At 41.9% G+C, this 126,507-nt stretch overlaps 1 long non-coding RNA gene across 1 annotated transcript; it reads left to right on the top strand.

Moving 5' to 3' along the window:
- The first annotated feature begins 5,047 nt into the window (after positions 1-5,047).
- Positions 5,048-88,205, top strand: LOC122680837. Its single transcript, XR_006336791.1, has 3 exons — positions 5,048-5,126; positions 86,289-86,362; positions 88,076-88,205. It is a non-coding gene; the product is annotated as an uncharacterized LOC122680837 (long non-coding RNA).
- Positions 88,206-126,507: the final 38,302 nt, after the last annotated feature.

Raw genomic sequence — 126,507 nt, 5'->3', positions numbered from 1 at the left:
CATAGTTAAGTTTTCTAGGGAAGAAAAAGAGCCCCATTTCCTGTTGGAGCATTCCCAGAAAAAATCTTTTTGCATTTCATTGGCTCTGATCTGGTCACATGCCATCTGTCACTGAGGTCAGAGAGATGAAGTGGGCTGATTGGTCTAGACTGGTCATGTGATCCAGTTTGGCATCAGGAGAGTTAAGCACATGAACTGAGCAGGTGTAATTTTCTCACACAAAAGCTGGGAGCTGTTGCCAGAAGACGTGGGGAATGTTGGGTGGCAAAGCATTCATGTAGACATTCATGGGTTGACACTGGATTTCCTTTGTAATTAAAATTCTTCTGATGGAATACAGTGGAGTTAATATCAGTTGATTTGGTCAGCTGATATATAACTTTCCTGCTGATCATATAACTTTCCTGCTGATTATATAGCAAAACATTATTACTCTTTTATATGTACCAAAATATATATGAGCCTGCAAGTCTAAAATCAAAATTGACTCTAAATTGAACTCCTCATCAGACCATAAGAATATACAGCCTGGAACCCAATTACCTTCATTTGAATCTTTGCTTCACCCACTTTCTTGGATGAGTTACTTAACCTCTTCGTACTTGTTTCTTGTGTGTAAAGCAAGTGTAATGGTAGCTTCTACCTCACCAGGTTGGTTTGAGGACCCCACGAATTAATATATGTAAAGCATTTAGAATGGGGTTTGACACATAGTAAGTGTGCTATAAACTTTAGCTATTATTATTATTATTCCATAGGGTAACACTAACTCTGAAATTCCCCATGGTGAAGTAGGAATTTTTACAGCATGGATATTAACATTTCTGTGCCTTTAACTAATATTGCAGCTGCCCTGTGTACATTATTATGGGAAATGCCATTTGTTTTATTGTCAGATTAAAGTTTAAAAAATAAGCCAACCATAATTTTTTTTTCAGAAAGCATTTATTTTGACCCAAGAGATTCCAGTCAGCCTTATAAACTTAGAAAGTGTAAATCCTTCCTGAACTGATGGAAAATGAATCCAATTTCAAATCCCAAACCAGATTCCTGTTTTTGTTGCTATTCTTCCCCTAAAAAGACAGAACCTGATGTTTTCACAGTATATATAAAACAAATTTTAAGATCCATATATAGCACAGTATTTACCACCCACCCCTATCCATGGTCATGAATATCATAAATTCTTTAAATTTCCCAAACATGAGATAAATGTCAGACCATTCTATAAATTGACTTTATGAGGCATTTCTGAGCTGAGCTTTCTGACATTCACTCCAATGTTTCCATAGTAACTAATGTGTTCAGAAGGGGAAAAGCAGGAGGAGATGAAAAACAAAGGAGACGATCCAAATAAAAGAGATGCATAAGTAAGGGAGAGTAGAAGGTTCCATAACTTTGAACCATTGCTTCTTGCAGGAGACAAGCATTCTTGTTCATAGGAGCAGCCTCCCCTGCTGGCTGACTGATTCAGGGGGTCCTTACTGGGAAAAACTCCCAAAGTTTGACCGACTGATAGCCAACTACACTTGGACAATGTTTCAATAATGCCAATTTAGACTAGTCCTTCCCCCTTTTAATCTTATTTTTTACTCTCTTTGGAGGTCCCTTAGTTACCACAGTAACAGTGAAGTAATTTGTGGCTGTCATTGAATTGTCAAAAAAATGCAGTATCAAGTCAATTTAAAGGATAGTTGGAAATGGAGTGGGGCAACACAGGTGTTACTGAGCATCACAATTTGCAAACATTGAAGTAAAGACTGCTAGAACTCTCCTAAAGTATAGGTTCTCTTTTCAAATCTTATTCAGTGGTGGCTGATTTGTTGCACTTAAAAGCAGATTTTACTGACCAATTATTCTCTCGTAATGGAGAAGGAAATGGCAACCCACTCCAGTATGCTTGCCTGGAGAATCCCATGGACAGAGGAGCCTGGTGGGCTGTGGTCCATGAGGTCGCAGAGAGTCAGCCACAACTGAGCACACAGCACATTCTCTCATGATGTCCGGAGCACAGCACCTTTTTCTTATTAAACGTCAACAAACTTGCTTCAATGAAAATGTGTTTAAACCCCAGGTTGTTTGTAGGCTTGATTAGGTTAGAGAGGAAAAGTTTTTTCCTGAACCATTTGAGGAGAAAAACACAGGCATCTGACTCAGGGAAATAGGCACTTGTTGATAAGCAAAACCGTGGCCCCTCAAAATGTCCGTGTCCTAACCCCGCAAACTTGTGAGTACTGGTATATAAAACAGTGTATATAAAACAAATTTAAAAATCCTTACATAGCACCACCCCAGTCCATGATAATGAATATCACAAATTCTTACATGGCAAAAGTGACTTTGTTGATATGATTAAATTAAGGATCTTGAGATAGGAAGAATATCCTGGATTACTGAGGTGGGCGCACAGATAACCTCAAGGGTCCTTATAAGAGGGAGGTGGGACAGCAGAAGCAGAGATGAGAGTGATGCAGGTCCAGCAGCCAAGCTATGCAGGCAGCCTTTAGCTGCTGAACAAGGCAAAGAAACAAATTCTTCCCCAGAGCTTGCAGAGGGAGCGTAGCCCTGCCGATACCTTGATTTTAGCCCAGTGACACCTTTGACCTCCAGAATTGTAGAGGAATAAATGCGTGTCATTTGAAGTCACTGTTTGCAGTGATTTATTACAGCAGCAGTAGGAGAATAATAGAGCATTGTTTGCAGTCTCTGGCCCCATCAGTTCCTCTAAGACGGGGTCACTTTGGTATTTACTTGGCTGCAGAAAATGAAGCCAGTCCTGGTTGTAGGCTGAACATTCTGAGTGTCACTGACTGAGGGTCCTGTGAGTAGGGTGTTCTCTGTGTGATACTTTAGGGCCCTTGGACTTTAGGTACTTAGATCTGCCAGTTACTGAGGCAACAGAGACCTCCAAAGTCCTGGCTTGAACACCACAGGAGAACAAATGCTTGCAGGTCCTGGGTGAAAAGTCCTTGAGAGAGAACTTTTGTGCTCATAATCCATCCCTCTATGAAAGGGCATCTGTCTTTCCACTAGATTGTACATGTGTCAATGGTAGACATCCAGCTTTATGGAAATCTGTAAATCTCACATTTCCCAGCACCATTCTGAGGCCCCAGTAGATACGATGAGAAATAACAACTCCTCCTTCTCTGAGTTACTTCCTGTTTTGTTTTTTTTTTTTTCCATTTATTTTACTTTTACCATCCAGGTGCTGTGTAAAGCATCTGATGTGTATTATCTCATCGAATGCTTACAACTCTGAGAGAACCCCTGTTTTCATTCTATAGATGTCAAAATAGAGATTCAGTGACTAGACTGAAAGGTAAAAAGTGAATCAGTGGCAGAGTTGGGCTTGCTGTGTCTTGCTGACCCACCACTTCTAATTGCTGCCTTGCCGCCAGGCCAGAAGCACTATGGGGTGGGTGTTAGTGGCCTTTCTTCTCTATGGCCCCCAGTTAATACCCTTCATCCTCTGAGCTCCAGCTTTGGCTCTTACTCACTCATGCAGGGGGTGGAGGAGGGGAATGAGAAGGTTGCAGAGGGCGAGGGCTCAAGACTGATGGAAGGCAGGTATTTTGGGTACTGAGGCCTCTTTGACCTTTAGAGAATGGTTATTTCAGATAGGAATCTGGTGTCCATAAATTAGCACAATTCTATAGCTTTATGCTTTCTCGATTTATTTTCCTCCATCCTTTCCTGTGTCAGGCAGAATTCTAAGATGACTTGCATCTTCTGCTTGTGTCCTCCCCCCACCAGCGCACACATTAAAGCCCTAATCTTCAACGTAACAGTATTAGGAGATGGAGCCTTGGAAAGTAATTCCGAGGGGTAGAGCCTCTCATGGAGATATTCAAGCCCTTAAAAGAAGAGATACTAGAGAGATGATCACTTTCTCTGGCTGTGAGGATAAAATGAGAAGGCCTCTATCTGCACACCAGGAAATGGGCTGTCACTGGGAACTGAGCCAGCTGGGAACTAAGCCAGCCAGCAACTTGACCTTGGATGATGTGAAATAAATTCGTTTGTTTAAGCCACCCAGTCTATGGTATTTGTTGTTGTTGTTTAGTGGCTAAGTCATGTCTGACTCTTGCAACCCTATGGACTGTAACCCCCAGGCTCCTCTGTCCCATGGGCTTTCTTGGGCAAAAATATTGGAGTGGTTTGCCATTTTCTCCTCCAGGGGATCTTCCCAACCCAGGTATTGAACCTGAGTCTCCTGCACTGCAGGCAGATTCTTTACCACAGAGCCACGTGGGAAGCCCGTCCCTTCCACTACCATTGATCTATTAACTTTAAGGTAAAGAAGGCTGTGCTTTCCCCCGGAAAAGCCAGGAATGAACAAACCCTCTCTCCCACAGTTGGATGGATGAAGTTGATGTAGATTCAAACACCTAATAACTCCTAACAGTTTCCAAAGACTGAGCATGTTCTAGGAGTTGGGCTAAGATGGCTACATGCACACATGACGTCATTTAGGCTGCTCTGGGTTAATCCCATTAGAATGTACACTCGGAGGGTAGAGGCTGGCTCCAATTTGATTGTCAGGGTATCCCTAGTGCCACAACATTGCTTGGAACATGGGGGACCTCAAGGCATATTTGAGTGAATGAATGAATACATGAGCACGATGGCTTAGATATTAGGGTTATCACCATATTCTTAGACTAGGAGGCTGAGGTTCCGAGAAGTTACTAAGTTCAGAGACGTCCCTACTGCCCTAGTGGCTAAGACTCCAGGCTCCCAACGCAGGGAGCTGCGTCAGGGAACTCGATTCCGCGTGCCACAACTAAAGATCCTGTGTGCCACAGCTAAGACCCAGTGCAGCCAAATAAATAAATTTTTTTTAAAATTTGTTTTTTTAAGTTCCTCATGTCTTAAACATTCGTCCATTTCCTTACCCAGCAGTCCATGTCCGTGGCTCCTTGGCTACCCCGGGGAGGACCTCCGGGACCACTTGCGGGCCCGTGGGCGCCCTCTGTCGGCGACGCTCAGCTGGCGCACGGGCCCGCTCCTGCGCATGCGCAGGTGCGCGCGGCGAGGGTCCTCTGCTGCCTGTCGGGCCCGAGTGCCGGCTCTCACGTTTGCGGGTGCTGAGCCGTTCCCTAAATGGGACCTGGACATCACTTGTGAGTTTCGGGCGTGTATTCTTGGGCCTTTTTAAGGAATCGGCGTCTGGATGGGCGCTCGACCAAGGGGCAGGAGGACTTGAAGAGTTAACCATTGCCTGAGTGGCCTGGAACCAGAGGCAGAGGGAAGCCGACAGGGCTGCGCTTCGAGAACTCCGGCTCCTTGTCTGACTTTCCTCTGAGGAGAAGCGAGGGCGCAGGAAGTGAGGAGTGACGTTATCTTTGGGCCGATGGTCAGAACCTGTGATGCAAGCATGGCCCAAATTAACCGGAAGCGGGGAGAGCTTTGCTTCCATTTTCCAGAACCTTCCGCCGCAGTCCCGCCTGTCAGCGCAAGTGCGCTCAGGGTCGTCGGGTGTAATCTCTTACACTCCAATGCGCAGTAGATCTACTCTGGCCGCATGCACCAGCCTTTCTCAATCCTTTTAGATTCCTTCCCAGTTCTTTACAGAAGAGATGCAACATTGAGTCACATCCAAGGCAGATTCACAACCAAGAAGATGTCTTCATTTTCTCTTTAAAAGTGGTGGCTTTGTTCTTGTTTTCGTATCAAGTAAGGGCTACTTTTGGGGTTGTTTAGCTTTTGATCCCCATTTCATAATTACATCCTTAATTTTTTTAGGTTATTGTCTGTTGAAATTGTAACTTTATTAATTTCTATCTCTAAAACTCCAACGAGAAATACTTACCTCTTACTTCTCCCACTGGAATAATATATTCCCCAGATGGAGAAATTTAGGAATGAAGTAAAAACCTAGAGGACAAAAGGAAAATGAACGGGAGGTGGTGAGTTGTTCTGAGAAGATAGAACACATGCATTTGCTGGTCTAGATGATTCGATTTTCTCAGGGAGTGTTGGAAAATATGGTTAGAAGGGGGAAGGCAGTCTGCTGTCATGCAGTGTTCACTAGAAGAGGTTTTGAGGATATTTGATTTGGAACTACCGTTCTTTCCTTTCATAATATTCAGCATGTCCCTAATCGTTGTATTCCAGATATTGAACACCAATTTTTAAGCCCTTCTACCAAAATGTTTTGCACTCATTTGAACATTTCTAAATTGAAATTCTAAATTAGTATTCATTGAAAAGTGGTTTGACACAAAGAAACGAACATGAATGAAACCTTCTGAGCCTTCTTTGCATTTCCAAGAGCATGTTCAATTCTTTAGAAAAGTCATTGTTGTCGGTTTAGGAAAGATTTATTCAATTCCCAAGTGCCACCTCCAGAGGGCACAGCTGTCTCAAAAAAAAAAAAAAATGTTTTTCTTTTTTAAGTTCCTTCAGTTTTGCCAAGGAACTCTTCATAGTCTGTAATTGTGATTCTTGGGATCCAAACTTGAAATAGTTTTACCTAATATATTTTAATATTCATTGAAGTCTCTATAGTTGTGTTTCCTAGGATCTAAACTTGAAATAGTTTTACCTAATATATTTTAATATTCCTTGAGGTGTTATGGTATTCTCTATTTTCAGTGATTAACACTTATAATATTTAAAATTTTTATAAAAGGAAGAATTAAATCCAGTGTTGTCAGTTTGCCCCATACTTAAATCTCTGTTCTCTCTAGTTTTACGTAATAACTCGAGTCAGACAGCACCCTTTAATTTTTTAAAACACATTTAAAAGTTTATTTGCTAAAACTTTGTATTTTCAAGAGATTGCACTCGTGACCCCAGTTACCCTAAAAGATGAAGCATGAAAAGTGCATATGAATCACTTATGACTTAGTGCCCCGTGTATTCTTTTAGAGTCTGCTGTTACATTTAGAGTAAATGTTTTGGGAGCTTTCTACTCCTGAAGCTACACAAACTGCCTGGGGGATTTATTTTTCACAACATCAAAATTTATGGTGACTTTTTATTTTAAAATGCTTTTATTCATCCGCAGAGGAGAGGATGTTGAAGTGAATTTGCTCAGAAAAGAATGGGGTTTTTTTTTTCTAGAATGTACATTAAACGATTTACTCTCTCCCTCGTTTGTCTCAGCCATCTCTGCTATGTTTAGTGTGAAATTGAACCCTGTAAGGCTAAAATCCAAGAAGAGGGAGACTAAGGATTCATGCAAACAATTTTACGTGTATTTCTTTTCTGTGTTTTCTTTCACGGCTTTCAGTTGCTGCTCACTTTGGGCTATTTTTCTTTTCCTGTTATTTTTTTCCCTCCTGTTAACATTATGCAAAAAATCTATCAACAGGGTGTGAAAGGGATTGTTTGTAAGTATTTAAAACCACTTAACATCTATTTATATGAAAATGCTGTTTAGGTTTTGGAAGCTTATTTGCATGTTGGCATGGAAAATTTTGAAAACTTGTACAGGATTGATGTTGAAAGTGTTTAACTTCATATTTGCTTTACATGAATGGGGAAGAGCTAGAGGAGCCCCCGAATCAGTGTGTTCTGTAAGGAACCACGCGTATGAAGTGGTGTCAGCTAAATGTGTGGAAGAATCAAGAAAGGGCTAGATGAAATATCCTTGAAGTCAGGTTAAGCCAGGGATGAGCCACTCAGGGCTAATGTGTATGATACAGAAGTATAATTAGCAAATCCACGAATTATCCCTCTTCTATTTCAATTCCACATAACAAATGTTAGTTTAATGATATATTCCTTTACCTTGTACATTAGTCTTGTCTCCCCAGTGGTTTGATGGAAGATCTTTGATGGCAAAGAACCATGTCTGATACATATGTTTTTCTATTTCATCACAACAACTAGCCCAGTGTTAGACCAAAGAGGCCTTCCACGAATAGTTGGTGATTAATTATTAGTCTGTGGAACTGTTAGCCAGGATGTGCTCCCAAGTAGAAAATGCCAGGCTCGGAACTTTAAAGTGTTCTTGGAATCCAAAGTGTTTTTTTCTCCATTATGTCTCCGTGAGGCTCCTGACACTCTGTCTCCTTAGGTGAATGAATGTGCTGTTTTAACTTGATGGATGATTTACAAGAAATTTGTCACAAGTATTTGGGATTTTCAGTGCTGCCATTTGTATGACTTAGATAATAAATCCGAGGACAGTGTAATGGAAGGGATTCAAATGCAGGTGAAGTTACTTAGAATATTTGCAATGGAAGGGTTGGGAAACTAGTGTTTCAGCAGAACACAGACAGCTAAGATAAAAATATGATCTCCCCTTGTCCCCTTGTTTATACACGGTAAAACTTGGCTTGTCCATCTGTCAGTGTTAACTGTTCTATACATGGTCCTGTGCCATTGTGGTTGAGTGACACATAGGTAGTTATCTCTTGTCAGTGGATATACCTAAGTGAGTCTATCACGCATGTGCTGCAGGGCCTCGAGCCTTGGAGGGACATTTTGTTAGGTGACCCCTAAAGTCACCTACTGATGAAAATGCTGTGTGATTCTGCATTAAGTTTGCATTACACTCATTTATTGGAATCAAAGACAGTTCTACAAATGCTGGAGCATCTTAAGGAAACGTGAGATGACAACCAATGGGCTAAAAGCCCAGCATCATTAGATTAAGGGTGTGTCATCCCCATGCAGGTCCTATTTCAAGGCCTGTTAGCCTGGGTACATGTGTTAATTACACGAGCAGTTCAGATATTCTGTCTCTGACGGGTGAGTCTAGTTTGAAATGCTTATAATTCTAATTTAATTAGAAATGCATTCAAAGAGCTAATGTTATTTGTGAGAATTTAGAAGTAAATCCCTTAGTGAAATAAATGGACCTTTGGTAAAGTGAATCATAACCTAATTTTGAACGTATGGATGGATATTCTCCTATCAGCTTTGCTTGAAGTCTGGCAGAATTGGGGGGAAAATTCTGGTGTAGATGCAGTACTCATCTGTTCTCACTGTGTGACTTAGTTGAAGATCTGTATTCTCTCAGCTGCCACCAGTCTTCAAAAATAAAGTCATTTATTGAAAAAGTCAGTAATCTAAACGATTCCTACTTTTCTCATTGACAGGGCATCTCCTGGTTACCTGCACGTCCATGGAGATACATGACCTCTTAGCAGGGGGTCAGTGTTGTAGGTGGAGAGTCAGTGCAGTGTTGATGTTCACTTAACATTCCAGCAACAGTACTCTCACCTGTCTTTGGTTGTGGCCAGTGGTTTTTAGTCCATTATAGCCAGGGCTGTGCCGTGGTCTGTCCCGTAAATGGCTTCCTGGTGACACTAGAAGGTGACTTGCTCGGCACAGACAACCGCATGTTTGGCGGGCAGAAAAGATGCAGGGCGCTGTCCCCACAAGCCAGCATGCCTTCTCAAAACCCGTTTGATGACATTCGCTGTGATGTGGATGGGTTCCCCCAATTTATCTTCGGTCTCAAAAAGTGGTTTAGGGCTGGATGCACATGCTGGTGTTTGTTAATTCCTGAGGTGACACTTTTAAGTCCCAATGTTTGATGTTCCACAGTCCTGGAAAGAATGATTTTTCACTCTTTGATCCTGTGAGAAAAATCCAATTGTTTTGCATCTTGCAGTTCATGCCGATGGCTTTTGTTCCCTCATCTTTTTAGCAGATATTTTCTTTTTTTCAGGGCAGAGTCGTGATGAGGGGAGGTCTGTCAGGCTATTGCAATAATATAAATAACAAGCTGGTGGAATTACAAATAGAGCAGAGATTCTTAAGAGGTTAGAGCGAAAAAAAAAAAAAAAAGTGGTTCTGGTTACCAAGCTGGAGGACTATGTAAAAAAGGTGCAGAACCCTTTTTTAATGTCATGTCTGTGTGCAGCTTTCCTAGTTTAAAAATCGTCCTTTCTTTCCTAAGAAAAGAAAACACAGGCTAGGGAATAAAACGCTCTGGACAAGTTTCATTTAGTTAGGTTTTTCCCTCCTTGATCTTCCTGATGGTTTTCAACCTCTCCTGTTCTCTAATAATATTACTTGGAGAATTAAAGACAACGTGAAAAACAAAAGCTCCAGCAAAGGAGAAGGGCAGCCAATAACAATGAACTGAGTTCTCTAGGCTGTTCACAGAATGGTAACAGAGACAAAAGAACTTTTTTTTCGTCTTTATAAGAGCTGCTGTTACCTTTTCTTCTCTTTCAGACCTCTTTCTCCCTGTTCTTGGCTTCTTTGCAGCTTTCAGCGTCTCATTATGAATGGCTATTTTAATTCCTCTTTTTATTAATAAATAAGATAATGTTTCTGTTACTGATTTACTGTTTGGAAAGTAGAGCCTTTAATGTGGCATTCTTGATGGTTTCAGAGTAATTGTAATTTTGTCTTTTTTTTTTTTTCCCCATTGAATTGAGTTTTCTCTCAGCCAAAGTGCTTTGCCTATTCTTTACTGCAGTTTTTTTTTTAAAGGATAATTGAAAGTTGTTCTACAAATATAGCTAAAAAAATTCATGTTTCTCAGTGAAAAACAACCCTGAAATGAAAGCCAACTTAAATCATACCAGAAAAGACTCACAAAATGAAGCTGACATCCTGGAAGAAGGGAGAAATGCTAAGGCTTCCAAGTAATCAGTTTGGGCCATTTAGGTGCTAAATGACAGGATCAAGAAGAAAAATTTTTAAATTGATTTTTAAGACTGTCTGAAAAAGGAGGCTGAAATGAATATTAAGTGATTTCTTTGGGGCTGTCAGAAATAATAATGGAAGAAGAGACAAGCCCGGTCTTGCTGCCGATGGTAGGATCAAAGAATTTAGAGTCCCCGCAGGTTGGAGATGAAGTTCAGCACTTCAGTTGTTAAGAAATGTGAATGGAGAGAAGGGAAAGGAAGCAGCAGAAGAACCTAATACGCGTAGTATGAGCTGGAAAGGGAAGGGAGGCCGCGCTGGGCTGTTAGGGAAGAGGTGCTCTGTGTTCTGTGAGGAGTGGCCCCATTCCTGGCAGAGCCTGGCACATGAGGTGCTCCTAGCAGTGTGGATGGACCGGTCAGGACACATCCATTCCCTCTCCCACCCACAACCCCCCACCCATCAGCCCATGTCCCGGCCAGTAGCCATATACATCTATCTGTCAGTTGGCCGGTGGGAGTGGGGCTCCAAGCTGGCTGTTGAACAAGCCCATATGGCATGAGGGTTGCATTCGTATCTTTGGTCTCATTAGCACCATGTTGGAACCAACAGAGTTAACCGACTAATTAATAGAGAGATGCATTGAGTGTTCTCTGGGATTTGGAATCAGTTTCCCTTAAATTAGCCATGTCAATTACCACAAGCCCATAGATACCAGGAGCTGGAAAAAGATATGGCAGGATTTAAAAACACATGGGGACCATGGAGAATGTGAATAAAAATGGAAAAGTAGACCTACCTCACTAGGACTGTGGTTTTCCAGCACGTGGATGCTGTCACAGCACTGCGAAGGACTGATACAGCATTCTGATGGACTGTGTTTTCTACCATCTGTTTTCAGAAGTTTCTTAAGTTCTACTTTTTTTTTTTCTTGTTCTCTGAATACATTGGACTAGAAAACATACCCTACCGTAACGTTCCGCTCACTAATGTGGAAATGGACAGTGAGCCTTAATGCCCCAATCATTTGGCAACAAGATCTAACTTTCTTCTCAGAGATGTATCCATGCTCCCTCTTTGTCGTATGGGATTCTATATCAAGGTGCCTGGCCTTACCTAATCCATTAGGAGGTCCATATTGTGATTCAGTCTCAGCCTGTGGTTCTAAACTAGGGATGAGTTTCTCTCCCTGGGGACATCTGACAATGTCTGGAGACATTTCTGGTTGCTACAGCTATAGAGCATGCTACTACCATCTAGCAAGTAGAGGCTAGAGATGCTCCTTAGGATCCTACAATGGACAAGACAACCACCTCCAAGGAGGAATTATCTGATCCAAAATGTCAGTAGTGCACAGGTTGATAAACCCTGTCTGAGCCAACTTGACTTTCCCTTCTGGGACCCTGAAACATCAGTGACGTGGTATAAGCAACAAACCCCCCAAATTAGCCAAACTCACTTATTCTAGGAGCAATGCCTCATTAAGACAGCCCTGTTAGCTAGACTTCTTCCTCAAACCTTTCTGGGTTCCCACTTTTTTTTGTTTTTTTTATGCTAGGTCTTCAAGTTATCTGTTCTGTGAACTCCGCCATACCCTTTTGATACAGTCCTTTTCTGCTGGAATTAGTCAGAGTAATATTCTATTGCTCATCATCAAAGAATTCTAAAGTGTGTGTGGAATAACTGATGGTTTAGCATAGATATGTCAGATAACACATCATTCGACAATTCCTTTATAAATCCTATCTTTGGTTATTAAGCATCTAGTAAGTTGAGAGTCAAGTTAGAGGACGCAGAAGCAGTATAACAGAGAACCCTGTACGTGTGAGGGTTCTTGTGCTGACGTTTCACTGCAAGGGTAAGAGAATTGATAGACCCCCACAGAGCTTGAGAACTCACTTTCAAGCAGGGAAATAGAGTTTTCCAGTGTGGTAGGGCATCAGTGGCAGCAGATCAAGTGCAAACCTCAAAAAGCAGGTTTAAAAAAAAAGTAACCTACCATGTTGAGACTGTGCCTGCCTTTGACCTCCTTGGGCTACTCTGCACAATGTTGAAGCCAGGGGTTGCAGATGAATAATTTCTTGTCTTTTTAAAAAATCATTCTTCTCAAGGTTCATTTTAAAATAATGAAAGCATAGATGGCAGTACCTTACTCACAGGCACAGAAGTTTTCTTTAAAGATGTTTAAACTCAGAACTGATGCTGGCATGGTGCTCTAACTCCATTAAATAGAAACTCTACTCAAATTAAGACGATCTAGGGAACAGAATCTCTTGATTACCAAGGCTGGAATAGGTGGGTGTGGGTGGTTGTCTGAGCCCATTTAGCTGTTGGAGACCTTGGGGGCTGCCTCGTAAAAAGACCTGTTTTGTTGGAAGCTTCTCTTTCTCCAAGTGCATGGGTTGGAATATGTTAAACTGTTCTTCGGTGAGCAAAGTCATAAAGGATGTGAGCATACAAATAGAGAATTCGTGTTGGAGATCTCATGAGGTTCATTGTACTTCTCAGGCAGGGTTTCTTTTTTAAGATGCCAGCAAAATGCCACAGTATTTTATTTTTGTCTCCAGTAAATTGCTTTGGAAACTTAAACAAATTAAACATCCTGTTTTGTGTTTCTGAGACTCACTGGGGAAACTCAGTCTCTCCAGTCTGATGTTTCAGGTGGAAGTAATAGGTGTGTGTAAATCACCTTTTTAAAATAGTTATGCGTGTGCATGACCCATTCAGTATCACCTGGGCTTGTAAGCAGTTGTGTATATTATCTAAAGAAGAAAACAAAAGTGAACTTTTTGGAGTGTGTGTGTGTGTGTGTTTGTGTGTGTGTGTGTAGGTATGTGTGATATTGTTAAGATGAGAAATCATTCCTGATGCTTTCTATGTTTTAGGAACTAATTTCTAGTACATTGTATTAGTATACTCAAAATCCATTGTTGAAGCCATTTGGAAACAAATTTAAAGTAAATCTTAAAAATAATTATCATCATTCAAATAGAAGGCAACATGATAGAAATTAGCAGCTAAAACTGAGAGTCTGCCTTTGAAATTTAATGGGGCACAATTTTTCTTGGGTTCCTCATCCCAAAAACCATTTTCCTTTGTTTTCTGTGTTGGTCGCTGAAACCAGCTCCTAGATACATACATGGCCCTGCCTCTCTCCCTCACTGCTTCCCCCCACCTCACTGGATTTCCCTGCAACTGAAGGATCGTTTCCTTTTAGTACCTCCCTACTAGGCGGAATGGAACAGCCTGGAAGGCTGGTGCCCCTGAGCCTGAGCAATGAAATTAGCTTGGGGGGTTCATTTTAGTGCTTCTCCCCTTCGAGGGGGTCTCTTTGACCATAGGAACTGTCTGACTTGGTTACTTCTCATGTAAACATCTCAGACTCCCAGGGCTTGAACTCTGGTTGAAATGTTACATTTAAAGGCCAGACAGAACCCAAATCAATGGATGATTGCAGCACCTTTCAAATGTCACTTAAAAAACTCTGTGTAGTGACGACTCCAGCCCCTTGGGAAGGAGCAGGAACGAACTGTCGCCCTCGTCCCCCCTCGGCTTTGATTGTGGCTCTCTCTCCTTGTAGGCCTGTCTGCTCTCTCCCGGTCTCCTCCTTCCCTTCTCCCCGCACCCGATCTCGCACACACACCTGAGCTACATGCGTGGGTGCATGCCCTGGAGGCTGAACTATGCAAGAGGTGTCACCTACAGAGGTGTTTCCTTTTGGAATGTCATTGTTTAACTTCAGGGTCCTGTTATTCTTGTGTGAATGAAATGTCAGAAATGAATTTCACCATGTAATTTTCCAGGCATTGACAGGCCTTTGCCATCTGTCATTGGATCATGAGTTTGCCTTTGGTTTCCTGCCATGTTTAGGGTTTTGACCTATCCCTTTGAGTGCCAGTAATTTTACTTCTCAATATAGCTTCTGATGGAGGTCTCGGCTGCCAGGTGTGACTTGTAACTTTGAGGCATGGAGGGATTTCTTCTCTGGGCTTTGCTTTTTATTATTTTTAAAACCTCAAGTGTCATGAATCCTGTCACTTGAACAGCGTTGATTTGCAATTAATCCTGTGGGTATTATCTATTTTTGCCTGTAGTCTTTGCTGATGAGGAGGGTCCCACATTACAGCAAAGTCTCAGTCGTTTTGAAATGTAGGACTGAGTTTTATTGGCTGAAAGAGGCAGTTTAGGGGAGAAAGATTGGAGTAGGAAATAATAATGCTTTTTTATAAAGAACCCAAGTTTAATTGGAAAGAAGGAAAACTGAAGTTTTTCATTTCCCTACATAGTGAAGATTTTGAAAAGTCCTACTGCTCTGAAGTCAGAAGACGGATTTTATAAAGTACAAGCAGATTGTTTTTGAACTGAATGTTAAAGCTCTGCTGTCAGAGTTGACAAGTTCCCGAATTCAATTTTCAAACTAAAACTTAGAAAACCGAGGAGACACTGTGTCTTCTCAGTAGCTTATCAAAAGAAATGCGGTGGCAGGCTCCCACCGCTGTCTTGGCCAGCCAGGTTGCGGGGAGGCGGACAGCACCCCTTCACATCATCTCTGCTCCCCCTGGCACCGGTGCGTTCTTGATATGGACTGGATAGGAAGGGCTCCAGCTGCTCAAGCTTGCTAAGATTGGATGATGGTGACAGGCCACCCTGCACTTCTCTCCAAGAATGGGGAGAGGATTTTTTCTTTTTCTTTTTTTAAAACCATTTTTAGAAAAGCTTCAAGCACCAGTGATCTTTGCTCAGGACTTATTGGTCTTCATGGTTGGCAGACAGAGGATTAAGAAGCATCGATATTAGCACACTCGTTGTTGCTTTATAAGAACAGTGTAAAGCTATGTAGAATTCTAGGCATGGCCCCCACCAGCCCTCTCATTTTTCTTTCTTTGGAGATAAAAATTAGCTAGTTACGGCTCATGAGTTTTCAGGATCTTCTTTATGCACGTAGACGATAAAAGGTTGTCCTAAGAAAAGAAGGTATTTTGCAATTAACTACTAAAGTAATGTAGGTAAGTATTAAATATTTACCAGGTGCCACATGAAATTTACATGCCTTATAAATTTACATAACAACCCATGAAGCAAATTACGTCATCACCGTTGCGCAGATGGGGAGAGTGAGGCTCAGAGGGTTTTTTCAGGATTTCTTCTCCTAGTGAGGAGAAGAGCTGGGATTTAAACCCAGCTCCACCTCCTAACCTTGCCCTCTTAACATTTTACTGTAAAACTGCCTCCAAAGCAATGACAATGATGAGCTCAGTGGTAGAATTTCTTCCTACAGATTCTTTCAGCAGTAAATAAATATCATGACCTTTTGAATACTCTTCAGGTTGTGTGATTCTATTAAGTCTTAAAATTTTCACCGGCTTTTATTTTGTATCCATTTGGTCTTTGAAAATTCAGAGTTATTGGTTGCTATATTTCGTTTTTATTCCTGAAACTGTTATAAAACCTTATTAAATTGAAATCTTATTACCTGGAACTTCCAATTAGCCAGATGTTTCTTTCTTTTTTTTTTTCTTTCCTATAGTCCACTTGTAGAAGGAAGAAGAAAATCATAGAAAAATATGCCCATATCAGAGTTTTTTTTTCCCAAGATTAAATATGTCCTATGGTCCTTTGCCTTTTAGATGTTACTTCTAACTCCAGCTGTGTTAGATGTTAAAATATAACTCTTTATGATTTTGACATGCTTAACAAAAAAATCTGCTGTAAGTGTTAAGGGAGTTGTATTAGTAAGAGGAAGCTAAGGGCTGTAACAAGAAGTCCCTGCATCTTAATAGCTTATCATAATAAGAGATGACGTCTCACACACTGCACAATGCAGTGGGAGTCAGCAGTGATGGTGGGGCGAGCAGGTCTTCTGCTCCAGATTCTCATTCAGATAACCTTGTGGCTCTGAGAATTCCTCTAGAATCTCAGTTTTTCACTGAATTTAAAGAACCTGACTGGTAAACAAAGAAAGACAGCCAGCCTGGAAGATTCTTTGAGAAGTTATTAGGGGCCAGGATTGAAAGCAGTTCTGCCCACAGTTCTGCCCACGTTCCGATGGCATGACCCCACCTAACTGCTCAGGGAGGCTGGGAGATACAGTCCAGCTCTGGGCCCAGGAAGGAGAGAACGTGGGGTTTGGTGTCCACCTAGCTTGGTCTCTGTCACAGCAGTGACATAAAATCCTGAGGTCTTTATGGCTCTTCTGATATTCAAAAGCATGTAAGAAACATCTGTTCTGAACTGGATTTGTGATTTCCAAAACTTTGCCTCACGTGTGTGTACTTAGTCGTGTCCAACTCTTTGCAACCCTATTGACTGTAGCCCGCCAGGCTTCTCTGTCCATGGAATTTTCCAGTCAAGAATACTGGAGTGGGTTGCCTTTTCATCCTCCAGGGGATCTTCCTGACATCTCCTGTGTCTTCTGCATTGCAGGTGGATTCTTTACCAGTTGAGCTACCCGGGAAGCCTCCAAAATTTGGGTTATTAAAAAATATTATTGGAATATCACTTAGACCCATGCAGGATCAGAATGGAAGTGTGGACTGCCAGGGGTGGGGATGAAGCAGACCAGGAATCTACGTTTTTCAGAGGCTCTCCAGGTGATTTGGATATAGCCAGGCTGGCACCAGTTTGGTGTTTGGTAATCACTGGTCTAGATAATGTACTTGATAAGACAGATTATTAATACAGATTAATTCATTTCAGGAAGGACTTTTAGCCAAAACGACTGGGAGGAAAAAGAGTGGTTTTTAGTTACTTGGTTAATGAGCCTAAATTCCTATTTATACCAACTATTGTAAGTAGTCAAGACTTCAGACATATTCTGTGGCCAGTTGTTTTGAAAGTCTGTAGAGTGCTTCATAGGTAGTATAGTTTCATTTCCCAGGGAAACACCCCATGTAGAAGAAAGCCATCCCGGATATTGCAGATGCTGACCACCTATATTTTATAATAATTGTTAAAAAGTTCTCCATGTCTCATTTCAACCTTTTTCACCCTCCTAGAAAGCACAATTATAGATTCCTAATTACCTAAATTATGTCAGTAGATGTGAAGGCAATTATAGTAGTAAAAACTGTTTTCTATTTCAAACAGTCATTGGGTTTTAAAAATCAAATTGTGTTTCTTGTTTTGGTATTTAAGAGTATGGCATTGCCAGGTTGTTTTTAACCCACATGTTCCTCACATGACATCCTTCTCCATTTAAATTTTTACTACTGTATGGCTTTTGAGGGATAAAGATAACCTCTTATAACTGATACAAGTGTCTAGGTGAAATCGATCTCGTTGATTCTGTGAGGCCGTTCCGTGCTTACTAACCCCAGTGAGAGTGGGAGGACTCAGGGTGATATTTCAGGTTTACTCTTTTGTGTTGCCATCAGGTTGGATTTATGAAAGACAGTGGAAATTTATCACCTTTCTCTGTTATTCTGAAACCATAATTTTCTGGTCTCTCGGTTGCTTGTGAACATTTCTGATAAAATGCACCGCTCTCTGAACCTTTGTAACACAGATTTGTTTAAGATCTTAAATTATATGTTGCTATCCAAGCAAAGGATGAGAAGCCTGTCTGCTGTGCTTCAGTATTATAGGCAACATTGCCCACCATTCTGCAAGTTCTGATCATACTACGCTCATAATTACTCCATAGCGCTTACCTGATCAACCCCACCTTCCTTGGCCTTGCATTCACACATCCCTGTCATCTGACCTCTGCTTGAAGCTGCTGGTGAGCTTTTCAGTCACTTAGCTTAAAGAGCCCTTCCTCAAAAGTAAGCCTTTTTACCCTAGCCAACTGGTCCAGTCCTCATCCTCCAGAATGTCTTGAGTTTCTTTGTACCTCATGTTTCTAAACCCCATCTCTTCCTAAATGAAATTCCGTCCATTGTTTAAGAATCAGTTTGAAAAAAAAAAAAAAAAGAATCATTTTGAAATGCCACAGACTCTAAAACCCTCCCTCTTCAACTGAACTATGATGTACCACTTACTGGGACACCTTATTCAGCTTGGGATATGCTGACTAGATTTTCTACTAGAATGTAAGCTCTTGGAGATCAAAGAGACTGCTTTATTCATCTCTTATTCCTTGTGGTCCTTTAACCATAGTGAGCATTTGTATAACCTTCATAATAAACAACATTTGGTTGAGAATTAAGATTCAAAGTTAAAAATGCTACGTTAGACTATTAATTTAGAGCATGATTTCCCAAAGTGAAACAGTAATATGTTATTTGGGGAAAAAATTATCTGGCTAAGTGTACATAGATTGTTTTACTACGGGGCTTTTCACAGTCTTTTAGTATGCTTATAGAATGTAATATGCTAATATGAATATCTAAGAGAGAATGTGGTAAGCATCATATTTCACATTCTTTTCACCATAGAGCTTTTTTTTTTTTTTTTTTAAATGTGAATGTATTGATAAACCAGGGTTTTTGTAACTGATTTTGGGAACTACTACTTCAAGTAATATTCTGCATTGTTTTGGTACCTCATGTTATCAAAAGTACTTTCACTGTTAAAGTCGTCCTTGATTTCACTAAATATCACTGACTGATCGTAAGAAAACAAAAATACTGTTTATTTTAGAAGTTTGCACTTCTAAATATAATTTTGGGTGTTTTAGGTATGTGTGTTTGCTAACTGCCAACATTCATCAAGTCTACTGTTTAGCTAAGAGGCAGATACAGATAGATGGTTGTTGTTCAGTCACTCAGTCGTGTCACTTTATGACCCCGTGGACGGCAGCACGCCAGGCCTCCCTGTCCTTCACCATCTCCCAGAGCTTGCTCAAATTCATGTTCATTGAGTCGGAGATGCCATCCACCATCTTGTCCTCTGCTGTCCCTTTCTCCTCCTGTCTTCAATCTTTCCCACCGTTAGGGTCTTTTCCAGTGAGTCAGTTCTTCACATCAGGTGACCAAAATATTGGAGCTTCAACTTCAGCATCAGTCCTTCCAATGAATATTCATGGTTGATTTCCTTTAGGATAGACTGGTTTGATCTTCTTGCAGTCCAAGGGACTCTTCAAGAGTCTTCTCCAACACCACAGTTCAAAAGCATCAGTTCTTCAGTGCTCAGCCTTCTTTATGGTCCAACTCTCACATCCATACATGACTATTGGGAAAACCATATATTTGACTAGATGGACCTTTGTCGGCAAAGTAATGTCTCTGCTTGTCCAGGTTTGTCATAACTTTTCTTCCAAGGAGCAAGCATCTTTTAGTTTCATGGCTGCAGTCACCATCTGTAGTGATTTTGGAGATCAAGAAAATAAAGTCTCTCACTGTTTTCATTGTTTCCCCATCTATTTGCCATGAAGTGATGGGACCAGATGCCATGATCTTAGTTTTTTGAAGGTTGTTTTAAGCCAGCCTTTTCACTCTCCTCTTTCACTTTCATCAAGAGGCTCTTTAGTTCCTCTTTGCTTTCTGCCATAAGGGTGGTGTCATCTGCATATCTGAGGTTATTGATATTTCTCCCAGCAATCTTGATTCCAGCTTATACTTCATCTAGCCCAGCATTTCACATGATGTATCTGCCTGCAACACAGGAGACCTGGGTTCAATCCTTGGGTTGGAAAGATCCCCTGGAGAAAGGAATGGCTGGCTACCCAGTCCAGTAGCCTGGCCTGGAGAACTCCATGGACTGTACAGTCCATGGGGTCACAAAGAGTTGGACATGACTGAGCAACTTTCACTTTCACTTTTCACTCTGTACGTAAGTTAAATAAGCTGAGTGACAATATACAGCCTTGATGTAGTCCTGTTCCAATTTGGAGTCAGTCTGTTGTTCCATGTACAGTTCTAACTGTTGCTTCTTGAGCTGCATTCAGGTTTCTTAGGAGGCGGTAAGGTGGTCTGGTATTCCCATCTCTTTAAGAATTTTCCAGTTTATTGTGATCCACACAGTCAAAGGTATTGAGTAGTCAATGAAGCAGAAGTAGATAGATGGATATTTCAGGAAAAATCCTGGTGATCTAAATGAAACCGTTAATAATGAAGACATGCAGCTGAGAATCATTCCTTTGTCAAACATCTTTGAAGAGATATGCGAAGGCCTTTCTCTTAATAGTAATTTTCCTGAAGGTCATCTGCATTCAGACTATTTATGTAAATCTCTATTAATTCAAACTTTACTGAAATATTTGCTGAATTAAAGTCAATGCTTAGGATTTTCTTTTTTTCTTTAGCCATTATTGATTTATCTGGTCTACCCATTCTTTCTGTGGACACAGATTTAAGAAAAAAAAATCAGATCATTTTGTGTTTATATTTGTCTCCTTTAAATGAGTCTGTTATCATCAGCAATCATTTGTCAGGGTTGTAATTGCATGTACAGTGGATGAGATCAAATTTCAGAGCAAGAGGAGTTAAAGGATCTTTTACATCAAAGTTAAACCTGTGATTTTTTATGAACTTTGGTGTGCCTAATTAAGCGATTAGTAACAAGCAGGAGTTTCCAAATGTCAAGTGTATAATTATGAAATAAACAAGAGCTGGTTTTTCCAATAAACTTCTGTACGGTGCTCTATTACCTCTTGCTGGGGCCCAAACAATGTCTTCTGGTGAACAGTAGGAAATCAGGATGGGTTTCCACTGCCAAAGGCGAGAAGTCTTATCTGCTGAAACATAACTACAGGATACTTAGGATAAGAGTAAGTTTGAACCTAGTAAATCTACGGATGGATATTAATTCCACCTCTCAGACCATGTATTATAAAGAAATTCCATTTTATTCCTTTTTGCATTTTTATTTTGCATGCTTTGGACTCTCTTGCTATTGAGCTTCACCACCAGTATTTCTCTCTCATTTCAAAATTCAAAATAGTTATTTTTTTTTTAACTGAAAGGTGAATTAAATTTGGTGGGGATGAGGAGTTGGGAGTTACATGACAAGTCAAACATATTACTGTTTTAACTGAGTAGAAAGTCCTCTGTGTTATTTCAGATGAAGGATATAATTTTTAAAGCCCACCCCCAACATTTACTCTTGGTGTTTCTGTGCAGATAGTCAGTGTTTGACTGATTCCCATAGGTTTTAGCCAGTCCAATATTAGGGTCTATTATTATATGCTAGGGAGAGTGGCGGAGATAAAGAAAATAAAAGTTTTTATGTCTGTATTTGGGAAGTTTAAAAGATAATTGAAGAGACAGAGTATATATTAAGTAGAATGAGTAATACTTATCATGAAATATTTTTGTCATTTGTTATACAAGTAATACATACTTTAATACATTAATGAAAAATATAATGCATATATGGCTTATTTTTCTCTCAGAGGGTTAGATAGATCGATCAATCTAGTTCTTTTAACCACCCACTTTTATTTATTCATTTCTTTCATACTAGGCATTTTCAATGTGTTCCAGCTTAGTTGCAGTCAATAGGGAAGCCTAAATAACAGGGTTCAACTAAGGTAGAAATTTATTTCTCTCTCATGAGAAGGAAGGCCAGAGAGGCAGCATAGGAATCCTTCCTCGTGCTGGTAGATACCCAGGTTCTTGCCAGCTTACTTCCCAGGCATGTCCTTGCTTTCTGGTCCAGTATAGCTGCTGGAACATGAGAGTCACACCTGAGTTCCAGTCAGTGGGACTGAGGATATGAAGGAGAAAGATGGGCTTCTCTGTCGCTGACCAAAATTTAGTCCTGTGGCCAAGCCATATTTAGCTGCATGGAGAGCTGAGAAGTATGTTTTATTGATGTTGTTGTTTTGTTTTTGTTTCTTATTTTAAGCTGGGTGGGAATAGGCCTCGCTAAAGGTCAGAGTTTCTGTATTAAAACAGAAAGGAAGAAGATATTTGGGAGGCAGCTGGTGATTGTTACCCTGTGTTACTGTTACCAACAATGCAAAAATGAACATTCCTGAACATGTTCAGTCATGTTGGTTCATGCCAGTAAGTGATATGTGTCATGAGTTACAGGGACAGAAAGTCCTAGAGGAAGAGCCTGGAGAAGGATGAGATCAGGGTGGGCTGGTGGCTGGAGCAGCCTTTGTCAGGGAGATGGGTCTGAGCTTGGTCCCGATGGCTGGGTGGACTGCAGATGGGAGGACTAATAGCGTACCTGGGCCAGGTGAATAGCATGCACCGGTTCATTCAGTCAGTCATTCAACCACTGTTCATGGAGCAGTTACATGTGCCAGACACTGGTCACACAGAGATGGAACCAGCATAGCTCCTGCCCTCATTGGAACTCACAAATAATTCATGCTACTTTGATCAGAATGGGTACCTTTGGGATAGGCAGTGAAGCGACCCTATGCTGGATAAGAAGGCTCAGGCCAACTAAAGAAAACTTGGAGGCCTGTTTAAAGACTGAATCCTGATTTTGTAGCCAGTGGGGAGACATTGAAAATTTTGATCAGAGGAATGATCTGATCCAGCTTGTGTCTGAGGAAAACCTGACATGCCACAAGTCAACTAGAGAGGGCAAGGAGGACTTGAGGCAAGTGCTGTTACTGAGCCTTTCCCGTGTGGTGACCGGGGCCCGAGCTCGGGAGCCGGCCTTGAGGCGCACGCAGGGGCACAGTGCGTGGCTCAGGGCACACTTTCTGGGGATAGGGGTCCTAACTTTGGATCCTACCTCTGTCTTCTAGGAGTGGGCTGGACATGGTCCCTGCTTTAACCTGACGTAATGAACTGTCACAGACTGAGTGAATTAAACAACAGAAAATTATTTTCTCACAGTTTTGGAGGCTGAGAAGTATACAATAGAAGTGAAAGTGAAAGTGTTATTTGCTCAGTCGTGTCCAACTCTTTGCAACCCCATGAACTGTAGCCTGCCAGACTCCTCTGTCCATGGAATTCTCCAGGCAAGTACACTGGAGGGGGTAACCCTCCAGTTACCCTTCTCCAGGGGGATCTTCCCAATCCAGGGACTGAACCCAGGTCTTTTTTGGGCTCCAAAATCATTGCAACGGTGACTGCAGCCATGAAATTAAAAGACCCTTACTCCTTGGAAGGAAGGAAAGTTATGACCAACCTAGACAGCATATTAAAAAGCAGAGACATTACTTTGCCAACAAAAGTCCGTCTAGTTAAGGCTATGGTTTTTCCAGTAGTCATGTATGGATGTGAGAGTTGGACTGTATAGAAAGCTGAGCACTGAGGAATTGATGCTTTTGAACTGTGGTGTTGGAGAAGACTCTTGAGAGTCCCCTGGACTGCAAGGAGATCCAACCAGTCCATCCTATTGGAGATCAGTCCTGGGTGTTCATTGGAAGGACTGATGCTGAAGCTGAGACTCCCAATACTTTGGCCACCTGATGCAAAGAACTGACTCATTGGAGAAGACCGTGATGCTGGGAAAGGTTGAAGGTGGGAGGAGAAGGGGACGACAGAGGATGAGATGGTTGGGTGGCATCACTAATGGACGTTAGTTTGGGTGATCTCTGGGAGTTGGTGATGGACAGGGCGGCCTGGCGTGCTGCAGTCCATGGCGTTGTGAAGAGTCAGACATGACTGAGCGACTGAATTGAACTGAACTCCTACATTGCAGGCAGATTCTTACCATCAGGTAAGCCCAAGAGCAAGGTGCTGGCTGATTTGGTTCCTGGTGGGAGCTCTCTTCTTGGCTCATAGGTAGTCAGATGGCTTTATGTTGTGTCCTCGCGTGGCAGAGAGAGCGAACTCTGGTATCTCTTTCTCGTTTCACCAGCACACTAGCCCTTTGAATTAAGAATATATCCATATGACCTCTTCTAGCCTTTATTACCTCCTCAGAAGCCTTATTTCCAACTATAGTCATGTGGAGGGGTGAGGCTTCAATTTATCAATTTAGGGAGACATAAATGTTCAATCCGTAAGAGTCCCCATGACCCTCTGAAACACAATTTCTCATTAGCAAAGTGGAGGAAATTCCCGTCAACCTCTTTATAGGTTTGTCATGAGGACTAAGTGAGGTGAGGTGTGTTCTCAGCATGGTGTCTGGCACCAGGGTGGTTTGCAAATAACTGGGAACTAGAAGGGCCAGTGGGGCCAAGCATTTCAGTGGAAAAATTTTCAGGCTTGGGGAAAGGAGACGGAAGACAAGGGAGAGTCTGGGCACAGAGATGACGCTGAGGATCTAAGCCAGGGTGATGGGGAGAATGATGTCAGTTGACAGCGATGGGAGAGTCTGGGAAGAAGCCAGTTTTGAAGAAGAGATTGATGAATTTGATTTCAGGTCTGTTGCTTTTGATGAGATGGCTGGATATGTGAGTGGAAATTTCCAGCAGACAGTTGGGGTTTATTTACAAGAGAGGATATATGGCTGCTAACGACAGCTCCTGGGGGACATGAAATTGGTAGAGGCTGAAATTCAAGAGGAAAGAAACAGAGAATGCAAATGAAGCTGCCCAGACCCAACAAACCCGAGGCCCTAGCCTATGCAGGAGGAATTTAGTTTTGTAAACTTTTCTGGTCGAACAAATGAATAGTCTGAGGCAAACTTCAGATGGGTAGCTGAATTCTCCAGGTCATTTCCTCAGTCCTCCACTTTACTTTGCCTATTGTAGATGCAAGGAAGTGGTTTAGGGTGCAAAGTCATACAAACCTGCAGAAAGAAATTTACATCTTGAGCATTTGTGTTGTGGATTTCATGTGAAGAGAGAAGTAGCTTTCTCAGGAATAGAACAAAGTAGCTGGGAAATTTCTGAGCTAGGATATTGTCTAAACACTGCAGAGGCTCGGGCAGTCTGAAAAGCCCTTAGCACTTCAGGATCCAATTAAAAGGGAATTATTTTCCCATTCCACAGCTAAGGAAATGGATCAACAAAGAGGCTGAATGACTGTTTTAAAACCTGACAGATGGAACACGACAGACAAGGGGATGGGATCTGGGAGCCAGCCCCCCCGCTCCTGAGATGCTGAGTTATTTCCTTCTTGGTGCGGTCTGTCAGTTCTCCAGCCATGAGTCAGTTGAAATCAGCCTCTGATAGACTCTTGCCAGTAAATAAAAAAATAGCCCACCTTTGTCTAGTCGCAGGCAATGGAAAAGGGCAAGTATGTAGAATTTATGTACTCACTATTAGCTTTTCATTTTCCATCTTTCATCCTCTACCCACATACTCCTCCAAATAAAAGTAAAATACTATTTTCCTCACTTTAATTTGCATCTGCTTAACTTTATGTTGCTGAAATAGTTCTTGCTAGCATCCCTGCTGCTTTTTAATCACCAGGTCCATTTGGACTTTTTAAAAAGTTCTTTTCTGGATTTTTCTGTTGTTTGCCAGGACTTCATAAAAACCTCTGTGCTGCTGGCTTCTGTGGAACCTCACTCTTCTGGTTGTCATGACACCTCACAAACTATCCCTTCTTGGTTTTCTTCAGAGGATCCCCTACTGCTTACTGGTTAAATCCTGGCATCCTTTTTATCCTAAGCAAGCTATTTTTCTCATTCTGCATGTTCTCCCGCTTGGTTGATCCAATTCATTCTCATTATTTCAGTTGTCATCGATGTGTTGATGACTCCTGAGTCTCATCTCTGGTCCAGATTCTTCTCCCAAGCCTCAGACTTGCATATCCACTGAATAGCTTTATGCAGATATCTCCTAAAAATGTGAAGATCAAAATGCCTGAAACCAGGAAAGTCTTTTCTCTTAAAGTTCTTTCTCTTTTACCACCTTCCCATCTATGAAATTTGCAGTCTCAGAACCAGTGATAATCCCTTCTCTATCAGTACTCTTGGCACCTACATAGTAGTTAATCATTCACTAACTAGTGCAAATGTCACTTATGCTCAAGGCTGGCATTTGGGGAAGATAAATATAGCATGATTTATAAGAAGAGGTAAGTGACCAAAGTTTGGATATAGGAATATCCAATAGTGGTGTAGTTAAACGATGATCACTCCCACTTTAAGGTTCCATCTTTAAGGTAGACTTGGTTACCCCATGATGATCCATACAGTCTAATGAGATTCAGCCTTTTTTTTTTTTGGTGGAGAATAAATTGTAAGTATGGACAATTAAAAACCTTGAATTTTGTAGCATAGACATATATACAGACTTTCATCAGAATGTGTGGATTGTTTTGGGATAAACAGGTCTACCTTAAAGATGGAACTTGGGAGTGATCATAACTTAACCACACCATCTACATATTGGACATTCCTATACCTAGACTTCTGTCACTTTACTCTTCTTATAAATCACGCTGTACATATAGCTGATTCACGTTGTCGTACGGCAGAAACTCACACAACATTGTAGAGCAATTGTATTCCAATTAAAAGCAAAAGCACTGGACTTTGAATCAGAAAGTGCATGCCCTCTGCCCATTTCCAGGTGGAACATATGAAAATCCAGGGGAGAGAAATGTCTTCCTAGGGCCGTGGAGTTTGCTTGCATGAACTTGCAGGTGTTTTGAGTTTCTCTTCTGTGCTTTTTCTTCTCCACTATAACTTCTCTAGGTACTGTGTGCTGCTCTGCACCAGCAATGACTCAGGAAAAACTCATAGTTTATCCCTAGAAACTTTACTGGTGAATTCAACTCAATCCACCGATCATCAAGTGGGATTGGACATGTCGCGTTCTGGCCAAACAGCATGTGTGTCGTCACCCTCCCTCCCTCTGTGTTAGGTGTCACCGGTCAGTTCAGCGCTGTGCCCCTAACAGCACGTGTGTCGTCTCCCTCCCTCCCTCTATGTTAGGTGTCACCGGTCAGTTCAGCGCTGTGCCCCAACAGCACGTGCGTCGTCACCCTCCCTCCCTCTGCGTTAGGTGTCACCGGTCAGTTCAGCGCTGTGCCCCTAACAGCACGTGTGTCGTCTCCCTCCCTCCCTCTGCGTTAGGTGTCACCGGTCAGTTCAGCGCTGTGCCCCTAACAGCACGTGTGTCGTCTCCCTCCCTCCCTCTATGTTAGGTGTCACCGGTCAGTTCAGCGCTGTGCCCCAACAGCACGTGTGTCGTCACCCTCCCTCCCTCTGCGTTAGGTGTCACCGGTCAGTTCAGCGCTGTGCCCCTAACAGCACGTGCGTCGTCACCCTCCCTCCCTCTGCGTTAGGTGTCACCGGTCAGTTCAGCGCTGTGCCCCTAACAGCACGTGCGTCGTCACCCTCCCTCCCTCTGCGTTAGGTGTCACCGGTCAGTTCAGCGCTGTGCCCCTAACAGCACGTGTGTCGTCTCCCTCCCTCCCTCTGCGTTAGGTGTCACCGGTCAGTTCAGCGCTGTGCCCCTAACAGCACGTGTGTCGTCTCCCTCCCTCCCTCTGCGTTAGGTGTCACCGGTCAGTTCAGCGCTGTGCCCCTAACAGCACGTGTGTCGTCTCCCTCCCTCCCTCTGCGTTAGGTGTCACCGGTCAGTTCAGCGCTGTGCCCCTAACAGCACGTGCGTCGTCACCCTCCCTCCCTCTGCGTTAGGTGTCACCGGTCAGTTCAGCGCTGTGCCCCTAACAGCACGTGTGTCGTCTCCCTCCCTCCCTCTATGTTAGGTGTCACCGGTCAGTTCAGCGCTGTGCCCCAACAGCACGTGTGTCGTCACCCTCCCTCCCTCTGCGTTAGGTGTCACCGGTCAGTTCAGCGCTGTGCCCCTAACAGCACGTGCGTCGTCACCCTCCCTCCCTCTGCGTTAGGTGTCACCGGTCAGTTCAGCGCTGTGCCCCTAACAGCACGTGTGTCGTCTCCCTCCCTCCCTCTGCGTTAGGTGTCACCGGTCAGTTCAGCGCTGTGCCCCTAACAGCACGTGTGTCGTCTCCCTCCCTCCCTCTGCGTTAGGTGTCACCGGTCAGTTCAGCGCTGTGCCCCTAACAGCACGTGTGTCGTCTCCCTCCCTCCCTCTGCGTTAGGTGTCACCGGTCAGTTCAGCGCTGTGCCCCTAACAGCACGTGTGTCGTCTCCCTCCCTCCCTCTATGTTAGGTGTCACCGGTCAGTTCAGCGCTGTGCCCCTAACAGCACGTGCGTCGTCACCCTCCCTCCCTCTGCGTTAGGTGTCACCGGTCAGTTCAGCGCTGTGCCCCTAACAGCACGTGTGTCGTCTCCCTCCCTCCCTCTGCGTTAGGTGTCACCGGTCAGTTCAGCGCTGTGCCCCTAACAGCACGTGTGTCGTCACCCTTCCTCCCTCTGTGTTAGGTGTCACCGGTCAGTTCAGCGCTGTGCCCCTAACAGCACGTGCGTCGTCACCCTCCCTCCCTCTGCGTTAGGTGTCACCGGTCAGTTCAGCGCTGTGCCCCTAACAGCACGTGTGTCGTCTCCCTCCCTCCCTCTGCGTTAGGTGTCACCGGTCAGTTCAGCGCTGTGCCCCTAACAGCACGTGTGTCGTCACCCTCCCTCCCTCTGCGTTAGGTGTCACCGGTCAGTTCAGCGCTGTGCCCCTAACAGCACGTGCGTCGTCACCCTCCCTCCCTCTGTGTTAGGTGTCACCGGTCAGTTCAGCGCTGTGCCCCTAACAGCACGTGTGTCGTCACCCTCCCTCCCTCTGTGTTAGGTGTCACCGGTCAGTTCAGCGCTGTGCCCCTAACAGCACATGCGTCGTCACCCTCCCTCCCTCTGCGTTAGGTGTCACCGGTCAGTTCAGCGCTGTGCCCCAACAGCACGTGTGTCGTCTCCCTCCCTCCCTCTGCGTTAGGTGTCACCGGTCAGTTCAGCGCTGTGCCCCAACAGCACGTGTGTCGTCACCCGTCCCCCATGCTGCTGCTGATGGTTTAGTCACTAAGTCCTGTCCAACTCTTGCGACCCCATGGCCGGTAGCCTGCCGGGCTCCTCTGTCCATGGGACTCTCCAGGCAAGGAAACTGGAGTGGGTTGCCATTTCCTTCTCCAGGGGATCTTTCTGACCCAGGGATTGAACCTGGGTCTTCTGCACTGCAGGCAGATTCTATACCAACTGACCTGTGAAGGAAGCCCATACCTTATATACCCAACATCATCCCTGTGTGTTAGGTGTTACCAGTCAGTTCTGTGCTGTGCTCCTAACGAGCCCAGCATTACCCCAAAGTCCTAACAGGAGGCCTTTGGCAGTCAGTGTCCGTCAACTGGTGTTTGTAAAAGAATCGAAGCCAGTTTTTCATACCTTTAGGAATGGTGTAAGCCCCCATTTCTTTTGTTTCTGAGATTGAGAAGGTGAGCAGTGATGCTCTGAGGAACTTCATCAGCCTTTTGACTGGCATCTTGTCCCTCATCATGGATCTTTAGATTATTATTGAGCAGTCAGTCCATTGTGTTAACTCTGTTCCTTTCCTGTGCCGCACTTATTTTTATTTTTAATTAACAAACAATGTTGTGGTCTCAGGTGAACAGCTAAGGGACTCAGCCACAAGCTTACGTATACCCATTCTCCCCCAAACTCCCCTCTCATCCAGCCTGCTACATGACACTGAGCAGAGTTTTCTGTGTGCTGTACGGTAGCTCCTTGTTGGTTATCCATTCACATTTATAAATCAGCCATGAGACAGTGTGCTGGAGAAGTACTTCCTACCCACTGTGGATTTTTCCATTAATCCAGCTCTGCCGAGCCCTGTGCTGGGTTCTGGGTTTCTTCTTTATGAGGACTTCCCACTCTTGGTGGGAACAACTCAGGCACTAGGAAAGGAAATGAGGAGGTGTAAAACAGAAAGTCAATAAGGGAGTCAGAGCCCTGGGACTTCTGAAACTTCAATTCCAACATGGTGTGCCTTCCTAACACTTATCACTACTTCCTGAAACACATTCCAGATTTAACGTATCATTCTTTCTTTCTTTGGGTTAAGTTTTTGGAAACATAAGAAAGATTATATTTCTGAATTGATAGAGTCTCCGAGACTCAAAACAGTGTGCCAGATGGCTGGAGCAGCAGGAAACATGTCCTGTCAGGAGTAGAGAGGTAATTGTGAAGGAGTGGAGAAGGGATGGGAAGGATTGCAAAATGATAATGAGGTAATAGAGACAGGCCAGGTTATTGTAATAATTTTAAAAAGAAATTCCGGTTGGATTTCATGACATTTAGTTACTGGATTCTAGGTATTCAAAGTATGATTTCTTTATTTCCAATACTCTCCTAGGTATCTTGAAAGATGTGATATGGCTGCATTTTCAGAGAAAAACAAAAATCTCAGAGAGATACCAGAGAGATAACTACTTGTGAAAGGATTAGAGACAAATGTGAGTTGTCTCTGCAGCAACACATACATCTGGTATTAGTACATCAACTTCTCATCTTTTCCCTGGTGGCTCAGTGGTAAATAGTCTGCCTGCAGTGCAGGAGACCTTGGTTCAATCCCTTGGTTGGGAAGATCCCCTGGAGAAAGGAATGGCTACCCACTTCAGTATTCTTGCCTGGAGAATTCCATGGACAGAGGAGCCCAGTGGGGTACAGTCCATGGGGTTGCAAAGAGTCAGACACGACTGAGTGACTAACATTTTCACTTTCTGATCTTGGTTCAGGGGTGACACGTCTTCCAGTGTTGTACTTGGATACCACCTGCTTGGCAGGTCTCTCTCAACTTCATTTTCTTCTTCTTGGTCATTAGTCACTGAGGATTGTGTTTAATTCCATCTTTTTTTTTTTTTTTTTTTTAAATTTTTATTTATTTATTTATTTGGCTGCTCTGGGTCTTAGTTGTAGCATGTGGGATCTAGCTCCCTGACCAGGGGACGAACCTGGGCCTCCTGCACTGGGAGCTCAGAGTCTTAGCCACTGGACCACCAGGGAAGTCCCTAATTCCATCTTTTATCCTCAGCTCCTTGCACCATTCCAGACACATAAAAGACACTCAGGAACTGTTGAATTGTTATTTGTCTCCTTGCTTTCATTCTTATAGTTCTCCCTTCTAATTCAACCACTTGGAAAACTCAGATTCACTCCCTCCTGATTTCACACCTGGATTATTCTCCTCTCTTGCAGTGTTTCACTCTTGCCAGATCAACCTTTCCAAAGTGCCACTTTTCTCAAATCATTTCCTTGCTCAAGGATTTGCGGGTGTTCCCTGTTGCCCATGTTGTCAACTCTGTACTTCTCCACTTAAGCTGTTAAGACCTCCCCGCTGTCTCTGCCTGTCTCACCTCTGCATCTGTATCCACCATTATCCTCAGAGCAAGCCTGGGGCTTCATTAAGGTCAGTCTGCTCCTTAGTTCCTGCCTGTACTTACGCTGCATTCGGCTCCTGAGCGTGTGAGCCTGCCACTCTGCCTGCCCTGCACCGTGCTCTTCTGCGGCTTCCTCCCCAGGCCCCGTGTCACCCAGCGAGACTCGCTCACTCACAGGACTGTCTACCCTGGAAATAAAGACCAGGAAGATGTCGTTCATGCCCTTAGGAGTCTCACAGCAATCCGTCCTCTATGCCTTATGCTAAGCACGGTGTTTTGTACTGTTCTATTGAGTTGAGTGACAGTGGTGGTCACTGCATGACCTTGGACAGACTACCTCATTTTTCTCGTGTTCCTTATCTAGTAGGAATGGCAACATAGATGTAGATGTGTAACTTATTGCCTGGCTCGTTTAAGTACTCATTACTTTAGCCGTCATCATTGTTATTATTAACATAATACACAGTGAAAATATATAGCCTCACCCTGTCTTTGAAGTCTCCTAAGTTAAGCAGTTCTGTCAGTTGGGCTGGAAGCTATGGGTGGACCAAGTCTTGTTCTTTCTCTAGAGCCATCACAGTGCCAAGTGCAGGGCTAGAAGATTGTTCACGGAAGGTTGCTGTGGATGAAATGTCTGCAGTTCACACCAGGTCTTCTGTGTCCACTGCATGGCCAGTGTGAGAAGGACCCAGTGAACAGACTGAGATGGGTCATCTCAAGAGGCGGGGCAGATGGTGCCAGGAGCAGGGTCAGTAGTTACTGCAAAGAGAAAAATACGGGCTTGTAGAAGTATCCAAGTTCACATAAAAAGGGTTTTAGGAATGAAACAAATCTCGAGGTTGGGGTAAAGATGAAGAGCATTTGTTGGGTTACTTCTATGTGCCAGGTCCTGGAATTGCTGCGTCCGTAGGCACCATCTCTTATTCCTCAGGACAGCCCAGTGTGGCTAGTATTGTTGTCTCTAGTTTATGTTTGGGGAACCTGAGGTTCTGAGTGGGTATTCTCCTGGCAGAGGTGAAATTGGTGGAATTTTCTGCTATCCTGTAGTAGGTAGTGACATTTGTGTAGTGTGTCAATTTCTAAGGAAGTCTGGTAAAAGTCGTACCATGTAATTTAGTTTAATGAGGCACATACGGAGCAGATGATACGTTAGCAGTCACCATTCTGGTTCGTTTGTGCTCCTGATGGGTTCATACTCTGCCTTTCTTTAGGCTGTTATCCTCGTAGACTCTCAGCAGTGGGTAAATGTATGGGTTTGGCATTTGTGCCTACAAAGAGCACGGCAACGTGTCTTGCCCTTGTCTGGGCATCCTTTATGGCATACAAGTGTATGAGGCATGATCTGAGAGGCATTAGTGGACAGCTTTTCTTTCTCTGTCTGGCATATCACACTAGTTTTTCTGAAATGTCTATGTTGCTTATGTCTTTGGGTAAAGATAGTTGAGGCTTCTTTAAAAATTGGTTATGTGGGACTTCCCTGGTGGTCCAGTAGTTGGGAGTCCAGCTGCCAATTCAGGGAGCATGGGTTCCATCCCTGGTCTGGGAAGATCCCACGTGCTGCAGAACAGCTAAGCCCGTGAGCCCCAACTACTGAGTCTGGGCTCTGGAGCCGCTGCGTCGTAACTACTGAAGCCTGCATGCCCTTGAGCCTGTACTCCACAGCAAGAGAAGCCACCACAAGGAGAAACCTCCACACTACAACTAGAGAGTAGCCCACATGCAGCAACGAAGACCCAGCGCTGCGGAAAATACACTGAAAAATGGGTCTTAGGAAGGGAGGGGCCTCATGAAGCGCTTGTCAATCGCCAGGACCCTGGCTCCAGGAGTGAGCATGTCGCAAGAGTCCAGATGGAATAGGAGAAGAAGGAGAGATACTTTTTTACTGCAAAGAGAACAATAGGAAAACTTGGATACTAGAGCAGAGACACTGGTGAGCTAGGGAGAGAGTAGGAGGCTGCCACACATACAGAGGTGGGATACAGGTGCGGGTATACAAGTATCCAGGGTAAGCTTTCAGTTAACACAGATCCTGAGTGTTGGAGGGGCAGCAGGAGCCATCAGCAGGCTGCCTTGCCTGTTGGGTGGGGGTGGCTGGGCATGGCCTGACTGTTTTGCAGAAGGATTCCTTTCCATCGTTTTTTCATGAGAATGGTGCTGGTCTCCATTTGCATGAGGATTAGAACACCTTTCATCAGGAACGGTTTGCTGTGTGTGTTTTCTGGAGAGGAGACTCATGAACTGTCACAGTGCAGGGATTCTGGGAGCCTCTCCTGTGGGTCAGAAAGACCTCATGGGCCCAAGAGCTATTTCCGGAGGGGAAGAAAGATGAAACAGTGAATGCACAGCAATATTCTCTCAGGGTTACCTTGCTCCTTTTCATCCCACACCAGAAATTCACTCTATCACGATTTTGAATTAAGACAATAATTACACAAACTATGCAATCATTAGGTTAAATCAAACCCAGCAACTTTGATTTCCAATCTGTTAAAACTGTGCTGGGGCAGAGGGAGAACAGAACGTAAAAGCGATCCTTTGGAACCTTCTATTCTGCAAGGCTGTTTACCTGGGGCATCGTAGCATGTACAGTGACCAGCCTTGTTTGACTCCCAATTATTCTTGTGACAAAGATGCAGATTATGGGGCTGGGAGTGCAGGGAGTAAGACCGAAATGTTATGTCCTTCATAACCTTACAGCCAATTATTGGAGAATCAGACCTTGTTAAGACTTGGAGCTGAACAGAGCTAAATTATGGCATAAAAATGCTTTGCACCAGAGTTAGGCAGGAAGTAAATCTTGCCCATCCCTTCTTCTGGAGGTGGAGACAGAAGGAACATAAAACTGCCCTTTTCAAATCTTGGCCATTGATTAAAATGTGCATTTAAAAAATGTAGCTCTAAGGGTTTTTTCCTATGAGAGTACGTAGGCTCCAGAGAGGATGGAAGTAGTTTAGTTGAAATGGGTGAAGATCAGAAGTCGGAACACGCAATTATTCCCGAAATCTAAGTAGTTTAAAAATGGGCAGCAAGAGAATATTGTCAAAGGATGAGTCAGTCTTCACTGTGAAAAATGCTTTTTAGCATGTATGTACTTATTGTGCATTTCATTTGGATCAGCATGCAATTCATGCTTAGGGCAGGTTCTTTGTTTCATGCATTGCTTTATTTGCGTACATGATCTCATTGTTTGGTAAGAGTGAAATAAGACTCAATTGAGTTTGGAAATTCTTGAAGAGGAAGTTCTTGGGAAAGCTGATTCATCTTTGAAGCAGAATTAGAAAGCAACAGGCATGGGGCAAAGCATAGGTCATCCTTACGAAGAAAGGGATCAGACAGAAAGGAAAACCTTTGTTCTGGCTGACCCTTTTACATTTGTAAGTCATGGGATCAGCCTGTGATTGCCAGCATAAGTAGTTTTTTAAATGTCTTAAGGTTTTGTTACATTTTCTTTATAAAATACCAATGAAGTTTCTTTTTGTTTATGTTCAGAATTACTAGAAGTTCTTTGGAGATCTATCTGTAGACTTTCCCAAGTTAAAAAGTAATAGTTTGTGGGATAGGTTGTATGTTTTTTTTTGGTGTGTGTGCGCGCGTGTGTACGCACTGTACTGAGCTGAGTTGCTCAGTCATGTCTGACTCTGCAACTGCATGGACTGTAGCAGGCCAGGCTCCTCTGTCCATGGGAGTTTTCCAAACAAGAACACTAGAGTGAGTTTCCGTGCCCTCCTCCAGGGGATCTTCCCAACCCAGGGATTGAACACAGGTCTCCCACATTGCAGGTGGATTCTTTACCATCTGAGCCATCCAGGAAGCCCAAGCATTCTGGACTGGGTGGCCTATCCCTTCTCCAGGGAACTTCCCAACTCAGGAATCAAACTGGGGTCTCCTGCATTGCTGGCGGATTCTTTACCAGCTGAGCTACCTGGGAAGCCCATGTGTGTGTATACACACATGTATATTTGGTTTATATATATTTTGGTATTACATGTGTATCTATATTGGGGATATTTACATATGTGTGTGTGTGTGTGTGTGTGTGTGTGTGCCTGGACTGGCCTTTTGGTATATGAGAGCAGAAACCATCAGCGAACTTCCAGGAACAAGTTTTATTCCTCACAGCTGCTGCAGGGTGCATGGCATGCCCCAGGGCAGGTCTGGAGCAGGCTGGGCAGAGAGGGAGAGGGAGACCCTGGGGCTCTGCCTTTTTCAGGGTTTGAGAGTGGTGTGCTTGGGTTTCGTGGGTTCCTCTTTATTGGCTTATTTCAAGCGTGAGAGCAGGAATTACGGTGTGGGAAGAGAGAAGAGTCACTCAGGTGGTCAGTTATCTTAGTTACCCAGGAATTTCTGAAGGAGGGGCTTTTGTGGGTGGGGCTGGCCTGGTTTCTTGTCCGCTTGCTTTGCTGGTAGCTGTGTCATACAACCGGCAACCTGTTTACTCAGGACGGACGGCTTTCGACAGAGAAACCTCGGAAGCTTAATGCCAGTCACTTACACTGTAGGGGAGCTCTGGAATGGTAAATATGGAGGTCAGTATAGGATCCAGGTATCTATTTATTTTTATCTTTTATTCTCTTAATTTCCTTAAAACTGAAATCTTATTTAAATCAATAATCATAATACTATATTGTTGGGTTTATAATGTATAAATGTAATATATTTGACAGTTATAACACAAAGTATGAGGGAAGAAATGAAGAATTACTGAAATAAAGTTGATATATTTTACCAGAGTGAAGTCAATATTAACCTGAAGTAGGTTGTGATAAGTTTAGAGATGCACATATTAAATAACTTTAAAAATGTATAAAAATCAACAGAGGAATGGTAATGGTATCCTAACAAATAGTTAACTCAGAAGAGAGTAGCAGGTGAAGAGCATAGGGACAAACAGTCACTTGGGAAGTTATTCAGGTGCAGGTTTCTGAACTCCATCACAGGGATACTGATCCTACTTACTGGATTCTGTTGTCTACATTTTAAACACAAAAGTTTGGGAGTCACTACTACAGACTTCAGAGCTATACTAAAGCTAAATAACTCTAACTGCATCAACAACTGCATGGAAATTTTAAAATAGGAAATCGTAAAGCAAATCTATCATTAAATGGAAGAACAAATCTGCCTGTAACAATAATTCCAGCAGATGTGAATGGAGTAACTAATACTCAGATCAGAAGGCAAACACTTTTAGAACTGATACAGTAGCAAGACCTGACTATATGCTGTCTTCTAGAAAGGCAGTTTAGGTTCAAAGACACAAACAGGTTAAGAGTAGAAATACGGAACAAGATATATCATGCAAACAGCAACCATAAGACAGTTAGAGGGGCTGTATTTGTATCAAAAGCTGCCTCTGTGATTCTGATGTGCAGTCAGAAATGAGAACTGCTCATTTCACCCAGAGTGGGGCTGCAGAGCATCAGGGAAGACTTCCAGGGGGAGGCAATACACAGGGGGTTAATTGATATCAATCAGGTAAAGAAGAAGATGGGTTGAAGGCCATTTTATTAGAAGGGAAGGATGCAGTGTGAGTCAGCATTAGGTGTTCAGTGAGCTACAGTTGGACATTGTTCCAGCGTGAAATGAGAGGTGAGGAATGCTGGGGGGTGGCACAGGGCTGATGACCAGTGGCCTTACATACCATGCGTAAACAAAAGTTCTTTTATGCTGGCATGTTAGATTTTAAGTGAAATCACTATGAAATGTGAAGAGGTAAGAATAAAAAGAAGACCATCACCATACAGTGATGGAGGAATCAGTCTTGTGCCCAGAGGCCCTCTTAGCTTTAGCCCCTGTGTTAATTTGCTGCTTTGTGGTGAGGATGTGGGTAGATGAATTTGATTTACCATGCTTCATATCAACAATGGCATGCTTAATGCCAGTTTTTTTTTCCATAAAAATAATTAGAGCAGGGACTTCCCTGGTGGTCCAGTGGTTCAGACACTGTAATTCTGCTGTGGGGGGGCACAGTTTCGATACCTCAGTGGGGAAATATGATCCTGCATGTGGCATGGCCAAAAAGAAGAAAACAAAATAGAGCATTCGCACAGGGAAGTCTAGTTAATTTCATCTGTGTCCATTTCAGATCTAAGACCTCATTAGCTGGACAGGGCTTTCTTCTAAACTCTTGAAGTATGAAAACTTCCATGGTTTGGGTCTTTACAATACTTTTTTCAGGGTGCACTATCTCTAGTGGTTAATTCCTTAACTTTCATGTTGAAATATGTATAACAGAGTTACAAATGGGATCAATATCTCAGGGATAGAGATCAGTAACCTGCATCTTATCACCAAGGTGATTCTGATAGAGGAGTTTGTTGGACTCCATTTTGTGAAGTGTATCATTGCTGGACTTTTATCCTTGACCTTTTCTGCTGTGTATGATATGGAAGTCTTTTTACAGTATTGAGGAAACTCTTCTTTGTAATGATGACTCCACTCTGAAATTCAATGACCTAAAATTGTTGGGAAGAAAGACATGCAAAAGCTAATTTAAATGTCAGCAGATCAACACAGTTTTCAGCATGCTTAAATATTGGAAATGTTATCAAACAGAAATGGATGTTATACAACAAAATACAGATCAGTTACTTGAGGAGCTGCCAGAACTATTTTCAGAGGTTAGATGACTGTGTTCATTGCCAAATTCAGTTTCCTCAGCTTGTGAGGAAATCTGTATCTCACCATCTTCTGTGGTGTTGTAGTAAGAAGGAGGTCTTAGGAACCTGACCTAAGTTTGAAACCCTGTTCAATTTTTTATGAGGGTGTTGGGATTCCCTGATAGCTCAGTTGGTAAAGAATCCGCCTGCAATGCAGGAGAACTGGGTTCGATCCCTGGGTTGGGAAGACCCCCTGGAGAAGGGAAAGGCTACCCATTCCAGTATTCTGGCCCAGAGAATTCCATGGACTGTATATGGGGTTGCAAAGGGTTCACTCAACTGAGCGACTTTCACTTTCCCTTGCACAAGAGTCTTACTTGGCCTTCTTGTGTTTTGTGTGTCTCATGTACAATAGATGGATAAGAGTATAGCTACGAAGGGTCATGGAGGGATTAATTAAGAAAATGCACATAAAGCATCGGGTATAAGAATGTTCCTGGCAAACATTTATTCCCTTTTATATATATATCCATAAATACCCTCAGATGGAACTAAACTTGTAGCTGATAATGAGAAGGACATGTCCTAATAGCCTGAGTTTATTAGTAGGTAGTGAAATGGTCCTGGCGTTGTGAAGATGCAGTTCAGGATGCTGACATCCTTCATCTGTTTCTCAGGGGAACAGGTCTCCTGTCTCAGTGGTCAATGAGGAGGTCAGTACCTAGTCCTCCTGGCCTGTTTGGGGCCAGAGTGGTGAGGTACATTCCTGTCTGTCTCATGGGTTCTTCAGTCCTGTGACCTGATCCACTCACCTCTTTTTCAGCCCTGACCTGGGCTAACCACAGGTCTGTGTCCCTCCTTCCCCCACCCCTCTAAAAAACCTCTGATTCGAATGTTGGGGCGTTTCACATTGTCCCAGAGGTCCCTGAGGTTGTCCTCATTTCTTTTGATTCTTTTTTCTTTTTTCCTCTCTGCTTCATTTATTTCCACCATTTTATCTTCTACCTCACTTATGCTATCTTCTGCCTCTGTTATTCTACTGTTGGTTCCCTCCAGAGTGTTTTTGATCTTATTTATTGCATTATTCATTTTTAATTGACTCTTTTTTATTTCTTCTAGGTCCTTGTTAAACATTTCTTGCATCTTCTCAACCCTTGTCTCCAGGCTATTTATCTGTAACTCCATTTTGTTTTCAAGATTTTGGATCATTTTTATTATCATTATTCTAAATTCTTTTTCAGGTAGATTCCCTATCTCCTCCTCTTTTGTTTGGCTTGGTGGGCATTTTTCATGTTCCTTTACCTGCTGGGTATTTCTCTGCCTTTTCATCTTGTTTAGATTGCTATGTTTGGAGTGGCCTTTCTGTATCCTGGTGGTCTGTGGTTCCTTTTTATTGTGGAGGTTTCTCGCAGTGGGTGGGGTTGGACTATTGGCTTGTCAAGGTTTCCTGGTTAGGGAAGCTTGCATTGGTGTTCTGGTGCGTGAAACTGGATTTCTTCTCTCTGGAGTGCAATGGAGTGTCCAGTAGTGAGTTTTGAGATGGGTCTATGTGTTTGGTGTGACTTTGGGCAGCCTGTATGTTGACGCTCAGGGCTATGTTCCTGTATTGCTGGAGAATTTGCATGGTATGTCTTGCTGTGGAACTTATTGGCTCTTGGGTAAAATCAGGAAGAAGACAAGAGTGCCCACTCTCATCACTACTATTCAACATAGTTTTGGAAGTTTTGGCCACAGCAATCAGAGCAGAAAAAGAAATAAAAGCAATCCAGATAGGAAAAGAAGAAGTGAAACTCTCACTGTTTGCAGATGACATGATCCTCTACATAGAAAACCCTAAAGACTACCAGAAAATTACTAGAGCTAATCAATGAATATAGTAAAGTTGCAGGATATAAAATTAACACACAGAAATCCCTTGCATTCCTATATACTAACAATGAGAAAACAGAAAGAGAAATTAAGGAAACAATACCATTCACCATTGCAACAAAAAGAATAAAATACTTAGGAGTGTATCTACCTAAAGAAACAAAAGACCTATACATAGAAAACTATAAAAAACTGATGAAAGAAATCAAAGAGGACACAAACAGGTGGAGAAATATACCGTGTTCATGGATTGGAAGAATCAGTATTGTCAAAATGGCTATACTACCCAAAGCAATCTATAGATTCAATGCAATCGCTATCAAGCTACCAACGGTATTCTTCACAGAAGTAGAACAAATAAAATCACAATTTGTATGGAAATACAAAAAAGCTCAAATAGCCAAAGCAATCTTGAGAAAGAAGAATGGAACTGGAGGAATCAACTTGCTTGACTTCAGGCTCTACTACAAAGCCACAGTCATCAAGACAGTATGGTACTGGCACAAAGACAGAAATATAGATCAATGGAACAAAGCCCAGAGATAAATCCACGTACCTATGGACACCTTATCTTCAACAAAGGAGGCAAGAATGTACAATGGAAAAAAGACAACCTCTTTAACAAATGGTGCTGGTAAAACTGGTCAACCACTTGTAAAAGAATGAAACTAGAACACTTTCTAACACCATACACAAAAATAAACTCAAAATGGATTAAAGATCTAAATGTAAGACCAGAAACTGTAAAACTCCTAGAGGAGAACATAGGCAAAACACTCTCCGACATAAATCACAGCAGGATCCTCTATGACCCACCTCCCAGAATATTGGCAATAAAAGCAAAAATAAACAAATGGGACCTAATGAAACTTAAAAGCTTTTGCACAACAAAGGAAGCTATAAGCAAGGTGAAAAGACAGCCTTCAGAATGGGAGAAAATATAGCAAATGAAGAAACAAAGGAGTAATCTCAAAAATATACAAGCAACTCCTGCAGCTCAATTCCAGAAAAATAAATGACCCAATCAAAAAAATGGGCCAAAGATCTAAACAGACATTTCTCCAAAGAAGACATACAGATGGTTAACAAACACATGAAAAGATCCTCAACATCACTCATTATCAGAGAAATGCAAATCAAAACCACAATGAGGTACCATTACACGCCAGTCAGGATGGCTCCTATCCAAAAGTCTACAAGCAATAAATGCTGGAGAGGGTGTGGAGAAAAAGGAACACTCTTATACACTTGGAGTAAATGCAAGTGAATGTTGATGGGAATGCAAACTGGTACAGCCACTATGGAGAACAGTGTGGAGATTCCTTAAAAAAACTGGAAATAGAACTGTCATACGACCCAGCAATCCCACTGCTGGGCATACACACCGAGAAAACCAGAACTGAAAGAGACACATGTACCCCAATGTTCATCGCAGCACTGCTTATAATAGCCGGGACATGGAAGCAACCTAGAAGCCCATCAGCAGACGAATGGATAAGAAAGTTGTGGTACATATACACAATGGAATATTACTCAGCCATTAAAAAGAATACATTTGAATCAATTCTAATGAGATGGATGAAACTGGAGCCCATTATACAGAGTGAAGTAAGCCAGAAACATAAAGATCAATGCAATATACTAACGCATATATATGGAATTTAGAAAGATGATAACGATAACCCTATATGCAAGACAGAAAAAGAGACACAGATGTGCAGAACAGACTTTTGGACTCTATGGGAGAAGGCGAGGGTTGGATGATCTGAAAGAACAGCATCAAAACATGTATATTATCAAGTGTGAAACAGATCGCCAGTCCAGGTTGGATGCATGAGACAAGTGCTTGGGGCTGGTGCACTGGGATGACCCAGAGGGATGGGTTGGGGAGGGAGGTGGGAGGGGTGTTCAGGATGGGGAACACATGTAAATCCATGGCTGATTCATGTCAGTGTATGGCAAAAACCACTACAATATTGTAAAGTAATTAGCCTCCAACTAATAAAAATAAATGGAAAAACAAAAAACAAAAAACCTCTGACCTTCAAGATGCTGGCAGATTTTGTTAAGAAAGACTGTTAATTACTATATTCAAGTACTCAGGAGAATTGACAAAAGGTAATGAACACGAGGCTGACATTTTAAACATGGGAATAATAGACATTTAAATAAAATTTCTCTAAGTAATGTAATTTTTGGCCTACCTCATTTCTGAAAAGATTCAGGCAGCATAAAAAAATGCAGTAAACTGAAAATGTGATTATTTAGGTGTCCACTCTGAGAACAGTGCTCAGGTTGCTTTTAAACTTATTTTTTGAGGGGAAACATTTTGATAAGGATGTTTAGAGTACAAGGTTCTTTACCTTTTAATAAATTAAGACTTCAAGACAAAACTGAGCATTTTCTTTGCTGAACAAAGCAGACAAACTAACGTGGCTGTGAGTCTTGGGCAGCTCCTGGAGGGACAGGAAGAAGAGGAAAGGTGATTAATAAGATCAAACAGGCTCACAGAGGGTGCCATTAATTCATTTTGGTTCTTACAAATGTTCCTTTTGTTTGTTTCAAAACTGATATAAAATATGAGTTTGTTACTGATTGTTATTTATTGCAGATTTAAATTCTAAGGTCTTTTCATTGTAGAGAGAAAAGCAGTATAAATATAGCCCTTTTATTAGCAACAGGCTAGGCAGTATTTGCTAACTTGTAAATCTGAAGATTCAGTTCTGGAGTGTAGCCCAGTTGTTTTCTGCATGGAAGATTACAGAAGGAAACAGACTCCAGACCATCCTTTCTGTCTTTCATTTATTACCTGATTCTGAGGCAGGCAGTTTTAGAAGAGTCCTCGTTGGAATAAGGAATAGAACCAGGCAACTCATACGTTATTCTGTGTCATATCTTTATTACATGATCATTATGTAGTGATATGCATGGGGGAATGTCAGCAAAGTACGTGTATGAATCGTCTGTCTGTGCTTCGGGTCAACACACATTTCTGTGATGAAAAAGTCATGATTTCTTGTTGAGAATCTTTCACGTGTGATTTCGGTTGAAATGACGTTTATGAGGAAGTTACCATTAAACTAGCCTAAAGTCATAAGACTGTGTGCATAGACATCATGCTTGATTCTCCAGCCTGAACTAGTAAGGAGAGATTCATAAGAATATCTTCCTTGTTTTAACAGAAAAATCATAGAGAAAAGTTAAAGCCGAACAGATCTTGTAGCTTGCCGTTACTATTTTTTTTTTTTTTTAATAAAACAACTCTGTTGACTTACTAGTCAAAAAAATTTTTTTTTCACATTCAGACAGTGTAGCAACAATCCTATCAGGAAAGAACTGGGTAGACTGGGAAAAAAATAAGAGCAATATTGATAGAGAAAACACACCTATGAGCATCTTGAAAAAAATACAGCATCTTGAAAAATAAAAGGAGCTATTCCACTTTGAGAATTCTTTGGGATTGCCTCTCTTTGGGATTGGAATGATAACTGACCTTTTCCAGTCCTGTGGCCACTGCTGAGTTTTCCAAATTTGCTGGCATATTGCGTGCAGCACTTTCACAGCATCATCTTTTAGGATTTGAAATAGCTCAACTGGAACTCCATCACCTCCACTAGCTTTGTCGTAGTGATGCTTTCTAAGGCCCACTTGACTTCACATTCCAGGACGTCTGGCTCTAGGTGAGTGATCACAGCATCGTGATTATCTGGGTTGTGAAGATCTTTTTTGTGCAGTTCTTCTGTATATTCTTGCCACCTCTTCTTAATATCTTCTGCTTCTGTTAGACCCATACCATTTCTGTCCTTTATCGAACCCATCTTTTCATGAAATGTTCCTTTGGTATCTCTAATTTTCTTGAAGAGATCTCTAGCCTTTCCCATTCTGTTGTTCTCCTCTATTTCTTTGCATTGATTGCTGAGGAAGGCTTTCTTATCTCTCCTGCTATTCTTTGGAACTCTGCATTCAAATGGGAGTATCTTTCCTTTTCTCCTTTGCTTTTCCCTTCTCTTCTTTTCACAGCTATTTGTCAGGCCTCCTCAGACAACCATTTTGATTTCTTGCACTTCCTTTCCATGGGGATGGTCTTAATCCCCGTCTCCTGTACAATGTCGTGAACCTCCATCCATAGTTCGTCAGGCAGTCTGTCTATCAGGTCTAGTCCCTTAAATCTATTTCTCACTTCCACTGCATAGTCATAAGGGATTTGATTTAGGTCATACCTGAATGGTCTAGTGGTTTTCCCTACTTTCTTCAATTTAAGTCTGAATTTGTCAATAAGGAGTTCATGGTCTGAGCCACAGTCAGCTCCCGGTCTTGTTTTTGCTGACTGTATAGAGCGTCTCCATCTTTGGCTGCAAAGAATATAATCAGTCTGATTTTGGTGATGACCACCTGGTGATGTCCATGTATAGAATCTTCTCTTGTGTTGTTGGAAGAGGGTGTTTGCTATAACCAGTGGGTTCTCTTGACAAAACTCTATTAGCCTTTGCCCTGCTTCATTCTGTACTCCAAGGCCAAATTTGCCTGTTACTCCAGGTATTTCTTGACTTCCTAGTTTTGCATTCCAGTCCCCTATAATGAAAAGGACATCCTTTTGGGGTGTTAGTTCTAAAAGGTCTTGTAGGTCTTCATAGAACTGTTCATCTTCAGCTTCTTCAGCGTTACTGGTCGGGGCATAGACTTGGATTACCATAATATTGAATGGTTTGCCTTGGAAACGAACAGAGATCATTCTGTCGTTCTTGAGATTGCATCCAAGTACTGCATTTTGCACTCTTTTGTTGACTGTGATGGCTACTCCATTTCTTCTAAGGGATTCCTGTCCACAGCAGTAGATATAATGGTCATCTGAGTTAAGGAAAGTTATGACCAACCTAGACAGCGTTTTAAAAAGCAGAGACATTACTTTGCCAACAAAGGTCCGTCTAGTCAAGGCTATGGTTTTTCCAGTGGTCATGTATGGATGTGAGAGTTGGACTGTGAAGAAAGCTGAGCACCAAAGAATTGATGCTTTTGAACTGTGGTGTTGGAGAAGACTCTTGAGAGTCCCTTGGACTGCAAGAGATCCAACCAGTCCATCCTAAAGGAAATCAGTCCTGGGTGTTCATTGGAAGGACTGATGCTGAAGCTGAAACACCAAAACTTTGGCCACCTCATGCGAAGAGTTGACTCATTGGAAAAGACCTTGATGCTGGAAGGGATTGGGGGCAGGAGGAGAAGGGGACGACAGAGGATGAGATGGCTGTATGGCATCGCCGACTTGATGGACATGAGTTTGAGTAAACTCCGGGAGTTGGTGATGGACAGGGAGGCCTGGCGTGTTGCGATTCGGCGGTCGCAAAGAGTCGGATGTGACTGGGCGACTGAACTGAACTGAACTGAACTGATTCCACTTTGCTCTTTTGGAAGGGTATAGATTCCACTTACTTATTTTAGGTATAAGATTGGTATCAGGTATATACATTTTAAATGTAAAGGAAAGTACTGCCCGTTTCATTTTAAAATGTTATATCTTGACTCCCATCCCATCCTCAGTGTGGAGAATCTTGTATTTCTTTCCTAAAAAAGGAGCAGGTAGGGAGAGAAGAGAGAGAAGGTAGCTCTCATAGCTCTTTCCTCTAGGAAATTTGAAGCTGCCTCCCTTGCCAGTGTCTAGTGTTTTGCTCATGTTGTGTCTACTTTAGATGAGTTTGAAGACGCTGAATCATAAGTAACAGACGCAGTTACAACGCTGCTGGAAATTCTATGACGTTGCTGGTCAGAGCTTCAGTGAGTCACTGGGTCAGAAGCGAGCTCCCACTGCTCCTCCATTCCCTGAAGCCAGCAGGTGTACGCGGCCCTGCATGAACTCCAAAGGGGCGTGTCAACTGTGCTATTGTCTAGATGCATAACACTGACACAGAGAACTAGGGTAAAATATATTTTTCTCTCTACTTGGAATCAAAACAAAACTCCATTGGCCTCTATCCAGGTTTAGAAAAATGTGTTTGTCAATTTTTGCAATAAAATTAGTATCATGGATAACTAACCTTAAAATTAAGGACAAGAATATTTACATTGTTCCCCTGCACCAAAATCACTTCATATACCATTTCTTCAAAGAAGTCCTTTCTCTAGACTAGGTAAATCACTTGAACAATTACAAGGAAGTCTTTAAAACTCAGCTGTTGTAATGGGATGTATAGAAAAGGAATGGTCTTACAAAAGATCTACTTGTTAGTTTTCAAAGAATGGGGAATTAGGGATCCCTTTTGAATACTTTTCTTTCTTTCCTCCTTTTCTCTGTTCCTCCCTTCTTTTCTTTCTTCCTTCCTTCCACTCCTCCTTCCTATTTAATTGTGATTTTTTTTTAAAGGCAAAATGAGTCATTACAGTGAATCATCAGAGAACTTTCCCATAAACAAAACCTTTTCTAGTTACTACTTTGAGTCCTTAATGCAGCTAATATTTAAATTCGGGAAGTAGAGGTAAAGAGCAGAGGCATTCTCTATGCTCAGCAATTGAGAAACCACAAGCATTTTAAATATATTTTGATCATATTTATTAAGGATCAGAAAGCTGTTGAGAACTAGTTTTTAAAAACCCTCTAAGATCTAAAATAACCACCAAAGATTTTTTCATTTTGCAAGAATCAACAGGATTATGAGACTAGGTAACTTTTTCCTTAAGGAGCTATAAATGCAAGTCATTAGTAAAGTTCATTCGCTCCATTGGAATTCATTTCTTATAAGGTCTGCTGGATAATTATTCTTTCTAAACACGACAACAAAAACTGAACAGATGTTTAGGTAGATAACAAATGTGATGGATAAGATATAATGAATCTGATCTTTTCATTGTTTTTAATAAAAAAGAAATAACTCATGGTAAGGTTTCTTCAAGGCTCTTAATAGAATATGTTCCCTAGATTAAAGAAGAAGGGAGAAAAAGGTGGTATAGAACTTGATGTGATGCTAGGATAATGAAAAATGTATCACTTAACAAGGTCTGCATTATTCAGAGTTATGCCCATGCAACCGCGTGCTCTAATCCCCAGCCAATACGTTGCTTGGTAACCAGCTACCTGCACAGCTGCTCCATAGCTGTGAGACAGGGCATGTATGGTTATTGGTTGCATTTAGCACCAAAGAAAAAGATAAAAATCCAACAAACGTTAATATTTTATTCAACAATTTATCTTTTACCTTATTATTGCACTCACCGTTTAGCCAGAGATCTTTTTTTCTTTAAACAGAAAAGTCACTGCTTTCTACCCACTATCACCTCTTGAGTAGCATGAGAAAGGACTTAAATTCCTTCCAGAGCATCTGTAATCAACACTGTTTGCTGCAGACAACAGATGCTACCATTAGGAGGGATTTTGCACTTAGGTGAGAGGAAAGGCTGAACGGAGAATTTCAGTTTATAAAAGATTCCTGCTCTGGAGGCAGAATCATCCTAGAATCAGTGTGACCATAAGAGTCTGTCTACACGAACGCTTGATTAACACAGCCCTAGAAATACCAGTCGTCGTGATTAGGCTGTGGCGTGGCTGGATTGTTCCTGATTATTTCCCTCCCAGGTTACAGTTCAGAACAGTTCTACCATTGATTGTGTGGCACTGACCAGTAGGAAAGCCCTAGGAAGCAAGCTTTGGGGCCAACTCATGAAGCTCGTGTATTTTTTTCCCTTTAGAAGGCTGATTGCACACTACACGTTTGAGCCTCAGGGCTACTAGAAAGGGCGTCCCAAGGGCCTTAAAGTCATTTGCTCTAACTTCTGCCAGGATCACAGCAGTTTATTTAAGAATTGGAAGGTACCTGTAGGGATCATTTAGTTCTTTGATTCTCAGTCCTGCCTGCATTTTAGAATCACCTGGAGAGCTTTTAAATCATGCTGATGCCGGGCCCCACCCCCAGAAGATTCTTCAGTTTAGTTCAGTCGCTCAGTCATGTCCAACTCTTCATGACCCCATGGACTGCAGCACACCAGGCTTCCCTGTCCATCACCAACTCCCAGAGCTCACTCAAACTCATGTCCATCAAGCTGGTGATGACATCCAACCATCTCATCCTCTGTCGTCTCCTTCTCTTTCTGCCCTCAATCTTTCCCAGCATCAGGGTCTTTTACAATGAGTCACTTCTTCACATCAGGTGGCCAAAGAGCTTCAGCTTCAGCATCAGTCCTTCCAGTGAATATTCAGGATTGATTTAGTTTAGGATTGGCTGGTTTGATCTCCTCTATGGAACCAAGATGGCAGAGTAGAAGGATGTGCGCTTATCTTCTCGTAGCATAAAAAGATTCTTATGCTTGGTCTATGGTAGGATTGAGGCTGAGAGAGTGAAGAGCTGGACCATGGCTGGGTATGTCCTACTAATTGATGGCCCTTCACTTAAAAGGCAACATGGTAAGTGGAGAACACCTATTCACTTTCTATTGGTTCCCATCCTTTTGTCCTCTTCTCAGCATTAACCACTTGGTTAACCAAGGTCCCAGCATTGAGGTTCTCTCCTCTTTGGTGTACCTGGGGCCCTTGGTAGAGTCCTTCATATGCCACTCTGCCTCTGGGGAAAGTCACTTGCTTGTGGACAGATCTGCCACAAGCTGCAAAAATCAGCCAAGACTGTACATGGCATCTTGTGCAGGCTCAGCAGTTCAAAACCAAGTGCATAACTGTCAAAACCAGCCTCATGGGCATGTAAACTGCTACACACCCAGACAGCCCCAAATCACAGGCTCCACCTTTGAATGCTAGTATGTCTTATTTCTCAAAGCTTCTGGTTCATGCATCAGCTGTTTGGAATGGTGGTGGGGTTATTTCCTTTAACTGTGAGCCTCCCTGCTCTGTGGAAATGCAGAATAGAAAGCATGCTTGTCTATGCTTCCAAGGGCAACTTGCCTGTCAGAGAGAGGAAAGAGAAGAGGCTGAGCTACACATGTCTCCTTTCTCTACTGAATTCACCATCGGACAATAGCTATAGTTTGAGGTGGCTGGAAATAAGAGAACAGAAAGAGGCCAAGAATTTTATATCAACTGATGTCCTTTTGTGTTGAGAATCACTGACTCAATGGGCATGAGTTTGAGTAAACTCTGGGAGTTGGTGATGGACAGGGAGGCCTGGTGTGCTGCGATTCATGGGATAGCAAAGAGTCGGACACGACTGAGCGACTGAACTGAACTGAACTGTGTTGAGAAGAACATCAGAAATGGGAAGGAGGTGTTCCTTTCCTGATAACTCCCAGGGTCCCTCGGTGTCACTGGGATTTCTCGGACTCCACCTCCTAAGTATCCAGTGCACTCTCTTCCGCTCGGCTTCCGCTGCTGCTGCATGAGTCAGGCCTGCTCTTCTCTTTTACTGAGATGTGCCTTCTCTTCTTTGCTGGGATTCTGGTCTCTGTGCCTCGCCCTCGCTGCTTCTTCCTCCTTACCTCCAACATACACACGAGCAAAACTGAAAAAAATATTTGTCTTCCAGATCATCAGGCTTGTTATTTTACCCTACACATCTGATGGTGTTACTCCATGCTCACTATCCATCAGTGGCATCCCACTGTTGCAGGAAGGAGGACCCCTTCTAGGGCCTGAAACTGGGCTCTTGTCTAACACTCGGAAATGAATTGTCCGAGGAGACACATGTGCTGACAAAGCAAGAGATTTTATTGGGAAGGGCACCCGGGTGGAGAGCAGGAGGGTAAGGGAACCCAGGAGAACTGCTCTGCTGTGTGGCTTGCAGTCTTATGGTGATGGGATTAGTTTCCGGGTTGTCTTTAGCCAATCATTCTGACTCAGAGTCTTTCCTGGTGGTGCATGCCTTGTTCAGCCAAGATGGATGCCAGAGAGAAGGATTCTGGGAGGTGGTTGGACAGGTGGTGTCTCCTTTTGACCTTTCTTGAACTCTTCTGCTTGGTGGAGGCTTATTAGTTCCCTGTTCCTTACCAGGACCTCCTGTTGTAAAACAGCTCATGCAGATGGTTACTATGGTGCCTGGCCAGGGCGGGCGGTTTCGATCAGTGTGCTTCCCCTAACACCACTGCCTGAAAGATACCTTCTTAGCTCCCTTGTCTGATGTACCAGATCCTCCACAGTTTGATAGGTGGTTCAGCAGCAGCAGCAGCAAGCTTGTGGATTCTGGAGAAAGAATACTGGGTTTCAAAGCCATTGACTAACAGTGAGTCCTTGATCTAGTAACTTAACCTCTTTGTGCCTCATTTTACTCACTTGTGAAATTAGGGATAATAATAGTGCTTATCTCAAAGGGAGACTACTTTGTAATAATAAATAGTAATCCACGTGAAACACCTTCACTGTGTGTGTGACATAATAAGTGCTCAGAACTAACCCTATGATTTTGGTTCTGCTTGATTATCTAGCCCCGTGTGTCCCATGGTCCCCAGCTATACTGGAAGACCCAGTCTTAGCCACTTGCTCTTCTCTGACCCTGCCACGTTTTATGTTCCATCCACGTTGGTCCTTCTGTTGGAATGCCCTTGCCCATCTTGATTGCCTGGCAACGTTGTCTTCATCTTTCAGTTCTCAGTTGAAGCGCTTTGTCCTCTGTGAAAAGACTTGCGTCTCCTCTCCTGGACTCCCAGCTCCCAGTGCACGTACTGCCAGCAAAGCAAATACCTCCATTCTCCTTCCACTCTGCACCTCCTAGGGCTTGGGATTGTCTCTGTCTTCCTTTTAATTCCTGGTGCCCAACCCAGTAAGTAGTAGTAGGAATATATAGAAACTGTTCACAGTGTTTCTAGAATAAGTAGCCATGCGAATGAGGAGGCTCTTTTCTAGGGGAAGTAATTTCCAGTTTTAAAAGCTCTGCATGTTCTGCATTTTATGGAGAATCAACATATTTTCTGCAATCCGGTGGAAACTTTAAATGAAAAAGAATCTTAGGATACAGATAATTGCTATTTTTCACTTTAAATTACTTTTTCAAGTCTAAATTCAGAATTAATAGAGAATTATTTTTACCTCTACTAATATATTGTGGGTGTGAGAAGGAAGGGGAGAAGACTTCACAACTAACCTTTAGCTACCTTCTTTGTTGAAATAACTTTTCTAAAACTAATGATATAGTTGATGAAGTCTCTTTTAAATGAATTGCAGTGCATTAGTATTACTGCCCTAAGTAAGTTGGTTGGTTTCAAGGCAAACAGTTCTTGTTTACTGATCATTTAGACGGTTTTTTTTTTTTTTTACATTTTAAAAGGTCAATTGGTTTATTTCCATGTATTTAGCAGCAGTTTACAAAGCAATCTTTTTAGAGCTGTCATTGTATTAATTTTCATGGTTTTAGTAATTGTGAATTTTATATTTCCTTGGGAAGCAATTAATACATTTAGGGACCTCTCCTGGGTTTCGTAAACACTTGCAATTAAAATGTATTGATTTGGCAGTGGTTTCTCCTTGCTATTCTTTCACAAAGACCCAACAAGCCATTCATGTGGCTTTGTCTAACCTGAATTTGAGTAAAGGTGAAGATAGTATTTCTTTGTCTGAAGATAGTAGTTCCTTTTCCCTTAGAAGTTAATTAGTTCTATAGGTGTTATTAGCTTGTAAGTGCCTGGAGGGCAAGGATAAAGTCTTATTCATTGTTATATCTTACCCGGGTTCTATCTGAGACCTTGCATATGTTAAGGGTAACAGTTGGCACCCCCACCAGGGAATATGCATAAGTGAAGGCACTTTCCCAGTGGCCAGAGTGGGGCCCAGAAGGAGAAGCAGCAAAGGTCAGTGCAAGAGCTTACTGAGTTCTGGGCAACAGAACAGGCTGCAGCTCTGCAGGGTCACCTGGGGTTGTGTGGGAAGATGGGGGGCCAGCAGAGCAGCCCCTTCCTCAGAAGCCTAGGAAGGAGAGAGTGGGGCCAGTCAGGAGACTTCTGGATGTGGTATAATTCTTCGAATACATTTCAGGTTGGAATCACCTGGAGGATTTGAGTGACTAGATAGATATTTGCAGAAATGGGAAAGATTCCAAAGTCTGGGCACAGGAGTTCCAGTGAGGAGTATTTGTGAGGAGGAATATTTCTGGTGAGGAGTATTTGTGAGGAGGAATATTTCTGGTGAGGAGTATTTGTGAGGAATATTTGTAAGGAGTAGTATTTGTGAGGAGGAGTATTTGTGATGCTTTCCCACTGAAGGCCATGTATTTGTGGTGAATGTGTGGAGTGTGGCTCCTTATCAAAAATCAGGCCACTCTTGGAGCAAAGGATTGGATTTCTCTCAAATGCTCATTCTTACATATAAGGATCAATAGATCCTTCTTACCACATGCCTAATACTGAGTCAAATGCTGTGGAAGTATAAGTAAAATAGAAAATATGGTATTCCCATCAGTAGTTTACAATCTAATTAGATGTGTAAAAAAGATCATGTAGGCATTGGGACAGGATATGATTAATGAGGAAATAGATAAGTTGTTCAGGGCATTCAAAAGAGAAAGTCATTCTGAGCTGGCTTTGTGGAGTTGAGACCTTTGAGGGGTGAATGAATGGCATTTCCAGAAGTGGAGAAGAGATGTCATATGCATGAACTGGGGCACAGACTCATGGGTTTTGAGTGCAAGTTTCTGGATGGTATAGAAGATTTCTGTTATGTGAGGAGCTGAGGCAGGGAAAGTTAGCATGTTTTCAAGACTCACTGCAGTCTGGCCTCTAGTGTCAGGTAAAGGCATTTGAGCTTCACCCCTTAGGTAGTGGGGCAGTGTTTATGGTTTTTTACCAAGGGACAGGCATGATCAAAGTAGTCCTTTAGAAGATTACTTTAGCAAAATAATCAGGGCTGAGTTGAAAGAGATGACTCTGAAGGCAATGAGTCCAGTTTAAGGGTGTCAATTTCCTAAAACTCTGGAACACTGTCATCTCATTTATCCAAATATAATTTGGCCACTTTCAGGTCATTCTGAGCACAATGACATCTAAAAAATGAACTAAATTTTTACTACACTTGATCATATTGCATAATACATATAAAAGTCTTAAAATTCTCTTCACTTATTTAAAGGATGAATTTTTAAAAGATAAAATCATGACTCTCATACAGACATAAAATGAATATGTGCTGAAGATTTTATTTAACTCATTAAAGAGGGAGCCTATAAGATGTTATAACCAGTTCAAAGTAGAATTCAAAGAATAGATGCACTTATAGATCAGGAATATTCATGTAAATGTCCAAATGGAGGTGAGACTGGATTTTTCCATGCTAGGAAGTGAAAGAAAGTTAGTCACACAGTTGTGTCCGACTCTTTGTGATCCCATGGACTGTAGCCCACCAGGCTCCTCTGTCCTTGGAATTCTCCAGTCAAGAGTATTGGAGTGGGTTACCAATGCTAGGAAGGGTAGTCAGTTGAACATCTGTCAGATAGAATTTACGTGTCTGTAGACAGGCGTTACTTTGAATAACTATCAGTCATCTGCATTTTATAATTGTAAACTAGCTTAGTGACAATGAAAAGCTAGAATCAGATAATCTAGAAGGGGGTGCTATAGACAGTGCAGAATTTTCCATTGAGCACAAAGTCTTTTTCTAAATTCCAAAGATATGTCCTTCTCTTTTTTTTTACCAAACTTTATTTCAAAATGCCACCACCTTCACCCTCTTCACACTGGGCTGCTATTTACTCTTCCCTGTGAGTCAATTTTCTTTTTCCAAGAGCAGTTCCAGACCCTTTCCTTCTAGTGTAAGTTAACTAATTCTTTCTTGCTCCTCTCAATTTTCCTTCGTTCTTTACTAGGTCAACTGACGAAGACACAGAGTGTTTTCCTTCTCCTTAGAAGAAAGTTTGTGAAAACATATAGTTGATATTTTCTCCATCATATTCACATAGTCAAATTTTCATGCAGTTGTTTTGGACCAAAGATATTTTGAGGTTGTGATCCTGATTGCCACTTTTCCCTTAAAGAGTGCAAAAGAAAAACAGCTGGTAGGAAGAATCATGGATTTTCTTTTCGAATTCTGCTATGAATCTCCTACTAAAGGATCTGGTTCAGGCTTGTTTCAGACCTGAAGCAGTTGAAGGCATTTAGGGTGAGTGCCTCCTTCATTCAGAGGCAGAGGTAAGACTGGATGCTGGCTTCCTTGGTCTAAGAGTCAGTTCTACAATGATTTATTGAGTGCCTACTGTGTGCCGGGTCTTCTTGGAGCTTCCATTCTGTGTGGAAGAGATAGGTAATAAATAAGATAAATGAGTAAATGATGCAATATGTATCATGTATACATTATACTGTATTATGCAGAATATGAAAAAAGTTATGCAGAAAAATAAAGCAAGGCATTTAAACTGGGGTGTTCCAGGAGGGTGGTGTTTGTGTAGTGACTTGAAGGAAGTGAGGGAGTGAGCCACGAGGATGTGCTGGGGGAGCGGTTCTGGGCATGGGGACCAGAGAATACGAAGGCCCTGCGCTGGGAACCTGCCCGGTGTGTTTGAGGACCAGCGGCAGTGCAGTGTGGCTGGAGTGATGAGCACCGTGGCATGAGGTGAGAGCAGATAAGAGTGGGGGACAGGTGCAGATCAGATAGAATCTCGTTGGCCATTGTAGGGTTTTTCTGATTGAGGTGGGAAGCCACTGGGAGGTTTTGAGTGACATTATCTATTTTATATTTTAAGAGGATTATCCTGGCTGTTATGTTGAAAATACACTGCAAGGGGACAAAGGTGGGATCTCTGTGGTCAGCAGGGAGGTCACTGCACTCATCTGAGAGAAAAAGGACAGAAACCTGGAGCCAGGATGAGCAGTGAAGGCGAAGTGGTAAAATAGTGATAGATACAGTGATGGCCTTGGGTCACTTGACCTGAGAACTTCAGTTACCAAAGTTGAGATATTTAGTAGTTTTCTAGGCATCTTGCTAGGGACTGGGGTCCAGTTATACAAGAATCTGTTCCTACCCCTGAGGAACCCAATCTTAAAAAAGAGGCAACTACAAAAAATTAATAGTATTAGAATGCATTGTGGCCTGTATAACAATAGAAATATGTTCAAGGTACAGAATGAAACCCCCCAAACGAGTGACAAACAGGGAAGGCTTCCTCCAGGAGCTGCGTTTTGAAAAAGGAACAAGAACTTCCCAGGGTGCCCTTCCCAGGAGGGACTGCAGGTAGACGAAACAGCAGGATGTGTGGGGTGGGCTAAGCTTTAAGCTCCTCGCTTGTGTTTTACTCTTGGCGCTGCAGTAGGTCCAGAGCATTGAAACAGGACTCCCCAGTCCCACTGCCTGCGCTCCGAGAACAGACCCGTGTCACGTGTAAAGTCTGTCTCTGCGGGAGAGCAGCAGGCAGCAAGAACGGCCGAGTGTAAAGACCTCCAACGTCTAAACTTGCTCTGTGTTTTTCAGGAACCTGAGGAGGCTGGAGACTAGACTGGGGAGCACAGAACAGATAGCTGAATGCCTGAGTCCCTGGGGAAACATTCAGGGCCATCAAGGAGTTCATCTGGAGCTTTTCCAAGGAGAGGGAAAGCAAGCAAAGTTTTGTATTTTGAATTGAAAAGTAAAGGAGCCGAAGAAGGGTGAGGTAACCTCTGAGAACTTGGGGGAGAGAGCGCTAGAGATGCAGCTGTTTTCTCCAGTGTAGGATACGAAGGTGTCCTGTGGTAGGAGGGGGGGCGCATGGATGGGGGTGGTCAGTGAGCCCTGGTGACCCTGAGGCAGTTTCTCCCCAGCCAGTCCTGCTGTGTGCTGCCTTCGGAGAGGCGCACAGGGCTGTCGAGCAGGAGTCTGGGGGCAGGCCGATGGGGCAGATCCCAGCCCCGCCACTCACCCTGGACTGCTTGCTGCACCTCTGTGCGTTGGCTTCCACATCTGCCCAGTAGGGCTGGTAAGGAGGGTGCCTGCCTCACAGGGTGGCTAATGAGGACTCTGAGTGAATATTGAGAATTGCTGACATCAGTGGCTAGCACATGGTAAGTGCCGTATAAGTACCTGCCATCACTATTCTTACCCTCTGGGGCCAGCAGTGCGCGGGGCCTGCAGAGAACCTTGACAGAGAGAGTTCAGTAGCAGAGAGGATGGTCCCGGGACGGCAGCCTGTGGCCTGGGGATAAGGCCTCTTCCTGCGGGAGCCTTGGGGTCCTTAAAGAGCTCAGTGGGTGGGTGGGGGCACTGAGGGCCAAGACTCTACTCCCTGGGATTGGATTTCTCATCAACCCTGGCAAAGAAAGGCTGAGCCTGTTTTAATTTTATCTAGAAAAGTAAAGAAATGTGATGTTTCTCAAGTGTATCATGAAGCAAACTCTTAGTGGTTACGTGTGCTTAGGGAACTATAAGCAGCTGTAAATTGCTGAAAGATAGATCCTGAGGTGGGGATAGGTGGCAAGTAATGGTGAGAAGGTGGGCAGGGATCAAACCAAGATGGACCTCAAATGCCCTTCCAATGACTTTGCCTTTATTCTGTACATGCTGGGGAGCCAGAGAAGGATTTGTAAGCAGAGGTGATAGAATACGATTTAGATCTTTCATAATTTTCTTGGTGATGGGCATAGCTGTAAAATTGCCAAGATGGGAGAGAAAAAGTGATCCAGTTAAAAGGCTGTTGCAGTAATTCCGAGGAGGAAGAGGAGCAGATTAGGGCATTGACAACAGGATAAGGTAGAGACTGTGGAGCTGAGTCGTCACCCAGAAAACTTGGACCTGATGGTACAGATGGAGAAGAGAGAAATCAGGCTTCCAGCTTTGGATATGGGGAGGCCAGGGGGAGGACAGATTTGAGGATGGCAGTGAGAGGACAGATTTGAGGATGGCAGTGAGTTCTGTTTGGGACCTGATGGTACAGACGGAGAAGAGAGGAATCAGGCTTCCAGCTTTGGATATGGGGAGGCCAGGGGGAGGACAGATTTGAGGATGGCAGTGAGTTCTGTTTGGGTCCTGTTAGCTTGAGATGCCTGTGTCCAAGTGGAAGGTGTCAAGATGGGGCCAAGATAGAGGGACCATCAGATGGAGGTGGTGGTGGTGAGGGGTGGAATTGCTTAAAGCAAGACAGTAAATTCAGAAGAGAACACTGGGAACATCAAAGGCTGTGGTGAGGATCACTGGGAAGAAATGGTCAGATAGAAAAACAACAGGGAGGGTAATTGCCAAGGAATGAGGCTAAGAGTTTCTTGGAAGCCTCATTATGAAATGCAGAGACTTCAAGAAGAGAAGACTTTTGCTAATGCACGTCAGTAGGTGAGCAGAAGTAGCCAGTTTTCAAGTCAAGGAAGAAACAAAAAGTGAGGATATGGTGAAGGGGAATGTATGGTCCACACTTTGAATACATTTATGAAGAGGAGGATGGTACCTAGAGGGGCGAGGCTGGGTCAAGGAATGGTCCCCTCTCAGTTCTTCAGCTTGTACGTGCATGCTAAGTCACTTCAGTCATGTATGACTCTTTGTGACCCATTGGACTGCAGCCCAACAGGGGCCACATTGGACTGTCCCCCACCAGGGACCACATTGGACTGTCCATGGGATTCTCCAGGCAAGAATACTGGAGTGGGTTGCCATGCCCTCCTCCAGGGGATCTTCCCAACCCAGAGATTGAACCTGTGTCTCCTGCTTTGCAGGCGGATTCTTTACCACTGGTGCCACCTGGGAAGCCCTCTCCAGCTTATAAAGCTTATTAAATAGGTTATGAGAAGTTCTTAGCAGAGAGAGAACATTCAAAAATTCACATGTATACACTTTAAAGGCTGGGATGTGTGTAATACATTTAGAATACTTTCTCTAAAACAAATCTTAAAAAGTGATCAATTAGACTAGATGAAAAATTCACATAAGTAAGAAGACATGAATGGGATGTTAAGTGAAGACTCCTCATGTTTAATTGATATTTTCCTCAAAGATTGACATTTGTATTTTCTAAGATGTGTTTTATTCTGCGTAAGTCAGGGACTTTCTGGCAGCTTCATCTCATTGCCTGGCTGTGTGTACTTTGTCCCATCAACTCATCTTGAAGCATTCTTTTAAAGCTGATGTTAAAGTACACAGCTTATCCCGTGGCTCAGCTTGGAAAATTTAAACCCATGAGTCAAGGGCTGAACAGTGATGACATCTGTTTTTATGATTCAGAAGGGTGCATGCACGGGGGAAAGGAATGGAGCGTTTATTTTGGTGAACACTGTGGGAGGTATATTTGGGATAATTGTAAATATAGTTTTTCCTTGCATGAATGAATCTTAGATTGTTAGGAATATTCTGAAACAATACAATTATCAGCAAGAAAACACTCAGATGCCTCGTTCAGTGGTTTCTTTTATTAATTGTAACACCTGCCATTTCACAGCCTGTGCGTCTGTCTCCAGACTCAAAGTAAAGGAGGGGGTCCCACAACAAATATCGGGCTAATTCATGCTTCCAAATAATACAATAATAGTCAACGTGTGTACTGTAGCCTTACTCATCTGAGCATATCAGGTACAAGTGATTTTCTTCTTGTTGAAATGTAATGTGTTTGATCTGAATTGTGCATTTAACAAATACTAATGAAGTGGTTTTATGTGCCAGGCACCGTGCTAGGATCTGCACTTATGGTGGAGCCTCAGACGGGCAAGTTCCCTGGCCTGGTTTTGTTACATCAAGGCAATACTAAAAATAAATTGCATGCATGAAGAAGGAAACAGAAAGCACTGTGAGTCATAGTGATGCTCAACAGGCAGGAATGTCGACTGAGATAAATCAAGTCTGTTTACCCCCTTTATTTGTATGTGGTGGTTTCTTGTGACCCCAGAGACTATAGCCTGGCAGGCTCCTCCTTCCATGGAGTTCTCCAGGCAAGAATACTGGAGTGGGTTGCCATTTCCTTCTCCAGGGGATCTTCCCAACCCAGGGATTGAACCCAGGTCTCTGGCATTAGGGGCAGATGCTTTAACCTCTGAGCCACCAGGGAAGCCCCTTCCCCAAGAGTTTTGAAAGCTATGCTAGATGGTTACAGATAGCCTGGACAGATGTGAGGAGAGAAGTCCAGGAAGATCAGTGTGTAATACCCAGGGGATTACTGAGTGAATTTTAAGGTGATGTGATGGTCCTGGAAAATTCTGCAAGAGATGGGAATACCAGACCACCTGCCCTGCCTCTTGAGAAACCTCTATGCAGGTCAGGAAGCAATGGTTAGAACTGGACATGGAACAACAGACTGGTTCCAAATACGAAAAGGAATACATTAAGGCTATATATTGTCACCCTGCTTATTTAACTTACATGCAGAGTACAACATGAGAAACGCTGGGCTGGAAGAAGCACAAGCTGGAATCAAGATTGCCGGGAGAAGTGACTGCAGCCATGAAATTAAAAGACGCTTACTCCTTGGAAGGAAAGTTATGACCAATCTAGACAGTATATTGAAAAGCAGAGACATTACTTTGCCAACAAAGGTCAGTCTAGTCAAGGCTATGGTTTTTCCAGTGGTCATGTATGGATATGAAGAGTTGGACTACAAAGAAAGCTGAGCACCAAAGAATGGATGCTTTTGAACTGTGGTGTTGGAGAAGACTCTTCAGAGTCCCTTGGACTGCAAGGAGATCCAACCAGTCCATCCTAATGGAGATCAGTTCTGGGTGTTCATTGGTAGGACTGATGTTGAAGCTGAAACTCCAGTACTTTGGCCACCTGATGCGAAGAGCTGACTCATTTGAAAAACCCTGATGCTGGGAAAGATTGAGGGCAGGAGGAGAATGGGACGACAGAGGATGAGATGGTTGGATGGCATCACCGACTCAATGGGCATGAGTCTGAGTAAGCTCAGGGAGTTGGTGATGGACAAGGAGGCCTGGCGTGCTGTGGTTCATGGGGTCGCAAAGTCGGACATGACTGAGTGACTGAACTGAACTGATGGTCCTGGGTCATATGCTCAACAAATATGTAGAATTAGATATAAGTTTGGTTCATGCAAGAGGAAACATTAATGGGGACCAGCTGGGTGTTAATAGTTGGAGTTTGAATCTGATGTTGATCTGATGAGAACATATGTTCTAGTTGGTATTATTCCACTAGGGGTAGGAAAGATAGAAAAGAGACTAGATTTGTTTGAACAAAGAAGCCAACCAAAAAGACCCAAAATTCATAGACTTGACAACTTTCTCTCTCACTTTGGGAGATCACACTAGACTCTTTAGAAGAATATTAGAAAAACAGATGCCTTGACCAGAAAACAAAGAGACAATCAAGGAAAAGAGACATTCCCGTTCAGAAAATGACACTAGACTTACATGTATTGGAACAAAAGGGACCACTTCAAGAGATTAAAGCTGTTATGACCTCTATTTAGTCTTCCTAAATGGGATTAAAAAGGCAGTGCAGGGAAACAAAACTCCAGAGGCGTGTCTTCCTGCAATAAAAGATGTTCATGAGGAAATACTTCTTCATCTGGAGTATTCAAAGGCTTAGAAGAGACTGTCTTGGCATGCCTGTGGCAATAGCCAGTGGTATTGGTTGTCACTAAGCTCCCAGGGGCTCAGACTGCAGAAGCTACAGTTTAGGAATCTGCTGAGGGTGATTCTCAGTGGAAACAAATGTGAATTGAGAAAGAACCTCCCTAAAAGTTAGTCTTACAGTTTCAGTCAGAGCAGTCCCAAGTCATAGGACAGGAGGTGACTCCCACTGCATTTGAGAGACAGTGGAGGAGTGGAGGCCGTGCCACCAGTGAGAGTCTGCAGAGGCATGTGGGGTTGAAAAGGAAAGTGGGAGTTAGGAGGTTTGGAATATATTGGAGAGAGTGACACTTCTCAGCTTTGCTAAAAGTCAGCATTGTCTGCTTTGAGAGAGGATACATTTATCTGCTGGGATTTGCCCCCAGATTTGGCCATGGGTTCCCTGATGGGCAGTTTCTCCCAATTGAGTTGATGGTCATGGGCTGTATATTCTGGCCCCTGGCACATGCTGGCTGATATCCTACCTAGGCTAAGACCCAGGTATTCTTTACCTACTCTTCAGCAGTATGTGAACTGAGAATTTCAAGATGTACAAGCTGATTTAGAAAAGGCAGAGGAACCAGAGATCAAATTGCCATCACTGAATCATAGAAAAAGCAAGAGAATTAAAAAAAAAAATCTACTTCTGCTTCATTGACGACACTAAAGCCTTTGACTGTGTGGATCACAACAAACTGGAAGGTTCTACAAGAGATGGAGATACCACACAACCTTACCTGCCTCCTGCAAAACCTGTATGCAAGTCAAAAAGCAACAGTTAGAACGGGACATGAAACAACAGACTGATTCAAAATTGAGAAAAGAGTATGTCAAGGCTGTTTATTGTCACCCTGCTTATTTAACTTCTATTCAGAGTACATCATGTGAAATGCTGGGCTGGATGAAGTACAAGCTGGAATCAAGATTGCCAGGAGAAATATCAATAACCTCAGATATGCAGATGACACCACCCTAGTGGCAGAAAGTAGAAAGGAATTAAAGAGCCTTTTGATGAAGGTGAAAGAGGAGAGTGAAAAAGCTGGCTTAAAACTCAACATTCAACAAATTAAGATCATGGCATCTGGTCCCATCACTTCATGTCAAACAGATGGGGAAACAATGGAAACAGTGACAGAGTTTATTTTCTTGGGCTCCAAAGTCACTGCGGATTGTGCCTCAGTATATTTCAGTTCAGTCGCTCAGTTGTGTCTGACTCTTTGCGACCCCATGGACCGCAGCATGCCAGGCCTCCGTGTCCAAAACCAACTCCCGGAGTTTACCCAAACTGATGTCCATTGAGTTGGTGATGCCATCCAACCATCTCATCCTCTGTCATCCCCTTCCCCTCCTGCTCTCAATCTTTCCCAGCATCAGGGTCTTTTCAAATGAGTCAACTCTTTGCATCAGGTGGTCCAAGTACTGGAGTTTCAGCTTCAACATCAGTCCTTCCAACGAATACCCAGGACTGATTTCCTTTAGGATGGACTGGTTGGATCTCCTTGCAGACCAAGGGACTCTCAAGAGTCTTCTCCAACACCACAGTTCAAAAGCATCCATTCTTTGGTGCTTGGCTTTCTTTATAGTCCAACTCTCACATTCATACATGACCACTGGAAAAACCATAGCCTTGACTAGACTGACCTTTTTCGACAAAGTAATATCTCTGCTTTTCAATATGCTGTCTAGGTTGATCATAACTTTCCTTCCAAGGAGTAAGGGTCTTTTAATTTCATGGCTGCAGTCACCATCTGCATTGATTTTGGAGCCCAGAAAAATAAAGTCTTCCACTGTTCCCTATCTATTTGCCATGAAGTGAAAGGACCGGATGCCATGATCTTAGTTTTCTGAATGTTGAGCTTTAAGCCAACTTTTTCACTCTCCTCTTTCACTTTCATCAAGAGGCTCTTTAGTTCTTCACTTTCTGCCATAAGGGTGGTGTCATCTGTGTATCTGAGGTTATTGATATTTCTCCTGGCAATTTTGATTCCAGCTTGTACTTCATCCAGCCCAGTGTTTCTCATGATGTACTCTGCATATAAGTTAAATAAGCAGGGTGACAATATACAGCCTTGATGTACTCCTTTTCCTGTTTGGAACCAAACATGGAACAACATGTTCCATGTCCAGTTCTAACTGTTGCTTCCTGACCTACATACAGAGTTCTCAAGAGGCAGGTCAGATGGTCTGGTATCTTTCAGAATTTTCCACAGTTTATTGTGATTCACACAGTCAAATTCTTTGACATAGTCAATAAAGCAGAAATAGATGTTTTTCTGGATTCTCTTCCTTTTTCGATGATCCAGCGGATGTTGGCAACTTGATCTCTGGTCCCTATGCCTTTTCTACATCCAATTCAAACATCTGGAAGTTCATAGTTCACATATTGCTGAAGCCTGGCTTGGAGAATTTTGAGCATTACTTTACTAGCGTGTGAGATGAGTGCAATTGTGCAGTAGTTTGAACATTCTTTGGCATTGCCCTTCTTAGGGTTTGGAATGAAAACTGACTTTTTCCAGTCCTGTGGCCACTGCTGAGTTTTCCAAATTTGCTGGAATATTGAGTGCAGCACTTTCACAGCATCATCTTTCAGGATTTGAAATAGCTCGACTGGAATTCCATCACCTCCACTAGCTTTGTTCGTAGTGATGCTTCCTAAGGCCCACTTGACTTCACATTCCAGGATATCTAGTTCTCAGTGAGTGATGATCACACCATTGTGATCATCTGGGTTGTGAAAATCCTTTTTGTATAGTTCCTCTGTGTATTCTTGCCACCTCTTCTTAATGTCTTCTGTTTCTTAGGTCCATACCATTTCTGTCCCTTATTGAGCCCATCTTTGCATGAAATGTTCCCTTGGTATCTCTAATTTTCTTGAAGAGATTTCTAGTCTTTCCCATTTATTGTTTTCCTCTATTTCTTTGCACTGATCACTGAAGGAGGCTTTCTTATTTTCCTTGCTATTCTTTGGAACTCTGCATTCAAATGGGTATATCTTTCCTTTTCTCCTTTGCTTTTCACTTCTCTTCTTTTCAGTTATTTGTAGGGCCTCCTCAGACAGCCATATCACTGATGAACATAGATGCAAAAATCCTTAACAAAATTCTAGCAAACAGAATCCAACAACATATTAAAAAGATCATACACCACGACCAAGTGGGCTTTATCCCAGGAATGCAAGGATTCTTCAATATCCGCAAATCAATCAGTGTAATACACCACATTAACAAATTGAAAGATAAAAACCATATGATTATCTCAATAGATGCAGAGAAAGCCTTTGACAAAATTCAACACTCATTTATGATTAAAACTCTCCAAAAAGCAGGAATAGAAGGAACATACCTCAACATAATAAAAGCTATATATGACAAACCCACAGCAAGCATCACCCTCAATGGTGAAAAATTGAAAGCATTTCCCCTGAAATCAGGAACAAGACAAGGGTGCCCACTCTCACCACTACTATTCAACATAGTGTTGGAAGTTTTGGCCACAGCAATCAGAGCAGAAAAAGAAGTAAAAGGAATCCAGATAGGAAAAGAAGAAGTGAAACTCTCACTGTTTGCAGATGACATGATCCTTTACATAGAAAACCCTAAAGACTCTACCAGAAAATTACTAGAACTAATCAATGAATATAGTAAAGTTGCAGGATATAAAATTAACACACAGAAATCCCTTGCATTCCTATATACTAACAATGAAAAAACAGAAAGAGAAATTAAGGAAACAATACCATTCACCATTGCAACAAAAAGAATAAAATACTTAGGAGTATATCTACCTAAAGAAACAAAAGACCTATACATAGAAAACTATAAAACACTGATGAAAGAAATCAAAGAGGACACAAACAGATGGAGAAACATACCGTGTTCATGGATTGGAAGAATCAATATTGTCAAAATGGCTATTCTACCCAAAGCAATCTATAGATTCAATGGAATCCCTATCAAGCTACCAACAGTATTCTTCACAGAACTAGAACAGATAATTTCACAATTTGTATGGAAATACAAAAAGCCTCGAATAGCCAAAGTAATCTTGAGAAAGAAGAATGGAACTGGAGGAATCAACCTGCCTGACTTCAGGCTCTACTACAAAGCCACAGTCGTCAAGACAGTGTGGTACTGGCACAAAGACAGAAATATAGACCAATGGAACAGAATAGAAAGCCCAGAGATAAATCCACGAACCTATGGACACCTTATCTTTGACAAAGGAGGCAAGGATATACAATGGAAAAAAGACAACCTCTTTAACAAGTGGTGCTGGGAAAACTGGTCAACCACTTGTAAAAGAATGAAACTAGAACACTTTCTAACACCATACACAAAAATAAACTCAAAATGGATTAAAGTTCTTTTTTGCATTTCTTTTCCATGGGGATGGTCTTAATCCCCATCTCCTGTACAATGTCACGAACCTCCATCCATAGTTCATCAGGCACTCTATCAGGTCTAGTCCCTTAAATCTATTTCTCACTTCCACTGTGTACTCATAAGGGATTTGATTTAGGTCATACCTGAATGGTCTAGTGGTTTTCCCCACTTTCTTCAATTTCAGTCCGAATTTGGCAATAAGGAGTTCATGATCTGAGCCACAGTCAGCTCCCGGTCTTGTTTTTGCTGACTGTATAGAGCGTCTCCATCTTTGGCTGCAAAGAATATAATCAGTCTGATTTTGGTGTTGGCCATCTAGTGATGTCCATGTGTAGAGTCTTCTCTTGTGTTGTTGGAAGAGGATGTTTGCTGTGACTAGTGCGTTCTCTTGACAAAACTCTATTAGCTTTTGCCCTGCTTCATTCTGTACTCCAAGGCCAAATTTGCCTGTTACTCCAGGTATTTCTTGACTTCCTACTTTTGCATTCCAGTCCCTTATAGTGAAAAGGACATCGTTCTTGAGTGTTAGTTCTAAAAGGTCTTGTAGGTCTTCATAGAACCATTCCACTTCAGCTTCTTTAGCTTTACTGGTTGGGGCATAGACTTGGATTACCGTGATATTGAATGGTTTGCCTTGGAAACGAACAGAGATCAGTCTGTCCTTTTTGAGATTGCATCCAAGTACTGCATTTCAGACTCTTTTGTTGACTATGATGGCTACTCCATTTCTTCTAAGGGATTCCTGTCCACAGTAGTAGATATAATGGTCATCTGAGTTAAATTCACCCATTCCAGTTCATTTTGGTTTGCTGATTCTGAGAATGTTGACATTCAGTCTTAGCATCTCCTGTTTGACCACTTCCAATTTGCCTTGATTCATGGACCTAACATTTCAGGTTCCTATGCATTACTGCTCTTTACAGCATCGGACCTTGCTTCTATCACCAGTCATAGCCACAACTGGGTGTTGTTTTTCCTTTGGCTCCATCCCTTCATTCTTTCTGGAGTTATTTCTACACTGATCTCCAGTAGCATAATGGGCACCTACCGACCTGGGGAGTTCATCTCTCAGTGTCCTATCTTTTTGCCTTCTCATACTGTTCATGGGGTTCTCAAGGCAAGAATACTCAAGTGGTTTGCCATTCCCTTCTCCAGTGGACCACATTTTGTCAGACCTCTCCACCACGACCCATTCATCTTGGGTGGCCCTACATGGCATGGCTTAGTTTCATTGAGTTAGACAAGGCTGTGGATGTGTGATCAGATTGGCTAGTTTTCTGTGATTGTGGTTTCAGTCTGTCTGCTCTCTGATGTCCTCTCTCAGCTCCTACCATCTTAATGGGGTTTCTCCTACCTTGGATGTGGCGTATCTCCTCTCAGCCACCGCTCCTACAGCTGTGTAATTAAAAGATGCTTACCTCTTGGAAGGAAAGCTGTGACAAACCTAGACAACTGTATTAAAAAGCAGAGACATTACTTTGCCAGCAAAGGTCTGTATAGTCAAAGTTATGGTTTTTCCGCTAATCATGTATGGATGTGAGAGTTAGACAATAAAAAAGGCTTAGTGCCAAAGAATTGATGCGTTCAAACTTTGGTAGTGGAGAAGACTCTTAGGAGTCCCTTGGACAGCAAGGATTTCAAACCAGTCAATCCTAAAAGAAATCAATCCTGAAGATTCACCAGAAAGACTGATGCTGAAGGTAAAGCTCCAATATTTTGGCTGCCTGATGTGACGAGCCAACTCACTGGAAAAGACCCTAATGCTGGGAAAGATTGAAGGCAGGAAGAGAAGAGGATGACAGAGGATAAGATGGTTGGATGGCATGACATGAGTTTGAGCAAGCTCCAGGAGATGGTGAAGGACAGTGAAGCCTGGAATGCTGCAGTCCATGGGGTTGCAAAGAGTTGGACACAGCTGAGTGACTTAACAACTTCTGTCAGGTGGTGCTGAGTCTTTGACAGTACTAATAAGCATTCGGTTCTAGGCGTATAATTTTGAGAGGGGTAAATATGTACGTAGTTGTAATTGTTTTCTTTGCTGAACTTGACAGATGTGGGGCTAGAACTGGGATTCTCTTGTAAGTCCTGTTAACTTTTTGCACATATGAAGACATTTGTCTTTAAGGTCTTGAAAGGTCATAGCCTGGGCTTTCAGAATGAAAAGAGGTAATGTGGGTAGAGCATTTAGCATAGTGAGAATAGTATTAGAAATTGTTATTAGTCAATAAAATGACTCTTTTATGCAAGGGGGGTAGTTTACGTCTGCCAAAATGGTAATAGGTGGCACTGGAGACAAGATCAGTCTGGCTCTTGTCCTTGTGTACTGAGGAGTTCAGACTTTACCATTTTTAAAAAATTATTTATGTATTTATTTATTGTAAATCAACTGTCCTTCAACAAAAAAATTTTTTTAAAATCTGTGAAAAAATGTGGTTAAGTATTCTGGGTCGGATAAATTTATGATGAGGTGCCCCCTTGTGGTGTGGAGGACAGTCTCACCTTGAATGACAAACTTCATCAGAATTTTGAACAGGAGTGTTTGGGGAGAAGATTTCGTCTTTGAATATCACTCTGGCTGGAAGGAGGAGGTTGCTTATGGGAGGTAGGCAGGACGATCAGCAGGGAGTCTGCTGAGGTAACAGGTGAACAGGGGCGGTGGCCTTCACTCAAGGTAGTGGGGTGGCAATGATACGGGAAGAGGTAGAGACCTGATGGCCTTGGTGAATGGACGTGGAGGTTGAGGGCAAGAGCGTCATCAAGACTTATTTACATGCTCTGGCCTGAATAACTGAGCAGATGGTGATGTCCTCCGTGAGGCAGAAAACTGGAAAAATGAAAACAAAAGGAAGGCAGTGGTGTTGACAGACGTAAGAACTATGAGCATCATTTGAGCCCTTTGTATATTTTTTGAGAATATGTGGATTGCCTTGTTGAATATTTGTAGCAATGAATGTGGTAACTGCTATTAGTGTCTGCCTTTTTGCAACCGAGGCAACCCAGGCTCAGAAAGATTAAGGGACTTGACCTCATCTGGAACTGCTAAAACAAAAGTCTGGAATCAGATCTCACATCCTAGACAGCCAGCCGAGGGAGCTCAGGGATGTCCATTAACTTGTCTACTGTGGAGAGGAGACTTTCCACCTGAGACACTGTGAAAGGACATCTACAGGCTGCCCAGCACAGTGCCTGGCATAAGGCAAACACAGCAAACAGAAGCTATCATTGACAAAGTGATGGCAGTTATTATGCTACGCCTGTGAGCTAGGAATGATAAACATTCCCATTTCATAGATCGCCTCCACAAGGACAGTTATTTATTTGTGCACATAAATATATGTGCCATGTCAGGGGCCCTCCCTGGTGGCTCAGTGGTAAAGAACCCACCTGCCAATGCAGGAGATGTGGGTTTCAGGAAGATTCCCTGGAGATGGAAATGGCAACTCACTCCAGAACTCTTACCTGGGAAAGCCCATGGACAGAGGAGCCTGGTGGGCTACAGTTGATGGGTCACAAAGAGTTGGACACGACTTAGAGACCGAGTGTGCCATGTCAGGAGGCTAAGCAAGTTCGTCCAACTTCCAAATCCATGTTCTTTGTACTACAACAGGCTGTCTTGCATTTTCTTGAGTCGCTTGTTTCCAGTGAAGCTGGGAACTGTGTATGCTCCCCCGCTAACTTTTGCCTGTGTGGCCAGATTGTGAATTGCGTTTTGAGAATTCTAAGCTCTTGATCTGTTATTAGTAGCTGTGATATGTTACAGTCACCGGGGTTTCCTTCTCAAGAGACTGAAGGGAGATGTTCCTTCCTCTCCTCCTGGTTGGCACAGTTGTGTTTGCTTTGTTACATTTCCATTTCCTGAATATATTTTCAGTATAACTTGTAATAAAACATTAGACATCTCTTATTTATTTATTCTTTTAGCCAACATTTACCCTGTGCCAGGCACTGTGTTGGGATGACAAGTGAGACAGCCTGTCTGTCCATCATAAGGCTCACAGACTGTGAGTGAGACCAAGGTGTTAGTATACATCTGCAGTCCTTCATCACTTGGTGACATGAACAAGAAGGCAGTGAGCGCACAGAGAAGGAACAGAATGATTCTGAGTGCGTGAGTGCATGATGGGGGTCAGGGATGTTGTGGAGGAAGGTGGTCACAGGAGGCTGAACAGGAGAGGTGTCATTTGAACTGGTTTTTTCTTAAAGAAACTTGGTGGGTTCAGAGGGAATGGTGGCATGAATTTAATCAGTGGATGGACTCCTAAGCAGATTACCCAGTAATATCACGTGGGAGTCTGTAAAAAAACCTCAGTTCTGAGGTCCCTTCCAAGACATTCGGAGACAGAGCCTCTGGAGGTAGGGCCTGAGCACTGATGGTTTCCAGAACTCCCCAGGTGGTTCTTGCATGCCCTCAGCATTGCCATCCACTGCTCTGCAGAAACGCCAGTGCAGGGGCACCGAGGACCCCAGCGTATCCATGGCAGCACTGTTAGTAACAGCAGAAAAGTCTGGGACAAAGCGAAGGAAACAAATGTGTCTCGACAGAAGGCAGGATAAGTTGTGCAGTGCACGCGTCCCCCTGAGATTTAAGCTCTGTGAAGGGAGAGAGCGTGTCTGTGTGTTCACTGCTGCATCTCCAGCACCTGGAACGGTGCCTGGTCCGTAGTAAGCACTCAGCAATTTGTTTAGCAATGAGTGTGGCGTATGTGTTTAATTCCGTTATGTGGGGTACCTGACAGTCCTGAGTGAGGAAGCAGTTACACATATGACATGGCCGCATGTCAGAAACATGAACGTGAAAGGTGAGACAAAAGAATCACAACAGTATGATGCCCCCTTTTAAAGTTCAGAGCAAAACCAAATAATAGAATATTTAGTGACGTAGGCATTTTTGATACATTTCTATATAAACACAAGAGAAGGCTGAAGAACCCAAACTCAGGATGGTAGTGGCAGTCATAGAGGGGTCGGAGCCCCAGGAAGGCTTTGGGGAGGAAGCACATGGAAACTTCTTTTGGAAATGTTCTGTTTCTTATGTTGGGTGGCAGTTTCAGGGGAATTTGTTTTACTGTTCTTCATTCATAACTTGTATCTGTATTGCACGTATTTATTGGATGTGCAAATATTCTGTTAAAAAAAGAGAACTGATGGTAGTTGATCAAAGGGAAGCGGGTAGCTTACAGAAGGTACTACATAACAGGGATTCAGGGTGTGGCTTTGCTCTTTTCCTGGTTTAACAGGAGCTCCTGCTGTGGGTGGTCTTCGCAGGTGGTGCTAGAGGTAAAGAATCTGCCTGCCATTGCAAGAGACATAAGAGACATTGGTTCCATCCCTGGGTCAGGAAGATTCCCTGGAGGAGGGCATGGCAACTCACTCCAGTATTCTTAAGCCTAAGAATTCCTTGGACTGAGGAGCCTGGTGGGCTACAGTCCAAAGGGCTGCAGAGTTGGACATGACTGAAGCAACTTGGCATGCACGCGCCTGCTATGGGTGTCATCTGCATATCTGAGGTTGTTGATATTTCTCCTGGCAATCTTGATTCCAGCTTGTGATTCATCCATCCTGGCATTTTGCATCATGTACTCTGCGTAGAAGTTAAGTAAGCAGGGTGACAATATACAGCCTTGATATACTCTTTTCCCAATTTTGAACCAGTCTGTTGTTCCATGTCTGGTTCTGTTGCTTCTTGACCTGCATACAGGTTTTCCAGGAGTCAGGCAAGGTAGTCTGTCTGGTATTCTCATCTCTTTCAGAATTTTCCACAGTTTGTTGTGATCCACACAGTCAAAGGCTTTAGCATAGTCAATGATACAGAAGTATATGTTTTTCTGGAATTCGCTTGTTTTTTTCTATGATCCAACAGATGTTGGCAATTTGATCTCTGGTTCCTCTGCCTTTTCTAAACCCAGTTTGTATATCTGGATGTTCTCAGTTCATATACTGTTGAAGGCCACCTTGAAGGGTTTTGAGCATTAACTTTTTAGCATGTGAAATGAGTGCAGTTGCATGTGAAATGAGTGCATGTGAAATGAGTGCAGTAATTTGAACATTCTTTGGCATTGCCCTTGTTTGGAATTGTAATGAAAATGGGAAGCTGAGGGAAACGCCTGGACTTGTCACTGAGTAGCCTTCCTTTGGGGGATGAGTGTATGCATCCCCCTTGGCCTCCTTGAGGACAGCCATGGGGTGGGGGCTGGCCACACCTTCTGGAGGGAGAGCAGGCTGGAGCCCCCAGGAAGCCTGGTCTGGTGCTGAGGGAGCTGCTGGTGGGCCTGTGCTGGCCAGTGCGCTTGGTGGCTGCTGCCAGGCACCAGGCAGGGGCCCTGCACCAACCTGGGGTTTCGTCCCAGCTGACCTGCCTTCTAATCTACTCTGTGAACTTGGTGGGCACCACCTCCCCGGGCTCCAGCCCCCCCATCCGTATAATCAGGAAATGAGACCAGAGCAGTTGCCTTCAAGCTGTGTCTGTGTCGCCTTTTGAACTCTCTGGCGATACTGAAGGGTCACTTAAAGAGCAAGTGGGTGTAATTGTAAAGGAGGTCTCAGCCTGGTCACCCCAGTCCCATCAGGGAAGCTTCTCTTAAAGGATTTTATGTGTTTAGGTTCCAGGTGGGATTTCAATAAGAGAAGAGTTCTTCTGCCAAAACAAAATGCTATGAAAATGCAAAGGATTAAAGGTAGGAAACCACTGGCCTTCGATTAGTGTTTCACAAATGTACCTGAATATCAAATAATTCTAAGGAATTAAAAGAAATACAGACTCCTCAGACCTTACCCTTGAGTTGTTGAATCAGTATTTTTAGGAGTATGGTCCCCATGGGCTTTTGTAACAAGCCCCTCTATGTGGATCTCACAGCGGCAGCCCATCTCTGGTCCAAAGCCTGGTTTCTGGAAGCCCCTGTTGTGTTGGAACCTTGGAGTTCTCTTCACAGCACTAACATACTATGAGTCTGTGTTTATATTCCTCCTGTGTATAACACCTTCTGTTCCATTTGTTTATTTTTTCTCCATTTCTACAAAAACAACAGCTTCCAAGAACCAAAATATCAAAACGAAGCTGCCATCCTATTTTTAATTTTTCCCCATGTACAAAATGTGGAGTTGTTTTTCTGGTTTTGTATCTCCTCCCCCCACACACCCCAGAACATTCTGTATAAAAATAGGCTCTTTGTTTTTCCTACAGTGCTTACCGCTGTAGCTCCCACATGCTTTGGAAATCAGGCCATTCAAGTTTGAATAGATACCAAAGGAGCCCAGGGAGTAATTTCCCTTTGCATCATTCTGGCGACAAAATATTTCCAAACTGTGCTCTGATATTGACTTTGAAATATTTCTACCTTCCTGTTTGCCCCCACCTCCTGGAAACATATAAGCCTGCTTGATTGAATAGTCCACTAGAGAGAGTTAAAGATAAGGCTGGGAACACCTGCTCTTGAAATAGTGTCTGTGGTTAGTACCCTTTAACAAAGAAATATGATTCTTAGAAGGGCCAGTGAAGGGCAGATGAAAGAATTAAGGGAATATGTGGGCTGAAACATGAGGTCAAACTAAGAAGATTAAGACTTTCAGCCCACAGAGATGAAGGCTGCATGGGGAGATGATCAAAGTCGACAAAGCCATGAAGGGCATCAATATGTTTGAGTTCACCAAATTCCAAAGCACAAGAATGGGCAGGGAGAACTCTTTGAAGCCTGAAAGAAGAGAAATTTAGGACAAATAGAAAAAAAAATTAGTTTACACAGTAAGTCATAAGCTTTTGAAACAAGTCATTCCCTAGATAGGGTCTGGATTGAAAATAATAAAGGTTCACAGAAGGGTAATATATTTATGAATTGTAGAGACACATGGTTTCTTGAGAGTTAATTATATTATCCTGTGACACCCCTTTGGCATTTTGTGTTTGGACTGCTCCCATGTCTGAGACAGAATGAGAAGCTGTGTTTACTCTGCAGGTGACCTAAAATGACAAAATTTATGTGCATATGGGGGAAACACCCTATTCAGTCAGGGGCCTTAAAACTTTTAAATAATGGAAACAATTTTCTCACTACGTAGAGATTTCTTGCCTTAAGAAAACTCTCTATCCCATCATTAAGGCCATAGTGAGTCCGTTTTGGGGGAGCTGGGGTGGGAATGAGACATCTGCAGAGGAGGCTGCAGCATGGAACTTGTAAACACGTGAGCAGGGCCACAGAGGGCAAAGGCAGGCAGAGACAGCCCTGATGCCACTGTGTACCCCTGAGGTCTCCACCAGTGAGAAAGCCATGTGAATGCTCCTCAGAGTCACACGTGGAAATTCCTTCATGAGGCAGGCGTGACCTTTCTGCCTTCTCCTCAGTCGTGCAAGGGAACTCTATATCTGGGATGTGAAGTCAGCCACAGAAAGAAATGGAGATAAGAAGTGACATCAAAGCAAGAACTGTTAGCCTTCTTTCAACTCTTTCCCAAATTCAAATGAAATATATCCATAAATAAATAAACCTACTCATAGTACTCCAAACAGCAGGAACCAGAGTTCATTCCTTCTTAGCCTGTCAAAATTATAGTGCATAAATGGCTGAGTCATGTAAGAAATTTAGTTGGAAGCTTTAGTTATTGCTGTGTAACAAACCACTCTGTAACATAAGAGCTGAAAGCAACAACCATTGAATGATGCTCATGGATTCAGTGAGTCAGTAACTTGGATGGTTGGTCTCATCTCCACAACGTATGGGACCTCCAGGTGGGTTGGGGCTGGAATCATCTAGAAGTTTTTTCACTCATATATCTGGCACCTGGGTGAGGATAACTTCAAGGCTGTGATCAACTGGAAATGTCAGTTGCAGCAGCTACATAATGCCTGTGTGGCTTGGACTTCTCTCAGCAGAGCAGCTGGGTTCTAAGTGGGAGAATCTGGAGATCAAGCAGATGGAAGATAACGTGGCCTATTATAACATGATCTACTTTCAGAAATCACGAAGCAGTCATGTTGTTGTGCTCTGATGGTTTGTGAATCACTGAGGCCAGCCCACATTCAGGGGATGCTGTTAGATACCACCTCTTAATGGAGGAGAGGGAAGGCTACATTACAGAAGAGCATGTGGGAGAGCAGATATTCTCATGGCTTTTATGGACAATGAATTACAATCTTCTGTCATAAGGATATGACTGTTGTATATATAAATAATCACCTTTTTTTCCCCTGCTTTAGAGTCTGAGAGGGGAATTCTACTGGCATCTGGATGACAGGGAATCCTTGTAATCTAGGGTGTATTTACTTGGGAGTGAGAAGAAAGTAGGGGATTAAGAGCAATATTTGCAACTTATCCATCTGAAGAGAGGAACTGGAGAAAACTCTTCTGTAAAGGGTGACCAAACAAACAAGTAAAATCAACATGGAACCTTTGGACAGTTTCTGCAACTTCTAAAAAGGGGACTGTTGTCTTGAGAAGACATATGGAATGCATCATTTGAGAAATGACCTGTTAAAGGAAACTAAAACATATTTCTGAAATCTTCTTTGGAAGGAAGAAAGGACATTATCAAGACAGAAAACACTATGTTAGTTACCATGAAGACGAAGTTGAGAGGCTCCTTTGAATGCAAAAGTAATTAGATGAACATGGTAATAGTGAAGTTGATCCATATGGAATGCAGAGATGAGATAATGAAACCATGAGTGTAGGGAGTTTCTGAAGGTAAAGTCAGCACAAATGGTATCAAAGTAATAATAAAAGATATAAAGAAGAAAACTTTCCCGAATGGAAGAAAGACTGAGTCAGCATTTGATAGCATTCAGTAATTCCCACAGAAAATACACAGGGTAAGACTTGCTTTCAGGCATGTCCTGGCAAAAATATTTCAACTTTATAGGCAAAAACATTGCTATGAAACCTCAAATTCACAAAGTTTTTGCAGAGGAACAGAAATCAAGCAGAATTCAGACTTCATCTCTACCATATTAAATACCAGTGATAGAGTAACCTCTATAATATAAAGCACTAGATACTAACATTATGAGGGGGACATCCCTGGTGGTCCAGTGGTTAAGAATCTGCCTGCCAATGCAGGGAATGTGTTCTATCCTTGGTCAGGGAATTAAGAACCCCCGTGCCAAGGGGCAACTAAACCTGTGTGCTGCAACCACTGAATCTGCGCTCTACAGTCCGAGCTCCACAACAAGAGAAGTCACCGCAATGAGAAGCCCACACACCACAACTAGAGAAAGCCCGTGTGTAGCAATGAAGACCCAGCACTGCCAAAATAAATAAATAATTTTTTTAAAGCCCCAGAAAGCAATTATGAGGGAAAAAGTTTTGAACAAAGTATTCATCCAAGTTCTTAATGTGTGAAAGCAACAAAAAAACAGTAATATACAGGCATTCAGAAAGACTATCACACTTGTATGATTTCTCAAAAATAATTAAAGATATGTCAGCTGATGGCCTCTGGAATGAGAAACTGCACATTACAAGAAACTTAGTAATAATTAAATGGATTTCAAGTTTCATGTTGGATTAACAAAGATAGGAGAGACAATGCTGAGTTCTCAGTTTACATACAGGTCAGTGACAGATGAACTGTTTCCAGTTCTGGGAAGTCAACTGTAGATTGGGAGGAAATTTTCAGCCATATTTGCAGAGGAGGTTGCAGCTGAGGAAGGAGTAGCCTGTTTAGAATATTCCAAGAAGAATCTAACCCAATTAAAAAATGGCCAGAGGATTTGAATGCACAGTTCTCCAAAGAAGACATACAGATGGCCAGCAGGCACATGAAAAGATGCTCATCATCGTTAATCATCATGGAAATGCAAATCAGAAGCACAATGAGATGTCACCTCACAGGTGTTGAAATGCCTGTTATCAAAAGGACAACAAATAACAAGTGTTGATGAGGCTGCAGAGAAAAGGGGACCCTTTGTGTCCTGTTGGTGGGAACATAAATTGGTGCAGCCGCTGTGGAAAACAGTGTGAGAAGTCCTCAAAAAACTAAAAATAGAACCACCATATGATCCAGCAATTCCACTCCTGGGTATTTATCTGAAGAAAGCAAAAACACTAATTAGAAAGGATATATTCCCTCTAGATTCATTGCAGCATTATTTGCTATAGCCAAGAAGTGGAAGTCACCCAAATGTCTATCAATAGAGAAACGGATAAAGGTAATGTAATATTAGCCATAAGAGTGAAATCTTGCCGTTTCCCACAATGTGGATGAAGGTGTTACACTAAGGGAAACCAGGCAGAGAAAGACAGAGACTGTATAATTTAACGTATATGTGGAATCCAAAAAGCAAAACAAGGGTAATTCCCTGGCAGTCCAGTGGTTAGGACTCCGTGCTTCCACTGCTGAGGGCCCTGGTTAGATCCCTGGTCAGGGAACTAAGATCCCATAAGCCACATGCTGTGGCCAAAAATAAATAAATAAAAAAAAACAACAAGTGAATTAACAAAACAAAAACAGAGTTATAGGTACAGAAACCAAACAGGTGTTGCTGTTTGGGAACAGGGTAGAGGAGGAAAGGAATAGGTGAGGGAGATTAAGTAGCTCAGACTTCCAGTTGCAAAATAGATGACTCACAGGTGTGAAATGTTTGTGTGCGGAACGTAGTCAATAACAACATAATATTTCTGAATGGTGACATACTGTGGTTAGAATTATGGTGGTGATCATTTTTAAACGTATAGAAATGCCAAATCACTGTGCTGTGTAGCAGAAACGTACATGGTGTTATAGGTCAGTTATACTTCAAAAACAAACAAAAACAAACTTCACAGAAAAAGGAGTCCCAGAGGCCGGGGTGGGGGAGTGGGATTGGATGAAGACAAAAGAGTACAAACTTCCAGTTGTAAGTAAGTACTAGGGAAGTAATGTACTACATAATCAATATAATTAACACTGCTCTATGTTATATATGAAAGAGTAAATCATGAATTCTCATCACAAGAAAAAAAATTTAATTTCGTTATCTATTATAGGAGATGATAGATGTTCACTAAACTTAAGGTGATAATCGTTCCATGATGGATCTAAGTCAATCATGCTGCACGCTTGACACTTATACAGTGCCGTGTGTCCGTTATGTCTCAATAAATCCAGAAGAAAAAAGAATGTATACTTGAAGCTCAAAGAGAGTAGATAACTGAGTGGGAATGAGTTTCCAGAAAGTGGAATATTAAAGGTTTATATTTAAAGACTTGTTTATATAAGAACACATAGTCTACTTTCTCCTTAAGAAAGTCTAGAAACCAAACATTTTCCTGTAGGCAAAAACAACAGCAACAAAACAAACCAGAGTGTTCTTTTCTCAAGAAATTGAACGTACATTCTGGGAAAACTTGGCTGTTAGTGTGGGTGTTATCACCCTGGTGTCAAGCCCTTCACAATCTGTCCTTCAGTGTCCCATAAATAAAGCTGGCCCTTACTTCCTCACCCTGTCCCTTTAAACCGAAGCCTTTGAGTGGACAAATTCTGCTCCTAGTTAGTCTTGTACTTCAGAACTTTCACAGCTTGGAAGAGAATGCAAAAGATAATCACAAAAAACTGACCCCTGAAGAAACAGAGAATTCAGGGAAACAAAAATAATTTAAAAACAACTCTATTGTCCTCAGATTTGACAAGATAGGGCATGTTATTGTCTCCATAGAAGGATAAGAAGAAGTTTGGAAAGTGAAAAATACAATCTCCCAACACTGAACCAGGAAGAAATTGAAAATGTGAGCAGACCAATCACAAGTACCGAAATTGAAACTGTGGTTAAAAAACTCCTAACAAACAAGAGTCTGGAACCAGAAGGCTTCACAGGCGAATTCTATCAAACATTCTATTTAGAGAAGAGTTAACACCTATCCTTCTGAAACTACCCCAAAAAATTGCAGAGGAAGGAACACTTTCAAACTCATTCTATGAGGCCAGCATCACCGTGATAACAAAACCAGACAAAGATACCACAGAAAAAAAAAATTGCTCAAATAGAACATTCTCTCTAGTGTAATTGGGAGAAAAGTTGAGAAAGTTTCCCCAAAAGTAGCCTGACAAGAAAGGATAAAAGCAAAGATAAAAGTCAGTTAAGGTGAGGATTTAAAAGTGTCCAGTGAATGGATTTAGCAAAAACGAGGGCATTGGTGATCCTACCAAAAATAGTTTCAGGGGAGCTGTTGAATGAATATCACATAAATATCCAAATAATGTGGTTCTATTTGACTGGCTTAAGAATATTGGTTCAGGGGTTCAAAGTTACTGGAAAAGAATACTGTTTCTCATCCCAAATATAAGATTCTAACTCATGCATATAGTTCAATGGATAATGACTTCACAATCTTGAATTCTTACCCCCAAACTACCCACTGCATTATTTGTCACTTCTGGTTCTAGGTAGATGGCAGTGACCCCAGGTCAGAAAGGAGCTGTGCCAAGGTTCTTCAGATTATTATTTTTCAGGAATCTAGGTTATATACCATTAAGGATCTTAATGGTATTGATAGTATTTGGTTGTAAATTGGTGATCTCTTCCCTGGTAGCTCAGCTGGTAAAGAATACGCCTGCAATGCAGGAGACCCTGGTTTGATTCCTGGGTTGGGAAGATCCTCTGGAGAAGGGATAGGCTACCCACTTCAGTATTCTTGGGCTTCCCTACTGGTTCAGACAGTAAAGAATCTGCCTGCAATGCAGGATACCTGGGTTCGATCCCTGGGTTGGAAAGATCCCCTGAAGAAGGGAACTGCTACCCACTCCAGTATTCTGACCTGAAGAATTCCATGCACTGTATAGTCAATGGGGGGTCGCAAAGAGTTGGACACAACTGAGCTATTTTCACTTTCACTAGAGGAGGGGCATGTGAGTCATGTGATTAGCTTATTCATTATTGTATCATAAATTGGTACTTTATTATATAAGCAATTAGAATTTTCTGAGGGTAAGCATTTTGGTTTTCTGCACATGGTGCTGCTGCTGCTGCTAAGTCGCTTCAGTCGTGTCCGACTCTGTGCGACCCCATAGATGGCAGCCCACCAGGCTCCCCCGTCCCTGGGATTCTCCAGGCAAGAACACTGGAGTGGGTTGCCATTGCCTTCTCCACATAAATAATAGCAATTCAGATAGATATTAAAGGAAACAAATGAAGAGGAGGTGGCAGGGAAAGTGAAGCTTAAGCTACCTTTTTGAAAGATTTGCCTGACGTTTTCATTGATCTTGGGCTTCCCAGGTGGCTCAGTGGTAAAGAATTGAGCTGCCAATGCAGGAGACATGAGACTTAGGTTTGATCCCTGGGTCGGGAAGACCCTCTGGAGTAGAAAATGGCACATTGCTCCATTACTCTTGCCTGGAAAATTCAAAGGACAGAGGAGCCTGGTGGGCTACAGTCTGTGGGGTTGAAGAGTCAGACACTGCGGACTGAGTGTGCGTGCGCGTGCACACACACACACACACACACACAGACACACATATTCATTGACCTTAAAGTAGGGTATCACCAGTCTCAGCATCTTAAGAGAAGGAGTGACTTGCTACACTGGTAATTATTATTAGACTTTAGGAGGGAAAGGCTGCCCTCTGGGCAGGACCTATCTTGCAGCTCCTTGTTTAACTACAAACAGAACATTCCCAGCTCTGCGAGCTCTTTAACTTTGCACCATTGGCAGGAGGCACGATGATAATGGGCAATCGCTAAAAAAGTCACTTTTTATATAGCGAGTGGGCTTGAGACTTTCAGGCCCGCAAATTAAGTTAAAATGAATGGCTTCTAAACAGCACATTGGGTGACAGGAAGTTTATAAATGTTATGTCTCCTGAGGTGTTTCAGTAATAGTAAGTTTGGGCAGAATAAGCTTTTCCTGTAACAGTCTCCTTGGAAAGACCAGCGGTCTCCAGAGAGATTGGTTAATGTCAATTACCTGAATGCTGAAAATGAAATAGGAGAGGTAAGGGAATAACAAAGACTTCGAAGGAGAAAAATGTTAATTTAGCCAATTCAGTGCTTCCCCTCCCTAAATGATACTCAAGCCTGGCTCACCCACTGTCTATGGTTTTACTCTGATTTTGGTTTGGACGATGGCCTCCACAGACACAGGATCTTGTGTTTCGGTCCTGCAGAGCTGTTACGGAGGAAACGGTGGGTGTGAGTCTCAGGTTTGGTGCTGGGAGAAGGCTGAAAACGGCCTTCGGAGGACCACCGGGATGCCCTGTGATTGGACAGCCCAGTGTGTGGCATGACTTGTTGGCATGAACTGCTCTTGTTCCACCTTGCTTTTGCAGATCTCAGTGGGTGTGGAGGTAATGGTAAGTGGTATACCTATGTGTTGCTATCTGACAGTCATCCCTAAAAAAAGCATTTTTAATTTTCCCACTCGAAGATACTCTCAGAGGAAACAGTTAATTGCCTTCAGAAATGCCTTGGCACTTTGAGGTCACTGGTGCTATATAAGTTCATGAACAGTGTGTGCTTGCGTATGTGCAGGAAAGAGCACCTCCTTGAAACAGGCAGGCTGTTCGCCTGAAGTTTTATTTTTCTCTTGTTCTTGGAATGAGGTAAGCTTCTGAAGCAGTGGTGAGAGAGAATTGAGGTCTCTTCAAGTTTCACTGGCCGCCGACCCAGCGAGTCTCCTGGTTTCATTTTATACACGTAACCCTACATGTGTTTACACATAGTTTCTTTTATTTTCTAGTAGCCCAGAAGTTAATAGTGTTGTTGTTAAATAAATGAATGTATTAATTTTAATGTGAAATGATTTTCGAAAAAGCAGTAATGCTTTCTCAGGAAAGCTTCATGAAGTATTCATTTTTCTATCACCACATTGTAAATCTATTTACCAGTTCTAATCATTTTAAGATTTACTTTGTTTGCTTTTTGGTTATTATTTTGACTGAGAGGGCAGGGAGGAGAACATGACATCATTTTATCAGCTCTTTCCTATCTCCTGCCCTCCTCTCTCTGCGCTAATGCCACTGCCCCTGGTCAGGCTTGCATCCCCTCCCCTGCGTGGACTCTTGCAGTAGACTTCCCCTGACTGGGCTTCTTACTCCAGCTCTGTCACTCTGCAGATCCCCCAGACAAAAGTGATAGGTCTCAGGATCCTATATGATCATGTCAATTCCTTCCATGATTTCCACTGCTTAGAAGAAAATATCCAAATCCCATGTAAAACCATTTGTAAATTGACCCATTTCTACCTCTGTAATCTAGTTATTTTCAACCAGGATCAAAATTTGTCAGTTTTACCTCACAGAGAACATTTGACAATGCCTATAGACATTTTTGATGGTCACTATGAGTGTGTGTGTGTGTGTGTGTGTGTACTGGCATCTAGGCGTAGAGGCCAGAGATACTATTAAACAGTCTACAACGCACCAGACGGCTTCCATAACAAAGAGATGAACACACTGTACGTAGTGCTGAGTTGAAGAAGCTCTGCCCTTATCTAGCTGCATTTCTCCTGTGCTTCCAGGACTCCAGTCACGGGAACTACTTGCCCCGCATGCATCTGCCTTGCGGTTTGTCTTGTCCTTGTCTTTGCCCATGCTGTTCCTTCTGACTGGAGTGCCTCCCTCCCCTTTTACCATCTGGACATTCCCAAGCTCTCATAGTGCCTTGGGCATCTATCTAATTTGTGCTTTTGTTGCACTGTAATGTTGGTTTAAACATTTTTCCCCCTCGTTCCTTACTGGGCAGAGCTATTCATGTTGGGCATCAAGTCTAACATCTTTCTGTCCCCACCATCTGGTACAAATCTTGGCATATAGTAGGTGTTCGGCGTGCTTATTTGTTGGATACTTGGCTAGAAGCATGGATACATAGAATCTGTATTTAGATCAAATGAAAGAGTCCAAGATTGTTTATAACCCAAGGCTACTAATATTTCATCTTGGAAATTAAGTCTTCTTCTAGACCACCTTCTTGGTTATTTTCTTTTGATTCTTTTCATATTTTGACTGCTGGTGCCCTGAATGTGGTAGGTGATCAGTAACTAGTTATTAAAGGATTGTTGGCTATAAGTCTGGATTTAAACAGATTGCTGCATTGAGTAACCTTAGATTCTTTTTCTTAAGACATGCAGGAGGGAGAATTTTTCCCTTCAAAGTTGGTCTCTCTGGGCTGCCAGCTACCTTGCTCCTACTCCGTTTCCCTCCACCTCAGTGGTGTCTCCCTAACCTCTACTCCACCCCCACAGCTCAGCCCATCCTGGAAGCTTGGGTGCAGAACTGAAGCCTGGGAGTGCGAGGGCCAAGGGGCCTCCACGGAGAGAGCTGCCTGTATTCAGCTCACCTCACCCAGGTTCGGAACACTAAATCCCACCCTCCTCGTGTGGTGATGGCAGAGATTTACCTCCACTTCCTGCCACAGCCTCTTCCCTTGCTTCTGTCTCCTTCAATTTTGAATCTTGGTTCACTCACCTTGCTTCTGCTCTTCAGTCCAAAGTGGAGCTGTTTCTATGTTTAGCCTCCCTTTTGTCATCTGGAAGAGAGTGGTCTGTCAATTTCTTCTGAATGTCCTTTCTTCCTCTGACTGGAGACAAGGATCATTAAAGAGAAGGACCATATATCAGGTTTGTATTTGGTGATTTCCCATTCACTTGTCCAACCTCCCCATTCTCACCTTTTTCTCTCAATACAGTCAGTCAGCTGTTGATTGTCCCTGGTTTTAGGCCCATTTTACTTGTTCCTTGGCTTTTTCATTTTTTTTTTAAAATAGATTCTGGTCCTATTCTATCTGCAACATAATTACTTTCTTTCTTGTGAAGTCTTGGGTTTTTCTCCTGGACTCTTGCTCTTTGCCCTCATTCCTCTGGAGGCATCCATTAGCACGGACATCTCTTCCCTCTGAATTTACCGTTTTACGTTACCTTTTTAGGCAATGGCATTTTTTCACAAGCCTGTAACTTGAGTCTCTACTTATTGTACCTCTCGAGCCACAGATGCTTGGTGGTCTTAATCTTCAAGTTTTATTGTGTCTAGGAAATAGGGTTGAAGGGGGGAGAAAAGGAGTATTTAAGGAAGAAAGAGGCAAGAGATCTTCATTTCATTCTTATCAGAAAAGGGCAAGGATCACAGAGAGGGATTCTTTCCTATTAAACTCACTTCTGGGTTTTGTAGAATTTCCTTTTTTTTCTTAGAGCCTTGATCTCTACTTCTACCCATAAGCAAAGTTTCAGTAATTTGTAGGATTTGAAGAAAAGCAAGCCATCCTCAGAGGGGTTGGAGTCTATTCTGTACTGGGCATGGCATGATGAGAAACATAGAGTTACCCAGAGGGGAAGACAAGAGGGGAGATGGGTGTATTCAAGACCAGTAGCACTGGAACAGAAATAGGTTAAGGAAGAAAAAAGTTGGTTTTCAGCAATCAGAAAGTTGCCTTTCCCACAAATATAAAACCAAAAGTAAAAACAAACTGTTCTCTTTCCTTTGCTACAGTCAGGCAAAAAATACAGAATAGCCCATCAAGAGCTCAGAGAGTAGACAGGCAGTAAGTCACAACACATCATAAACTGAGAGACAAACTGTATGTCAGTGGTTAATACAAAAGGTCAGCAACCAGCATGTTCGAGAGGCTACTGGCAGGAATCACAGTATCCTCAAGCAAAATGATTGATAGTAAGGATGCATGGAGTGAACTCTGAAGTACATTAAGAGAAGTTTAACCAAAGGACGTTGATGACAAATGCAGTTACTCCATTGGGGACCAGGGTGGAGTAAGAAGAGGATGGCAAGAATGGAGGAAAAAGAACAATTCAGATTGTATCAGAGGCACAGTTCCCTCCCCTCAGTGGCTAAGGGTTTCCAGCAGTTTTTTCCATAAAAGAACTACAAGGTGTTTCTTTTAGACCCCTACTCACTTTGCTTTATATTTGTGTGTGAATGAAGTTCAGTCAGGGCTTCCCTGGTGGCTCAGTTGGTAAAGAATCCTCTTGCAATGCAAGAGACTACCTGCAATGTCGGAACCCTGGGTTTGATCCCTGGGTCAGAAGAAGGAAATGGCGACGTGGACAATCCCATGGACAGAGGAGCCTTGCGGGCTATAGTCCGTGGGGTCACAAAGAGTCAGCCACGACTGAAGTAACTGAGCATGTACACAAAGTCCGGTCATTCTCAGTGTGCTGGTTATCCTCATGAAGCTACCAGTTACCCAGTTAACCCCACTTGCAGACAACTTTTATTACATACAGTTGATCGCATTTTTCAGTCAAGAGTCTGGCATGCAGAAGGGGAAGAGTGGGTAGCAGCGCGTTTACAGAATACTGTCTTGCCCAAGCCTCCCCATCCTTTGCCATAAGTTTTTTTTATATAAAGTAAACCTCCAGTGAACCAGCATGTTTTAACAGCCCCAGTTCTCACCTCCACTCACTGTGGTTTAGAATATTTTTAAAATTTTCATGAGAAAAAAGGTCAGACATCAAGAAAATAGATGGTAGCAATACTTAGTATGTGAAAAGATCCTGCAAACTATTTATGATCAATGAATAAATATTCTGGGATTAATATAAAGCGCCATCTCCTTTACATGATTTAAATCAGTCACTATGGAAACTTGTACTTGAAGTCTGTTGTATTAAGCCTGAAATGATGACCTCAGTCATCAAAGGAAAACTCAGCTATTCTGGATGGTGAATATATTTAGGCTGGAAAGGGAACTAATGCATATTAGAAGGATTTGAAGCAAAGGTTGAAGCAAAGGTTTCCAAGAACATCCTCAACACCTGATTTTTAAAACTTTTTAAATGAAAAATTTCAAACATACACAAAAGCAGAGAGGATGATATAATGATCTGGGGGTTCAATTAGATTCAGGTTCAGTTTGTAGGCAAGAGTTTTTGCTGCGTGGTGGGTATTCTGTACTTCCTGTTGTTTCGTGTCTTGAAGCTAGAAGTTCTGGTTGTCTCCCTTGAAGTGATGCTCAGATGGATGAGAGGGGGCAGGTGTGGCAGCCTCGTCCTCCCATTATCAAGTTTTGGTTCCTTGATGGCTGTGGTCTAGATCCATTATTTCATTGAAGAGCTTGTAAAATGTGATGGATTAATTTTATCAAAGCTTCTTCATTTGCTAATGGAGAGTTTTCCCATAAAGAAGGAATTTCCCTCATTAACTGTTTGATTACCCTGAAACACAGGAAGTACTATATAAAGCAGGATAAATCCTAATTCATTCTTTTCACTGTCAGCCTACAGAGTCACATGTTGCAGCTCCAGCAATCAGATTTGTGGCCACTTAATGAATGTGACCTGGGGGGTTGTTTTTAAACTTTATTTACTAAGGTCTTTGGTGAAAAGCTTTTGTCCCCCTCTTCTAGAATCATATTGTGTTCTTGGTTGAATGTAGCCCCCTTACCTTCCCAAGCATACCCTGACTTCAACAATAACTACCGAAAATTCTCAAACAGAAGTGACAGTAGAAGGCAGAGTTATGGGTTTTGGGTTCATTCTTCAAGTATTTTATGATTTGTGTTTAATACAAGGACCTCCCAGGCCTGACATTGCAAGGGTGGCTTTAAATATAAATTCTAGGTGTTGAGAGGTGATGTACGGCCTCCTCCGCCCTTTGTGGCAGGCCCCTTGTAAGGATGTGCACATGCTTATGATATATGGACAAGGAACTGCTGGGGCAGTAGCATTTCTCTGTACTGGGGCTCACGCATCCCGGCAGGAATGCATCTGGTGGTGTCAGCGTGCCTTGTCAGTATTGTAGGAAGTAACAATAGCACACTTCCATAGGAGATTTCCACCATCCTATAAACTGTGTCTGAAATAGGGCTAACCCAAGGAATAATCATCAGCGCTCCAAGTGCTTTATTTTGGGGGTAGATTTATACCAGGGGAAAGAAATTATTTATTATTTATTTTTTGCTTTCCCTCTTTTCTCTCATACCTCGGGTATTCTCTGAATTCAGAGTTTTGTGACCACAAAATTGAGGAAGTAAAAAAGTGTTAGAGTTTGGGCAAAAAGCTGGTTGAAATTTAATTCTTTGAACCTTTCAGGAAAAGGACTGAAGGTATTACCAAAGGGAACTTGGAGCATTGGATTGCCAAATAAAATACAAGATACCCAGCTAGAGTTGAATCTCAGATAATAGTTAATTTTTCAGTAGAAGTAAATCTCAACTATTGTATGGGGCATAAAATTGCTCATTTATCCGAAATTCAGCTTGAACCGGATATCTTGTACTTTTATCTGCGGAATCTGGCAGCGTTCCTTGAGGGTCTCAGGGAATAATCTGAGAGTTGAGTGTGGTGCTGTGCGCTGAGCCTCCAGCCTTTTAATTATCTCAGGAAAATTCAGGGGAGTACTAGTAATGACCATGAATGTTCTTGTACCGTGTGCTGACATTCATCACAGCAAAGCCTGCTGTTCTCTAATAGGTATGCCTTTAATGGCCACCTTACTGTATAAAAGTGAACATCAGTAGGCATAGAGTTTTCTGGGCTGGGGGAGGGTTCTGAAGAACCCGAGCTAATCAATCTTCCCTACTGAGTGTCTTAGTCATATGAGGTCGCAGTCTGGGAATGGTGAAACACTAGGATTCAGGGTGGTTGTCTTCAGATTTGACCAGATGAAATGGATGTTAAATAAAATTTTAACTTGTTCACAGATGCACTGAAGAGGCCAATGTGAAACTTACATTTTTCATAGGCTGGTTATGGAACTGGAAAACTTCAAGGAGATGTGAGTATCTTTTGTTTCTAATGTCATCTCATAAAATAGATCACATCAAAGCCTTTATTTTTGGTGGTCTCTGAGAAGTTTGCACCAGAGATTTCTCTGTACTCAGGATTATCAGCCATACCTAGAGGTGTTCCTTTTTCTCCCTATGGTACATGTTGTTCCGTTGATTTTTGTAGTCTATGTTTATACCTGAAATAGAAACAAGGAGGTGGCTGCCCAGCCATCTTTATGTGATACTGAATAATGCTCAGAGAGAAGTCTTTCTTCTGTGTTAAAGAACTAAGATTTTATACAACTGGGCAGGAAGGGCTTCACAGTTTTCTGTCTCCTTTTGTAAACCTTACTTCCTTTTTTTCAGCCTTGTGGGTCTCTAGGAACTGCCATTTTTATAAAATATGTCCGTGTACTCAGCCTCTGACCCAGGGATGGTTCCTTAATGAAAACTGGGCCAATTATTATAGAACTCTGCCCTCCACCCTTCCTGATCACTTGAGACCTCTCCAGTATTATTCTAAAAAAATAAATTCCTTCTCCCCCCTAAACTAAGAAGTTCAAGCCAGATTTCTTAGATTTGCAATACCCAACTAGTAAAATCCATAACTAAATTTTTACAAAATATAGTGAATAAACCTTTGTTGTTGTTTAGCTGCTAAGACTTGTCCAGGTCTTTTGTGGCTGCGTGGACTGTAGCCTGCCATGCTCCTCTTCCATGGGACTTCCCAGGCGAAAATGCTGGAGTGGTTTGCTCTTGCTTTCTCCAGGGGATCTTCCCGACCTAGTGATCAAACCCGGGTCTCCTGCATTGCAGGCAGTTTTTTTTTTTTTTTTTTTTTTACTGCAGAGCCACCTGGGAAGAACAAATGAATAAATTGTTAGGTTACATTGTAAAAAAAAAGCAACAAATTAAAACCCAGCCTCCCCACAGCCTTCTCTTGAAATGTTTCTGTTTACAGTAATTTTAAGTATTTATTTATTAAAAACTTTTTGGATGTGAACCATTTTTAAAGTCTTTATTGAATTTGTTACAGTATTGCTTCTGTTTTATGTCTTGGTTTTATGGACCAAGATATGTGGGATATTAGCTCCTCCACCAGGGATTGAATCTTCACCCCATACCTTGGAAGGCAAAGTCTTAACCACTGGACTGCAAGGAAAGTCCATTTTAATGTTGCCCCCAAATGATGCTTTTTTTTAAAAAAAATTTAATTGGAGTGTAGTTTATTTATAAGTTTGTATTACTTTCCAGGTATACAGCAGAGTGAATCAGTTATACATAAACATATATCCACTCTGTTTTAGATTATTTTTCTCATATAAGCCATTACAGAGTATTGAATAGAGTTTTTGCTGTGTTGTACAGTAGATCCTTATTAGTTGTTTATTTTATATATAATAGATGCTTTTATTATTCTTTTGAAATTATTTTTTCCTTTAATGAATTATCATATTTCATTATTTGTACCACACTTATTATACTTAATTCATACACTGTTTTACCACAATTATTTTTGTTCACTTCTTTCTCCTGTACTTGAGAGCAGGGACCAAAATTTTACTCATTTTAGTAGCTCTTGTAATATCCATCTTGTAAGCCAAAAATAATATTTGTTAAATTGATGAATAAAAATTTTCTTGATTATTTTTAATGGGTTTAGGCTGTTCTATATCCCAGAGAAGCTATTAACAATAAAAACTTAACCTCTGATTATTTAGATATGAGCAGACATGCATGTGAATGATGCATTTCACGCAAATCAGAAAAACTCAGTTTTGAACTCTAACTCAAAAGGTGGGGGAAATGTGTGATGGGCTTGCAGAAAGTGGGTAGCTATTGAGGTTCTTTGTGGGCTCTAAAAGACCAGCCTCTCTTGGTGTCAAGAAGGACAACAACAATGATATCCTTGACTTGCTTCTGGGAGGAAAGTAAGAAGGAGGCCCGTCAGTGGAGTCAGGCTGTGGAATGGACTGGACTCCTAGAGAAAGACATGTGAAGAACTCAAGTGAAGTCACCCCGACGGAGGATTTCTGGAGGTCGGCCAGAGTGTGCTGGTGGAGGTATCAGAGAGCATGGCTCCAGGCGCTTTGCCTCCCCTGTCCCTGGTCTGCGCCTTCTCAAGAACACCTGTGTGCTCTGGTGTCTAAGGAGGCACGGGGTCTGTGGGCTATGAACACTGCTGGTGTTTCCATGCCATTTGGCTTGAAAAAATGCAATTATGTAAGCTTAACTTTTTATTTTTAACTCATGTAATGCTCACATGAGACTCAGCGTTAAAAAAACTAAGATCCTGGCATCAGGTCCCATCACTTCATGGCAAATAGATGGGGAAACAATGGAAACAATGACAGACTTTATTTTCTTGGGTTCCAAAATCACTGCAGATGGTACCTGCAACCATGAAATTAAAAGAAGCTTGATCCTTGGAAGAAAAGCTATGACCAACCTAGACATCATATTAAAAAGCAGAGATACTACTTTGCCGACAAAGGTCTGTCTAGTCAAAGCTATGGTTTTTCCAGTAGTCATGTATGGATGGGAGAGTTGGACCATAAAGAAAGCTGAGCAACAAAGAATTGATGCTTTTGAACTGTGGTGTTGGAGAAGACTCTTACGAGTCCCTTGGACTGCAAGGAGGTCCAACCAGTCCATCCTAAAGGAAATCAGCCCTGGATATTCATTGGAAGGACTGATGCTAAAGCTGAAACTCCAATTCTTAGGCCACCTGATGCGAAGAACTGACTCACTGGAAAAGACCCTGATGCTGGGAAAGATTGAAGGAAGGAGGAGAAGGGGATGAGAGAGGATGAAATGGTTGGATGGCATCACCGACTCGACGGACATGGGTTTGAGCAAACTCCAGGGGTTGGTCATAGACGGGGAAGCCTGGCGTGCTGCAGTCCATGGGGTTGCAAAGAGTTGGATATGACTGAGCAACTGGACTGGACTGAATGCTCACCACAGTCCTCTTATACACAACTGCCTGATTTCCAGGCTCCTATTTTAATTTATCCTTGTTAATGGAAATATATCTTCTAGCCTGTTTTTAGAATTCTTGCATATCTGAGAATGTCTTTATCATTACTTCATACATGGATAGGAAGCTGGTGAAGTGGAAATATTTAGATAACAAGTTTTTCCCTTCAAATCCTGTAGTAGTTGTTCCATTTTTCTGTACCCTTTTTTGTAAAGAGAAGTCTGAGGCTAGCCTGATTTTTTCCCCTTGTGTATTACATTTTTTTCTACGTGGGGTCTAATATGAGTTTGTTCTCGTTATACTTGTAATTCAGTTTTTTAAGTGTAAAATCTTAGTACTTAATTTTTCCTAGAACGTAATAAGCCCATTTCACCTGTATACTCAAATCATTTTTTTTTTCTAGCTTTGGAAAGTAATTCCTAATCATGCCTGGTTGTTCCTTCTATTTCACATATATGGTTTCATTTTCAGAAACATTTACAATTCTTAGTTTAAATCCATGTCAATTGTGATGTTTTAATGTCTGAGGGCTGCTTTTGTGTAGAGAAAAAGGCTCTGCTATTATTCAAGGTTTGAATTTAGTATTCACTTATTATAGATACAGTTTTTTAGAAATCTAGTTTTCTCAAACCTTGAAGTCCACGTTACACACTTTATTACTTGATTTATGAATCCAGTAAATTTTAACAATTGCTTTCAAGGGAGCCTTTGAATAATATTTGACCAATTTACGTTGAACACATTCAACTCCCAAGCAGGTCCCGTTACAACTTAGTTAATAAAATACCCTTAAGTATTTAAAAATCCATTTATACATTTAATACGTTCAGTTTTCTTTTTAAGCTTTTCAAATGCCTGACCTACCAGTCAAGTCTTAACAACACCAGCAAATCTAATAAATTAACCTTAAATAATGAAGCACATATTCTCCTAGCCATTCTGATACTTGCACACTTGATTAAATTCTCTAAATCTTTCTACTTAAAGGTAAAAGTCTAAAATCCATTACTCAATTACCTCTTTTAAATTGGAATCCCAAGGCTAATCTGTCATATTCACTGATATGCCATATGTTATTAAACATTAAACCTCTTTGTAAACTACATTTGTAAATACTGCCCCATGATTTGAAACCAACTCCTGAATGTACTATAAAAATATTAGTTCTGTAGGTTTGATTTACGTTATCATTTCTATATTTAATGCAGACTTCCTGGAGGGAAAAGACACTTACATACTAGATTTTATTATGGAAAATAAATCAAGGTTGCCATTCTAAACAAGTTGAAGCCAGGGAGAACTGGGTGCTGTGTTTCATCAATTGGCTGAGAAGGCATTTTGGTTAGAGATTTTTGACCAGGATGCATAGGGTCTAGGGTGATAGCATAGTACTGTTGTTATGACACCAGGGGACTCCTGATCCACTGCCTTTAGATGAGATTTGTTCCTTCTGGTTTGAATTATTCAATTTTTTTTTTTTTTTGGATCTGAGTAGGGGGTATCTTACACCTAGTATTGCAGCTAGTTCCAAGACTGCCTGTTTGGAATTTGCATTTCTTTAAGTTATCTTCATGTACTTCTCTTCATCTCTAGGGCCACGTATATAAATCTGTCCTCTGATTTGAATAATGACAGCAACAGCTTAGCAACAACTCACTTGCCGAGCATTGTGCTACGTGCCAGATGAAGTGATGTACATAATATCACTCTTTCAGCTTCACAGCAGTCTCATGAGCAAGGAACTATGATTATTCCCATCTTATAATTTAATTATAAATTTAACTTTTTAGGCAAAAAAGAAATACAGTAACTTGACCAAGCTCACATGCTGAGGGAGCCAGGATTTTGCCCTGGCAGTGTTTTTAGGCCTACTCACTATGAAACGCCGTTTCTTTTTCTATCATAGCTAAACCCATATGGGGCTTTGAGTCCAAACCCTCTGGAGAGGAGTGGCCTTCCCTTGGTTCACGTTATGCCTTTAGTTTTATAGTACAGCTACTAAGATTGTAGTTAACGTCCTTCCCAAGTTCTTTGCTGCCTGCTTGAACTCTGGACTCATCTACAAACTCTTCATGCAGATGAAGAGTTGCACTGCTGATCTTTCCTGCCTTTGCCTACATCTCTTATTACAACCAATGTCTTGCTAATCACATGCTATTAGTTGTTCTGCCTTTTTACTCGACATTCATAAAGAGGGCAGTACTCATGTTTTCCCCATCTTTGTTTCTGATTTGATTTTTTACAATGCAAATTCCACTTTTTACTGTCTTCAATACGCTTTCCTTCTGTTATGGCAGTTTTCGTTTTCTTTAAAGTCTTTCTTGTTCCACCCAGCTTCTTTTGCACTCAGCTTATTGCTTTCTTTTGTCTTTTTTCCCTCAGTCTTTGCTTTCCTGATGGCTCTCTTTCTGGGTATCTCTGCAGGCACAGCCTCTTGGACAGTATGAAACACTGTACAGTTGACTGCCAGGTTAATTTTTAGAATTTTTTCTGACTGCTTCAAGTAAAGCACTTTCAGGAGTGTGTTGTTTCTCTAAGATCCAGGATGTTTTCTGTTCCACCTTTCCACGTGATGTCTCAAGCACCCCTGGGAAGGGAAGAGGTCTCCCCACAGTGTGCAGCCAGAGGACAGCACGCGCCAGCTGCTCTCTAGTTCTTGCGTTAGGATTTTCTAGGATTTCCAGTCTGAAGAAATTGAGAGAGTTTGGTGAGATGTAGGTGGGAGGAGAGCAGGGAGTGGGAATAAACAGCCTTGGCTGCTCGGGTTCCCCTTCAGCCCAGCGTCTCCGTGGCCTGGCAAGCAAACATTTTAATCCATGAGCCATACATTCAACTGAAATACTTCTCAAGAGTCTAGTAATAGTTGTCTATATATATATTTTTTTGATGGCAGTGTGGATTTTGTATTTTTCTATGACTTTTGTAAGTATTTCAACTAGGAATATTACTCAGCCATAAAAAGGAATAAAATTGGATGATTTGTAGAGACATGGAAGGACCTAGAGACTTTCATACAGAGGGAAGTAAGTTAGAAAGAGAAAAACAACTATTGTATATTAATGCATATATGTGAAATCTAGAAATATGGTATAAATGATCTTATTTGTAAAGAAGCAGCAGAGACGCAGACAGAACACATATCTGGATTTCAAGGGGAGAATGGGCGTGTGGCCACCTGGGGGTCAGGAGTGACACGTGTACGCTCTTACTACCTGGTATGAAAGAGATGACTAGTGAGAACCTCCTGTGTAGTCCAGGGAACTCTGCTTGGCGCACTGTGGTGAGCTGAACGCAAGGCAGTCCCTAAGGGAGGGGAGACGTGTATCTCTATAGCTGGTTCATTTTGTTGTGCTATGGAAATAAACATACCATTTTAAAGCAACTCTGTGTGTGTGTGTTCAGTCGCTCAGTCGTGTCTGACTCTCTGTGACCCCATGGACTGTAGCCCAGCAGGTTCCTCTGTCCATGGGATTCTCCAGGCAAGAATACTGGAGTGGGTTGCCATCCCCTTCTCCAGAGGATCTTCCTGACCCAGGGATTGAACCCGTGTTTCTTAAGTCTCCTGCGTTGCAGGCAGATTCTTTACCATCTGAGTCACCAGGGAAACCCGAAAGCAGTTATACTCCAATACAAATTAATTAAAAAAAGAGAGAGAGAAGCCATGTCAAGGTTTGCCAGCCAGCTTCCATTTTAATCAGGAGTGTTTGGCTATAATTCTTGGCGGCCTCTATGGGAAAGGTGCATGCGTGCTAGTTAGTTCAGCCATGTCTGACTCTTGGCAACTTTATGGACCGTAGCCCACTAGGCTCCTGCCCATGGGATCATCCCAGGCAAGACTACTGGAGTGGCTTCCCAGGTGGTGCTAGCAGTAGAGAACCTACCTACCAAGGCAAGAGACTCAGAGACAAAGGTCAGTCCTCGGGTCGGGAAGATCCCCTGAAGGAGGGCATGGCAACCCACTCCAGCTCTCTAGATTTTATACTGGACTCAGATTTATCTCATCTGGTTTTTTTTTTTTTTTTTTCACCTGAGAGATAACCTTCAAAATCTTATTTATCTAAATAACCAGAACTGAGTGTTATTTATTTATTTATTTTTGGTTACTTACAGAAGCCCATCAATGTATATGACTTTTAAAGGTAATATGAAGCCTTTAGCCCACCTACTTTTATAATAGAGAATAGCATAAGGAATGCGTTTTATTCCGTAAGTGTAACAAATAGCAAACAAATGATGGTTGGCTCCCATGAAAGGAGAGGGAGGGGAGGATCTCAAAGACAAATCTTTAAACCCCCCCAAACAATACCACTGGCTCTCCTTGCTGGGCAGTGGAGTCTAAACCCCTCACCTGGCAATCAAGGCAGCCTACCTTGTTGCTCAGCTGGTAGAGAATCCACCTGAAATGCAGGAGACCTGGGTTCGATCCCTGGATTGAGAAGATCCCCTGGAGAAGGGAAAGGCTACCCACTCCAGTATTCTGGCCTGGAGAATTCCACGGTCTGTATAGTCCATGGGGTCGCAACGAGTCAGACATGACTGAGCGACTTTCACTCACTCACTCACTCACTCACTCACTCACAATTATATCCCCTCTGCTTTTGCAACCCTCTCTCACCAACCCTCCCTATGTTAACTCTTCATTTAAGGCAAAGTAGTCTACTGGACTGAACTTGTGAGCAAATAATGCCTTCTCTTACCCCTATATCTCTGCTTACAAAATTCCCTGGGTGAACGTTCTTCCTTCCTCCTTAGGGTCATCTTCCAGGGTCCTTTTCTTGAAACATGCCAGCATTTACGGTCAGATACTGCTTGGTATGGTGGAAATCTGGTTCCTGTCTTATCTTTCAGCTTGTTTGTACTTTCCAGTCTGATGAGAACCCCACAATGCATTCATGTTTGTCCTGAGGGCTAGCAGATTTACTCGCAGAGGGTAGGATCACAATGAATAGGTCATTTGATTGAAAATAGAGTTACAGTGAGAAGGAAAATGGAAGGACAATTGCTACTACTATACTAGTAATAAAAGGAGAGATAGGGCAGACAGACAAAATAGAGCTGACAGAAGGAAAAAAGAAGGTAGCTAGACAAGGAAGAGTGAGATAGACCTCACTTTAACTCAGAGAGATACATGTATTTTTTCTTCTCATTGAAATGCTTATTAGCATGCCAGTGCCTTCAGTATTAGGGAAAAGAGCCTGTCTGCTTTCATTTAAATATTTGAAAGCTAAGATTGGAAATAAACATTTATTTTCCCATGGAATGCCACAGATTTTGTATTGTATCAAAGAATGTGTTCAGGTTTTTAAAACGCATTTTGGAAACTCCAGGGTGTCTATCAATTTTCCAGTTATACCAGAGTCTCTTTGACATTCACATTCTATCATTTTTGCTTAATCTTTGTTATTTGAGAGATTAGGTCTGTCTTGTTTCACAATCCTGCAAGATTTTATTTGAGAGCAGCATTCATTTCATTCTGTGTACATTTTTTTTCCCACATCAAAGTTATCATTTTCTCATATCCAGTCACTTTTGGTTTTATTTTAATTGTCTCACAGTGGGGATTACATGTAGAAGAAACCAAACTAAGAGTGAAAAATTCATCAGGAAGAAATCAGTTTCTCCGTATTCCCAGCTCTAAAGTTGTTCTTATAAACTTCCAGAGCCTTAATTCTGAGCTTAGTCATCTGAAATGCCCACCGCAGCCAGGGTAGGCCGCGAGTCATCATGTTACTGCTAGTTCAACGCCACCAGCTTTTCTCAGGCCAAATGCAACGAAGGCTACATGTGATTTTTAGGCTGTTTTGCACTTTTGCTTACTCCTAAGGTTCTAGTCAGCAAGAGATTTAAACATCCTGAAGCCCTTGTGATATGCCCTTGTGTAAGCGGGATAAAATTGACTTTATGACTTTTTGAATTTGCATCATTTCTCTGTGGAAATGAGATTCCAAACTTTTCATCTACGCCTGCTTCATGGTGACAGATCTTAAGATGGTGATTCTTGGAATCTGGCCAGCAGCTGTGTTTCTCGCCTCACTACCATTGGAGGGCATTTCTAGTGGAGGAGGTGCATTGGGAGGCTTCTTGGGAAGCCATTGAGCAAGGTGTATTATGGAAGAAGTTTCCAGAGTGATGGTAAGTTTAGAATGAAAGAATACAGAACCCACTTGCATCACTGACAGTTTTGGTTTTAGAAAGTTAAAGTAGAGCATGAGAAAACAGCCGTGGATGTAGGGGGTGGGGAGGTAGGAAAGATGTTTCAGGGAGAGGCATCAGCTTACGCAGAGACCCAGAGGCAAGAGAGAGCTGTGTCCTGGGAGCTGTGAGTGTAGGTAGAATGCAGTGTGGGATTTGGGAGCTGGAGAGAGATAATTCAAGAGAGATAAGCCAGGGGCCCTGCACACAATGAGATGATGCTGAGGCTTTTTGCTGCAGAGACCTGGCTTCATGAAATGGAAATATTTAACAATAGCGTGAGCCTGAGGATTCAGTTCAGTAACCTGTTTCCTGGCTTAGCACTTAGAAGGAGCTTAAGTCAGGGTGGCTCGTAGCCTGTACAGAGCCTCTGCATGAATTAGAAATAGGTCCTGGTGGATGATGTCCCAGTTATCTAGTGCTGCAGAACCAACCACTCAAAGCAGAGTGGCATTAAAAAAACACAACATTTTATTATGCTCCCAGACTCTGTGGATCAGGGAGTTAGACAGGGCCCAGCAGTGATGGCTTGTCTCCGCTCCACAGTTTCTAGGGCATTGGTGGAGAGACCAGAGGGTAGAGGTGATGCAGTAGCTCGGTATCCTTTGGAGGTGTCTTCCCACTGGTGTTTGCTGGGTGATGCTGGCTATTGACCAAGACCGTGGATGCGACTGTGAGGCAGATCACCTGCAAGTGACGACTCCACGCTGTCTGACCATCCTCAGGGCACAGCAGTCACTTTCCAAGAGTGAATGCTGCAAAATGCAGGAGGGGGAAGCTGCCACTTTGTCACTTCCAGTATTCTACGGATAGAACAGTAAAAAGCTTAGGTTCAGAGGGAGTGGAGTATAGATCTCACTTTCTGACAGGTGGAGTATCAAAGAATTTGGAAGCAATTTAAAAAATCTCTACCTGTTGGTCTTAGGCTTAGTGAAATAAGTCAAACAGAGAAAGACAAATGCTGTATGGTTTCACTTATATGTGGAATCTAAAAATAAAACAAAGGAACAAATAAAGCAGAAACAGACTGACAGATACAGAAAGCAGACTGGTGGCTGCCAGAGGGGAGGAGGGTGGGGGAGGAGGAGAATGGGTGAGGGGGTCAAGAGGCACATACTACCAGGTAGGTAAGTTACAGGGGTGTAATATACAGCAAAGCTAATGTAGCCAATATTTTACAATAACCATATATGGAGTATAATCTATAAAATACCAATTATTATGTTGTATGTCTGAAACCAATATAATATTGTAAATCAACTATATTTCAACTAAGATAAATAAAAATAGGCTTCCCTGGTGGCTTGGATGGTAAAGAATCTGCCTGCAATGAGGGAGACCTGGGTGTTGTCCCTGGGTTGGGAAGATACCCTGGAGAAGGGAATGGCAACCCACTCCAGTATTCTTGCCAGGAGAATTCCATGGACATAGGAGCCTGGTGGGCTACAGTCCACAGGGTTGCAAAGAGACAGACACAGTTGAGTGACTAACACTTTCACTTTCAATAAATTAAAAAATAAAATCACTATTTAGAAAAAGATGCTCCCATGGTACAGACATATCCCTTGAGACCAGAAAAAACTACCCCTTTCTCCAAATTTGTGAAGCGCACAACGGGGAATGTCGTCGGGATCATTCCTCACTCAACACCTTCATTGAGAGCCTTTGTCCAATTCATAGCCTGCACAACTATACATATCGGTCCTGGGCCTAGTGAATCTTAGGTCTTCACCTTCTATCACTTCTCCAAATCAAGAGGAAAACTACCTTTCTCTATGCAACTCTCAGCTTTGCTTTCGACATCTTTTCTTTTTTCTTTTCCTCCTTGGAATTGATGCCATTTAATTAAAATTATTTTCTGAAACGTGGCTTATGCTGATTCTGGGCTTTTCTTGCTTGGTCATTTTAAAGAGGACTTCACATTACCTGTCACTGAATAGCCTCATTTTCTACTTGATTCCCCCACCTCCCCCATCCCTTCTTGTAACATACTTCAAACTATTCAAATAGTGGGTAACTGTTTCTGAAAGGCCCAGTTTCAGTCATTTGTATTTTATTTTTGGATTTTTTTGAGGGGGATAAAGTATTTTAAAAGTGCTAATTCTTATGCGAGAAGGCGAGGGTGGGATGATCTGAGAGAACAGTATCGAAACATGTATATTATCAAGTGTGAAACAGATCGCTAGTCCAGGTTGGATGCATGAGACAAGTGCTCGGGGCTGGTGCACTGGGATGACCCTGAGGGATCGGATGGGGAGGGAAGTGGGAGGGGGGTTCAGGATGGGGAACACATGTAAATGCATGGCTGATTCATGTCAATGTATGGCAAAAACCACTACAATATTGTAAAGTAGTTAGCCTCCAACTAGTAAAAATAATTGGGAAAAAAAGTGCTAATTCTCTCTTCTCTTAAAAACTTTCAAGTTTTAAATATTTGTCATCTCAGAGAAGTTTTTAAAATTCTTTCAAATTCAGTCACTTATTATGATATGTTTGAAATCTTCCTTAAATCTTTTCTGAAGAAATTAGTGTTAGGAGAAAGTAGGCAAGGAAATGAATTAAAGATAATGTGTACGGGTGAGAAATGGTTACTGAGATAAAAATAATTAAGCTATAGGGTCTTCCCTGGTGGTCTTATGGTTATGAATCTGGCTACCAATGCAGGAGACATGGGTTTGATCTCTGGTTCTGAGAAGAGTCCACATGCCCTGGGGCAACTAAACCCATGTGCCCACAGCTACTGAGTCTGTGTGCCGAGAGCCTGTGCTCCCCAAGAGGAGAAGCCACTGAGGTGAGAACCCCACGCACTGCAGCTAGAGAGGAGCCCCCACTTGCTGCCACTAGAGAAAAGTCTCTTGCACATGACGAAAACCCAGCGCAGCCAAAAATAAAGAAGTGAGTACATGAATAAATCTTTAAAAAAGGTAATTGAGCTATAAACAGGCAAATGGGAAGAAGGACTGGAATAGCATATTCATAACTCTATTGTGGAAAAGATGGGAAGGTGATGAAGACTATCTGGGGCCGAACACCACTGTATGCCAAGCACAGCTGGCCCTGTTAGCCGAGGAGAGCTTGGGTACTACATATGTGGAGGAGGAAGTCAGGGAGAGAAGGGAAAGGGGCATTATTTTAGGAATAGAGGACATTCAAAGAAACAGTACATTTACACATAACGTATACTAATAGGCTGATTAGCAATACTAGAGTCTGTGTATTATTGTGTGTTTTATTTCCTGACTATAAATCATGTAAATTCTGAAGTTGGGTCAGATTCTTATTTTATGTATTCCACTATCCAGCCAATTCCAGACCTGTAATAAGACCACTAAAGTATGGAGTAAAATTCAATTGTGATTTCTAACCAATGGCCTTTGCAGCCAAAGTGCCTTTATCCTTTTATGGATCCACTTTTCTTTCCTTTCTTTCTTTATTTTTGTGTTTATTTTGTGTTTATTTATGTGTTTGCTTTTCTGCACTGGGTCTACGTTGCTGCATGTGAGCTTTCTCTGGTTGCATTGAGCAGGCCTGCTCTTCATAGCAGCGCATGGACTTTTCCTGGCAGTGGGTTCTCTCGTTGTGGAGCACAGGCTGTTAGGTGTGCAGGCTCAGTAGCTGATAACACAGGCTCAGCAGTTGCTGATCTCAGCTTGTGGCACACGGGCTTAGTTGCTCTGCGGCATGTGGGATCTTCCTGGACCAGGGATCGAAGCCATGCCCCCTGCATTGACAGGCAGATTCTTAACCACTGGACCACCAGGGAAATCCTTCACTTTCCTTTCTAGATGAGGAGATCTTGAAAAAGAGAAGGAAAATGACTTTAGGAGTCAAAACTGTGAAAACTAGCTTTAAATTGTCAGAGAATATTCAAATTCTAAGAATGGTAGTGTTTTAGTTATTGGGAGACTGTAAATGAATACATTGTCCATCACATATTAACAATAAGGGACTATTTTTGAAGCAAATGGAAAGTTTATGCAGGTAACATTTCATGTTTCTAAATGCTGTCTTTTGGAACATCCTAGATGAAACCAGGAAGACCTACTACTTTAAATGGGCCCACCAGGATTCAAACTAAGGATTCTACTTTAGTAGAACGGATTCCCTATGGCCACATTTCAGTCTTCTCTGGGTATTCAGTTACTTCGCATCAGAGAAACACTGCCTTCCTGGCCCGTTATTCCCTGTAGAGCAGAAGGAAGAGGATTGTAGAGATGGGGGTCTGAGCTGGTAGTTGAGGCTGGAGAAAGCCTTTGCTGTCTCGCTCTGGTTCTCTGCCTAGGGATTGCAGGAGAGACAATGAAATACTCTCAAACTGTCCTCTAATGTGAAGATTTCAAGACATGACCTCTCTTCCTTTAATCCGCTTCCATGGGTATAACACTGTTAGATTATTTGTCTACTAGAGGACTGTGCCCTGAGGGATTCATTTTTACTCTTGCACACTTTAACTTTTTTTTAACCCACTTAAGAAATGTGAAAAAGATAAGTGATTTTTAAAGCTTTGCTCTTCAATTGAATGCACCATTTTCAACTTGTGTTAAAAGCACTTTTTGAGGGATATGATACTAGAATAATGCCATATTTCATCCACTCAAGGCACCAGTATTTTATGTACCATTAAGGAAAGAAAAAATTCACTAATTAATTAGGAGATACCAGATGCCATCAACTGTAAAATACATTTTGACTTCAGAGGTAATAAAAGGCAAAAAATATCTTAGAGCCAGTGACTTTTACCACAGTATAGCACACATATAATTTTATATAAATATAGTATTATAGTGCAATCTGTTTATCTCTCCTTTCACCTACCATTGCTACTATGTCTCTCTCTCTGTCTCCCTATCATCTATCTTTCTATTTCATTAGTTGTACACATATATAATATAATTAAATTGTATAATCTAATATATAAAATGTGTATTATACATAATCCATATTTATCTTTATGGTCATATGTAAACCTATATACACAAAGTCATAAATTAAGATTTTAGGGGGGTTTATTATTGTTTTATAATAATGTGCTTTTTATAAAAAATTTTCTACATTTATATTTTGTCACACAAAACACTTTATGGAAACCCCTTTTATCCCAACTGGCAGAGCTGTAATTAATCCCTTTTGATGGCTGTATAATATTCCACAATGGATCTGATTGTAAAGCGTTCACTTTGTTTCCATTTTGTTGTTGTTGTTAGCCTTTACAAGCAGTGATGTAATAAGTTTTCTGTATTTGAGCTTTTATTTCTTTGCCTAGAGTCCCAAGAGGGGGTAGTTTGAGGTCAAACATATGTGTGCTTTTAATGAATGTGGACAGACTACATCCCAAAAGCTTTTTAAAATTCACACTTCCTTTTAAACACATTATTGCCCTCATGCATATTTTTGTCCTATTTAAGCAATGTGAAATGGACATGTTTTTCAAGCTCAACATCGGCAATAATAATTATTAATCTTTCTCATACTTTGCCAATCTGATGAGCATGAAGGATATCTCATTTATTTTCACTTACATTTCCTGCATTGCTAATGAAATTACACATCTTTGAATATTTTCTTGCCACTTACACCAACACTTCTGTGAGTTTTCTTCTCTTGTTCCTTTCATATGGAATAAAACTGTTTGTATTCCCATTGATTTGTAGGAGCTTCCTGTATATACATTATATATTAACTGCCTGCTTTTCCTCTGTTTTATAGTATTTTTTCCAAATACATTGTTTGTCTGTTGGATTTGTTTAGGGGAACTTTGGTCATCAAAAGTGTCTTGTTTATGCTTAACCAAATGTGTCTATTTTCTCTTTTATAGTATGTGAGTTTTAAGTTTGAAATTAAGCTCTCTCCTTCTCCCTCAACAAACACATAACCTCCTAGGTTTTCTTGAAATATTTTCAATTAATATTTTCACATTTATGTCTTTTTTGTTGGTATCTAGTCGCTAAGTCATGTCCGACTCTTTTGTGACCCCATAGACTGCAGACTGCAGCCTGCCAGGCTCCTCTGTCCATGGGATTTCCCAGGCAAGAATACCGGAGTGGGTTGTCATTTCCTTTTCCAGTTTATGTCTGTAATGGATATAAAATTTGTTTTGGAATATAGTGTAAGAGTTTAGTCCAAACAATTTTTTTCCATGTGGATAACCAGAATAATTTATTGAGTAATACATTTTTTATCCAGTGGAAGGAAATGTGACCCTTGTCGTTTATTAAATCCTCATATGCTGGCCTCTGGTTCTTGATTTTCTATTATGTTTCAGTGAGTTAATTTTCTGTTTCTAAGATAATACCATATTCTCTTTATAGTACATTCTGATCTAGTAAACCAAGATCTTTTTAATCCTTTTCTCAACTGTTCTTAGGGATTTATTCTTTCATATAAAATGTATGAATCATTAGAGTCAAAATTTTTAAAATATAAAATCTTTAATTGAAGTTGCATTAAAATTATATAGGTGCATAGATAGATGTTTATATAGACATTTTCATGGCATAAAGTCTGCTCTGATAACAGACCGATTTTTAAGTGACATTGTATCAGTATGAATTTTTCCACTATGTTATTACAATCTAGTATTATATTGAAGCTAGATTTAACTAATGAGATCTCATTCATTTTCTGTGGCCTAGGATGGCTTAAATAACCCTATCAGATCGCAGCACAGGTTTTGTTTCTTTTGAGACCCTTCTCTGTGGCCTGCAAGTGACTGCCTTCACACGGTCTTTGCTCTGTGTGCGTGGGTCACTCAGATCTCCTTTTGTGTCCAGATTTCCTTACTCTCAGAAAGACCCTACTCTCTCTGGCTTTGTTGTAATTTACATATGTATATAACAGATACGTTTATTATATATTATAATACAAGGAAATGGTGGCCCACTCCAGTATTCTTGCCTGGAGAATCCCAGGGACGGGAGCCTGGTGGGCTGCCGTCTATGGGGTCACACAGATTTGGACACGACTGACGTGGCTTAGCAGCAGCATACTTATTTTTTGGCATCCTCCCTGGGACTCAGATCTGGTTTTGGAGCTCCGAAGTGCTAGCATCTCAGGAAGTAAGTGGTAGAAGGCAGGGTGGTCTGCATTCTAGGCAGTTGGCTTGTTTCCAGCCTTGCACAGAGGCCCCAGGAAGAAGCCTCCTGTCCCAGTTTTTCTTAGGCTCTGCGGAGTCCTTAGACTCCCTGTCTGGAGACAGGGAGGACCAGGCCCACCCGCTTAATTGCTTTTTACCCAGTCATCTATTACGTCTTGTCTAAGGATCCCAGGCATGCTCAGGATACTTAGAACCAACTGAGTTCTGTGGACCAAACTCCTAGCATCTTCAGGAGCTCTGGTCTTCGTCCTAGGCCTCTCAGATATTGGCCTTCTATAGTCTTGCTCATTTAGCTTCTATGTAGAAAACTTGAACCATCTCCTCCTTTGAGGTCTAACTCCGAGTGGAGGCCTCATTTCCACGCAGCAGTTGTTGAACCTGAAAGAAGCAGATAGACTACGGTTGGGACTACAACTGTAACACACCTTAGCAAGGTGGCCATATTTTCAGAGCCCTTAGAGGCATGTCTTAAAGTGGTGACGTTATACATCAGCAGAGTCTGAGCAAAATCTAGAGAGTTCCCTAGGCTTTTAAATCAGAAGTAATCAGTCTGGGCTGATTCTTTGCCTTAATGCACATTGGCAATGAGGGCTCAAATGCCAAATGGTGTTTTTTTTTTTTTCCTTTCACATGTGTGAGATGGAAGAACACTTATTGTAAAAGTTAAACAGAGTGACATCTTGCTTTAGCTGATGTGTAAGAGTTCTTGACTGGTCTGCTTTCCTTTCTTCCGTAATAAGCAGTTAATAGAAATTCACTGACCTGCGGTGCAGACTTAATTTATTGCATATATCAAGTTGAGTTAACAGGAATGGAATGTGGTGGAACAATAGTTTCCCTCTCTCCCCACCTCTTGGTGATTCTCCAACATTTCGTCTAGAAAGAAAATCAGATTTAATACTATGTAGAACCTTTGTGATTTCAAATAATTGGACTATGTTTGAAAAAAGTATTTCATCAGTGGCAGTCATCTGTTTATTTGAAAAGCCCTGGGTTGGGGAGGTAATATTGTCTCTGAAATTTTCACTTGTTGGGAAAGTTGAAGTGGCTGAGTACACTATGTACTTTGCATTCTACTAAAGAAAAACTGAAAATCTTGAATTGTTTCTTTCTCTCATGGCGTGTTCTCCATTTAGAGAATCCTTAATTAATTTTGTGTGAAAGCAGACGGTCAAAGGATTTAAGGAAGCAAAAAAAAAAAAAAACAAAACAAAACTTGAATCCCCTACTGCTTGCAAAGTGGGAAAAGTGAAAATGGTAGCCTGATTAAAGGAAGTCATCTCGAAGTCTCCCGTTATAATGAGATGTAAATAACAACAGCAACAAATCCAAATCATTTAAGAAAGTTTGCACAGGACTTTTCCATTTGAAATGCGTTTTTTTCTTCAACTTTGTTCTCTTGAGACATCAGCCATTTAAAAGCATGATATTGGAACTAACCCAGCATCACTTTTAATTAGCACAGAAATGCTAATTATACTTTTTCTGTGTGATGTTTAATGCGAGCTGTCAGGGCACTGCATTTTTCACATCAGTTGCAGTGAGGTACACACGATCACCAGACCATTTTAAAATTGTAAAGGCCAGTACATCCAAATTGATTATTATTTTTAAACTACAGGAATCTGCTAGAAGGTACATGAAAAACAGTGGCATTAATGTGAAAAAAGTGCGCTTTTTGTTTTCTCCAGACACAAGCATATTTCATTTTATTCAATATTTGTGGTCTGTGCAAATCAAATTTCTTACCATTGAATTGTTTCAAATACCGCATAAAGCCTGATTTTGAAAGAAAGCTACTTTTTCATGAAACAGAGTCTCTTTTGAAAAGCAAATAGCCATCCTCTCTTCATTTTATGAATTCAGAGCTTTTCATTTTAGATTTTCTTAAAGGAAGGCCTATCTGTGTTCTTGATGTAATTTTTTTAAGTTGCTAGCTCTAAACTTGCAGCAGATACTGTCTTTTAATAAAGTCTTTCATATAAATTTAAGCACAAATTTAATTAAGCTTATTTTAGTTACTGAAGACATTTAGACTTAATTCTTCCCAACTCAAACACATAACCCTCTCCCTAATCTCAAACACAAAACAAAGCAAGCATATCCAACTATAAAGTCTTAAGCCTTTACATTTTATCAGCATAGATCAGAATCAAGGTGAGAATCAAAGCTTTTAAGGTCTATATTCATTGTAAAATTTTGGGATTCTATATAACAAAAGAGATTAATTTTATATTAAATATATTAAGAAACAATATAATGAGCTTTAGAGTTAGCCAGAAACAAGATGAAGGAAATTACTCAACAAAGCTTTGTATTTTGGAGGACACAATTTTTTCCTCAACTAAAGTGAATCCTCTGTAATTTAAAGTTGGGGAAAATTTTGAATTAAATTTCTAAAAGTCTGAATGCAAAATATTACAAAAGAAATGAACAGCTTTTGGTGCAATTGGCCTATTGTACGATGATAATAACAGCACGACAGTAATCACTGTCATGTTTATTGACTGCCTCTACGGTCCTGGCACTGTGCTGTGTGCTTCAGGTAAAAATCACACCAACTCAGAGCTGTTACTGTCTTCATTTTATGACAGAGGACGGTGTGACTCTGGACACTAAGGGCTTGCCTGAGGCTGCAAGTACGGGACTGAGTCACACCCAGGCCTGTCTGCTACTGAAAGCCTCGGGTAACCACTGCACTGTACAATGAAATTTATATGGGTTTAGTGATAGGGGGCTTCCCTTGTGGCTCAGCTGGTAAAGACTCTGCCTATAATGCAGGAGACCTGAGTTCTATTCCTGGGTTGGGAAGGTCCCCTGGAGAAGGGAAAGGCTATCCACTCCAGTATTCTGGCCTGGAGAATCCCGTGGCCTATATAGTCCATGGGGTTGCAAAGAGTTGGACACGACTTTCAATGAATACTCAGGACTGATTCCCTTTAGGATTGACAGGTTGGATCTCCTTGCAGTTCAAGGGACTCTCAAGAGTCTTCTCCAACACCACAGTTCAAAAGCATCACTTCTTTGGTGCTCAACTTTCTTTATAGTCCAACTCTCACATCCATACATGACCACTGGATTACCTAAAGGATATTAATCCTGAATATTCACTGGAGGGACTGATGCTGAAGCTTCTATACTTTGGCCACCTGATGTGAAGAGCCAACTCACTGGAAAAGACCCTGATGCTGGGAAAGATTGAGGGCAGAAGGAGAAGGGGGAGACAGAGTATGAGATGGTTGGATGGTGTCACTGACTCAATGGACATGAATTTGAGCAAACTCGGTGAGATAATGAAGGACAGCGAAGCCTGACATGCTACAGTTCATGGGGTTGCAAAGAGTCAGACACGACTTAGCAACTGAATAGGAACAACAAATGTACCATTCACTGAACTGTGTTCCTTAAGTATGCAACTTATCTGACCGATCTTCACAATAATTCTCTGTGGTAGCTACTATTATTATCATTTTCTAGATGAAGATACCGAGGGACAGAGAGGTGATCAGCTTATCCAGTGGCAAAGCTGTAGGTAGAACAAGAAGAGAAACAATTCAAACTCAGGCAGTCCAGCTCCCAAAACAGTCTTTCCATCTTATTCTTCCAGAGCCTGTCAGTTTTCTTATCCGTAAAAGGAAGATAATGGCTGCTCTGTTTATGGGAGGAGGAGAAGTAGGTGAAATCATGAATGTGAAAGTACTAAAAAGAAAACAAAACAAAATGTAAGGACTTAATAATTCAGTTCAGTTCAGTCACTCAGTCGTGTCTGACTCTTTGCGACCCCATGAACCACAGCAGGCCAGGCCTCTTTGTCCATCGCCAACTCCAGGAGTCCACCCAAACCCATGTCCATCAAGTCGGTGATGCCATCCAACCATCTCATCCTCTGTCGTCCCCTTCTCCTCCTGCCTTCAATCTTTCCCAGCATCAGGGTCTTTTCAAATGAGTCAGCTCTTTGCATCAGGTGGCCAAAGTATTGGATTTTCAGCTTCAGCATCAGTCCTTCCAATGAACACCCAGGACTGATCTCCTTTAGGATGGACTGGTTGAATCTCCTTGCAGTCCAAAGGACTCTCAAGAGTCTTCTCTAACACCACAGTTCAAAAGCATCAATTCTTTGGTGCTCAGCTTTCTTCACCGTCCAACTCTCACATCCATACATGACCACTGGAAAAACCGTAGCCTTGACTAGATAGACCTGTGTTGGCAAAGTAATGTCTCTGCTTTTTAATATGCTGTCTAGGTTGGTCATAACTTTCCTTCCAAGGAGCAAGCATCTTTTAATTTCATGGCTGAAATCACCATCTGCAGTGATTTTGGAGCCCAGAAAAATAAAGTCAGCCACTGTTGCCACTGTTTCCCCATCTATTTGCCATGAAGTGATGGGACCAGATGCCATGATCTTAGTTTTCTGAATGTTGAGCTTTAAGCCAACTTTTTCACTCTCCTCTTTCACTTTCATCAAGAGGCTCTTTAGTTCTTCAAATTTTCAAAATTGTTATTTATTTGGTGAATGTATTTCTACCCCCAACTTCTTCAAAAAATAAGTTGAGACAAGCTACCAAAACAGGGCATAAAAATAAGATCAATAGGAAAATTAGATTTAGCAAAGGAAGAAGACAGAACAGCAAATAATGGTAAGCCTTCACAAAGAGACAAAAAAGTGGAACATAAGCTACATCATTTTATCAATAAAAAAGAAAATCAAGAGAAGTTTTTTTCCTCCCATTACATTTAGAAATAAATTTCTCATGTTGGAGCTTCGAAGCAAACATAACTATCAATGGTTCCATAGAGTAAGCAATTTGATTGATTACAGAATCATCACTTTTGTTTCTTCTTGTCATGGTAGAGATGTTTAGGAGCCATGAAACTGTCAAATTTGGTCAGCAAGAGGGAAATGTTGTAGAATATAAGGATATAGATAATTTAAGACTAGATGATCCACACTTAAATTGTTAAAAATTGACTGTTTTCCAAAAAAGACCCCCTCAAGGGTGCCAGATAGACCTGCCACGGCTGTGACAGTGCTAACCACCAGGCAACTTCACACTGAGGCCATGTGGGGCAGGACACTGGGTGCAGGATTAGTTGATTAGATGCGGTTTCTACTCCTGGGGCCCAAATTTTACATCAGACACAGCATACTAGTGAAGAGACTGGGTAAGAATATAAATAAGGGGAATACTAAGAAAATATAAAAATATGTAAAGAAGTCAACGTCGATCAAAGTACCACCATTATGACTTTTTAGTGTTTAGTTCCTTCCAGTCTCTTTTTCTCATTCTTATCCTCTCAGTAGGTAGAGATATAAAAACAAGGACAGTATAGATTTGTTAAAGATGTAAATATAGGTCAACAAAGATACAGATGCATGTATGTGTTCATACATGCTTCCCCAGTGGCTCAGCGGGTTAAGAATTCGCCTGCAATGCAGGAGATGTGGGTTCAGTCCCCAGGTCAGGAAGATCACCTGGAGGAGGAAATGGCAACCCTCTCCAGTATTCGTGCCTGGGAAATCCCATGGACAGAGGAGCCAGGTAGGTTACAGTCCATGAAGTTGCAAAGAGTCAGACATGACTGAGCACACACACACATATGCTTTTATAAACCAGAAAAGAACTATAGTAAGTCTGAGGCTTTTAGTGTAGATGTAAATAGATTGGTGGAAAATGACATTTTACAATTTGGTATTTTATAATTGCTAGCTCTTTAAATTAAATGGTGTAGCTATTTAAATACAGAAAATAAACAGGTTGTATCTGCTCCCTTTCCCAGGTTGAATGTCCAGCCAGTGGTCATGGACAGTGTAGCTTAGTGCTTCACGAACATTGGTCACTGGATGTTCTACATCTGAATCATTTGGGGAGGTTTTTAAATCTACAGAATTTTAGATTCTACTCTCCAAAGATTCTGCTTCTGCAAGTCTGTGTGTCCAGGAAGCTCTACGTTTGCTGGCCAGGTTTGGAAATTACTTAGTGGCAGGAAGAGGAATAGATGCAGTCCCCAACCACATGTGTCCTTGGGCTGGCTATTTTGATTTTTGGGGTCTTTTTTTTCTTATATTTAAACTGAAGGAGTTGAAATGATGATCTTTCAAGTCCCTTCCTGGTCTAAGTATACCTTCATTTCATTCACTAAAGTAATTTTTTCTTTTTTTCCCCCTCTATTCTTATGTGACTCTCATAAAGTGCTTCTCCTACTTCATAAAGGAGATAGAAGAGATAAAATTCAAACCAGCATTTCAGCTGTCTTTTGACTGCCAACAAGATGACAGATTTAGGAGTGTCTTGGTTTAGTGATGTGTAACAGTAATGATAGTGAGCAGTGTTGTATATAATTTAATCCGTAAGCATGCCTCCACCATTTAATGTTATTTTTCTATACACTTAAAATGATAAAATGGTGAGCAGAATTTTTTTTAAACGTTATTTTGTTATTGTATATGTGCTATTCCCGCAGGAGAAAGTGTAGTGATTTTTTCTTCTTTGCTTTGGAAATCAAGCTCATGCAAAGTGACAGGTTTAGAACATATTTCTAAATCAAACAATGACCATTATAGGACTCGATCATACAAGTTACTTCCCTAACTACCATTTATTTGTGCTAAAATTGGCTACGTTCCTGATGATAATTCTGCAAGACAGCAGTAGGATATGACTTGCCTTCCCACTGTTTGATATAAATCTCCCCTGATAGGAATTGAGTTCAGCTGCAGTGAACTTAAATGCTAATGTTGAAAACATAAGGCAGCCTGCTGTTTCATTTATACCAGAAAGTTTTAACTTCTCTAGTCTCCTGTATACCCCCTCGCGTCTTAAGTTAGATAAAATTAGAACCACTCCATTTCTGTCTGAAGGGTGAAATTCACAATCTTGATTTACATAACTCAACATGAAAATGGAAGAAGGATTAATCCTAAGGATGGGTGCACTCCTCTTGTCCTTGAATAATATACCATAACAATTAGGGGAAAATGGTCGGTGCAGTAGCATTTATCAGGTAGCCAACCAGTGTTTGTGAAGTACTGGCTCTGCCCAGTGCCGTATAAAGCATTCTAAGGTCAAGAAAATAATGGTAGTCAGAATGAACGATGGCGTCTTGTTGAGTGCTCTGTGTGTGCCAGGCACTGTAGGAAGCACGTTACAGCTGTTGTATCAGGGAATCCTCAAGATAACCCCATGAAGCAGGCACCTATATGGAGAAACTGAATCCCCGAGAGACTGAAAACAAAATGGCCTGGGACTTTCTTGGTAGTCCAGTGGTTAAGAATCTGCCTGCCAATGCAGGAGACACAGGTTCAGGAGATACCACGTGCCTTGGAGCAACTAGGCCCATGCGCCACCACTGCTGAAGCCCACGCTCCCTAGAGCCCATGTTCAGTGACAGGATGAGCCAGCACAGTGAGAAGCCTGCCCGCCCCAGCTGGAGAGTAGCCTCTGCTTGCTGCAGCTAGAGGAAGCCTGCACACGGCAACAAAGACCCAGTGCAGCTAAATAATAAAAACGAATCTTTAAAAGTGGCCCAAGGACTCCAAAACCAGGATTCAAATATGGGTATCCATATCCTTGGCTTCTTGATGCTCCCTAACTTTAAACAGCTTACAGTCTGAGTTAGGACCACAAGTAACGTAGCTACTTTGGAAAAGGCCTCGCATTGCCAGGCATAAAACAAGTAGCATCAGAGTTCCTCTCTGATTGTGGGAGATGTCAACAAAGGTTCAAGTATGTAACAAAGGTTAATTCTGGAGTGGGAGAAGTACCCAGGTTAAAGGAAAAAGCAAGACGGGAAGATCAGTTCACATGTACAACACTTACCTGGTTCACAACGAGGATATTCCCCTCAATCTTGCAGATGAGCACTTTTCTCAGTTCACTTTTGCTCTGACTCACCATCGATCCTGTGATGCCCTAATATGAGGTGTGCTTGGAATCTTAGGTATTCAATGTGACCAGTGCTCTGAACTTGAAAGGGAGAGTGGAATGAGAAGAGATGGAAGCAGCAGGCAGGGGCCAGACACTGGGGGCTGGTGAAGGTGTTCTAAGGAATTTGGTCTGCATCCTAAATTGGTCACGGGAATGATGTGCTTAAAATTGTTTTTGTTGCTTTGGCAAAATTATTCTAGGTGTGGGATGGAGAATAGAATGAAGAAGATGCAAGAATGACACGTGTAAGCCAGGATAGTGGTTTCAACTTGAATTAGGATGAAATGGATGAGGCCTATCTGGGAAATATTTAGAAAGAGGAGCTATAGGGTTTCTGGTCTATGCCATCATCATTCCTCCAAGACCAATTCTATTATAGTTGCAATCACTCAAGGTGGCATTTCTCTCTTCCCTTTCTATTTGACTATGCCAAAGCCTTTGACTGTGTGGATCACAATAAACTGTGGAAAATTCTGAAAGAGATGGGAATACCAGACCACCTGACCTGCCTCTTGAGAAACGTATATGCAGGTCAGGAAGCAACAGTTAGAACTGGACATGGAACAACAGACTGGTTCCAAACAGGAAAAGGAGTATGTCAAGGCTGTATGTGGTTTCCCTGCTTATTTAACTTATATGCAGAGTACATAATGAGAAACACTGGGCTGGAAGAAGCACAAGCTGGAATCAAGATTGCCAGGAGAAATATCAGTAACCTCAGATATGTAGATGACACCACCCTTATGGCAGAAAGTGAAGAGGAACTAAAAAGCCTCTTGATGAAAAGTGAAAGAGGAGAGTGAAAAAGTTGGCTTAAAGCTCAACATTCAGAAAACTGAGACCATGGCATCCAGTCCCATCATTTCATGGGAAATAGATGGGGAAACAGTGGAAACAGTGTCAGACTTTATTTTTGGGGGCTCCAAAACCACTGCAGATGGTGATTTCAGCCATGAAATTAAAAGACACTTACCTCTTAGAAGGAAAGTTATGACCAACCTAGATAGCATATTAAAAAGCAGAGACATTACTTTTCCAACAAAGGTCCGTCTAGTCAAGGCTATGGTTTTTCCAGTGGTCATGTATGGATGTGAGAATTGAATGGTGAAGAAAGCTGAGCGCTGAAAAATTGATGCTTTTGAACTGTGGTGTTGGAGCAGACTCTTGAGCATCCTTTGGACTGCAAGGAGGTCCAACCAGTCCATCCTAAAGGAGATGAGTCCTGGGTGTTCATTGGAAGGACTGTTGCTGAAGCTGAAACTCTAATACTTTGGCCACCTCATGCGAAGAGTTGACTCATTTGAAAAGACCCTGATGCTGGGAGGGATTGGGGGCAGGAGGAGAAGGGGACGACAGAGGATGAGATGGTTGGATGGCATCACCGACTCGATGGACATGAGTTTGGGTAAACTCTGGGAGTTGGTGATGGGCATGGAGGCCTGGCGTGCTGCAATTCATGAGGTTGCAAAGAGTCGGACACGGCTAAGCGACTGAACTGAACTTTCTATTTGACAGTATTCTAGATGGTTGACCTCTTGACTTTTGGACCACATTTTTTCCTGTTACCTACTTTTCTCCTTCTCAGTTTATGTTCACCCATTTCTCTTCTTTCTAGCCTATTCTTCCAGTCTCTTTTTAACAGTTTTTCTCCCTTTTAGCCACCTGTGATGAAGTTAGGCAGGGTTGATTCTGGGATTTCTTTCTTTTGCTCTCTGCAGTGTGTAGTGGCTCTGCCGTTTTTCTCATTGATTTAACTGTTTATATGCTGCTGACTCACCAGTTTGTGTGGTGAGGCCTAGACTTCTCCTCAAAGTGTGAGGCTCAAAATCCCCAACTGCTAGTTGACTAGGCCATGTGGACATCTAACAGACATTAGATGTCAGACACAGCATCTGGTTCAGGCGTGTCTGGCTCAGACACAGCAAGCAGGTTCAACACATCTGAACTTCCTGGTTGATTCCCTACCCTTCCACCTCCTCAGCTCATATCAGTCGCACCATCCAGCCAGATTCTCAGTTGAGAATTCTCAATTGAGAAGCTGGAAATATCCTCCATTTCTCTCTGTCTCTCTCTCTCTCTCTTTTTTTTTTTTTTTTTTTGATGCCTACATCCAGTGAATCAAGAAAAACTTTCAGTTCCACCTCTCAGCATCTGTCAGTGCTATATCTTTTTTTCTTTGTTGTCCAGATTCTAGCCCAAAGAGTTAAGCTTCAACCTGTCTTATTTTCCCTTCTATTTCTTGCTTTCTCATTTGCTTGCTTGTTTACTGACTACTGTTTTCTCAACTAAACTGCAAATTCCATGAGGATAAGAAATACGATTGTTTTGCACCCCCTAGCCCCTAAGATAGATGATAGACTCAGTTAATATTTGCAGAATGAATGAGTGAATGGACTTGTGGTTGATTTAATGTGAATTCTGAGAGACAGAAAGGAGAAAAAAGGTGCCAAAAATCATTCCCAGATTTCTGATTTCAGTAAGAGGTTCCTTGCTCTGCTGTGCTTAGTCGCTCAGTCGTGTCCGACTCTTTGCGACCCCGTGGACTGTAGCCCACCAGGCACCTCTGTCCATGGGGATTCTCCAGGCAAGAATGATGGAGTGGGTTGGCATGCCCTCCTTCAGGGGGTCTGCCCAGCCCAGGGATCAAACCCAGGGCTCCTGCGCAGCAGGCCGATTCTTTACTGTCTGGGCCACCAGGGGGCGCCCAAGAACATTGGAGGGGGTAGTCTTTCCCTTCTTCAGGGGATCCTCCGGGCTTGGTTTTGCTGTTTACCGTGATGGGAGTAAGTTTGAGGGAAGAAGTTAAGTTCTTTTCTAGACATATGGATTTTAAGATTTTTGCCAGACCCCCAAAGGAGATGTCCAGTTGACCTTTGGATATGTCAGACTGAAGCTTAGAAATCAGTTCTGATCTATAGATGCAGTCTGCAAACTCCTCAGCCTAAGGGTGGTACTCTATGGGAGTGACTCTGGAAGATCCCTGGAAGGAGGGCGTGACAACCCACTCTAGTATTCTTACCTGGAGAATCCCATGGACAGAGGAGCTTGGTGGGCTCCAGTCGATGGGGTTGCAAAGAGTCGGACACGACTGAAGTGGCTTGGCACACACACAAGCTCCTTTAAGTGAGAGGAGTGAGCTCAGAGAAACATTAAAATTATGAAATCTGTAGAAGATAAGAAGCGGCCAAAGTGGTAGGAAGAAACTTCAGAGTATGGACTGTCAAGAAAAAAATGATAATTTTTTCCCACTTATTTATTTATTTTTGGTTGTTGCTGGGTCTCTGTTGCCATGTGGGCTTTTTTCCTAGTTGGGGCGAGCAGGGGCGAGTCTCTAGTTGCAGTGCTAGGGCTTCCCATTAACTGTCTATATGTGGAGCGTAGGCTCTAGGGGCGCAGGCTTTAGTAGGTGTGACTTCCAAGCTCTAGAGAACAGGCTTAGTAGTTGTGGTGCGCGGGCTTCGTTGCTCCGAGGCATGTGAGGTCTTCCCGGATCAGGGACCGATCCTGTGTCTCCTGCATTGGCAGGCAGATTCTTTACTACCGACCCACCAGGGAGGCCCAAACCATGAGAATTTCAGGAAGGAGAGACTGGCCAATCATGTCACATGATGCTGAGAGGTCAGGACATTCTAACTAAGTCGGGACGTAGGGGACCGTGGTGATACTGGAAAGCCATTTCAGTGGAGTGCAAAGTAGAGGTCCAGATTTAAGGAAGTGAAGATTAAGGGAGATAAGAAAGGTGGCAAGAATTTATTTAGGACAGAAAAGGGAAAAGAAGGAAACCTGGAGATTGGATGGAGAGGTTGGTTGGTTTGTTTAATGCAGGAGAGACTTGAGCATGCGAAATACTGACTAGGAGCAGAGAAAAGGAGAGTGATGAAAGCAGGGAGGGAGGGGAGACAGAGGGGATGGAGAGAGAGAGAGAGAGAGAGAGAAAGGATAATGATAGAGGATAACATTGAGAAGAGAGAGGTAATCGTTAAGAGAACCAGATGTGGGAGGAAGTAGAAACCAAAGGACGGTTAGGAGTGGCTTTCTGCTGGAGGAAGAGACAACCTGTGTTCTCCCAGGAAGGAGGAGGGACGGTGCACCTAGGGCTGACTTGTGGGTTTGGTCAGAATCGTGAGAGCCTCATCTGATAGCTTCCGTTTCCTCGGAAGGAGGAAGACAGGTCTGTGCTAGGACCACCCCTCTCAGGGGCTGCCCACCCTCGGTCAGGACTGCTCTGAAATGTTCTGTATTGCCAGGCCCTCTTGAAATACTTCCTTTTGGTGTCATTCAGAAATGAGCCATCTCCCTTTCTTAATGGCATTACCATTCTGTGGACAGACCTTCAGAGCATTGTGGCCAGGGTAATATATTTGTGTGTGAGTGTCATCGTTCCCATGACTAGTATAAAGTTGTCTATTTATTATTCTTTTGTTCTCTCTTCTTTTTTATGGCTACTTTGCATTTCACCTTTCTGTTTGTTGCCAGGCATGATGAGCTGGAGCAGAGATACTTAGAATAATGGTTTCAAATTATAATATCAGTATACTTTTGATGCCTCTAGATAATTAATGCTAAAATTCACAGCCAGTGGTGGTAACAGGAGTCAGAAAACAACTCTAAGAATGATGCAATATGCTTAATAATTGGTTCATTTTTTTCCCCTCTGCCTAATAATCAAATTTATTTTTACCTACTCTGACAAACACTGGCTGGGGAAAAAAAAAACTTGTTATGTAACAGTCTCCTCCTTGAACCCATCCAAGTCTAAAAGACGTATTGCCTGTTCAGTGTGTGACTGTGAATCCAGGCAATATTGTAGTTCTGGCTTTTCTGTTTCCATCTTGGACGTAACAGTAACTATGATATCACTCAGCTCTTCAAAGACCTGAGCCACAGTATCAACAGTCCTCTCATGTTGGTTTATTGTATGACCATTAAACAGCTTCAAAAACCAGCTTTTCACTGTTAATAATTAAGTAATTAAGGAGCTATGAGCTTTGACGAGAGTTCATCATTTTTTGATCCCTACAGGGAAAATAAAAACAACAAAGTGAAAGTTAATATACTGAATCCACTAACTGGTTTCCAAGTCCATTGAAATTTCAGAGAGAAAAAAAAAAAAAAAGAAATTTCAGAGAGAGCTGGACCAGGCATCTCGGAAATGGATTATTCCTCCTCTCCTCTTCCAGCTGGATGTTTTACTGGAGATCTTCTCTCTTTTATCCCAGAGATAAATATGCACGACATTGGTTAGGTGGCTCTATGGGAGTTTCCCTTATTCAATCAGAGGTTTGCAGAGCACTCAGAGTCCATTCTGAATGTCAGTAGAGTCTGAGCAGTGGTAAACAAGGGAAGAATCATAAACAAGGAGAGAAGAAGGCCCTCAGAGTGACATTTTTGTCTTGAAGTAAAATGCACTGATCTTGAGGTCAGATTTTGGCTTCATAGCTTGTTATTTTGTTCTCTGACAAGTTTCTTAATTTCTCTGAGCCTCAGTTTCTCATTTGTACCAAAAGTGTAATAAGACTGGTTTCAGGGAATCCTGGGAATTAAAGCAGTTCATGAGAGCTCCTAGCATAGGGTCTAGCAGATAAATTTTTCAACAGATATTAGTTCCTTTCTCCTTCTTTCTCAAAATAAAATTCCTTTACAGCTCCAGGACATCTGAAGTCTTCTTTAAAGATTCATCTTGTTAGATCTACTTCTGCAACTCTCTCTCGCATTCTGCCTCTTCCTTTCCTTTACTGCTCCTGATTGGTATCCCAAGTTCAGATGATATCTTTAAACCATGATTCCAGTTACATGATAACTCCAGAGACATGAAGAGCTATCATGAAGGTCTGGAACCTTCAGCAGTTTTTCCACTGTCTGACTAGAAACATCTCAGACGTCTTAGCCCAGATAGTGAGGCCCTCCCTGTCTGAATCCCTCTCATCCTCATCACTGAATTCTGTGCATACACTTAACTGAGTCCTGCTTTCCCTTCTCCCTGAACGCTGCTCACCCCGGCCTGCCGCTTCACATCCTCTGGCTCAGCATCTGCTCTCACCATCCTGCGCCTTAGTCAGAGCTAGTGCTCTGCTTACTCCAGGAGGCACCCTCCTCCTCCCACTCCTAAAACAGGTTTCTCCCTCTCAAAGCTTCCATAGAAAGTTTTCTTTATTTGACCAAATCTGAAACATTCTTCTCTCATCTCTGAGCCTTGTCACCTCCTATCCATCCTAGAGTCCCGGCCCCAAATCACATCTTCAGCTGTTGTGTCTCCATCAGCCCCTTTTGGTATAAGCTGCCTTAACAGTGTGTAGCTGCGTCCCATCACTCTGTGAACGTCTGGTCACCCACTTGTAAGACCGGAAGCTCCTTTGGGGGAGGGAGGGTGCCTGTTTTTCTCTGTGCATCCTCAGTGCCTGGCAGAGAAAGCGCTCAGTAAATGTTTGTGGGATCAATAAATGAAGTATATCACTGGCCACGAACTGCCTTTCTTTACAGCTATTTTTATCCATGGGGTTTCCCTGGTGGCTTAGTGGTAAAGAATTTGCCTGCCAATGCAGGAGACGCAAGAGATGCAGTTTTGATTCTTGGGCTGAGAAGATCTCCTGGAGGAGGAAATGGCAATCCACTCCAGTATTCTTGCCTGGGAGACTCCATGGACAGAGGAGCCTGGTGGACTACAGTCTGTGGGATTGTAAACGGGTCAGACATGACTAAATAACAACATTTGTATGCATACCTATCATATCTATGTCATTGAGAACAGAGGCTGAGTCATATTAATTCTAATTGGCTTCTCAGCACCTGGATTAATGCCTTGCTGATTATAAGTGCTCACTAACTAGTCAGTAAAAAATTAGTGATTGTAGAAGGAGAGAATCCTAGTAGGAAGCCTGCTGCAGTCATGTGAAGTGGTACAATAGTTATCTGTATGTAGGGGTTGAGGAGAGACTTAGCCCACTTCAGGTTTAGTAGCCTCTTTTTGTTTTAGTAAACAAAACACTCGTAGTGGGTTATCAACACCTTGATTTTTCAGACCTCATTCATAAATGGCAAGAATTTTTTCAAGAAAAAGCCTTCTCAAAGCAGAGATCAAAACATGAACCCTTTCAATAACAAAAGCAAAAGCTTCCCTTCCACCCATGTTTCCAATGAAATGGCCTTTTGCTGGAGACATAATTTCCTCTGTTCACCATCTTTCTTTTAAATTGCCCAATCAGTCAGGAGGGGGGATTTGCACCCCACCTGTGGTGAGACATTTTAAAGAGAGGAGACGTTTGATTGCTATGTTTAGATTTATGGGCATTGAGATGACCCTGAAGATTAAATGAAGAGAAGCAACTGGGAAAAAGAATCTGGAGCAGGGGAGAACACTGATTCTTAAGCTGAAGACATATTAGTGTTGAGAGGTTTAAATGAGGAGATAGGTCAGAACAATAAGGTCCAGGCAGGTGGAGGAGGAGGAGGCATCCGGAGAGGAAGCCACATTGTTTAATTGTCACTGGTGTAATCCCTGTCGACCTTCAGGAGGCTCCAAGAATGATGATATCATGAGACTTGAGTTTTAAAAATCACATTTAGTGAACATCTAATCACGGCTACAGATGGGCTTTAGATTTGATCGTCCTGATGAAACTGAATTAAGACGGGGTAGAAGACAGATAATAAAGAGTGACTATGAGATGAAATTCCTCAGAGTTATTTTTCAAGATGCGAGAGGCAGCAAAAATATATTGCTGGCTAAAACAAAAGAAATTTAATCAGTGAAGATAAAAAATATCATTATTTTTTTCCAAAGGGAAGAAAACTGTCTTGGAGACTTCCCCAAAGCGTATGAGAAGTTTCTTTAGAGGAGATCTGCTCCTGCGTACCGGAAATTGATTATTTCTGTTTCCTTCTAGGTTACTGGTCTTTCATCTGTTGTTCTACATTTTGCACTAGGACATGATTCCTTTTTGCCTTTTCCCCACCACCTTTTATTTCTTCCTAAATTAATTTTCATTGGAGTACAGTTGCTTTGCAGTGGTGTACTGCCAAATGAGTCGGCCATACATATGCAGGTACCCCCTCCCTTCTGAGCTTCCTCTCCATTCAGCTCACCACAGTCCATATAGCATGTTCTCATTAGTCGTCTGTTTTATACACAGTACAATACTATACATGTGTCAGTCTCAAACCCCCAAGTCATCCCATCCCCCTTTCCCCTTGGCATCATACATGTTCTCTACATCTGTGTCTCTATTTCTGCTTTGTGAATAAGATAATCAAAGATCCTCTGGAGAAGGAGATGTCAGCCTGCTCCAATATTCTTGCTCGGAGGATCCCATGGACAGAGGAGCCTGGCGGGCTCGCAATGGGGTCGCAAGCAGTCAGATATGGCTGAAAGTCTGAGCACATCATTTTTCTAGGTTCCACATATATGCATTAACATATGATATTTGTTTTTCTCTTTCTGACTTTACTTACTTACTTACTTACTCTGTATGATAGTCTCTAGGTCCATCCATGTCTCTACAAATGACCTTTGTTCCTTTTTATGGTTGACCTTTGTTCCTTTTTATCCATTGTATATATGGACCACATCTTTCTTTATCCATTCCTCTCTTGATGCCCCATCATGCTCTGGTGACTTCAGAAACACCTCTCCAGGACAGATTATGGAACTTCAGTGGCACTCAGTGGATATATTTTGGGGGCTTGCTCTTAACAATATTGTAGGATTTAAACTACAGGCTCTGTCTTTAAGAACTTAAAGGACTTTTGAGGATACAGAGCACATACATGAAATAATGAGTAAACAACTAACCATAGATATAAGTCTAATAGGAGTCCAGGAGAGAGAGGAGAGAGCCCTGATGGCTGGGCCATCAGGGTAATTCCATGAAGGAGACAGAGCTTAGATGCAGCACTGGGGAATGGAGAAGTTAGAGCTAGTAGAGTGAACAGTAGATTAGCACAGTCTTGAGCCCAGTTGAACATGGGAATGTTGGGTGGTCAGTGAGGAGACTGACCTGATGAGACTAGAAATTGATTACGAAGGAGAAATGGATATCAACTGAATTATAATCTGCAGATTTTGGGTAACTGTCTGACTGGGAAAAGAACTATATTTTCTAAGAACCTGGTTATATAATTGTAAAGTTTTTGTGTGTTTAGGCACAAATACATGATGGAAACACCAAGTCCTACAATTCCATTTGTTTTTTATCCTTGGAAGCCATTCTGTTTACACACACACACACACGGTGTGCAAAACGCTTTGCTAAACATCAAGCTCCATGCAATATATATTTAATATGATTGAATTTTCTGGCATGGGGAGAAATAGCAAACCGATCTAAGCACATTCTTCTTACTCAGTAAATAGGCTAAAGGGACCAATACATGGCCTTCTGCATGGGAAATAGAAATCACCAGATACAGTAATTCCATTAATGCATGCAAATGGGAACAAAATGATGATAGCTAAACGATTTAAATACCAGATTGTTCTCCAGAAATGTACATTTAAAAATATGAAGTAGAGATGTTTGGACAATTAAGATATATCAGGAATGATATAAGATTGTATCATGATGTATAGGTGAGAGAAATGAGTAGGGAGAACAGATTTGCATTTCATAATATTATAAAAAGAATTATGCAGCTTATTCAGGCATTGAATTTTAAGTTATAGAAAACTTGAGCAGTAAAGAATGAGGACATAAAATGTAACATATTTAGAGGCATCATGAATTGTTGAATAAGTGAAGCACTGGATTGAGTATAAAAATTTTAAACTCTTGTTTGCAAACTCCATTTCTCCATTTTAAAGGAATGCTATAAAAAATAATCATCATCACTATCATCATCACTTTTCCTAGATAGTCCTTTGGCTTATTTGTTCTTGGACCCCTTTCTGGTCTTTTTCCTGTTCTAGTGTAAGGAGCAGAGGTCTCTCTGTTTCTAGAGATTGCATTTGGTGTTACTGTTCAGTCTCTGTCATGTCCAATTCTTTGTAACCCCAAGGACGGCAGCACCCCAGGCTCCTCTGTCCTTCACTATCTCCCAGAGTTTGCTCAAACTCATGTCCATTGAGTTGGTGATGCTCTCTAATCATCTCATCCTTCACCACCACCTTCTCCTTTGGCCTTCATTCTTGCTCAACATCATGGTCTTTTCCAGTGAGTCGGCTCTTTGCATCAGGTGGCCAGAGTGTTGGAGCTTCAGCCTCAGCATCAGTCCTTCCAATGAATATTCAGGGTTGATTTTCTTTAGGATTGACTGGTTTCATCTCCTTGCAGTACAAGGGACTCTCAAAAGTCTTCTCCTACACCACAGTTTGAAAGTGTCACAATTCTCTAGCACCACAATTTGAAAATCACTGGCGGAGGAAATGGCAGTCCATTCCAGTATTCTTGCCAGGAGAACCCCGTGAACAGTACAAAAAGTCAAAATAAAAAGGTCACGTGCCAGCTAGCGTTTTTCTGGCTCAGCAGGGGTAAGCGCCTGCAGATGACTGGAGGACAGGAGAAGCCAGGCCATGTCCTCCCGTCTGTCTGCCTTGGCTGCTGCTGCTGCTTTATTGTCGTCATTGCAGACAAACCTCCATTGTTCTGGATTGAGTGGGGGACCCTGCACCTGGGTTCTGGAAACACACATACACAACCTCTTTCATTGGGTTTAGAGGAAGAGACTTCCTACACTGCCCGTCTCTCAGTTGCTTTACTGTCCCCTTTGGTTATTCACCTCTTTCATCACTTGTTCAACAAAATCCCTCCAGTATTAAATTTGCCTTATTTTAAATACTGTTTTCTTGGTTGGACTCTGACTGACATGTTGGTTTTACATGGATAATAAAATGAATGAAATGATATACTAGGCCAGTCTGAGATATTTGGAGAAAGACAGGTATACGTGTTCAAATAATAATTTTTATTTGAGACTTCATGAATCTAGAGTAATCATAGTTAACATGACAGGCTTTCACAGAAGTATTGCAAAGCTTACCCATGAGATAAAAATCCTCTGGTGACTCTGAAATTATCCTTTAAGCATTGCTTTCTGGATTGTCACCAAAAATTGATGAATTTGCGAGTTCTGGATTGTATCCAGTGTATATACAGTGTGAAAGCAACCCAGATTAATGCTTCTCAATATTAAATTTATTTTAGTTACTTTGATAGGAGTACATGCTTATTTTTGCCTGGGTAAGTGATTATAATGTTTCTTCCATTGCTTAATTGGTTTGGTCAAAGAGTAGAAGATCATGGTGAATGAAAATGTTTGTCTTTGTAAATCAAGTGTATTTCAAAGCAGTTCTAGCACTGCTGGTACAGGTAATCCTGTAAGACTCAGTTAGTCTGTCATCTTTACAGTCCTGATTATGCTGGCAACTCATTTGTACGCTGTTGATCTGTAATGGCCAGACCCTGTTCCGGTCCTCTGATACTTCGATTATCTTTATCAGTTTTTCTCATGTGTAGTTTAAGATATGCTTATATTGGAATCACTTGGCGGTGGTGAGTGCTTGTTAAAAGCACAAATGCTGAATCAGAACCCTAGAAATAAGGTATAGAATCTTGAATTTTAATAAGATTTTTTTTTTTGGCCTACCAGATTTGTAAAATACTAGACATAAATGAATACAGAATCCCCATTAGTCTGTATCTTACCCCTCAGTGAGAGCAATGGCTTCTGGAGGAAAGTATCCTTCCTCTGTCTTCCCTACATTGTCTGGCAGAGAAATAGGCACTTAGTAAATGTGCAATAAGTATTTGTAGAATTGATTTGAATCCTCTTATCACCTCAAATATGAGAAGTAATTTCTTGAACATTATCCTAATGATAATGATTATTGTTTTTCTTGGAAAAAATGAACACTGCTGATGTAATTATCTAGCAAAAGCAAGGTAAATCTATATTGGAAGAATAGAATGAACATTAATAGAAAATATGCAAGCATTGATGAAACATATAAGGATAATGATAATGGACATTATGAAATAGGAGTTTGAAAAGAGTAAATCTTGCCAGAAAAACTTGATTGCTTTTTTTGATAGAGCTGTAAGATCAGTAGATAACAGTAATGTGAAATTGTAGATGCAATCTGTCTTAATTTTGGTGAAGTGTTTGATAGTGTCACATGAAATTTTCCATCCTGAATTAATTGAAATTGGCTTTGGTGTGAACTTCTTGTTGTTTCCTGGATGCTGCAAAAGGCTGCTAATATGAAATAACAATGCATCTGATGACAAGATATTTCAGAAATGAATTGCCATATTAGTGTTTGATTTGGACACTGTTATTTAAGTAAGTTGGTGACATTTTATACTTGGGTTGCATTAAAACTTGTTGGAATCACTAGGGAAAGAGAAAATTATGCTAAGATGTGCTCAGATATAATAAATATTCATATTTCGTACCATTGAGAACCTTCATGCTTTTAAATATTCTACTACTTGCATAGCTCACATATAGTCTTTCCTTGACTTTGCAAATATACAAGCATATATCTGTTTCAAACATATTAAGCACTGCCAGATTTATAAAATTAAAATACAGACAACCTGAAATATTAGAATTCATTCTCAAACACAGATGCTTTAGGAGATCCTAAGAAAAAGTTATGAAAATAATGATAGTTATTCATGTAAACATGCTGGGTCAATTCTTTTAGGGCTCACCTGCTTTCTCAGATTGATATCAGCATATAGTGTGAAGTATTGACACGGCCTCCAGGTGGGTATGTTTGGATGCAAATTAGAAACAGCATATTGAAAAGGACATTGGAATTTTTCTTATGATTCTGAGGGAAACATTATTAGACAGCATATTAAAAAGCAGAAAAATTACTTTGCTGACAAAGGTTGCCTAGTCAGAGCTGTGGTTTTTCCCCTAGTCATGTATGGATGTGAGAGTTGGACAGTGAAGAAAGCTGAGCACTGAAGAATTGATGCTTTTGAACTGTGGTGTTGGAGAAGACTCTTGAGAGTCCCTTGGGCTGCAAGGAGATCCAACCAGTCCATCCTAAAGGAGATCAGTCCTGGATGTTCATTGGAAGGACTGATGCTGAAGCTGAAACTCCAGTACTTTGGCCACCTGATGCAAAGAACTGACTCATTGTAGAAGACCCTGATGCTGGGAAAGACTGAAGGCAAGAGGAAAAAGGGACGACAGAGGATGAGATGGTTGGATGGCAGCACCGATTCAGTGGACATGAGTTTGAGCAAGCTCTAGGAGTTGGTGATGGACAGGGGAGCCTGGCACGCTGCAGTCCATGGGGTCGAAAAGAGTTGGACACGGATAAGTGACTGACTGCTAATTTAAAAATTTTCTTTGTGGAAAGTGGTGGGAGTGGTTAGTGCTGAAGTATTTGATCCATGCAAGTTAGAAAGGGGAAAAGAAAGAAAGAAATTAGATATTTTTAGTTTACTGAAATGATAACTAAAGGAAAGTGGCATCTTGAGGTGATTAATAAAATCCAAAGGATATGAACACTGCAGGATTAGTTACCATGGTACATAAGTATTGATGAATGACATTAAGTAAATCAATATTTAAAGAGAATGATACCAGGGTGAAATATTTTAATTATAAAACTCTTCTAAGAAATTGTTGGGTAGTCCAACTTGCACTATACTTAAAATTAGACCAACACCAATCATATGCCTCAAAATGCTTTTAACTAGAGATGACAACTTATTTCTCATTTTCTCTCATTATATTAACTTTGCATTTTTCTATATAAGAGAACTAATAATAGTTAACTTTTAAAAACCTTTTAATTTTATATTGGAGTATAGCCAATTAGCAATGGAATCATTTCAGGTGGACAGCAAAGCCAATCAGTCATACATATACATGTATCCATTCTCCCATTAACTTTTATTCAGTGCTAAGAAACAGACTTTGACTAAGCATTTTTACTGGGCTTAGCTCCCAGCAATGCCATACCTATCAAGAAGTAAGTATTCTCATCATCCTTATTTTATTGGAGAAGAATCTGGGGCTTTGATGTGTTTAAATGATTTGCCAAGGTCTCACAGCTAGGAATCAGGGGTTTAAGCTCAGGTCCACCAGTCTCCAGTACCCTTAACCGTGATGCTGCCTAGCATATAAGTAGACATTGATTCAATTCCTAAAAGAGCTTATTATTGTTTTAAAGGATAAGCTTCACTGGTACATTTGAAATTATTCAGTTGACTCAAATATGACTTAAGCACAGCTCTTTAGGAACAGATGTGTTGGGTAAAGTGAGCTATGTCTGCAGTGCTTAAATGTCCTTTGATGGTGAGAGACATCAGTAAACCCCACCTCAATCATGCTGTATGCTGCTAATGATGTGAGGTTCATGAACATAAAGAATGCTTCATGCAGTTTTCCTGAAACTTCTATGGATGATCTCCCAGGCCTAATGTCCCCAGAAAATGTGTGCATTACCTCAGAGGAAAATGGGATAGTTGAGCCTAGCAGAAAATATTTAACCCACAGAGGATCTAAATCTACTTCTTCTGTGCTTTTTCTAATATCACTGTACAAATAATGGTATTTTAGGGAAAAATTGTATTAGAAGGAAGAACACTTAGTTTTTTATGGTATGTTCATTAGTTCTTCAATTAACCTCTCTGAGCCCAACTGATTGCTTTATAAAAATCAGGGTAGCAGTTAGGGTCTCAGGTTCTGAAACCTGACTGCTTAGCTTCAAATCTGAGCTTAAGAATACCTGCCTCTGGCCTAGATGGAGTGACAGGGGCTAGATTTACATTCCTTCCTGAAACAATCAGAAAACTGGACAACGTAAGTGACATTGGACAGTTTCTAAGACATCATGCCATGAAGGACAATGATCCCTGAGGCATGGGAAGTGAACCAGGGGAGTCCTACAATCACTGCTGCTGACTGCCTGGAGAGAGTCTCCACGCTAAGGTGCAGGGAAGAGGAACCCAATTAAAACAGGGTTGTCTCCCTGAGTTGAGAAGACAGAGCTGAGAATCCAGAATTTACAGAAGAGGGGTCATGGAGAGAGCTCTGGATATCTGCAGAGGGTCCCCCTTGAGTCTTTAAGGGTTGATCAGCACATTGATGCAAGGAAACTGCCAAGGGTGGGGGAAGAACCCCCTGAAAAGATTAAAAGGTAATATGAGGAGCTCTTGCAGACCTGGGACCAGTTCCTCTTCCCACCAGTCAGAGTATAAGAATTCATAATTCATGTGGCAGCAGATAGGGTATCCTGTACCATTCTGTCTCAGTGGTGAAGAATACTTAGCCCTTGACTGAACACTACTTTGGTCTTACCTAGTAAAACTTAAAAGCAAGAGCTCAAACAATTTCTCCCCAGTATCTTAACTACATTCCAGAACATAGCTCTAGAAAACAATACAACAATATCCACTATCTAACACTATAAAATTCACAGTGTTTAGCTTCAATGAAGAATTACCTAATAATCTAAACTTGAACTCTTACCATCTTGAGTAACTATACAGATTCTGTAATCCTTGGTTTCTTCATTTACACAGTAAGGATAACAATAGTACATTTCATAGAATGATGAAGCAAAGTGAAGTAAAAGTTGCTCAGTCATGTCTGACTCTTTGTGACCCCATGTAATGTAGCTAGTGGAGGTGACAGAATTCCAGTTGAGCTATTTGAAATCTTAAAAGAGGATGCTGTGAAAGTGCTGCACTCAATATGCAAGCAAAGTTGGAAAACTCAGCAGTGGCCACAGGACTGGAAAAGGTCACTTTTCATTCCAGCCCCACAGAAAGGCAATGCCAAAGAATGCTCAAACTACCACACACTTGCACTCATCTCACACGCTAGCAACGTAATGCTCAAAATCCTCCAAGCCAGGCTTCAACAGTATGTGAACTGTGAACTTCCAGGTGTTCAAGCTGGATTTAGAAAAGGCAGAGGAACCAGAGATCAAATTGTCAACATCTGTTGAATCATCGAAAAAGCAAGAGTTCCAGAAAAATATCTGCTGCTGCTGCTGCTAAG

The sequence above is a fragment of the Cervus elaphus genome, chromosome 22 (assembly GCF_910594005.1).
Source record: "Cervus elaphus chromosome 22, mCerEla1.1, whole genome shotgun sequence".
In the NCBI taxonomy this organism is placed as follows: Eukaryota; Metazoa; Chordata; class Mammalia; order Artiodactyla; family Cervidae; genus Cervus; species Cervus elaphus.
Note: the sequence above shows the minus strand (reverse complement) of the source record. Positions and strands in the feature narration are given on the sequence as shown.